This window comes from Zootoca vivipara, chromosome 4 (genome assembly GCF_963506605.1).
Source record: "Zootoca vivipara chromosome 4, rZooViv1.1, whole genome shotgun sequence".
In the NCBI taxonomy this organism is placed as follows: domain Eukaryota; kingdom Metazoa; phylum Chordata; class Lepidosauria; order Squamata; family Lacertidae; genus Zootoca; species Zootoca vivipara.
The window spans coordinates 32,969,086-33,113,264 of record NC_083279.1 but is presented as its reverse complement, the minus strand read 5'-3'; the positions used below and the strand labels follow the sequence as shown (position 1 = coordinate 33,113,264).

At 41.5% G+C, this 144,179-nt stretch overlaps 1 protein-coding gene and 1 pseudogene across 1 annotated transcript; both read left to right on the top strand.

Moving 5' to 3' along the window:
• The first annotated feature begins 28,906 nt into the window (after positions 1-28,906).
• On the top strand, positions 28,907-90,869 carry PRKX (protein kinase cAMP-dependent X-linked catalytic subunit). Its single transcript, XM_035114637.2, has 9 exons — positions 28,907-29,527; positions 64,804-64,972; positions 67,806-68,069; positions 76,478-76,597; positions 83,869-83,964; positions 85,237-85,294; positions 86,330-86,407; positions 86,920-87,070; positions 88,148-90,869. Exons 1-8 carry the CDS (start codon positions 29,341-29,343, stop codon positions 87,043-87,045), a joined length of 1,098 nt encoding a protein of 365 aa, XP_034970528.2. The 5' UTR covers positions 28,907-29,340; the 3' UTR covers positions 87,046-87,070; positions 88,148-90,869.
• Positions 90,870-141,397: 50,528 nt separating this feature from the next.
• LOC118085163 (glutathione S-transferase 2-like) lies at positions 141,398-142,290 on the top strand (annotated as a pseudogene).
• Positions 142,291-144,179: the final 1,889 nt, after the last annotated feature.

Genomic DNA, 144,179 nt, shown 5'->3' with positions numbered 1-144,179 from the left:
GCAGACACATCTGGGAGTTGTGCTGGGCATCTCTAATGTTTGATTTTTCAAAAATAAAAAGTCTACAGCTTTTACATTTTCTTCCCAAATTGGATGCAGTTTGCAGACACAGGTAGCTTTTATGGGGACATGAAGCCTGCCAGATTTCAGAAGGATAGCTACGGGGTGTCTAAAATACTAGGAATTACTGAAGCTACCCAAGTGTTTTGTGAGTAATCAGTCTGAAAACTGTTGGCATGAGAGAGGTGTCCCTGGTATGAAAACCTTGCAGACAGATGCATCCAGGGGTTTTGGTGAGGGAAGTAAAAATGATTCACTTTCCTCCATACCCCATGTTAGAGCTATACTTTTATTTTGCTCAGTAAAACTCCCAAATCCATTACTGGTTTTGTATTATTTGTTTATTAATTTTCTTTTTCTTTTTTAAAAAATAGAATTTAAAAAGAGAGATGTAAATAATATTATTTAGAAGTGTGGAGGAGGGAGATTTGTCTCTTGGCTGTTTGATACATTAAAATGTTTTATTGGTTGTACTTTTTTTTTAAAAAAAAGGAGCTTTACGGCTTCACACTAGCCTTTCTGGTGCTTTTTGATAGGCCCTACTACATGAGGCTGTCAAAGATTTTGCCTGCAAAGATGTAAATTAATTTGGAGTTTCTTTCTTTTCCTTTTTTCCCTAGAGTGGCATATGACAGACAAAGAAACCTTCAATGAAGCTTTCAGATCTTAAAAAACAACAAAAAAAAAACAACCAACTGTTGACTGCTGTGCTGAAACAACAACCAAAATCTGGCCCTTTTTGGTGCTCTCCAGGCAACATTTTGGACAGACAGACTCTCTTCTTGAAAAGCCCATGGGCAGGGTGGAGACAGGGACTCAAGGATAAGAGCTAGGGTTGCCAGACTCAATAGAGGACAGGACTTCTGTGCCTTTAATTGCCCTGCTCTCTTTTGAGTCTGGAAACCTTAAAGAGAAACCAGCCAACCCTTTGCTTGGAAATTACTCAAAAGAGAGCAGGGCAATTAAAGGCACAGAAGTCCTGTCTCTATTGAGTCTGGCAACCCTAATAAGAGCTGCACAGTGTGCTTGTTGGGAATGGCTAGATGACACTGAGTTGGCAGACAGAAGCCTAGTGTAAAGACTCAAACGTCTGTGATTTAAACCCAGTATAATGAGCTGTGCCCTAAAAGGGTCTACAGCAGGGTTTCCCAAACTTGGGTCTCCAGCTGTTTTTGAAGTCCTGCTCTCTAGGGATGATGAGAGTTGCAGTCCAAAAACAGCTGGAGAGTCATGTTTGGGAAACCCTGGTCTACAAACTTCCCTGCTTACTATGTTTAATCGTACGTTTATTTATTGGCCAGGTGTGACTGTGAGTGCTGGGACCCACCTGTCTAGGTAGCAATATTTATTTATTATTTATTCACTTTGTATACTGCCCTTCATCCAAAGATCCCAGGGTGGTTCACAACAGACTATGAGAACATCCAATGCTTTTACTTAACGAGGTTGTTTGCTAAAATGGCAGCTGGAACATGTTGCAGAATGGCATGGAATCTGTGAATTAAAATTACATTAGTGTAATTTTACTATTAGAATTCCTTCCGTATAGCCCACATCACAGCTGCTCCAGAGATGCAGTGATCTACATTCTTGCTACACTGGAAGAAATTGTGTAATAACTGAAACTATTAAGCTTTTAAAAAGAAAGGGGAGGGGAAACCCCAATCCAAGTCCACAACAGAGATTGCTATTTGTGGCAATTAGCCTACCAAGAAAAGAAATCTACACCAAATGTTCACTTCTAATATCCTTGGCTTCTCTAAACTAAGGTTCAAATGAGCTCAGATGAATATATTAAAGTGCATGTATGCCTTTAGGCATTTGATGAAGTAATCCATGTGGATTGCCAAATTGTCATATATGGAACTAATCAGACAGGTTGTTGCCAGTTTGAAATGCTGAATTTGTTTGTCTTCACAAGTAGGAGGTGATTGGTTTTCAGTTGCCCGATCTCAAATATGCATCTATATCCCCATTCTTCTGAAAATGTAACAAAATGTTATGATTTCAGGCCAACACTTTTAAAGAAAGCAAACATATTTTTTTATTTAGTTACAAATGTTTGTTTTTCATATTCATAAAAACAGTTAATTTTTTTTCAAATATACATACAATATAAACAACAGCATAGCAACCTTGTTTCACATGCCCTAGCTTTCCCCAAGAGCTAGTGAGACAGGAAGGAGGGGAAACAAGAAGGAAGGAAGGAAAATATAGAGCTGCTTCAGGCATAATGTTGATTCATGACTTAGTCTTGCATTCAGAAGTAGTCAGGCCAGGGGCTTCTAGTTTACCTATTATTCCATCCTTCCTATTGTTAATTATTGTTGTGGTTGTTATTTGTTAAATTTGCATACCTCCCTTCATCCATAGATCTCAGAGCGGGCCACAAGATAAAAATACAATATGTTTATGCAGTAGAATGGGAGGCATTTTTTGGTGATTTCCCCCTCTTGTTATTTATTTCTTTAAAATATTTATCCTTCCACCATTTTTGCTCACATAACTGGAGGTGGCATTTTTACACACACTTTTCCTTAGTACAGTCATACCTCATGTTGCGTCCGCTTCAGGTTACGTATTTTGAAGTTACGTCCCGCGGCAACCCTGAAGTACCGGAATGGTTACTTCTGGGTTTCACTGCTTGGGCATGCGCAGAAGCGCTAAATCGCACCACGTGTGTGCGCAGATGCTGCGCTTCTGGATGCAAACGCTTTGAGTTGTGGATGTGCCTCCGGGACGGATTACGTCCACAACTCAAGGTTCCGCTGTATATGGATTTTTGTAGACCAACACACACACACACACACACTGTACACACAAGTTTTTACTGGGTTGGAGTACATCATTACAAAATTAAGATGAAGGAAGGCTGTGCTTTGGTTGTCATATTGTTTTGGAAACTGTGGGAATACAATCTGAAGTGAATTTTCACCACATCCCTAAGTGGTATACGATTGCAGCCTGAGAGTGCCTTATTATGCCTGTTTACCAAATAAAACTGATGGCTTTTGATTAGATTTAGTCACAAGCGTGCATAGGATTGAAGTCTCCCTCCCTCTTTCTCTTTATATATATATATATGAAAAGAAAAACCTAAATGTTTTCAGATGTTGGCTTTGTATGGCATAAAGCAGCGGCATCGCTAGCCTTCTGGCTGCCCGGGGCGGCAAACCCGAAGGCACCCCACCGGGGGGGGGCAGGGCATCAGTCGCGCGCATCGCAAAGCTTCACACACGCACGCGCAGGAGGCCGGCGACGCGGCAAACCCCGCGAGCAAGCCACGGAGTGAGGCAGTCTCGCTCGCATCAGGGCTTAAGTCCTCAATGGCGGCAGTAGCGGTGGCCGTCGGAGGTGGTCAGCCCCGTCCAGCCCCATCCAGCCTGCTGCCCCCCCCCCCCGCCCAGCCTGCTGCCCAGGGCGGCACCCCCCCCACCGCCCCCATCTTAATATGCCACTGACTTAAAGGAGATAAAAGTATTCAGTAGGAAACACACTTTGTGAATAATAAACAAAATACTAAACAGATCTCTTTTTTTCTAAATTGCCTACAACAGAGTGTGCGAGCCATAACTGTTTTAGCATTAGGGTTTTACATTATTGTACTTACAGCATGTGGATTATAGTTCTTTTTAGAGACCCTTAAAATCCTATTGAACTTTAAGAACTTTAAGTCAAACAAGGTGTAAATAAGGTTATAAGGGATAGACAGTGATTGTGATAGGAATGGGGTTATAGGATCTAAACGCTTCAATATGATTAGACTAAATGAAAAAGGACTCTCTCCTGAAACAGGCTTCCGATGTTCAGACACACCAGATTTAGATTGTTTTTTTTATTTTGTTTTTTTTTTGTTGTTGTTGTTTTTTGCAGTTGTGTATGATTAAAAATTCCTTTTTAAAAAAAACAAAATTCCTAATAAATTACAAATAAATCAAAATGAAATTAAAGATTATATCATGGAATGTGAATGGATTAAACAATAAGAAAAAAAGAAATAAATTAGGACACATTTTGAAAAAATCAAATTGGGATATAATTTGCCTTCAGGAAACCCATATAAATAATAAACATGAAAGAGTCTTAAAAAATGATAGATTGGGGAAAGAGTTTATATCTGCAGGCAAAAAGAAGAAGAGAGGAGTGGTGGTATATGTCAAAGGGAAATGGGAACCAAAGCTAATCTGGAAAGATACAGAGGGAAGGATAATGATGGTTGAAATAAAGGTGGAAGGAGAGTCGTGGTTACTTGTGGGGATATATGCGCCTAATGGGAGTAAAATGGAATTTTTTAAGGAATTAGAAGGGAAATTATTAGAACATATAGATAAGCAAATTTTAGTAATGGGAGATTTAAATGGAGTCTTAAACCCAGAATTAGACAAATCAGTAATTAGGAAGAATGAAAAGGGTCGCAAATTACCAAAAAGTTTTGAAGAGATGGTGGGAAATTTAGAATTGATTGACGTTTGGAGATATAAACATCCGATACAAAAAGAATACACATTTTATTCTTCCATACATAAATCGGCCACTAGAATAGATGGAATCTGGATCTCAAAAAATTTGATAATAAGAATAGGGAAAACGGAAATATTACCCAGAACAATGACTGATCATAATCCCGTAATGTTAAACATAGAAAAAAAAGAACAGGATATAAAGAGAAGATGGAGAATGAATATATTTCTATTGAAAAATAAAAAAATTCTACAGGGGGCTCGCAAAATGGTACAAGAATATTTTGAACAAAATGATAATGGGGAGGTAGACCAAAAAACAGTGTGGGATGCGGGGAAGGCTGTGACAAGAGGATATTTCTTACAACAAAATAAGATCGATAAAATGGCTAAAGAGAAAAAGAAAAAACAGTTGGAAGACGAAATTAAGAGGAAGGAGAAGCTATTATATAAAACCAAGAAAGAGGAATTCAATAAAGAGATTAAAATTTTAAGGGGCGAGTATGAGAGAATGGTGGAAGAAGAAATGGAAAGGGAGACCCGATTCTGGAAATATAAGAATTTCGAGTGGGCGAATAAGCCGGGAAAGATGTTAGCCTGGCAATTAAAAAAAAGGAAAAATGAGAGGTGGATAAATAGATTAAAAGTAGAAGGAAAATTGATTGAAAAACCTAAAGAAATTAGAGGAATATTTGAAAAATTTTATGCAAATTTATATCATAACAAAGGGGAAAAAGAAGAAGAGATAGAGAATTTTTTAAATAAATATAAGTTACCCAGAATTTCGGATGATAAAATTACAGCATTAAATGAGATGATAACAGATAGAGAAATAAGAGAGGTAATACAAAAGATGAAAATTGGCAAATCGCCAGGCCCGGATGGGATCCCCATAGAGTTTTATAAAAGTATGGAAGATCTATTGTTAGCCCCATTGAAGAAAGTTATGAATGGAATATTAATGGGAGGAATGGTACCAGATTCTTGGAGAGAGGCCACAATAACCCTTCTACCTAAACAAGATGCCGACCCAGATCAACCCACAAATTACAGACCCATCTCCTTATTAAACTGTGATTATAAAATTTTCGCTGGCGTTTTGGCAAATAGATTCAATTGGTTCCTAAAAGAAATAATACATGAAAATCAATCTGGATTTGTTAAAGGGCGACAACTAAAAGATAATATAAGAAACATAATAAATATAATTGAATGTCTTGAAAATAATAGAGGGAAGGAGGCAGCACTTCTGTCAATCGATGCCGAGAAGGCCTTCGACAACGTGTCGTGGGCCTTCTTGAAAAAAACATTGCAACATCTAGAGATTGGAGAAAAAATGAATAGAGCAATCGAATCGATATATAGTAAACAAAAAGCTAAAATAATAATTAATGGAATAACAACAGAAGAAATTAATATAGAAAAAGGTACGAGACAGGGCTGCCCCCTGTCCCCTCTATTATTTATAATAGTACTAGAGATTTTGCTTAAAAATATTAGAGAGGATAAGGAAATCGAAGGGATAAAGATAGGGACCACAAGATATAAAGTCAGAGCCTTCGCTGACGATGTTATGATCACGACAGAAAACCCATTAAAAAGTGTTCCAAGAGCATTAGAAAGAATAAACGAATTTGGGAAATTAGCAGGGTTCAATTTAAATTACAAAAAAAGTAGTTTGTTAGTAAGAAATTTAGAAGAAAGAGATAAAAGAGAATTACAAGAAAAAACTGGTATTGAAATTAGAAAGAAAATAAAGTATTTGGGCATACAATTGACAAATAAAAACATTGACCTGTACCAAGAAAATTATGAAAAAAAGTGGAAGGAAATTAAACATAAATTGGAAATTTGGAAAAAACTAAAAATCTCTTTTATGGGTAGGATCTCAGTGATAAAAATGAGTGTCCTCCCAAAAATGATTTTTTTGTTTCAAAGCATTCCGATCTTGGGAGGTTCAAATTGTTTTGATTTATGGAGGAAAGACATAATGAAATTCATCTGGGATGACAAGAAGCCAAGAATCAAACACAAACTACTAATTGAAAAAAAAGAGAGAGGGGGGTTTAGTTTACCCGATCTTGAATTGTACCACGATGCGGCGGCCCTGTTATGGCTAAAAGATTGGATTGAATTGAAAAATACTGAAATTTTAGATTTAGAGGGATTTGGAATAGGGTTTGGTTGGCACCACTACCTAATGAAAGAAAAACCGGGGAAGCACAGCACCTTCTGGAACAGCATTGTGAGGAAATCCTTAATTAAAACATGGAAAAAACATCAGGGCGTCTTGGAACCAAAAGTACCATGGTGGTTGTCACCTAAAGAAGCAATAGCAGTCAAAAGGGTTAATATGGATAAAGATTGGCCGACATATAAAGATTTATTAAAAGAAGAAAATGGAAATTTAAAATTGAAAGAATATAATGAAGTCAAAAAGTATTGCAATGTCTGGTTGCAATACTTTCAAATAAATCAAAAATTCAGCGAAGATAAAAAAATTGGCTTCGAAAGAGAGATATCCAAATTCGGGAAAATATTATTGGAGGGGGAAAATAAATTTGTTCGAAACTTGTATGAATTATTGTTGGATTGGGCTACAAAAGATGAATTAACCAAAGCTGTTATGATAAAGTGGGCACAAGATTTGGGAAAAACAATTACGGTTGAAAATTGGGAAAGTTTATGGATTAGAGATTCAAATTATATTTCAAATTATGATTTAAAAGAAAACGTGCTCAAGATGCAATTTAGGTGGCATCTCACGCCCTCGAAATTAGCTAAGATGTACGGAGGGGTCAGTAACACTTGTTGGAGGTGCAAGGAAGAAGTAGGTACTTTCCTACATATTTGGTGGTGCTGCAAAGAAATTAAGAAGTTCTGGGACGAGATATATAAAGAATTAAAAAAAATAGTTAGATACTCCTTTAAAAAAGAGCCGGAAATCTTCCTCCTGAGCATGTTGAAGGAAGACATTAAACCAAGGGACAGATGCGTGCTAATGCACGCGACAACAGCGGGTAGACTCTTAATCGCTAAAAACTGGAAGAGCAAAAAAGTTCCAAATAAAGAAGAGTGGTTGACCAAATTAATAAATTATCAGAACTTAGCAATTAGAGTTGGAATATCTAAAGGTTTAAGTGAAGAAAAAGCAGGAGAAGAATGGAAACCACTCAAGATTTATTTACAAAAACAAGTGGAAAAGGCGCAGTTAATAGCGGATCCATGAGGGGCACAATATTAAGAAAATAAATTAAATTAGAGAAAGGTATGCGGAATATCAGTGAAACCAAAATCAGAATACAGGAGTGGTTGGAAGTCATGATACGGTGGAGGGGGGAAAGGGTGGGGGGACAGTAGGTTTTAGTAAGTGTAAATGTTAAAGTGTTTTGAAATATATATGTTTTCTTTGTTCTTTTTCTCCTTTTCTTCTCCTTTTTTTTTCTTTTCTTTAAATTGTATTTGTTAAGATATGTTGAGATTATATAAGTTATATTAGGTTATGCTAAATATTGTTATATGTTATGTTATGTTATGTTATGTTAGGTTTTTTTAAGTTAAGTTTTTTTCCTCCCTTTTCTTTTTCTTTCATTTCATTTCAAGTAATTTTGAATTGATATTGATTCCTGTTTGGTTATGTCTGTCATACTCGCTATTTATATTTTATTCTTTCTATATGTTGAATTTTTTTAGATTTTCAATAAAGATTGTTTTTAAATTCAAAAAAAAAAAAAAAATCCTATTGAGATGAGGATATCTTTAATCATGTAAGTAATCCACAGCTTAGAGCCTCTGCTGATCTGCGTTGCTATGAAAGACGACAACAGTAGTGAAACAGCTCCTGTGGTCTCTGGTGTCATCAGTGACTTTAGAGGCAAAATCCATTTGGAACCATTAAAGATTAATTTTCAGAATTGGAAATACATCCTGGCAGGCATGTGCAATGGCATTTTCCTTGCACTGGGCTGTTATATTACACTATTGCTATTGTCTTAAACTGTTGCTTCAGTATATTAAATTTAACACCACACTCCCTCTTGGCTCTTGCCGCCCCCCTTTAGGTTGCCAGCTCTGCAAAATTCTGCGGTGATGGGAGGGGGTAAAAGTACTAGAATTTTCATTTGGAGGCGACTCTAAAAAGACACACAAATGGTCACTAAAGTTGTGGATGCAGCAATAGCCTTCCCCGGTTGGCCTCTCATCCAGAAGCCCCATTGTTCCTTGTCTCTTCTCTCCCTGTCTGCTGAGAACTCTGTCCTTAGACCTCGTGTGAAGGTTCCTGCCTCCGACGCCTCCGCCTCCGCCTCCACCTCCTCCCCTTCCTTCCTTCCTTCCTTCCTTCCTTCCTTCCTTCCTTCCTTCCTTCCTTCCTTCCCACTACCCATAATTTCATTAGGCCCCTAGTTTTCTGGCAACTATCTACTCTGTTTCATTTAGTTTAGACCAGGCATCCCCAAACTCGGCCCTCCAGATGTTTCGGGACTACAGTTCCCATCATCCCTGACCACTGGTCTTGTTAGCTAGGGATGATGGGAGTTGTAGTCCCAAAGCATCTGGAGGGCCAAGTTTGGGGATGCCTGGTTTAGACCCTCCCAGCTAGCCTCCCTGCCTGCTCACCTTGGCTGTTTCTTCTCCTCTTATCGCACTAGCTTTCAACAATACACTACTGCCCTAAAATCACATACAGCTGTTTTTGCAGTTTGCTTATTACTGACCTATCGCTTCTTCAACTCCTCCTTATCTGTCCACCTGCTCCCCAGGCCCTTTTTTGTCTCTCATGCACCTAATCTCCCTTTATCTTACTCCATGGTCTGTGTTCTTTCCCCCACTTCCTTTCTTTCCTGCCTCTGCAGCTCAGCAGTATGTTTCTTAGCTTTTTTTTTAAAACCTATTCAAATCTTTTTACCTTCAGCTTTCCAACCTCCAGGCTGTCCACATACCACACAGCTGCTCCTTTCCCAGGTGCACGTATGAAATTTTAATCCCAGACAAACTGATGATTTCCTTTAGTGAAGCCCGAGTACAGAGATCCTGCCAGCCGTGTCACAGCATCTGAGCTAGAATGTTCATAAGCATTCTCTGATATCACAGTAGTTTAGCCAATGGAGGCTTTTTAAACTAACTAACTAAATAAATAAATCCAAATCCATGTACAACACAGCTAAATTAATTCAGTTTGCAACTTCTTTTGTAGATCGGATCAGATACTGTCCACACACACACACACACACACACACACACACACCATTCCACATCATCTCATTTCAGCCTTACGTATTGTATTCAAATTTCATATACATATTTGAATGTCATTTATGTCAAGATGAACCTTGTAGCCTGATTCATTCATTTCCATGCAACACTCTCAAGTGGCAGGTCGTTCTGAATTCTAGTTTATATAGAAATAGAAATAGAAATACTTTATTGTCACTGTACCACTTGTTTACAGTGAGATTAAATGACCCCCCCCCCCAAAACAATCACTCAGTCCTTGTTACACTCTGTGTGCTGTCGTACGACCACCAACCCCGAACGTCAGCTGCAATGTTGCTGTCTTCCATTCAGCAGCCTCATGGCCCATGGGTAGAAACTGTTATTTAACCTATTGGTACGGCTTATCATGCTTCTGTATCTCCTGCCTGAGGGCAGGAGATTAAAAAGGTGCTGGCCAGGGTGTGAGTCATCCCTGAAAATGTTCCTCGCTCTTCTGAGGCAAAGGTCTCCCGCAATAGCATCTAGCGGACTCAGGGGACAGCCCACAATATCGTGTGCTGTCTTCACCACCCTCCGTAGGGACTCTCTGTCCATGGCTGTCAAACCAACATACCACACCGTATTGCAGTATGAGAGAACACTTTCTATCGTGGACTGATAGAAGGAAATCATCAGCTGCTGTCCAGCCTTGTTCTTTCACAAGACCCTAAGGAAATGAAGTCTCTGCTGGGCCTTCCTAACCACCTGGGCTGTATTGACCTTCCAAGTTAGGTCTTCACTAAGATGGACTCCCAGGTATTTAAAGGAAGAGACTCTCTCCACACAGCTCCCCCGATATACAACGGGGCTAGCTCCCCTCTCTTCCCCTAAAAGTCCAACACCATCTCCTTTGTCTTGCCAATGTTTAGGTGCAGATTGTTCTCTGAGCACCATGTGGATACTTTTTGAACCTCCCCCCCCCCCCTGTACGCAGATTAGTCTCCGAATCTGTATCATTAGTTGCCTCAATTTATTGGCAGGGGAATGCTTTACTTACAGTGACTTTTCTATTACACATACGACTCTTTAAAGCAAGGTTTTTTTAAAGTGCTTATTCCTTTTCGGTTCTCTATCTTATTCGCTAAAGGAGTATTGGTATGGGATGATAAAGGAGGATTTACCATTTGAAACAGCTCTCTTTTTCCCCCTCTTCAAAAAAGGCCATCTGGTATCTTATCAATGTAATGCATGCACATACCCGGCAAAGTATCTATTATAACGATAAACTGCTAGGGAGGTTTTCCATCCTCTTAATCCAGATGGTTTGTAATAACTTAGATCCACAACATTTTATACGTCCCTTTAGCTGTAAGGCTGAATTCATTACAATTATATTACACACACACAAACACACTGCTTTCCTTGTAACAACATATTTTCACTTCAGTCTTATTTTTCTGATACTCTAAATCAGCCTTCACCAACCTGATGCCCTCAAGCTGCTTTAGACAACAACTCCCATCTTCCCAAGCCAACGCAGACATAAATATAGAGCTGAGCTGCAACTTTATTGAAGAATTTCCCGCTCGAAACATGGAGGTTCAGGGCGAAAGGTTTCGCAGAACTGTATGCCCTCTCAGGTTTTTCATGCCTACCTGTTTTCATGAGCCTCACAGCAGAGGTGATGGGGCTCATCACTGCCTTGTTAACTTTTCCTCTTGAAGGCTTCATATACAGGAGTGGGAGCAAGAACCATTGCTGCCCTCACTCTGACTTGGCTTCTTAATTGTGCCCCTCCCCACTACCTAAATCACCAAATATCTCCACACCCACCCACCCCTCAGCTTCACAGTCTGTGAGCGGAGCAGTGAAACTGCAGAGGCAGATAGGGATTACAGCTTCACTCTGCAATAGATTCTGAAAACCTCTAAATAATAATGTCCTCCCTGAGCTGGTCTCAGAGGCAGTGTTGAGGACTCCCGGACTGCTGGTTTTGGGGGACGTCAACACCCATGACGAGGCAACTGGCTCTGGGGTGGCTCAGGACTCAATGGCTGTTCCAACATGTAATCGGCACAATGCACGTGACAAGTCCCACTCTGGACCTCGTTTTCTCAACAGGGCAGGAAGACGGTGATCTGAAATTGGGGGATATTGACATCAGTCCATTCCAGGAGCTTGTGCTAAGTCATAGCTTGCCTTAGTGTTTCAAGTTAGCCAGGAAGCCGAGTAGTTACATGGGCCTGTATACCATGCAAGCATGCTGAAGGCACAAATAAATCTTGTTTCATTTAACAAAGTCGGTACTGGGACAATCATCTTTATGGAAATGTTTGACACCTCTGCTGATGCATTGTACCTGTTAATAGGACCTGTCATGTTGTAAATTTGACACAGCTTTGCACTCCCCGTTAGTGTTTAAGCAAATAGATGATGGACTGACTTTCCTATTTAAAGATCCCAAAGTGAATAGCCACAAAAAGGTATTAGGCCTAGAGATGGGCAAGCACAGCTGTAGATCCCTTTTGCGATCCTATAGCCAGGACTGTTCTGTGGATAATCATCCCCCCCTCCCTTTTTAAAGCATTCTGACCTGGCTTTGCCAAGTGCCGCAGTACAGCACCATCACTCCTGACATTCTGGCTTCCCTGAATGGAGGCCAGTCAGGGACTAATGCGATTACATGTCCAGGATCCTTTTAAGAGGAAAATGGTTTAGAAACCTGCAATTGGATTGAACCCATAATCCCTTGAAAGCAAGGTGGCTTTTCAAATCCCGATGCTGAACTAATGTGTCTAGGAGCCTTTTATAGGAAAGGCAGCAGAGGCCACAAAACCTGGTAAGGAGCTGTTTCTTTATTTTGCTTACGAGGCTGTAATATATTTAAGTGCTTATCCGTTGGGCATAAACCAAGCTGGTATTCACCTCAGGCATCTCAGGGAGGAGGGGGGTGTAGAAGGAAAGAAACCATGCTGGTGCAGTGTGTGTTCTATCTGTGGAGAATCTAAATGGTTTGTGTTCCTTAAAATCTATCTCCCTCCTCTGCATTTCAGCAGTATTAGAAAGCAGCCACCGGCAAAGGTCCTGATAGGCAGAAGCCCCTTCTATCCCGCTGTGTGTTTGCAATGCAGCCTGGCCTCAATTACATGCATTGGAAGACTGTTTTATTTTCTCTGCATGAAGACCCAAAATATTGAGACCTGTTTCCTGAAGCCTGCTCAGCTTAACCAAGTCATTTTCACATGAAGGAGTAGCTTACTTGAACTGGATTTTGCCTCTTCTCTTTCTGGGCTCGCTACTGTGCTTTAACAATAGTCTTTTTCTTTAAAGAAGTTTTTCCTGGCAAGGAGGCGACTGGGAGCGAAAAGTTCACTTGCAAATAAAAATAAACAAACATGGAGCCAATATATTACATATGTTTGTTGGCTGCTCCTTCAAGTGAGACATTTTTGTTTGGTGGCTCACCAACCATTCCAGGTGATTTTCTGGATCTGGGGCGGGGAATCTTCAACCTGGGGCACAAATGTGACTCTTAGGGTTAGAGATATCTGGCACTCATTTACACCCTCCTCCTCCAGTTCTTTTGCCAGGATGGATGGAATGTGGCCTTGAACTGTAATATTGCCCTCTTGACTGCCTGGATGGTGAGATGTACATATAGAAACCTCTGGCTTTTTCATGGTTGGACTATAGCCTACTAAACAAATGTTGTTGTTGTTTAGTCATTTAGTCGTGTCCGACGCTTCGTGACCCCATGGACCATAGCACGCCAGGCACTCCTGTCTTGCACTGCCTCCTGCAGTTTGGTCAAACTCATGTTCGTAGCTTCGAGAACACTGTCCAACCATCTCATCCTCTGTCGTCCCCTTCTCCTAGTGCCCTCCATCTTTCCCAACATCAGGGTCTTTTCCAAAGATTCTTCTATTCTCATGAGGTGGCCAAAGTATTGGAGCCTCAGCTTCACGATCTGTCCTTCCAGTGAGCACTCAGGGCTGATTTCCTTAAGAATGGATAGGTTTGATCTTCTTGCAGTCCATGGGACTCTCAAGAGTTTCCTCCAGCACCATAATTCAAAAGTATCAATTCTTCGGCAATCAGCCTTCTTTATGGTCCAGCTCTCACTTCCATACATCACTACTGGGAAAACCATAGCTTTAACTATACAGACCTTTGTCAGCAAGGTGATGTCTCTGCTTTTTAAGATGCTGTCTAGGTTTGTCATTGCTTTTTTCCCAAGAAACAGGCGTCTTTTAATTTCATAACTGCTGTCACCATCAGCAGTGATCATGGAACCCAAGAAAGTAAAATCTCTCACTGCCTCCATTTCTTCCCCTTCTATTTGCCAGGAAGTGATGGGACCAGTGGCCATGATCTTGGTTTTTTTGATGTTGAGCTTCAGACCATATTTTGTGCTCTCCTCTTTCACCCTCATTAAAAGGTTCTTTAATTCCTCCTCACTTTCTGCCATCAAGGTTGTGTCATCTGCATATCCAAGATAGTTGATATTTCTTCCGGCAATCTTAATTTCGGCTTGGGATTCATCTAGTCCAGCCTTTCGCATGATGAATTCTGCATATGAGTTAAATAAGCAGGGAGACAATATACAACAGGGGTCCCCAAACTACGGCCCCCGGGCCGGATGCGGCCCATTCGGCCTTCCAATCCAGCCCGCGACGACCCCAGCCGCCCGCTGCCGCCGCCCGCTCTCACAGCGCGCGGCGCAGCGACGATCTAAAAAATCGGCAAAAAATCGCCGAAAATCCTTTGTGCGCATGCGTATGGGCCTCTCCCGACCCGGAAGAGGTCATTTCTGGTGCACTTCCGGGTCGGGGGAGGCCCATACGCATGCGCACAAGCGATTTTCGGCGATTTTTTTCCCGCCCGTGTGCGTGTGCGCATGCGCACGGGCGCGCACTCCCCCGCCCTCCGGCCCGCTGCGCGCGCACTCCCCTGCCCTCCGGCCCACCGCGCGGTAAGTCTGGGGACCCCTGATATACAACCTTGTCGGAAAGGAGTACTAAACAAATACAAGAGTCATATCAATTGCCCGACCCACCATTGGCATTATTTATTGCATAAAATTTATATACCGCTTGATTGCACGTGGCCAGCAGAGGGTTGCCCATGAGGAAATACACCCTGCGGAATGAAAAGTGTTCCACACCCCTAAGTCTCAAAGAGGTCACCACCAAATGTTCCTCTTAACCATGTGAGATGCACTGATGGAATGAGGGTGGAGGAATCTGCCATTCCATGTGATACCAGTGACAAGCCACACAGAGCAGCCACCATGTGGGCTCAATTTATTTTTATTCATTAAAGGTCATATGACGTCCAACTAGCGACCATGTTGGGTGAATGGAGCCTTCAAATACCACAGGATAAATTATACAGAAGTATGTGGCTAAGTCCAGGACTCATAAGGGTTTTCAAGTTCGTAAAGTTGGTGTGTTTACAAACATTCAAAGGTTGTTGTTTTTCCAACTCAAAGGATTAGATCTTTTTTTTCAGCTTGAGACTAGAGTCAGCCGGTAGCCTTCAGGAATGTAGTCAAATACCTCAGAAGCCTGGTCATGTTCGCTTGCTAGGCCCCTTAACAAAAGCTATCTCAATCTTATTCTGTGTGATGTAACCAATATGGTGTTTCCCTATCGTCTGTAGTCATGCTGGGTATCATAGCATTTTTAAAAAAGCATTCCATAGTACTTGACTCAATAATATAGTTGCTAGCCCAACTGGCATGTGACCAAAACACTGGAGCTATTTTTACCCACTGCCCACACACATTCCGCTTACAGTGTCAGTCAGGTTTAAGGAACTTGTCACTTCTTGTTTTGGATATCTCATAGGGTGCAATTCTTTGTTGTGTGAGAAAACACCCACATGATTCCTACTGCAGTAATGGCTGGCTTTCAGCTGTGGTGGGTGGGAGTGGAGTGATCTGTATAATTTGATCCAAAAAAACTGCTTTGCCTCGAAACCTCCTGCAAACTGGGATCGCTGCCGCCACAATCTCTGAGCATCAGCCAAGGGGATAGCCAGAGACCTGCCGTATAGCAGCCAAGACAGGGGTGCTGTTCTGTCAGCACGGTTTAGGGCAGGCATAGGCAAACTCAACCCTCCAGATGTTTTGAGACTACAATTTCCATCATCCCTGACCCCTGGCCCTGTTAGCTAGGGGTGATGTGAGTTGTAGTCTCAAAACATCTGGAGGGCCGAGTTTGCCTATGCCTGGTTTAGGGTATGACTACAAATGATCACAAGCACCTCACATTGGTGTGTGTTCTTATGTTCCAGCAGCAACAACACAAGGTGTGTTGGCCCTTCACACGTCATGGACTTGTACACTGTCACCACAGCTGGGCCTTGCCATGGAGCTCTTTTCTTCCGAGTAAGGACATCCTCATTCCTTTGTTTGCCATGATCACTGGCAGCGTAAAGTACTGCCTTCAGTGTAAAGTACTGACATCAGATTTAATATGTCTCAAATAAAATTTACAGACAGACAGGCTACAGTGAGGAATGGCCTATACACTGTTTAGTGGCTGGCTTTTTAAATAGTATAGTATTAAGGCTGTATATACCTTGTTGGCTTGTACATGTCCACTAGGTACTCAATCAGCGGTAATTATGGCAAAGATCCCCAACCTATCGTTATTGATCACCAGTTTCCATATCCCTCTATTTGCCTCTCATTGGTCGCATCCAAACACTTCCCAACAACCTTCACAAACTACAGTTCCGAGGTTTCTTTGGGGAAAGCTGTGACTCTTAAATTGCCACAAGAATCCTTTAAATGTATGTGGTGGATGTGCCCTTCATTGATGGCCTGCAATTCTCCATGTGAAAATCATACAATGATTTCCGTTTTTTTAATCCAAGTATTACTGTAGTACACTAAGGCTGCGCCCCTGTACATGTTTTCCTGAAAGTAAGGCTAATTGAACACTATGGGGCTCAATTCTGAGTAGACATGCCCGCCATAGTAACTAAGTATGGTAGGTGTGGTTGGAAAATCAATTAAGGGAGGGGATGAATTAGGTCTTCTGTAAAAGGAAGGCATATATATCATGAAGCACATAAGCAATAGTTTTTTTGGGGGGGGATGTAACCGGGAGAAATGGCAAGGCTCACTTTCCCCAAATCATCTCTTTTAAATTTTGTACCTTGAGAGTCTGCTCTTAAGGTACTCTGCACTTAACTACCTGAGCTCTCACAACCTTTAGGAAAATAACGTATGGCAATTGCTGGCAAGAGTAGCCAAGTTCACTTGCAGAGTTTTTCACATGTCAACCCAAGTGTAGTTGATAACAAGACAGTAGAATGCTTGAGGGACAGCAATGTTTTGGAAAGCCAACAATTATCCAATGGCAGCTTTAAAGTTATTATGATCTGACAGACAATTGCCAAGGGCAGTGCGTGCTAAAAATATACCCCGCACACATTCCTGGGTTTTACTACCAGGACGTTATATTATGAACATAGACTGCAGCCCAACTTCAGAGTATTTTAAAATTATTACTTCTAATCAATCACACACACACACACACACACACACACACACACACACACACACTTAAGCTGTGCATTAGTTCCTGCCATCTTCATTCCCCCCCCCTGCATTCAAGGGTAGCTTTTAGTCTGATTGTGTTGATTGGAGCCTATTGGGTGTTGTTGATGTTTTGAAGGAAATCTCTTGGTTCCAGCATGCAAATGGATCTCCCTGCTAACCCACAGCTATGCCAAGTACCGGTACATATTGTCAGAGCATTCCATGGCAGGGGAGTAGCAAGGGAGTGGCGTTGGGGGTGCTCCGCCCCGGGCAGCATGTGATCCCGAGGGTGCCATGGCGGTTGCTCCTGCCTGCCCTGCCCCCAGAACACGCGGCCCGCCGCCACGGGGCACACGCCTCACCCCAAAACACACACCCTGCCCCCGCGGGCAGCACGCCCCGCCCCCAGAATGCGCACCAGCCCCGCCCCTGCCTGCTCTCCACCCCCGGTGGCAGAGCATGAAGCTACACCACTGTTCCATGGTCGATCTCCTGCATATCCTTGCAGGGAATCTTATCTTCCACACAATGCATGTAGTACATATGTGAAAAGACACACTATGCTGAATAGAGTACCCACAGCTGGGGGGGGGGGTCAATCTGAATTAGTTTGCATTTGAAGGTGAAGCTAACAAATGAGCAGTTTCTGAAACAATGCACAAAGGGAAACACGGCCCTACTTTGAGATTTGCACGTCTCTGAATTTTGTAGTGCAAGTTCTGCAGCCAAGTAACATACACAAAAATGCAAACACCAGGTTAAAGTGTGCATAAAATACATATATTTATAAATGTAATATACAAAAATGCATTATATTAGGGAAAATTGTGTTACAAAATATGTATATTAGGAGAAATTCACACTAAATTACCAATGGATTTTCATGTGAACTTTTAAAACAATGTTCACCAACCAATATGGAAAAAATGGAAAAAATAACTTAAGACTAGAAAAACGAGAAAGTGAGAAACACCAAAATAGATTGATTTGCCCATCCCTATCCACAGCACACCTTGAAGTTTTGTATATACAAGCCTCATGGACATTAGTCCGGGCATTGACAATATGTGGCAGGACGCTCCTGAAGAGCTGATTCTCCTGGCTCCTATCCCTTCATTTCCAGCTTTAGGATACTGCTTGTGATGGGCTATCTAAGTTTCCCCACAGCATGGGATTCTCTCCACTGGGATGCCCAAGACATACAGTTTGGGACACACAGTGGAGGGACTGTGCTGTGAATCAAGAACGTCTTCATTCAAATCTCTCGTTGACTGTAAGCTACTGCCTACCTTGCAAGTTTGGCATATGGGTTGTTGAGACAATGGTCAGAATTGTTCTTTTACCCACCACTTTATGAACCCCTCCTTTCTTTCTGCCACACACCCGTTTTGGCACAGAGACTCTGACTCGCATAAAGCTTGGGTACCTTGGAATTTGCTGCAACCCCTGAACCAGGGAACTCTGGTTTAGTGTCAGGAATAAACCAGATAGTAACTCAGATTGTGGTTTATGAAGCTGTGGACAAATGCCCAAATTCAGTCAACGCATAAGAAGAGGATGGTAATCTAAAGTGTTATTTAAATGTGAACTATTAGATACATATTTTCAGAATGAATACTGCACCACATTGTGTTTATTAGGAAGCCGAAATTATTACAAGGTTCTGCTTTCATTGTCAACATTCATATCTTCCTCTTTAACAAATGCATTTCCTGAGCACAACTGAATCAGAAAGCCATTTCTAATAAATATTCATGATCATAGCTGCCAAGTTTTCCCTTTTCTCACGAGGAAGCCTATTCAGCATAAGGGAAAATCCCTTTAAAAAAGGGATAACTTGGCAGCTATGATTCATGATAGCCTCTCGCTACCACAAGTACCTGTGTTGCAACAGCCAAGAGGGTGAAGAATAAGATGCTGAAAAGTGATCAACAAATGCGCTCTCAGTAGCAAAGGAAGAAGGCTGCAAAATCAATTCAGCTGTAGAGCCAAGATGGGATGGCTCAGCAAAAGCGAAGTGCTTAGGGTTGTTTTGGGAAATCATTACTGCAGCTTGTTTTGGAATCTAAAATGCACAAGCTTAAAATGCCATAATAGAAATAATATTCTCTTTCAACAGTCCCAGAAGAAAAAAAGTGTCCTCACTGTGAGATAATCAAGAGGCATAATGAAGAATTTAAAACAGAAACACTCATGGGGGTGGGGGTGGGGATAACAAATTTTAAAGATAAATAGCCTACAATCATATACCAATGAAGTTCATTGGCATTTACTCTTGAGTAAGGATGCATCTTAAAAAGCAGAGACATCACTTTGCCGACAAAGGTCCGTATAGTTAAAGCTATGGTTTTCCCAGTAGTGATGTATGGAAGTGAGAGCTGGACCATAAAGAAGGCTGATCGTCGAAGAATTGATGCTTTTGAATTATGGTGCTGGAGGAGACTCTTGAGAGTCCCATGGACTGCTAGAAGATCAAACCTATCCATTCTTAAGGAAATCAGCCCTGAGTGCTCCCTGGAAGGACAGATCGTGAAGCTGAGGCTCCAATACTTTGGCCACCTCATGAGAAGAGAAGAATCCTTGGAAAAGACCCTGATGTTGGGAAAGATGGAGGGCACTAGGAGAAGGGGACGACAGAGGACGAGATGGTTGGACAGTGTTCTCGAAGCTACGAACATGAGTTTGACCAAACTGCGGGAGGCAGTGCAAGACAGGAGTGCCTGGCGTGCTATGGTCCATGGGGTCACGAAGAGTCGGACACGACTAAACGACTAAACAACAACAACAAGGATGTTTTGCAGGCTTTCCGAAACTGTGGTCCACAAACATCAGTCAGGTGATCTGTAAATATACAATAAAAACCATACACCAACTAACAGAGAACATGACAATTGTGAAAAAAGCAGAAAAATAAGTTCTGGTGAGTTCCAGCTTAAAAAAAAAAAGAAGCCCTGGGATTCCAGCCTAAGAGGATTAATCCTAGATGGGAGTGGGGGAGAAGCACATTGAATAGCTAATGGTCTAGAGATTCATAAAGGAAGATCCAGGTAAAATGTGATTTGATATTTAGATAGATAAATTAAACAAATAGTTGTATCCAGTATAAGTCATACTTACAGTGGACCTCAACTGGTGATATTCATTAATTTAAAAGAGTCTACTCTGAGTATGGCCAACAGATACAACCCACAGCTTATCTGTTAAAAAAAATGAAGTCCATTCTACAATAGTTGAACCCTTTCTGTGAGCTGAATAGGGAAACAGGAAAAAACACTGGCAACAAGCAGATTCCAGCCATTAAGAATCAAGTATGTTTTTCTCTGTTTGGTCTTATTCTGGTTTGTGTTTCCCGGTTACTTTAGAGCCATGAGAAAAACAAGAAATGTGAATTTTACCTTTTTAGTGGCACCTAGTTTTTGCACACACCCCTCTCTTTCCTCCATCTGGGCAAGCAATAAGCAGTAATGAAACTTTCTAGCCAAGGGAAAACATCCCAGAAGGGTGCAAAGTAGGACTGGTGAGGAGTATGGCCTGAGAAGCGTCCTGAGGGCCAGAAAGAGAGGCTGTGGGCAGGCACATTTGGACCCCAGGCCTGAGGATCGCCATCCCCACGCAAAGTGTGATAGAACAGAAGTAGCTTTTAGATGGATTTGTGTCTATCTGGTAATTTACTTTGGGGTGTAGGAGCAATGAGCTGGCAAGCCAAGGATGTCCCAGCTACTCAGCTGGGTGGCATGAGCCTTTGATCTTAGCTGACAGAAAGTAGCACTGCACATCGCCATGCCTTCTTCCAAGACCCAGCAATTCCCAAAGAGAATCTAAGGGAACATTTAACGATGCAACTGCAATGAGCTGCTTTAGAACACACTTGCACTGTGTTGGAATGAGGATGGTAATTACCTTCAGCTATCTAAGGAGGTGACACTGACACAAAGCAAAAGTAAATATTTAATACTGAAAGGAGTGCATAAATGTTAAGGACTAAGTACATTTCTAGATCTGCAAGGGCAATTAACTTTTGGCCTGTTTAGATGTTGCTGGAACTGTCTACATTAATAGCCTGATTTATAGAGGATGCCTTGTAAGCTTTTTGCGCTAATGCCTCTTTGATTGTACAATTGTTGGAACTATGTACGCTTGCCAGAACAATAACATTTGAAGGGCTGGGTTTTAAAGTTCACAAAAATACAAGTGCAGAATTCGTCTCTTGTGCAACTCAGATAGGACTCTCCATATTTTGCATGACTGACCCAGAAATGATTTTCTTTTGCTGGGGTAGGATGTTTCTGTTCTAAGTGATTGCCCTGGAGTCAAACCTTGATTCTAAGCTACAACTTAATTAACCACAATCCTAAAAAGAACCTGTTTTGCCAGCGCTTTAAGCATGACTCAGTGTCATCGTGAGCAAAGGATGCCGTGTTCAATGTAGAAACATGAAAGGGACTGTCTTTATCATTAGAATATGCCATCTTATGTAGATTTACTTCTAGAACCGGTATGTCCACCAAATCGTGGAAATGTGAGCATCATCTTACCATAGGAAGGCTTTCACTGGGAGAGCAAGTTGCAGTCAACATTCCTCTTTCTAACCAGTACTGACCCATCATCCTTCCTCTTGATGTTTTATACGCCAAACCTTTGAGATCCCATACTCCTTCCATTTCTCCTTTGCTACTTCCCTCTCTTTCCTGATTTATCTTCTCTGTTCCTTTAGACCAGGAGCAGGCAGGAAACTTTGTTCAGCCCAGTGGCCACAGTCCATCTTGCACAACCAGCCAAGGACAGCATGCCAGTAGTGGGGAAAGCTTGCAACAAAAGTGAGTGGAACAGTGAGTGCAACTCTTATCTTTGCACAGTCAGCTATATTCGGGTGTGCAAAAGTCAAAGATTTCTATACACACCTCTCTCCATCTAGACAAGCAAAGAACACTGTCACAGTTCAAGGACACATTCCAGCCAGGCCAAAACACTTAAGGAAAGTGCAGAACAGGACTTGTAATGGGCTACGGAGAGTCTCAAGGGCCAGATAGAAAGGGCTGAAGGGAAACAATTTGCCCACAGGCTAGAAGTTCCTCATACCTGTCTTCTATCTCTGTCACCTCCTCTCTTTCATCAGCCTCTAGTTATTCATATCCCCCCTTTCTGTCTCTTACCCTTCTGAATCCTCTGCACTGCTTTTCCTACCTGCTTTCTCTTATCACCTTAGCTTGGCATCTTCTGTGCCAATTTGTCCAGCCTAATTTCATCCCTCTGCCTCTTGGCATCCCTGTCTTCAACCCTGCTCAGCTGTTGCCACAGAATTTAAAGATTCGTAATCATGCAAATGGGTGATGGTAGCAGGACTGTATAAGACAGTTGTTGTTGCCATCTTTTCTGTCTCGGGAGACAATGGAGGAGTGCACCTTTAGGGGTGAAGTCAAACTGTCAGAAGGTTTAAGCACTGGCTGTGGCTGTAGAGAGAGATGTGGGAGAGATATGTTTTGTTGCAGCTGGGGCAGATGGAGGCAGCTGGTTGTTTTGACGCAGATGCACCATGGCGTTTCTTCTCTCTGTGCCCCTCATAGTGGTCATACCTCTTCTGGTCATTGTTATGGATACACGACCTGACTGCCGTTGGTACAGATACTTGCAGGCCTGCTTATTCTGTCACCTATGCAATTTTAAATCCACTGCAGTTCTTAATAAGGGAAGTTGAGGACGTTATTCTTGGATGTTAAATATTCCCTCCGGACTATTAAGTCTCCCTTCCTTTCAGATTTTTGATATCATAGCTTTTCTCTTGTTGGGCTGTGTAGACCCCACATGCGGAACTCAAATCTGCATGGTTCACCTAGTGCAGGGGTGGCCAACTTCCAAGAGACTGCGATCTACTCACAGAGTTAAAAACTGGCAGTGATCTACCGCCTTTTTGGGGGTTCACGTAAAAGTTGTTGAGCTTCTTTAGGGAAGAGGAAAGCAACATTGAGCTTTTTTTTGGGGGGGAAGCCCTGTTTCTGGTGGTTCAGGTCATTTTAGGGATGCAGGGCAAAGATGTTGAGCTTTTTTTAGGGGAGCCAACATTTTTTAGCTTCTTTGGGGGGAGCCACTGACCTACCGGTGATCTGCCACAGACATCCAGTGATCTACTGGTAGATCACGATCTACCTATTGCACATGCCTGACCTAGTGCTTACTTAAGGCCCTAAAGTTTTTTTAAAGTACTTTTGAGTAATCACCTTCTGCTGTTGTTTTATGCTGTTTGTTTTTGCTGATGGCTGCACTTTGTTTTAATACATTGCACACTGCCTTGCAATAGATAATAAAGGGCAGTATAGGAGTTTTCCCCCGAATAAAGATTGCTCCAACCTGTGCTTGCAAAGTGGTTCAGTAGAAGAGGGCATACAGTAATACAGCATAGCTGCCAAGTTTTCACTTTTCTCGCGAGGAAGCCTATTCAGCATAAGGGAAAATCCCTGTAAAAAAGGGATAACTTGGCAGCTATGTAATACAGGCATACAGAACATTATATAGATATGTGTTCTCAACTCACTCTACAAACCCACCAAAAACAATTCTTACTAGACTAGCTATTTCTTTAAAAAAAGAAAAGTCAGTGCATACTGAGATGATAAGTAATTGAAGAAGTTGCCTGTGCCGGCATATCTCACGAATATTATATCGTTCAAAGTGTTAGTCCTTTCACCCTAATTTACACATGAACAAAATTTATACCATAAATATGATCTAAAATGAGGAAATAGTCACAAGAAATGTTATAAAATCTATCTTCATTTTTGTCAACGTTGAGGCGGCTTTAAAGCAAAATGAACACTAAATTAGAAAATAAAACATGAATAATTGAAATAATATGTAAACTCTGGACTAGCACAATTGCCATCTGCAGAAGAAACTCTGACTCATTAATCTAATGCGTATGTTTGAACAAGGTCCAGAGTCTAGTGGATGTGTTTATATGATAAATTGGATGGTAAACTTGACATAACTCATGAATCACAGAAGTCAAACAAGGCAGAGTCACAAATAGAAGCACCATACAGTCCGCTCCCCACCCTTCTTCCTTATATAATATATGAAAAGAAACTTCACCATGGTCCCCACGTTGTACAATCATGTGAACCTCATTGATTTCCAAACAAATATCAGCCTGTTTGGCAATGAGTTCAAATGTCAAGACAGGTCCATTGGCCTGGATGCTTCACTGTTCAACTGGGCACACAGTCAGAAAAGGACAATTCAATGAATCCCTCATATACATAATTATTAAGAAATTGAGATGACATTTCTCTTTCATTTTCAATAAGAAAGCAAATGTAACTTTTACAAACAGTAGCAATATGGTTGGTGTAGGTAAATAAGCAGATAGGTTTTGAATAATGTATCCCTGTTCTTAAGATATTTGAATTGTATGCAATCAGAAAATGTATGATATTGAAAAATAACGTTATGCCTTTGAAAATGACAGGCAGGAATCCAGGAGCTAGGGAGGCTCACAACTAGGAATGGAAGGATCCGCCAATTTCCGTTCTCCAGTTTCTAATTTTTCCCAATCTTAAATTTAGTTCTTCACATTTCTACAGCAACTTTCCATTTTTAAAAAAGTCATGAACATTCATCAGCACTTTAGTTTGACTTTCTCCTAATAAACCCAGTTTTTTATGCAATTTTGACCAATATGCATATTTTTGCTAGCTATTTCCCTGTGGACTACAAACATTTTTGTATGCTCTTTTGAGTGATATATTATGTTTATGCATGCTTTCTGCTAATACATACATTTTGTAAATACTGGTTTGAAAACTGCATTGAAAAAATCAGATTAAGTCAAGTTTTGGAGGATGACTGTTTTGATCTTCATAGTGTTTTGGAAAGTGTGAATTTGACAGTTACCTATAAATGTGAACTGCATTGAATTTCTCCCCATCTTCACACAACACAGTATCTAAGCTTGTGACAGACATCAGCCTCAGTCAGTGGCATAATTCTCAGCATTGGCAGGTATGCCCACCCTCACTAGGCATATCTAGTGGTGACAGAACTGTCCCACCCCACAGATTACTTTGTACAGATGGATGGCTCATATGATATCAATGATTCCATTCAAAGGAAGAATTGGGAGCACACTCTTAAGAGCGTTCTCCCAATTGTTCCTTTCTTCCTTTGCAGTCATGGCTTGAATTCAAATTTCTACTCCACAAATTCCTGCCAAAAGCAAAATGTAACTCTTGCTTTCAGCAAGGATTGGTTCCACCCAAGAGATGCTAAGTGGAGCCGATCTCAATGGGACTTGCAACTGGCACAGAAATAAATATGATGCAGAACCTCCTGCGTAGAACCAATCCTGGCAGTGCTTGCATTTGGTACCAAATTCAAAGGGTGCTGAATGCAAACTCTATGCTCCAAATGATGCCATATAATGCCAGCTGTGGGGCAGATGGATGTGGTGAGGGAAATTGTCTCATGGGCCAAACTCGGACCACTGGCAGGCTTTATTCAACCCATGGTCTGGAGGTTCCCACTTCCTAGTTTATGGCTGCCATTTGCATGTTCAAATGCAAGGCTGAGTTATATATTTTATAAAAATGCAGCCCAAAGTTCATGTTTTTTACCTGGAGGTATGACTGACCCACTGAACTCAGTGGAACCTACTCTTAAGCAAATATGCATAGAACTGCAACTGTGCAGCCCAGTTCTGTGTTTGTTTATATAGAAGTAAGCTCCACTTTGTTCAGGAAAGCTTACTCTCAAGTATGTACTTAACAGAATTGCAGTGCTAGCCTTGCAGTTAATTATTTACTTGGGACAACTAGCAATTCCTTCTGGGCAACTAGCCTGCTATGCCTGCTGCGCAAGCTTCTGTAAGCTGTGACACATGGGCACATGATCTGGTCTATGGAAGGAACCAGCATATTATCATTCTTATTTGTCTGATGAAAAAAGATATTGTAACAGGATGCTGTTAGGACACCACATGGAGACCGAAGGCTCTTCTATTGATTCATTGCAACTATTTGGGCTTCTGCCTCCAGTTCAGTGGAATGCAAATGTCTGTGTCATAGAAGGAGGCTTGTTAAAACATGAGTCATACTGGAAAACCATTACGTATGAAAAAGAAAAAAAACAATTTTGAAAATTTCCAGCCAGAAAAGTCAGACTGATAAAAACAAATAATATTTTATTGCCTTTATATAAGCGACAGCATCTTTTGAAACGAAATACACAGAGCACAATCTAACCAAAATAAAGCAATTTTAAGATTATTACAATAGGAAATATTTAATCAGGTGGTTAACTCTGCTAGTTGAATTCAGTGGCAGTTAATAGTACTACACTTTGGCCTGGCTTGCCCGTAGCAGTTGGCATTCTTGAGCAGTGCTCTTCCTGTTGACTTCAGCTAAGTGTGATTTCACACACGCAGAAAAGCTTTTGCATACTGAATGTTTACAATAGGGCTAGTTGCAGTTTTTTTATTAGATCATAGCATCTCGGGCAGTAGGTCTCCTTAGTGGTCTTGGGAACAATTGTACAGTTGTACACACAAATGCCCAAGATATCCAATGTTATGGTTGTAGTGGGTACAAGCAGACCCAGCAAAATCAGTAGTAGTGAACAAATAACTGAAATAATTCCTCTAAGATCTTATATGGCCAGAGAGGAGTCTGTGATACAGAAATGGTGTTGGTCAACACTGCCTGTAGTTGAGATGGCTGGATGATTACATGAACTGTTAATGTGTCTTAGAGCCCCCCAAAGTGCCATTTCTAATTTCACTTGGTATGGCATCAAGAAAAGTCAGAGGAACACATTTTGTTCCTTGACTGGCTGAGCCCCACCTAAACTGGGAGCAGACCATAACAACCTCTTACCCATTTTCCAACTCAAACTTAAGTTTTCAATCCAACACGTCAGAAGCCAGCAAAGAAACCCACTTTATTCTGTCTTGTCTGGTATTTTACATACTGAGATTACAGGGTGAAACACAGTGTATACGGATGACTAAAGGGAAACTAGGAGTTATCTAGTAAGTAAAGTAAACAGAAGTTATGTTACCAGAATAAAACCTTGCCGAAGAATGAAACATAGCACATCTTATTCTTTTATTTATCCGTAGATTTAAAATGGTTCTGTTATTTGCCTATTTAACTGTGATGTAATTCAGGCACCACTTCCTGAAAACTTCTTTGCTGCAATCCTGGCTTCATCCTAGTAGTTGCTCATTAGGTACATCAATCAGTTACTAGGGTGAGAGGCATCTTCAAATATTTATGAACATTTGCATTATCAAGATTACTGCTGCTCATGAAAATTGTATTAGCACACAACAACAACAATGCATAGGAGATTGTGTGTGTGTGTGTGTGTGTGACTGTATAATACCCAACCAATCAAGATTTTCCCCGCCACACTTTTGCAATATGGAAATTTGGATGGAGCTTAGGGCTTACCTTTTGTTCTAGGTTTCAAATCTACATTAGGAGCATGCATAGGTTGAGCAAACAGGACTGAGCAAGCCTGTGTGCAGGTTTTCAGACCTAACCTTCAACCCTATACTTCAAGCTTTGGAAAACATGGTGCTGTGTTTTTAAATTTCATTTTTAAATAGCTTCATTTCCTCCCATTGCTTTATTTTTGTTGCTCCCTACGCATTTGACCATTCTATCACTATCCCTCCCCAAAAGTATATTGAAAAATCTGTGGCTGTTAAGCCAGTGGCCTTGATTCAAACATTTACTGCTAATAGCCCCAATTAACAATAATTCTGCCTTTAAATAAATAATAATTCACTGCATGGCAGCTGTAATTCGGGCCTAATCCTCATGACCATTTTCTTACAAGGTGAGCAAATTGTTGGGTGAAATTGCCCCTATTAAGCAGCAGGCAAATTTATATATAATCTATTTATGAACCCCTGTTTATTATGCCAGTCTTCCAGTATTGAAGCTGGCTTGAGCAGTGGAAACACCCAATGGACATCCAGAAAAATGGGTTTGAGAATCAAAATGCAGAGCTAAAATAATTGTGCTTTAACACCTTCCATGGGTATAACCAGGTTTTATGTTGGGGGAAGCAGAATCTCAGTTTAAGTACGGTACTTTTATTGATTTACTTGATTGGGGAGGGGAGGCAGTCGCCCCACCTGCCTCCTTTGGCTCCGCCCACGCACAAACCTTTGTCCAATAGCTCCCACCCTCCCAGGGGGGCGGGAGGACTGCCTTGAAGACCAATCAAAGAAAATGCAACTGGAGGCGTCTAAACCTAAGGGGAAGAGCTGCTCAGGAATTCCCACATCTCCTCCAAAGCACCGAGAAAGGTGCAAGAAAAGGGCCGGTGTGTGTGTGTGTGTGTGTGTGTGTGTGTGTGTGTGTGTGTAGGGGCACACCCCTCGTCCTTCAGCTTCTGACAGGATTATTTTAAAAGGGGGGGGGCAGGGGGAGACCGCGTCAGCAGCTACAAGAGCCATGTGCAAAAGGCAGTCAACAGCGTTGTGGCGTGTTTTCGTTGTAAATTCCAAGCAGCAGCTCGCTCGCTCCAGCAGCCGGTCGCTTGTTGCTCCTCCTCCCGCTTTTCTCTCTCGCCTCGCCCGCGCGCCCCGCCCTCTCTCCGGCTCTTGCCGCAGCTGCAGGAAGCCAAGCCCCGCCCTCTCATCCCCGCGTGCGACCGACCGACCGGCTGGCTGGCTGGCGGGCGAGTGAGTGAGGCAGAGAGCGAGACTCGGGCAAGCCCATTGTCTGCGCCGAGGTGCCGGCGGGAAGCGAGCGAGGAGCGAAGGCGCACAACCGGTCTCCAGAGAGCGAGGCGAGCGAGCGCGCGAGCACAACACACACACACACACACACACACACATACACACACACACACACAACCAGGCAAGCCAACCAAGAAGCTGCGCCCGGGCGCGATGCGGGGCGCCAGCCGCCGCTTTGCAGCTGCCGAGAGGCTCCTCCGACACCCGGGCCGGGCTCGGGGCAGCGGCAGCTGCTGAAGAGGGAAGGAGGCCGGGCCGGCGCCGGCGCCCCAAACTTCGCCCTTTTGCCTTGACAGGGCGCGCCTTTTCTTCCTCCCTCCCCTCGCCGCCCCATGGAGACGCTGAGCGCCGTGAGGGCGAAAGTAGGGGCCAGGAGCCCCGGCGGCTGCGAGGCGGGCGGCACCGGCGAGCCCCAACCCGCGCCGTCCTCGAGTCCTGCCGGTCGAGGCTCTCCGGCGCACCCGGCGCCGGACTCGCCCGCTTATCGACTGGAGGATCTGGAGACCTTAGCCACTGTCGGTGAGTGAGGCTGGGCGCCAGCCAATCAAAAACAAAGGATGGGGGGAATAGAACGTGCTCGTCTGTAGCCGCCGCCCCCCCCCCATGACCACCCACCAGGTTTAAGAGGCGTCTCTGACTGGCAAGGGACACCCCCCTCCTTTTTAGTGCCCTCGCCATACATAATTCTGGTCACCTCTCTGTGCTCACAAATGCCATACCTCTGTGCGCTCCCTAGATCAGGTAGTGAAATACAACCCTGCGGTGTCTCTCCTTTTGGAGATCCTTCTCTCTGAGAGTCAAGGCAACCGGAAAGCTGTTGCTACCGCTTTTCTTCCCCAGGGCAGAGCCCCAGTGGATGCTGCCATCTGCTAACACTGTGCCATCTCCACAAGCATGGATGGGCGCACCTCATGCCCAGGAAACAGTTTGTTTCTTTGGCGTCTAGGCTCACTTCTTAACATGATCAGGGTTTGGTGTCTTCCTTCCTGTTTTCGTATCCGGAAAGCTTCGCCAGTACTTTTTATCAGAGAGAAACAGAACAAGCTTTTTGCAGATGGCAGTTGAGAAGCAGGCAGGTGCCCAGCTGTGCTTGAGAACTGTCAAACCCAATGTGGAGAAGTCTGCTGTTTGGTCTCTGTTTATTCGCCAGTAGTCTGGATTTTGCCCAAATCTGTTTGGTGGCAAAAAGCTGAACTGGTTTGTAAACAGTGTGTGGTCCTGTTTATCCCAGAAACTACTCTTGAGTTTGCAATCCACAAACCCTTTGAACAAAAATATTTGCATGTAAATTGTTCTGAGTCCTGGCGACATCATTGAGCGTTCAGCCTGTTTAACTGAATAATATGCTGTTTAAGCAGTGCATCAGTCATAACCTTATGTTGCAAGTAACTTTGATGCTTGCTTTCACAAGTGTTGTGTGTGAAGTAATTATGTAAGTTGATGTATGTTTACAGCTCTTTATGCTTATACTTTATGCTTATACTGTGCACTCTTCCTACAGTTCGCTTGCAAATTCCATCCAAGCTCCTGTTAATATTAAACATGGCTTGCAACTGTGGGTTTGTTCTTCTGTTCAGCTACTTGGGTTTCATGATATCTAAAGCATTTTAGTATTGCTCACGTGATGAGCTGGAATGTATATTCCTTTTTAATGGCAGATAATCTGTAGAATCTTAAACAGGACCAGGACCAAGGGAGTCCTTCACTTGGACATGGCTTTCTTCCCCAAATGTCCCCTCTTGAGGGATGTTTGCATCTGATCTGCGTAAATGGTTTTGTTAGCAGGCATTGGCTGCAGTGGGAGAGGAAGGAGAAGGGACACAGGGGAGGAGAGGATATGATTGCAGTGCCATATGACACATGGGGAAATCTGACGTGAAATACTTCGTAAGAGAGGGCACATGACATAAACAACCGCTGCCATTTGTTTCGACTTAAAAGGCACTTTCATACATTATTCGGTGTGTTTCATAGAGTAGATCCCAACCTCTTGGTGCCTATGCGCCGCTTAGGGTGGCTAACAACAATTTAAGCCTGCCATCAGATAAGTGCAGATTTATAAAAGTACATAGGAGTGGGAGGGGCAGAGTTCCTGGTTACACGGGTTGTATTCAGTATGGCTCTAAGGTGATATCTTCTTGCACAACAGAATGTTCTGCTTTTCTCCTCCCCCCACCCTTTGGAGCCCACCCCACAACTGCTCAGGATTTCCTCCCAATCCTCTGGAGCGGATTTGGGGATGGCTAGGGTGCATGAAGGAGGAGAGGGGATCTCGTTGCATTGGTGCTAATACTTAAACTAGTGCAAAAATGCTGCCCTTGGAGAAAAGTTTGCAGTATGTCCATAGTGTCTTTTGATATGGTAAAATGAATTGGTGTAGGTTTAGTGTCACAGCCAGCCATATTGAAGATACCCCATCCCACATATGTGCATTTGTTTAGTGACAGAGTAACATCTGGTAGCCATAGGAAACAAGGCATTCATACAGGTGAATAATCAGGCTGGCAGCGAATGGGTGTATCTCTCTCCCCCTCTACAAGACTATGGGCAGGAATATAGCTTGCTATGAATCTAGTATCCTTTCTGTCTATAGAGAAGGGTAAGACAGTAGCACACAGCCACAATGGAAACACAGGGTACTAGGGTCTTTCCCGGCTAGTAACTTTGGGGTTTATCTGCAAAGTTAGCCCATAATCTTCCTGCTACAGCTCTTGGGAAGCTATATTAATTTTATGTGCCAGTGTTGTTCTGATCACTTTGGGTCTCAGCTGGTGGATAAACTGTCTTGCCTTCAAATTAATGAATTTATAGCATGGCTTGATTGGCCTGCTAGGCACATGGTTTTCATGTAAGGTGAACCTCCTGAAGAAGTTCTGGCAGCTAGGAGGGAGCTGTAAACTATATGTGTTGAACGGGTCAAGAGGCAGGATCATTATTGGATACCCTGGGTCAACTAAGAGCGTCTGTATTAAGGGCATCCCTGGGGGGCATGTGATAGGTTGCATCTTTCCCTCTGACATTGGAGAGGGAGTTCTGATATCTGTCCCAGCTCCTTGTCCAACTGGCATTGATTGCAGTAGAGTCAAAAGGGGTGTGTGCTAGGAAGTGGCTTGGATCTGAATGATAGAATGCCTAACATACCAACACACATACCAACAACACACCACAAACTGGTGGAAGATTTAAACACACTTCTGAACAGGCTCTAATCCTTTCCTTCCATGGGAAACAATGGGAGAGAAAATGAATACTATTCATATGATATGTGAATGGATATAGGAACATTCCTCCATCCTTGCTTCTGCCCTGTGGGTAGAGCCAGGCAGAGCTTTGGATGGGCTGCTAAGCCATCTTTGTATTTCCTGCCGCCAGTTGTTCATGTATTGTGTGTATACCTTCTACTGACGGTGCTGAAATACATAACGACAGTAGCTCACTTCAGACATACCATCAACATGTTGTGACTTCCATGACTCTATTTTTATCTGTAAGCTAAGCTACCTTGAGTTCTGTCATGGACAAAGTTGGGGTAGCAGTGCTAGAAACTCAAATATATAAGCTAGGTGCTAAATGGCTCCTTAAACTAAGGTGACAGTCGCCAAAACGAAATGCCTCATTGCCATTTTGGGGCCAGACGGTTCGAAAGTCATTTTCAATACAACATTTAGGTTCCTGAAATTCATTCTGATTGTGGAGATAAAATATAATGGATAGGATTCTCCAGGATGTGTTGCTAGTGTGTGAAAACAGTCAGGATCCAAGGATCCCCATGCATGCACCTCCAGATGGTGGAGATGCCCGGTACCATCCTGGTGCCTGGGCATCTTCACTTGTTCACGAGTGGCTAATAAAGGTAAATGTAAAGGACCCCTGACAATTAAGTCCAGTCGACTCTGTGGTTGTGGCGCTCATCTCGCTTTACTGGCCGAGGGAGCCGACGTTTGTCTGCAGACAGTTTTTCTGGGTCATGTGGCCAGCATGACTAAGTGCTTCTGGCGAAACCAGAGCAGCGCACGGAAATGCCGCTTACCTTTCCGCCGGAGCAGTACCTATTTATCTACTTGCACTTTATCTATTTATCTACTTGCACTTTGACGTGCTTTCGAACTGCTAGGTTGGCAGGAGCTGGGACCGAGCAACAGGAGCTCACCCCATCACGGGGATTCAAACCGCCGGCCTTACACTACAGGTATAAATTGCGCCTAGTGAATTTCAAATTCTGTGGGGTAGGAATAAATAAATAAAGGCTCTGCTACATGACATTCACACATTAGAATTGGTATCTAAGCAATGGAACCCCTTGCATGGTCAGCTTGCTTAGATGCCCATGAGCAAACATAAAGAGTGAGAACTAGGAAGCTTTGTGGCATTCAAGGTTGGACCAGCAGGATGACTTTCAGTGTGTGGACCCATTTCATATGTGTAATGTGATTATTGGCTCATGAGTTGGCGCGTGCCTTGTTTAGAATCCTAGGATTTTGTTTTTGCATCCAAATATTTTTTTCAAGATATGGAGGACTACTTGACACTTTTAAAGATGCAGTTAAACATACTCAGGCAGACACTGACTGCACATAACAAATGGAAACATGACAAAGGCAGAATAACACATATTTTTTTGATGGGGCAAAATGAGCGTTTTCCAAACAAGCTTTTGAAATTCTCCTGAATGCTTTTTTTTTTTTTTGCTGGAAGAAAAAGATGGAATTATTACTTAATTTGACTTGCTTCTTCATGTTTTTAAAGATAATCATGTTCACACCTATGTCTTAGGTTTTCATTTTTATTTCACCAAAGTTTTCCCTTAAATCATCAGTTTTATTATCCTGCAGAGTGTTATCTCACATGAGTGGGATGGATATGCTGAGAAAATGTGTTGTGCTCTATCCATTTACTGAACATTTCAACTAGGAAACTGTCATCTTAAAGTGTAGATTTGATCTTTAATTCTCTGAGCACTTGGGTGTCCTCCAATCGATACCAAAGGGAATTTATATAAAGTAGCTTTGTGTGCAGCAAAGGTAACATCACTCCTACATAGCTAGTCAGAAATTTGAATTCTGACATGTGTTACACTAAATGCAAGCATAACTACATATCTGCATTCATTTTGATGCTTGGAGCAAGTTCTCACATTCATTTGATAAAACAGTATTTGTGACTGCACAAGAGAATTGAGGGTGGAGGAGGCATACTCTTGGATTAATTGAACACATACACATACACATAATCTTAAGTAGCAGTGTTTTTTCTGAAGTTTGGGATTTATCTCTTCAAATATTGTCATTATTTATGGTTCTTTTTAGTGGGTGTAACATCTGGACTGGAAACAAATTTTGCTAGCTATGCCTCAAACACATGGCTTTTATTGGCAGTCAGAACTTGCAGAATAAGTAGGATCACTTACTAGGGTTATTTGCATGATTCCCCTATGAAAAACATGGCACACTTATCTGGCAATAAACTCTCTTGAACAAAGTGGAACTTAACTACGAACAAACATACCCTGGATTGCACTGTAAATTTGTGACATAACCAAAAGATGTTATGGTGTTGACTCGCATACATTATAGGTTCAGCCAATATAAAGAAACAATGGCTACAATCCTGTGGACAAGTTGTTTAAACCCCATGGATTTAAGCGGGATTGAACCAGCCCAATTATGTATGCTTTAATCTTCCAAAATAAAGATCCTATTGTCATTCAGGAATCCCTGTGAATAGTTAGGAAATAGAAAATTGGCTGATACAATCCTTAAACAAGGAATTATAAAAATAGTGAATTGGGTGATTGTTTCAGCTATAGAATAAAGACAGAGACTTTTCAATTCCGCAACAGCATACTGCAAAAAAGTCTTTTTCTAAGGTTCAGGCAAAGGCAATGAATCCTTATGTCTTGTTTTACCCATATACAGTGGTACCTCGGTTTAAGTACACAATTGGTTCCGAAAGTCTGTACTCAACCTGAAGCGTATTTAGCCTGAAGCAGACTTTCCCATTGAAAGTAATGGAAAGTGGATTAATCTGTTCCAGACGGGTCCACGGAGTACTCAAACTGAAGCGTACTTAACCCGAAGTATGAGTGTAATTGGTTCCGGAAGTCCGTACTTAACCTGAAGCGTACTTAACCTGAAACGAACTTTCCCATTGAAAGTACTTAAACTGAAAGTACTCAAACATAAGCGTACTTAAACCAAGGTATGACTGTATTTCCAACACAACTGCTTTCAAGGTGCACTGCGTTACACTAGAATAGAGTTGTACCTTGGTTCTCGAACAGAATCTGTTCTGGAAGTCCATTTGATTTCCGAAACATTCAAAAACCAAGGCACGCTTTCTGATTGGCTGCAGGAGTTTCCTGCACTCAAATGGAAGCTGCATCGGACATTCGGCTTCCAAAAAAAGTTCAAAAACTGGAACGCTTCCAGGTTTTTGGCATTCGGGAGCCCAAACCTATGAGTACCAAGACATTTGAAAACCAAGGTACAACTGTATTATTAATTACATTTCTATCCCACCCTTCCCTCATAGAGCTCAGGGCAGAATACATGGTTCTGCTTTTATCATTCTTTGTCTTCACAGACCTGTGTAGTAGGTTAGGTTGAGAGAGAATTACTGGTCCAATTTCACCCAGTACATGATATATCTGAATGGGGAGTTGAACCTGGGTCTGCCTGATCCTAGTCCAAGGCTCTAAGAACTACTGTATGTTGAAGTTTAAACATGCTCTGATAGGTGGTACAACCTTGAGCAGTCTTTCTCAACTGTGGGTCCACATTTGTTGTCGGACTACAAGTCCCATCATCCCTAGCTTGGAGGATCAATGGTCAGGATGTGGGCTGTAGTCCAACAACATATGGGGACCCAAGTTTGAGGAATATTGTGGACTACAACCGATACTGAGCCAATATTGTGGACTACAACTCTAATGCCTAACCACTTGCCATGCTGGCTGGACCGGATAGAAGTTACAATCCAAAACACGTGGAGGCCACCGTGTTGGCTACCCTGATCTTGAAAGTGCAAATTTGGCTATAGATTGGTCCACAAATTTTGGCTATGCTATGTAGCTAGTTGTTTCTGACTTCTGCAAAGTCCCTCTTCTCAGGGGAAGAGCTCTTTTATGTCTTGCTTTGTAGCAGGCATTGAAGGAGGGCAAAAACAGCAAGAGGCTGACTGGTGCTTACCTTTTCCTATGCCAGGCATGTGAAGTGGAAGAAAAGATCCACATCTCCACTGATAACCCTGAACCATCTGGCAGTGAGTAAGATCTTATCTGGCACTGAGCTTTTGGATGCTGGCTGAAGCAACACTAGTCTCTCCTATCGCTTGTGCCTTTCTAAAGTTTAGAGCAAAGTAAAGACTTGACGGAGAGAATCTTTAGAGTTGGGCCATGTTGGAAAGGAAGTCTCTCCTAGTGGCCATGTTTGTGGCCCTGTGTTGCTATTGTTTGTCACTATGGTATATATTTTTGACTTTCTATTTTGTAAACTGTCCTGTGATCCTTGGATGAAGGGCAATATAGAAATTTAATAAATAATAATAGTAATAAATAATGTTACTGTTTACATGCATGTATTGTAATTGTAGACTTCAGCCGGCTAGTTTTTATGCCTATAAGATAAGAGGTCCATTGATTCAATGGGCCTTAAGTGTTGCTAAGTCCTCTTTTCCCTCAGTGGTCCTGCAGTCTCTGGTCTGAAATGCACCTTTCTCTACATGCTTCCACTTTTTTTGATGAAGTGAAGTACTGCTCTGCTTTTAGAGTTTGCTGCCTGACTATGTTTTCAAATCTCTTTGTGATATTATCCCTGAACTGTCATAGACTTCTTATCTGCTTTTTCTTGCTCTTCCCTTGTTAAAAAGGGCCTTGTATAGTTGCTCAGGGAGCAGATTGCTTAAGGGCATTGACCAAACCTTTGATTTTCTGTTCAAAGATCCTTCATCTAAGTGAAATTGTGCTGGAGGATATTTACATTATGGACTCCTGAATGATACCTTATGGGTGCAGTGGTCACAGATCTGTAATGTTATGGCTTTTTCTTAGGACAGTGAAAAGCATTCCTAAATTATCCATGCTATTTGTGGATGACAAAATTTAGAGGGGCCATTTTTGCTGAATATTCTCTAGGATTAGGAGGTTGAATTCTCCAACAGTTTGCATAGGGAAAAAAAAAGGCACAGAAAAGGCATCCTGCAATAACCTCCCCCCACCCACTTAATGTTCAATGAAACACTGTTGTTTATATCGATAGATGAAGGACTCCATGTTGTAAGAGGAAGACATGAAGGAGTAGCATCAAACCATAAGTGCCCAAGCACCCACAAAATTCCCCATGAAGGGGCCAGGCACCCACAAATTTCAGTGCCAGGGCCATGGTCGCAGGGCCAAGCTGACACTGCTGCATTAAATCCATTGTTTTCCTTCAACAAATAGTAAACTATATTGGGCTGGATATACAGTTGTACTCAGAATTCCCCATCCTACCTGCTAGGAGATTGTACCAGCTCTGTGCATATCCTAAATATCAAGGCAAAATGCAGTGATTTGGGGGCAAATGCACATATTCCCATGTTGGATTGTGCTGCTAACATGGAATGTTGAGATGGACCCTGGAGTCCCAAACCTTTTGAATAGTTCCCCCCCCCCAAAGTTGCCACATCCCCCCACATTTTCTGAAAAATGAAACCAAGCTGACCAGGGAAACTCCCAAAGCTTGAATGGCAGAGGAGCTTGCAGATATAAGGTGAATCTTGTAGTCACTGCACACATCTAAAACATACTCGTGGAGAAATCAGGAGGACTATTCTGCTGGAACATCCTTTAACATATTTGGGTTTCTTTTTTTTGCGGGGTGTGTATGTATTGCGTTCCAAAAAAGGATATTACCAGATAATTCTCAGAATGTTCCTTTTCTGATATATTTATCAGAGTTCAAGCCTGGTTTTCAGCCTTTTAAAAAACTATTAAATTGCCACATCTTTATTTTCATAAGTGAAATTTTATGCTATGTTGCAGGGCATGTTCTAGTAAAAGAGAAGAGGTATCGGAAAGGACACTCGCAGCAGAATCCTATACTGTACATAAGAGCTTTCCAAACTGTGTCGCGACACATTAGTTTCAGCTGCAGTGTGTACAGTAGTTGTTTCATGCAAACAATCCCCGCGCTTCTTCCATGGCTCGAAAGGGATTAGTTTAACCTCTGGTTTGATAGTAAAACTGAATTACTATGTCGCAAAATGATGCAAAACTGAATTACTGTGTCGTGAAATGATGCATGTCCAAAAAGTGTGTCAGCAATATGGAAAAGTTTGGAAAGCTCTGCTATACATGTTTATTCAGAAGTTAGTCACATTGATTTCCATGAGGGTTACCCTCAGTTAAATGGATATAGAAATGCAGCCTCAGAGGGAGGCTGGGCTTTTATGAGGGGGGGGGGACTAGTTGTGTTGCAAGTTCAAAAGGCTCCAATGCTATGGAAATGTAACTTTTCTTCAGCAGGAAGCTAGCATATTTATAGCCTCATCCTCTGTTTTATGTTTGTGATACACAGTTGCATCATTTCCTTACTCCCTTATGTCCTGAGATTGAATTTTATTTATTTTTACCTCTCTTTATTGTCCCTTGTCACAGATTCACTGATACAAACTATCATAGTCTTGTGTGTTTAGTTTCAATAAAACTCTTGTTGCCTTTTGTTGAATTGTTTTCTTTTTTGTCACAGTTACCTCCTAGCATTGCTTAGGTTGCCCTGTGCTCACTCTTGAAAATGCCCTCTGGAATGGGAATTGTGAGAAGCATGTGAGCTTGAGCATGTGAGCATGTGAGCTTGAGACTTTAAACAACACACAAACACACCATCCTGTTTTCAGTGGCTGTAACTAACAAACGGGGCAAATAACAGTGGAATAAATAATAGTTGAATGGTTTTATATAATTTATTGTTAACTAAGTATTTTAATACCTAACCTGATCCAAAGGATTGAGCAGGGATAGAAACAACATTAATAATAGGGAGTTGCTTTCTAGAACTGTGAATAAACACATTATCATCTCTCTACTCCTCAACAGCTGTCGCAATGCTAAAATCTTAAGACTGCTTTTTTGTTCTTCTTTTGTATAATTCATAGGTTGACAACGTCCGGCCCATGGAGGCCACGTATCCGGCCCACGGACTGCCCGTGAACCAAGACGCCCGCTTGGCAGGACCCCCGCGCTGCGCTAAACCGGTGCAGCGCGGTGCGGGGACTCGCCGAGCGGCGCCAGAAATCGCATCTGCGCAGCTGCAGAAGCGATTTCTGACGCTGTGGACATTTTGGACATGGGCACCGTGGCACTGGAAATTGCTTCTGCGTGTGTCCAGATGCGATTTTCAGCTTCCGAAAATTGTGTCTGGACATGCGCAGAAGTGAATTCTGGCGCTGCAGACATTTTGGAATTGGGCACTGCAGGCATCGGAAATTGCTTCTGCGCATGTCCAGGCACGACTTTTCAGCTTCCGGACATGCGCAGAAGCGATTTGTGGTGCTGCGGACATTTGGAAATGGGCAGCGTGGGTGCCAGAAATCGCTTCTGCACATGCCTGGTGCATGTGCGGCCTGTGGATGATCGACCGTCCATGGGAATGATCCGGCCCATGGCCGGAAAACGTTGCCAACACCTGGTATAATTTATCCCCACCACCAGCACTTCAGCTAAAGATCTCTCAGTAAGCTGGTCAACACATTAAAGCCAAACCATAGAACAAGTCTTATGTTCTTCAGCTAATAGTAATTAAGTTAACAAAGTTGAGATATGGAAATTCTGCTTTAAGGTTAAGAAACAAACTGAAGCATGTGTTTCACCTTGCAATACTGAGTTGCTTCCTTTTTATTCCGAGTCTCACACTGGTTTCTTTATGGTAACTCAATGGTTCATGTTCCAAAGTTCTACTAATGCCCTAAATAAGAATAGTGTTAGTGGATATCTGGCACAGAAAATAAAGCTGGATTGTTATGTACAATTGGTTTTCTTTGTGAGCATGGGTAATACTGGGTTCAGTTTCCCCAACCTAGAATGAACCACTCTTGCATGATATTTTTTAACCATCAATGACCTTGTTTGTGGAGCATTCCTTGCATTTGAGGAGAGTCATTGGCTTATATACTAATTCTCATTAAACCTCGGGTCAACTGTAGAGAAGTTGTGTGGTTATCTTTTAACGGAATGGTGCTGGAATGGAACATGTTCACAATAGCTCCATAATTTTTTTTTTCTTGAGTCACTTTCAATGCAACTCAGTATCAAATATTAATGTACCTATTCATTCTGACAAGCTATAAATAGCAGAAAGACACAGCAAACACACAAGTGGGAAGAAGGCCTCTTCACACAGAAGTCTTTTTTTAGTAGCAAACAAGTAAAATTGGGTATGTTTCTATAGCATGAAAAATACAGTTGTTGTTGTTGTTTAAAAGCATCTGTCTTTATAGACTGAACGTATGTGTAAGGTAAGGGTAAGGATGATCCATCTCTAAAGGCTGTGGCACTCCAGAAGTCTTCCAGCTCCCATTATCCCAGCCTATTGCCCTTGCAGGCTGGGGCTGATGAGTTACAGCTTATCTACCCCAGGAATGAGGTTGAGCAATGTGTTTCTAGTAGCCAGCCAGGCACCTTTAAGAAGGTTACCAGCAGGGCAGTGGAGGTGATTGCTTCCTTCCATCCCTATGATCTGACATTCTGCAAGAAATCGCTTTTTAACATTTGTGCTGTTGCTTAATGGCTGTGGCTGATTTATGTCTCAATAGACCTGCTCCACACAAATTTGCCACATCATTTTCAAAAGGCTTCTAGGGTAGCAGCTATTGCCATACTTTGGACTAATGACTTCTCCAAGTTGGGTCTACTTCCCTCAAAGTCATCCCAGAGTAGATCCTAAAATCAGAAGAATTCTATAGATGTGTGAAGATTGTTGTTTAAATATTTAAAACTAATGTCTGACGAAGGGGTTGTGTTGACCATCCTTCCCCTGTTCTGTCAGTTAAGATTTGGTAGGCGAAAGGTCACAAAGTCTGCTTGCATTTAGAAAGGAATGGATGGGTGAATGTTTTGCCCCTTGGCTAAAGGCAAGAGAGAGAAAACAGTTTTGGAAGGAAACATGGAACTAGTTATATGTTCCTTTGCAGACCAACTTTATGCTAGGAGAAATGTGGCTGTAGAGGGGACATGGGGAACCTTTAGTTCTCCAGATGTTGCTGAATTACAGTTTCTATAATCCCTGGCTACTGGTGACGCTTGCTAGGGCTGATGTGAATTGTAGTTCAGCAACATCTGGAGGACCAAAAGTCTCCACTCCTGCTCTAGAGGAACAATGACATCTGTATTTTTCTTGATTCTTGCCTTTTGCAGGGCAGGAGATAAATTCAGTAAATAAAAAAAAAAAATAAGTTAGATTGTGTTGTATGCTGGTAAACTACATAATGCTAAACTGCTGAACTTCAAATGATCTTTCTTAACCACATTTATTTTTAGTATTTCTCTTTCTGCAATGACTTGTCAATCTAAAGTGCCTGAATTAAATTGGAGTTTTGAGCTCTGTTGCCTGTTACTCAGGTTCTCCTTCCTGTTGCTCCAAGTGAAATAGCATGTTTAATATGAGTTTGAAGTGGTATTCATTCAATTCTTCCACAGATGAAATGTTCTCTGTGATATTCATTTATACGTTGCTTTGAATTAAGCTGCAGCCCAGCCCATAATTATGTGCAGCAACTTCATTAAAGACAGTGGGACTTTCATTTGCTTACTTCATGCATGGGATTGTAGCTTTGAACTCTGCTTAGTTTTGCAACGTATTTATAATTTTAATAACCGGTGGACTTTGGATCATTTGCCATGGAACTGAATATTGCTTGTTGGCATAAGAAAGCTTGCATAGCTCTGACCTGTATTATCCCTGCTCTTCTCTTGCAATGTTTCATACTGATGGACAACTTGTGCTCAAAAGACCAGTACATATCAGACAATTTTTGTCTGCATAACTACATTTTAAAAAAGTAAGTACGGTAACTTGGCAACTTAATATGTGTGGTCCAATCCACTACCAAACCAGTTCAGCAGCATTTTATCATGAGTTCATGTTCTGCAAGGGACAAAGCGTGGCCAGTGTTGCATTGTGGTAATATCAATGACACAACTGCAAAGTTTACCCAAGGTTTGCTACTTACGGTAACTTCCTCCAGAGTTCTCATGCAATTTAGGGAAATACAGCCAGGTGTCTCTCTGTGTTTTCAGTTATGACTGTGGAACTGACACTGCAAAGCATGTGCTTTCTTTTGTAGAGGAGACAATACGTATTGCCCAGTCTTGCCAATAAAACCACAAACATTACGAGCCCCCAATGTTTTTACTTTTTCATTTGATCACATATAACAAATGAATTCATATGTCTTTTTAGCACAGTTCTTGTTATCTGTGAGTTGCCTTGAGTCCTGTGAGGGGAAAAGGTGATAAATTATCATCATCATCATCACCACCATCATCATTACCACCAGTAGTCTTAAAAGGTGAAACAAATGGCCCACTTTGTCTGGAGGCAATTCTTACACATGAGTAGAAGCCTGCTGTATGCTGAGACCTTGCACTAGGGGCCCCCACATATTTTCCTTGAGATCGGTGTGCCCAGTTAAAGCTCCAGCATTCTGCTTTCAGGCATCTTCAGCTGAGGTGTGTCTCCAGAGAACACACGTGTAAAATGGCATTGCCACTGTTATGAAGGCTTCCATACTGGATGCTGATGATATTAGGTACGTTTATCTCTTCATGATATCCTGGTTGCATTGCCCATCCCCACCCTGGTTTGGCTATGAAGAACATTTTCTTCTCCCATTAAAAAAGCAATATGAATGAGATGACATGGCTTTCAGGTATTGCTTGCTGATAAATAATACTTTATGATAAGGTGACCAATAGCTACTAATCATTTGGTTGTGTGATCCTTCCGGTATCTGAGGCAATATGCCTCTTAATAGTTGAGGTGAGTGCTATTGCACTCGTGTCCTATTTGTGTCCTTCTCATGGGCATCTGGTTGACCACTGTAAGCACAGGATACTGAACTAGATGACCTTTGATCTGACCCAGTAGGCTTTCTCTTACGATCATGCAAAAGCACAAGAAGTTTGAAATTACAGAGATTTCTAAGCATGATATTTCTTGTCCTTATGAATTAGAATATAATGCTGGTGGTGTCTGGGAACTGTGGTTTCCTTTCCCTTTCCCATATCTTCCAAAGCACTTCCCAATTTGCATTTGCAGGTGAAACATTTTTATTGGTTTAGCAACAATAAAATATTATGTTTTAATTGGTCTGGTACTAAATGCATTAGGTCACAAAGGGTGTCTGTGGAGTATTTTGTATATGTCAATCCTGATAGGTTTCAAGTTCCATGTGCCCAAACAACCATGAGTAAATTCTAAATCTCCTTCCTGTTTAGCTGAACGAGTTCTTATAGGCTTACAAAATTCAGCAAAGCTGAACTTGTTTGGAGTGACGAACATGCTTTACTTTTGGAAGATCATAGCTTTGTTCCATATAAGAAATAGAATATCGTTGATGGAATCATGGTTTGTGGTGAGTGAATTTAAAGGAGCAGCTTTGAGCTGTTTAAGTACCTGTCACTATGTTTTTGCCTTGGCTGTTACAAGAATCGTGTTCTGTCCCATGAGAGTAATTCACTAATTATGTCTTACTGAATTCTGCACTGTTCTCCCTAATGTGAGCCAAGAGTAGCAGTTCGACAATGAAGGGTGTGTGTGTGTGAGAGAGAGACAGAGAGATACCGTGTTTCTCATATTATAAGACATGTCTTATATTTATTTTTTCCTCAAAAAAACACACTATGGCTTATTTTCAAGGGATGTCTTATTTCTTTCCTTCTCCTCCTGCCGCGGCCGGCATTGCTGCTGCGCCTATCACTATGTCTTATTTTCGGGGTATGTCTTATATTCCTTGAATGCTTAAAAATCCTGCTATGGCTTATTTTATGGGTATGTCTTAAAATATGAGAAACAGGGTACATACCATTGTAATCTTTTTTATTTTAATGCCACATTTATTTCTTATGCTACAGATGTGCGACCAAGATTACAAACACAAAAGTAATACTCTTAATAAAAATTTAAAGTTCTCCAGTAATGCTTCAGGGAATACGATCAAGAGGCTCTTGACTGTACTGAAGAGAACAGGATCATACACTTCTTCCCTTGTGAATGCCTAACCAGTTATTACAGTATAGTGCAAGGAATTTTAGCTTGATTGGATACAATAGCACCACTAGTAATTTGGGATACTCTTTTAAAACGTGTGGGACTCCTCTGTTTTGGAATGGGCAGAACTTGTTTTGCCACATTCAAATTAGGAAAGAAGGGTGGAGAGCAAGGCATAACTTGGAGACACTTAGCTGCATCCTCCTCCAAAGGGTGCAACAGCCTCCTTTCTTGCTGTGCACTTTAATTACTATAGCATGCACTCATTAGATGGACGAGGTGTGGAATGTCTTGCTTCACACGAGACAGGCTTGAGTAGGAGGTGGGGGAGATTTGCCTTAGATGATGGAGAAGGGAGGAAGATCCCCTGATTCCTGCCTTAAAACTGTGCAAGTGAGGTCTGTCAGTTTCACTTCTGCTGTCAGAACTGGGAAGTGAGACTGACAGGGTTTGACTTCCTTCACAGCGCGAAGTGGAATTTGCAAATCTCAGTCAGTGCTGTGAGCCAGTTCCCTTCCTAAATTAAGTTATCTAGCCAAGACAAAATGAAACTAAAGGTTTCCTATGTATTTGCTTTTAAGTAACAAATCAGTAGAAAAACAAAATGGGAAGCACAGATAATACAACCAAACATCAACCAAATGTTCACATAATGATATAAAAATGAATGGGAAGATTGTTGCTCATCACAAGTGACAGAGGCCAGTCACATTTATACAAACATGTCTTCCATAGCACTCATAACTGTAGTGGACAAACAAGAGGAGAAGAATCACATCTTCCCAGGAAAAATGAAATACCTTCTGTTGTTGTTGTTATATCCCATTTTTCCTCCAAGGAGCTCAAGATGGTATACATAGTTCTCACCTGCTCCATTTTATCATCACAACAACCCAATGGGGTGGGTTAGGCTGAGAGACTGTGACTGGCCCAAGGTCACCCAGTTAGCTTTGTGGTTGAGTGAGGACTACAACCCAGGTCTCCCAGGTCTTAGTCTAGCAATCTAACCACTACACCACACTGTAGCATGAGTACTTGTGGACTGCTGCAGCTGGAGCACTGGTATGAGTTTAAGCCTCCTTGCAACTAATCTGTATATTTTTATGCTGGAAAAAGAATTGATTGAAAAGTCCTAAAGAACCACCTTATACTAGTTCATGGTGTTGAATGGAATGGAATGAAATGAAATGTTTGATGTAGTTAATAATGTACAGGCATTAAAATGCACTCATATAATGATACTTTTAAAGTGTGAAAGCGAAAGAAAGAGGGAGGAGGATCGTAGCATAAAATGTGGCATACGTGAATGTACACACAGTGGAATGTTGTATGTACTTGCGGGTTTCTGGCAAGATAACACCTGCAGCACTTGACTGAGATGGAATTTGTCCTAAGGTGCTTGCCAGAGTTGAACAGGTACATACACTCTTTCTAGATATGTCTACCAGATAAGAGGCATTTTAGACTACTTATTTGCTGCTGGAGCAGAACAGTAACATGGAGTCCATTATGTTGTGTTGTGGCCATTGATAATACCCCTTGTCTTCAGCTGTTCTGTGTGTAAGTCTGGAAGTGCATTTCAGATTTTCATAATGATTTGAACTCCTGAACAGGAAGTGAAGGCAGAAAGCGATGGCTATTCTTGTCTTGTAAGATCAGCGTGTTTGATATAGTGCCTACAATAGTTAATGAACTTTAATGTTCCCTTCTCTACCTTTTATATCCTGCATAATGCACCAAATAGGATGAAGACTTCTAAGAGAGACAAGAGAAGTGTCACTGTTGGCATATGGCTGCACTTAATTCTAGAATCAGTTACTGTGTTCTTCTTTGAATTTTGAACTTTACAAACCCTGTGCAGGTAATCACTGTGCAGATAGTATCTGAAAGAATGCACAAAAAAATGTTGTTTGTGTCATAATCCCATGCCATAATGAAATCCCTTGTCAAACACTAGCCAAAGCTGGGAATTAATAAAACCTGATCTTCCAGCCCCCATATGTAGTAATATTGCTAAGGAACGAACATTTAAAAGAGAAAATTATTCTAAATTCTGAAGCATCCTAGAGGTATTTTGAGTCATCAGGATGTCAAGTTTTTTAGGAAACTGGAGATTGCCAATTCACTCACAATATGACAAATTTAGAACTTTCCAGACTAGAAGTATTGAGATATGGAGACAGGAAGGTACTTCAAATATTAAAATGTGTGTGTATGCATGATGGCAGGCTGGCTTAGGTTCTAATTTGCGTTTTCCTGCTAATTCAAGTTACCGGTACTTCTCCGATGTACAGGTTCTTCCTGTTTTGCAAACACCTATTGGATAGTGCCTTTGGCAATCAGTTACAAGAGTAGGTCTTCTCCTGAACACCTGCCTATTCTGAAAAAGATGTTAATACCCCCTAAAGCCTCCAATAACTCACGTTAATACCCCCTCAAACCTTAGTGTGACAAAGAGAAACCATTTCCACAGCTTAAAGCTAGGGAGGAGGGAAGGGTTTGACCTATTATGTAAGAGGTGTTTGGAGCATCTTTCAAAAGTGTAGAGTGATGTCACAATCAAGAGTCTACCTTTTCCTTCTTGAAGGAGAAACATGATTTGTGGTAGCACAAATTATGGCTTGGTACCAGGCTTATCCACAATTTTTTGGACTCTTGGGGAACACTTACTATCTTTCATCCTAATGCCTGTGCTTTGTTTTATTTAAACCAACACCCCCAGCAGTGAACACTTCTCTACTGCAGCATATAAGCATTTACGTAAAGAGAATGAAAAGCTGCCCATGAGCACGACTGCTTTGTTCTCCCTTCCCAGGTGAATGTTTAACCTCTCTGATGTTCACATCCTATTGGTTAAAAGGGGAGTGGGTGGACATCCTTATCTCCGCAGTATGACTATAGCTCACTTCCGTGTTACTGTGTGAGTCTTCAACTACTAGAACTTAATCAAGGTTACAACATAAACTTTAAAGTCCCTGACAGGAGTTGTAGCATTCGATCAATCTGTTCAGTTTCATGATCTCATCAGTCAGAATGTGTGTGAAACTGTTATGGCATCATGTCAATTTGACCAATAACCGAAGAGCTTTCACTGCCACTACGTGGGAATTTGCAGTATACTTTGAGATGCTTGAGGAGAAAAGAAATAGTACTTTTATACTGCTATGGTGTTGTTGTTTTTGTTGTTTTTGGTGTGTTTATATATTACTATCCAAGCAGATTGCCAAGAGTTTGATTAGCTTGCTTCTTTTCAAAAAATATTTGCAAATTATTTTGTAACCTTTTCTAATGTAAAGAAAAGGAAGATGACTCATTAAGACTGGGGGAATTCATTTGCTATAGTGACAAAAGGGCACACAATTAACACTTTTTTTACTGCAATACATGCTTTGCAAATAATTACTTCTCAAATACAGCAAATTTGGCTAAATTTATGTGGCTAAATATATCTCATTCAAAAGAGTGTGAAAATGCCTTCATCTTGATATCTAAGCTTTTACAGCTTTAAGAACAAAACCTTAAGAAGTAAAGGTCTGTTTTCAGTTGAACGCATGCTTCAGGGAAGTGGTTTTTTTAATATTTATATTTTATTAAGGTGATTTCAGTTAAAAGAAATAAAGTGATACAGAAAAAGAAGGAAAAGTGAGAGAGGGAAAAAACCCCAACAAAAATACATATAAATTTTCCAAAAAAGAGAACAATATACGATATTCCCCTATATTCTTGTATAGTGTTATTGTCCTAGTGCTTATGTAGATGTTAATAGCCTACTACATTTTGTATAAACTCATTCCAAATGTTATATTTATCCATACAGGCTGCGCCTGTAAGCAGTCCATTCATAAACTGTGAGTGATGCCATATTGTCAGTTCATTGATTGGAGGGTAAAGGTAAAGGGACCCCTGACCCTTAGGTCCAGTCGTGACTGATTCTGGGGTTGCGGCACTCATCGTGCTTTACTGGCCTAGGGAACCAGCGTACAGCTTCCAGGTCATGTGGCCAGCATGACAGAGCCGCTTCTGGTGAACCAGAGAAGCACACGGAAATGCCATTTACCTTCTTTTGACTTCCTCTACAAATACGTGTTCAGGGGATTTTACAGGGGGCTGGCGGTGTGAGGGATGTGGGCATTTGTAGCAACCCACCCTTCCAATATGTGAAATGGATGCTGTGTACTAACACAAGATCCTAGCACATGCCTGTTTGAAAGAGGCACTGATGATCTAGCAGCTCCTCTCTCCTAACTATATAAAAGTTGCAAGTTGTTAAACAACCACAGATGGTCAGGGTGAAGGTTTTAAAACACACACACACAGACCCCAAATCTGAACAGGGAATTTAAAAGTGCAAAGTATGAAACAGTTGATGAAGAAGTGACACCCATAAAATGGAGGTACCCCTTTCATCCACACATCTGTCTCTTGTTACAAACCTCTTGTAGCACACGCACGCACGCGTGCACACACATACACACACAAACAAACACCAGTTTGGGTGCAGGTTGGATGTATTTTGCCCAAAATTGAGCAGCATTTGAAGTGAAGAAGAGGTGGTGAGGAACCAGTCAATAACTTGTCTAAAGTTACTGACATTGATTCATTTTCCCTGGGTTTACCTGGAGCATTCTTCATTAGGCATCTCCCTCAATTCCTGGTGTTGGTGGGGAGATTTTGAAAATGAAATCAATAGTGTTTGAGTGGGGGAATCTGTACTATAGTTGTGGACCCTGGAAAGCACATTGTTTTTAGTAACATTCTGAGTTTCTAATCAAAGTCTAGCTGTTTCTTTTTTATGTTAAATGTTGGACTGATACTATTTAAGAGTCTGAAAGCACTGTTGTATGACTTTGCAGATGACGATAGGTTGAGGTTTTTTAATGGCCAGTTTTCCTCCTTTGTTGCTATGATCAAAGGGTAAAACAAATATTTTATTTTAGGAACGTGTGACTAGCAATGCCAATCAGATAGGACTCTTATGGAATGAATGGGTGTGTAACATGGTGAGTGAAATTTAGGGATTAAAGAATTGCTCGTGCATTAGTGTCCTGGCATCTAATAATGGTTTGTGTTGACATCAGTCTTCCAAGAATTATAATTGGAATGAAACTCAGCATCACACATGCTTGTCATATTACTGGTCACACTTTGCTTATGTTTGATATCCTGTTTTCATATCTACTTGTCACTTGTCACAGGGAAGAATCAGAGTTCATTTGTCTAGAGAGCCATTTCCCACATCTCAGCTGTTGTGAAATGAGACACTAAAGAACAATGAGATGGCAATATACATGCCACTATTTTGCTGGGTTTGAACTTATGACTTGTAGGGGTGGAAATGTATACTCTGGAGCATTGTATACTCAAATTGTGGTTGAAGATGTTAACATGGAGAAAGGTGTTGACAGATCTGGTCAACAAAATGAAACATGGCCATGAAAACAGATGTCAAACATAAGAAAAATGTGACAAGCCATATGGCAGCCATGCATGATGTCTGTGAGCTCATTGTAGTTGCAGTTCCAAAAATATCAAAGTGAGGTGAATGGTTAGTGAAGGTAAGAATAGGATTGAAGCATGGAGAGGAAGGGATGATGTTTAGGAGAAGATACATGTCTGGTGTTGAGCACTGTATGTTATGGTGGAGTTACTCAGAATGCAGAGCTTACAACATCCAGAAGATTTACACGAAAGAAAAGAGTGTGCTTCTGTAACATATTAGCCACATGACCTGCAGATTCACCATACTTGCCGCCACGTTCATAGGTGCCAAGTTCCGGATTGAAAAATCCGGGATCAGCAGCGCCGCGGCACCGGAGGTCGCTTCTACGCACTTCCGGACATGTGTAGAAGCGACTTCTGATGCCGCTGTGCCCATTACCAAAATGTCCGCAGCGCCAGAAGTTGCTTCTACGCATGTCCGGAAATGCGTAGAAGCGACTTCTGGTGCTGCAGACATTTTGGAAATGGGCACAGCGGCATCAGAAGTTGCTTCTACACATGTCCGGAAGTGCGTAGAAGCGATTTCCGGTGCCGGCGTGGCACCAGAAGAACATGGCCGCTGGCAGGAGCTCCGTAATCCGGGGAATACAGGGTATTTTGCCATTCGGGACACCTGCGGGAAACGGTAATAAAATATGGGGGTTTCCTGGGGAAAATGGGGTTCTTGGCAGCTATGGCCAAGTTCCCAGAGGAAGTTTGGTTTTTATTATTATTATTATTCTAGGCCTCAACTAAAGACCTGCTGGTAAAGAGACTAGCCTGTTCCCTATGGATTAGGATTAGCAAACCCTGTAGCAGCTGTGATGGTTGTCCTAAATATACTTGTATTTTAATACAAACTCCAGGCTGTGAAAATTGTCCTCAACAGTTATATTGCATGGCCTAAAGAAGATGAAGATTATAGAAATTCTACGGTCATCATTGCACAAATGAAGCAAACAAAAACAAAAACAAAACACATCTTCTGTAGAGTAAAATGCACCATAGAATTGGTTGTATCTCATGGAAGCTTTGGGCTTCTACTAGTGTAAGGTGAGTCATCTCTTTTTCACTAATTCCCCACACAATTTGCAGCCCTCTGCCATACCTCAAACTGTTCCAGAGGACCCTCCCCCTCCCTTAGGAAAAGTGTATATTGGGAAGGGAGGTTGGTCTGCATTGGATAGAAGGGATCATGGAAAATCAGGTGCCATGCCTTTCACAAGTGGAACCACTTCTCCATAACAGAATACCACCGTTGGATACAGCCCCCCCCCCAAAAAAAAAATTAAATGCTGCTCTATTTTTAGACTTTCTGAATTGTTGTTTGTCAACAGAGCATCATCCCCCAGGAGGTTCGCCGCCACTGGCACACCCCTGCGGGCGGCTAGCCCCACCCAGCATGTGCACCGCTCCGGGTGCCGGAGCAGCTAGCTCCGCCATTGCATATAGCAAAGCTCTGGGGTGCAGTTGGCCAAGGTCTTGCAAGACTTGGATGTCAGTTGATATAACTGACCCCATCTAGCCACTTGGGCAACAAAGCCTGTGACTAATCACTCTGCATAAAAGATGGGAAGGGTTTTTTAAAAATTCTTATTGGCTATTAGCCTAGTATTGTTTCTTCCAGGAGGTATTTGTGGTCTGGCTTCTGCCAGCTTCAGCTGAAGGGCCAGTCTGGACGGGAAAATTGCCCCCAAGTTAGCATGAATAGGAAGGTGTCTGTGAAGCCCAACTTGGTTGAGACTGGGGGTGGTTTCCAAGGTTATCAAGAGATCGTACGACCATAAAGTTTTAGGACCTGCCTCCCCTTGCAATGGAAATAGCTTACAGTCCATCAGGCATAGTTTAGGCTTGAGCTTTGAAGCAGTAGTGGGAAATTGCAACTGACTATCCATGCCACTCTTCCTGGCCTACTGTTTGTGATCAGGTTAGAGCTACCCCCTCCACATTTAGTTGAGAATGATGTATGAAATATTATTTCAGTGGTGTGTGTTCATTCCAGCTATTTGTGCATAGTGCATACGCCTTCCTTTTTTTACATTCTCACTCTGTCTTGTTTGCACAGCACTTTGCTTGGTATATCAAAGGGGACTGTGTGATGACCACTCCCTCCCCCTGCTGTGGCAGTCGCTTCTTCATGCACTCGCATATCTGAAAGCTGAGTGATTAAAGTAGTCCTGAATGGCTTCATAGTGTTTACAGTACATTATTTTTCTTAGTCTCTCCACTGTTTCCTTTGGCTCTTCAGAGTACCATAGCACTGTTAGTTTGTTCTCACCTTTAGAACTATGTGATCACATGTGACCATGTGACTGCATCTGTCATTCCTATGAAGAAGCACTCAGTGAAGTTGATGTTCAAATTTGTGTTCCTTTTCCATGTACTAGTCTCTTCTGTAGGGACGATTTCCTTGCCCTTTAATGTAGAGCTACTCCAAATCTCCCTTCCTCCTCCTCCTTATCTCGGTGACTCCAGTGAGAGCTGGATCATAAAGAAGGCTGATCGCCGAAGAATTGATGCTTTTGAATTATGGTGCTGGAGGAGACTCTTGAGAGTCCCGTGGACTGCAAGAAGATCAAACCTATCCATTCTTAAGGAAATCAGCCCTGTGTGCTCCCTGGAAGGACAGATCGTGAAGCTGAGGCTCCAATACTTTGGCCACCTCATGAGAAGAGAAGAATCCTTGGAAAAGACCCTGATGTTGGGAAAGATTGAGGGCACTAGGAGAAGGGGACGACAGAGGACAAGATGGTTGGACAGTGTTCTCGAAGCTACGAACATGAGTTTGACCAAACTGCGGGAGGCAGTGGAAGACAGGAGTGCCTGGCGTGCTATGGTCCATGGGGTCACGAAGAGTCGGACACGACTAAACGACTAAACAACAACATTTTTTTTTTCATTATTGAAGGGGTATGGAAAATTTGCTCCAAGTTCTGGAACCATGTTGGGCCAGCAGTTTTGTTTCGTTTCCTTTAGTGTGTAGTGCTGCTAAAAACGTCCATAACCACCCCACTCTACTAGTACACCTCTGAAAGATTTAGTCATGGATCTTCCCCTGTAGTGTAATAGTTTGGCCCTCAAAGGCAGCTCAGTTAGCTCAAGACTGTGCCTGGAAAACAACACCACTTGGTATTTTTCACTGAAAAAAATGAAAATTGCAGCACTCTTTAAAATTAATAAGGCCATTCCTCCTCATTTTTAATGTAGGTTCCTAAAGCTAATAGTAGCTGCCCCCCCCCCCCCGGGTAGTACAATCACAAGAGGATTTTACTCATTAAACACATTTGAACTGTAGTAGACAAACTTGACTACTGAGCTAATGTAAACCTGGATGACAAAGTGACAATTCTGTTGAGCAAAGCATTTTGGGCTCACTTGTTCAACTCAAGGTGTATCTTTCAGAAGTGCTTCATGTCTGTTCCAATTTATTGCAGTATAAATTTGTCCATGTTCTTCAAATGTATTTTGGAATCTTCACCCTGAGCGATGTGGATTTTAAAAAACAGGTGGCAATTATATTATGGTTGCATATCCCTGGCTTGCTTGTTTTTTGTAACTTAATGGTTTTACTTCAAATTTGTTCCATTCTTGACAAATTAAGCTGGCTGCATATATCTTGCTGAATTGTGGATCTGGTCAATTTTTTCCGCAGATGTTTTGTTTATATCCAGAACTTGTAGTTACATGAGCAAAGGCTGGACACATTGCAATGAGCCAATTCTGAACACTATTATGTAAACTATCCACGCATCTGAAGTGTTTGAGCAATAAAGGAATTACGTTCCGAGTACATAATTAAATGACGTTGTTCGATATTGCTGGAATAGTTGAGAGCTGTCAACATTCATTAGTTTACAAAGCAAACTGAAAATAGCAGTAGTTCCTCATTAAGTACTAAATTAAAATACTTGTGATAGAACTTGTTTCCCATGCTTGTACTTGATTAAAATGAAGATAATATTTTAAGCTGCTGCTTCTTTTTTAAAAAAAAGATTAGCTTCCTTACAACACTGGCAAAGCAGAACATTGTTCCCATATAATACAAAGTGGTTTTTTATTGCTCTTCAGCAGTAATAAAAAGCCTTTGTACATTCCAATACTTGTGTTTGCTTTCTCAAGGACCCAGTTAAGATTATTAGGTCAGATATTCTGGTGTAAAAATAACTATTCTAAGAAAGGATTCTTCTAATTCAGATGAGTTATTGATTTCAGATTTCTAATTCAGTTTTCAGTTCATTGAGCAATTTTTCCAATCTTAATATGTGCTGTAGACAATTTGCATAGTGGAGGATCTTACCAATTTATCAAGCTTAGGAGCTTATTTCTCTTTAAGGTTCCTGAATGTGGCAACCATATCAATCACATATTTGTGATCACATATCAGCCCTGATTTAGCTGAACCAACATTATGTCCCAGAAGGTACTTTCTAGCAACAAGACACGCACACACACTGTTCATAGAAATTTCAAAGTAGGAAGGGAAATGTTGACACTGACTCTAGGCTGGAACTCTAGAGAGGAACACAGAAGAGAGGAACTCTAGAGAGGAACACAGAAATAGTGCTCATAATAGGAACCTTGTGGAATGGAGAGAAGCAGCGGAACATAGTTATCTCTGAATACAAACTCTATAGAAAGGATAGGGTAGTGTCACTCTGTTGGAATCCCAACAAGTTAAAAAAATCCCCAAAGGGGCACGCTCTACCACAGAATTGGTGTGGGTGGTAGTACCAGGCCCCAGTGCAAATCATGTTCCAATAAGGAAAATGAAAGTTACCACAAACTTTGGAAAAAGAAATGGAAGGAGACAATAAGGAATGTCAAACAGAATAAGAGAAGCATGAAGACCACCAACAAAACAATCTTTATTTACTCTATATTAGCAAGAGAAGAGCTAGGGAGACCTTTATTTACTCTATATTAGCATGAGAAGAGCTAGTTGTACCTTTGAATGATGAGGAAGTCAAAGGTGTGCTAAAGGGGATTGCAGAGAAGCTGAATGAATTATTAGCGACGTTCTTCACAGGGGAAGATGTAGAGGAGATCTGTGCCTGAACTAACATTCTAGGAAAAGGAGTCTGATCAATTAAAGCAAATTGTGGTGAAGTTCTAGAATTGGCAGTCAGTCCAGCTCTCTTTGCTGAGGGGTTATATGATGTTGAGAGGGTATCCCAAGGGAAGCCCCATACAGAGCAAATTAGAGTAATCCAGTCTTAAAGTTACTAGTGCCAGGACCACGGTGGTTAAGCTGTCTCAGACCAGGAATGGCTGTAGCTGTCTTATCAGCCAAAGTTGGCCAAAGGCACTCCTAGCCACTAAGGCACATGTGCTTCAAGTAATATTAAAGTTGGGTTCAGGATCACCCCAGGCTGTGTACCTGTTCCTTAGTACTAGTAATGCATGAAAACTTTATTTGGCTTAGTTTATAATTGCAAGTAAGAAACTGCATTCTAACATCCCACAGCACTGTGAACCTAATCAGAGTCTGGCTTCGTAAGCATATGACTATGCTATGCAAGACAGTCCCATGGAGATTAGAAATTTGAGTGCTGGGTGGAGGGGGAAGGCAAGGTGAGTAAAAGAAGGCATGCTAAATGCTTTCAGCATAAATGCCTTGCATATTGCTGTGAGCATCAGTGCTGTCCACTTAGCTAAAATGGTTATAGTATGTTTAAAGGGTGTTTATTGCAGTATCCTCTGTAAAAGTAAAAAAATAAAAATAATGACACTAATGCTTGAGGCTTTCAACAAGCATACAATTAAAATCACAAGTTTTGAAAGGTGTGTGAGGGACTATTGTTGTCTCCTACTTTGTAGCCACTTTGCTGTAGGCAAATTTAATAACTTCTTAGGTGCATTTTCCTCAGAAGAAAATAGGATTGAGTGTAATTGGCTGGAGTCTTCAAGATAAAACTGAATTGTGTACAAAAGGGTTTGCTTGCTATATGCTTTTCTGTGTTAATATTGGCTCAGACACAAACATTTTTTCAGTAGTCAGTATAGGAGTAATAGGTTTGTTTTCAAGACCATGACCTTGTTTGGTCTCTCTCATCAGGCAGAAGGCTGCTTGGGATGGTTGTGCATTCTTGCCTGGCTATTGGCTTCTCTTCTACCCTAGAGGATAGAAAGCAAGGTGGTGTGCCACGTGTCTGAAATAACATGTCAAATTGTTTCTGCAGATTTATAAATAGCAAGGCTACTTTTATTTAATAGAAGGGTATTAGAACCTTGCTTGGAGCAAGTATTTCAGTATCCATCATTCAGGAATGCTCCGCTGGAAGGATGGTAATATATAAACTAGTTGCAAAAGCAAAACTTCATGCCACGGGACTTGTCACAAACATATTGCTATCATGACCATCCCCGAGGGAAGCAAAGGCTGGCATTTCAGTTGTTAGAGCATGAGAATCCTAATCTCAGGGTCATGGGTTCAAGCCCCATGTTGGGCAAAATATTCCTGCATTGCAGGGGGTTGAACTAGATGACCCAACGGAATTGTTGTTCTCACTTTGCATGAAGTGCCTGAAACCATTTTAATCAACATGAGAATTATTGGTTTGCACATTCAGACTCTTGCAAATGAAGAGGCTCACATAAAGTGCCTTGTTTTAGTGTTTCCCAAATCACAGAATCCTGTAAACATCGGACTGTTGGCATCATTTGACTTTCAGAAATGCACACATATTTTTGCAAATGCTTCTGTAACAAACCTATTTCTCCTATAACAGCTTCTTCACACTGCTTTGCTACTATGTAATGATTTTTTTAAGTGTCTACTTAACAATTGGCAGCAGAACTATGTTTAAAAAGTTGAACTCTTAACTCTTCCACTATTTAAACCTGTAAATGACTCACAACTGCATAGATAATTGTTTCAGTTGTGTTACTCGGGTACAGTGTTGACCGAATTAATTATTATTGTGTTGCAAGCCCACCGTGAAAACAAGGTTGTTTACTGGTATCTGCATGCAACGTGACAACAGTACAGTATTAAGGGATTTAATCACATGTTCAATTTCCCAGGGTAGTTAGATGACATAGTTGAATATGTTAAGAAGCCTTTTCTGAACGCTGTTTATAGTTTCTATGTTTAAATCAAAGCACTGTAGCTCAAGAAGGATGTGATAAGGCAGCTACTGCTGTCAAATCAGTTTGCATTTAGAAGGCTTTTTCAGTATTTCATGACTTTTCATGGCTACAGTTTCCCCCTGTTTGGTTCTTGACAAGTGTGTTAAATAACTCTTTAGCAGTTCTGCATAGAGGGCTATACATTTGTGTGGTCCTGATTATATTATGGTTGCCACCCCACTTTCTTTGTGACACCCCATTTTCCTAGCTACCATCACAAAGCTAGACCCAAGGGCAACATTTTCTCCCTGGGACAAGGGCGTACCCACCATGGGGCAAGTTAGGGCAGCTGCCCTACTCTAGAAGCAGGGCTGGTGGGCAGAGGCGGAGCACAGCCCGGCGGAGCGCGAGTTCGCCATTCCCGCCACGCCGCACCCTCCCTCCAGCTCCCCGGCGCGCCCTCAGGCAAGGCCAAGCGCGGCGGGGAACCAGGGAGCGCGGCGCGGTGGGCGGGAACGCCGAACTCGTGCTCCGCTGGGCTGGGCTCCGCCTCCGCCCACCAGCCCTGCTTCTAGGGAGGGGCACAGCCCGGCGGAGCACGAGTTCGCTGTTCCCGCCCGCCGCGCTGCGCCCTCCCTCCAGCTCCCCGTCGCGCCCTCTGGCAAGGCCAAGCACGGCGGGGAACCAGAGAGTGTGGCGCGGCGGGCGGGAACGCTGAACTCGCGCTCCGCTGGGCTGGGCTCCGCCTCCGCCCACCAGCCCTGCTTCTAGGGAGGGGCACAGCCCAGCGGAGCGCGAGTTCGCCATTCCCACCCACTTTGTGGCCCCTCCCCTTCCGTGCCTTGGCCCCTCCCCTTGCCCCCCCTAGTTTTGATCCTGGGTACGCCCATGCCCTGGGACCTTAGATTGTACACCTCTGTTTTAAAGCATAATGACTTATTTATCGGGAGTATTTGGTATACAGTATAGACAACTGTTTTATCATGCATGCATTGTACCTCATTGAAAACCATTTAAAAAGTATATAACTGAGAGAAGCGAGCTAAAAAATTTAAGCATGCAGATTCATATAGCAAATCTATCTAAGTTGTAGTTACAGGTAGGTAGCCGTGTTGGTCTGAGTCGAAGCAAAATAAAAAAATTCCTTCAGTAGCACCTTAAAGACCAACTAAGTTTATATTTTGGTATGAGCTTTCGTGTGCATGCACACTTCTTCGTGTGCATGCACACTTCTTCGTGTGCATGCACACTTCTTCTGAAGAAGTGTGCATGCACACGAAAGCTCATACCAAAATATAAACTTAGTTGGTCTTTAAGGTGCTACTGAAGGAATTTTTTTATTTTGCTATCTAAGTTGCATAGCAGGAAATCTTCACCTCAGGATCGGTCTGTGGTGAGATTCTGTTTAATCTTTTAAGTTGAAGAATCTTAATCAGAGTTATGATTTGACTTCATAGGGTGGAGCTTTCCACTTAGGGCTGAAAATGCCACAAGTGTTAAGCTCTTATCCATTCATCTGTGCAGCTTCACATAGATGTTCCCCCTCTATGTACTTGCATTATAGCTATGATTAACCAATGATGCTGTATTTTTAAGAATTAATATGTGGGTGTGGTGGAAGATGGATGTGCCTTTTTTAACCTTGACGTTTGCCTCAGAGAAGCTTCTGCTTTCAGCTTCTGTCCTCCTCATTAATTTGAACTACCTTATTTTAGAGAACAGGATTTTGATGTGCTTCAGAAGATTATAATCACTAGTTTAAATCTTGCATTCAGCATTAATACCTTAAAAAAAACTATTATAGATCTCACTCTGTGTAAGCATAAAAATACAGTATGACAAGTGTAAAACAAAGAAACTTCCTAATGAGGTAAACAATGGTGTAATAATTGGCTGCTGTATTCTCAGCTATCAAAATGAAGATGGCAAGACAGGAAGTACATTATATGACATCCTTTTGTGTTATAATGGGTGCTATAAGTATAGAATGCATCCATAATTTCCTATGAATTTATTTTCAAACCAAGACTTTTGTCCTCTGTCTATTCCATCTATTTTAGTGGTTGATATTGACTCCCTGGGGACAGTGGGACTGGGCAGGGGATGAAATGGGGGTGTTAAAAAGGGCATGGGGTAGAAAAGAAGTACAGTGGTCCCTCGACTTAGGAATGACTCGACATCCGTAGGTTTCGACTTACAAACGGGACAAATGGCCACACGCTTACAAATTTTTCTACATCCGAATGGAAACCGTTGGCAGCTTTAAATGCGGTTTCCTCGACATAATGAATTTTTCCGATTTTTTTTTTCCTTATGGGAAGCCGCATTTCGACTTACGAGCTTTTCGACCTACGAATGTGCATTCGGAACGGATTAAGTTCGCAAGTCGAGGGACCACTGTATAGTGTGAAAATTTAATTATGAACTTTGAGCCTTGGAAACAGAGAGCGTGGACATGTACAAAAGGAACCTCTGTCTACTATCTCATTAGGGAAAATGAAAAATACGGTATCATTATTTTCACTTGTTTTACTTCCATATATATGTGCATGTGTATGTATAAGTAATGAACCGTTAGAAAGGGTACTCGAGGAGGTCTATTATTGAATTATGAATTATAAGACTATGAATTGTTAAATCTTTTATTTTTTATTTTTTTCTTCCTTTCATATACATATGTTTGATGAGGTTATATACAGTTGGAAATATGTTTATTACTTATTTTATTATTTTTCTGTTATGTTTGAAAATCTTAATAAAAATATTTTTTTAAAAAAAAACACCCACATTTTTATTGGTGATTAATAAATGTTGATTATAGATACCATAGATAGATGGATAGATATTTCTTGACTATTTCATGTACATTCCTAATAATTTGGGTTGAGGTTGATGACAACTTTACAAGCTCATCAATGGGTCATTGAGTCTACGAAGTTTGGGAAGGCAGAACTAGGCTTTATTTCCGACACATTGCTACAATCCAAGAATAGAGATGGCAGTATTTATTTATTTTATTAAATTTTTAAACCACCCTTCATCCAAAAATCACAGGGCAGTTTACAGCATAAAAGTACAGAAATTTAAATGCAAAAGATGTTAACATAATAAAAACAAGCAAACAGAAAAACCAAAAGAACAATTCCACAAACACATTTAAGAGGCCATGTTGTTGTTTAGTCGTTTAGTCATGTCCGACTCTTCGTGACCCCATGGACCATAGCACGCCAGGCACTCCTGTCTTGCACTGCCTCCCGCAGTTTGGTCAAACTCATGTTCGTAGCTTCGAGAACACTGTCCAACCATCTTGTCCTCTGTCGTCCCCTTCTCCTAGTGCCCTCAATCTTTCCCAACATCAGGGTCTTTTCCAAGGATTCTTCTCTTCTCATGAGGTGGCCAAAGTATTGGAGCCTCAGCTTCACGATCCGTCCTTCCAGGGAGCACTCAGGGCTGATTTCCTTAAGAATGGATAGGTTTGATCTTCTTGCAGTCCATGGGACTCTCAAGAGTCTCCTCCAGCACCATAATTCAAAAGCATCAATTCTTCGGCGATCAGCCTTCTTTATGGTCCAACTCTCACTTCCATACATCACTACTGGGAAAACCATAGCTTTAACTATACGGACCTTTGTCGGCAAGGTGATGTCTCTGCTTTTTAAGATGCTGTCTAGGTTTGTCATTGCTTTTCTCCCAAGAAGCAGGCGTCTTTTAATTTCGTGACTGCTGTCACCATCTGCAGTGATCAAGGAGCCCAAGAAAGTAAAATCTCTCACTGCCTCCATTTCTTCCCCTTCTATTTGCCAGGAGGTGATGGGACCAGTGGCCATGATCTTGGTTTTTTTGATGTTGAGCTTCAGACCATATTTTGCGCTCTCCTCTTTCACCCTCATTAAAAGGTTCTTTAATTCCTCCTCGCTTTCTGCCATCAAGGTTGTGTCATCTGCATATCTGAGGTTGTTGATATTTCTTCCAGCAATCTTAATTCCGGCTTGGGATTCATCTAGTCCAGCCTTTCGCATGATGAATTCTGCATATAAGTTAAATAAGCAGGGAGACAATATACAACCTTGTCGTACTCCTTTCCCAATTTTGAACCAATCAGTTGTTCCATATCCAGTTCTAACTGTAGCTTCTTGTCCCACATAGAGATTTCTCAGGAGACAGATGAGGTGATCAGGCACTCCCATTTCTTTAAGAACTTGCCATAGTTTGCTGTGGTCGACACAGTCAAAGGCTTTTGCATAGTCAATGAAGCAGAAGTAGACGTTTTTCTGGAACTCTCTAGCTTTCTCCATAATCCAGCGCATGTTTGCTATTTGGTCTCTGGTTCCTCTGCCCTTTCGAAATCCAGCTTGCACTTCTGGGAGTTCTCGGTCCACATACTGCCTAAGCCTGCCTTGTAGAATTTTAAGCATAACCTTGCTAGCGTGTGAAATGAGCGCAATTGTGCGGTAGTTGCAGCATTCTTTGGCACTGCCCTTCTTTGGAATTGGGATGTAGACTGATCTTCTCCAATCCTCTGGCCATTGCTGAGTTTTCCAAACTTGCTGGCATATTGGGTGTAGCACCTTAACAGCATCATCTTTTAAAATTTTAAACAGTTCAGCTGGAATATCATCACTTCCACTGGCCTTGTTATTAGCAATGCTTTCTAAGGCCCATTTGACTTCACTCTCCAAGATGTCTGGCTCAAGGTCAGCAACCACACTACCTGAGGTGTACGAGACCTCCATATCTTTCTGGTATAATTCCTCTGTGTATTCTTGCCACCTCTTCTTGATGTCTTCTGCTTCTGTTAGGTCCTTACCACTTTTGTCCTTGATTATGGTAATCTTTGTACGAAATGTTCCTTTCATATCTCCAATTTTCTTGAACAGATCTCTGGTTTTCCCCATTCTATTGTTTTCCTCTATTTCTGTTAAGAGGCCATATGATTGTTTAATCAGTCAGAGGCCAGATTATGGAGGAACATTTTCTGCCTGGTGCCAGAACCAGGTGCTGAGTCATTTAATGTGATCATGTTTCTGCACAGAGCAGCTTGTCTGTGGTTCCACATAAAAGCGCCACTACATTGCTATTCGTATGAATCAAGGTTTACTCTACTCATAACTAGGAAACATACCACATTGTGATATGGAATCTCAAGTGCTTTTAAATTACAATGCTTAAATATTGCCTGCCATAGCTGCCAAGTTCTCCCTTTTTTTTAAGGGAAATTCCATTATGCTGAATAGGCTTCCTCACGAGAAAAGGGAAAACTTGGCAGCTGTGTTGCCTGCTTCGCTCCCAGTTTGGTTTTGTACCTCTTCAACTGATAACCTTATCCTTGGTATTAAGTGCTCTGTAGACAGCTAGCTTTTTTCAAATGGAATGCATCTCACTGCAGAAGCATGCCTCTTGAGTTTCTTAGCTAGCGAAAGATAGTTGTAGGCTGCTCCGTGTTTATAACAGTGTGCTGCTCATCTACTGGAATGCTTGCTAACTAAATCCAACTGCAGATTTTCTTTGTCTCTCTGTGTGTCTTTTTAATGCTGGTGTACAGAAGCTGTTCCATCTGCTCCTCCTTAAATTAATTGGATTTGTTGAGAGAATTGTGAAGAAAGTGACTAATAACCAAGGGATATTGTTCTGCAAGCGATACTGAGGGTGGATATCCAATCTATGGGCAATATATGTTTGACATGGAATATAAATGGTCTGAGGACTGTGAAGAGGGTTATGGCAGCTTGGCTCCCCAAATGTATTGTCTGCAGCGCCAATTTTCGGAAGCTGAAAATCGCGTCTGGACACACGCAGAAGCGATTTCCAGCGCCACGGTGCCCGTGTCCAAAATGTCTGCAGCGTCAGAAACAAATGTATTGTTCAGCTGCCACTAGGGCCAGAGGCTGTGGAAACCCTGGTCTGTGAGGGATTAACATCTGGCTGCTGGCCCATCTTGCAGCAATAAGAAGATAAGAAAAGCCTGCTGGATTAGCCAGTGGTCCATCTAGTCCAGCATCCTTTCCTCGCAACAGCCAACCAGATTCCTGTGTGAAGCTCACAAGCAGCACCTGAGCTCAGCAGCATACTTTCCACTGGTGGTTCCCAGCAGCTCATATTCAGAGACATGCTGCCTCCTTATTCAGAGACATGCTGCCTCCTTATTTAGAGACATGCTGCCTCCAACAGTGGAGGTATTTCCAGGCCAGGAGTTCCTGCTGCTGAGTGGCAGTTCGACTGGGAGGAAAGCTTTTACATGCATTTGCCCTGCATTACTAACAGTTGTGCTACTAGCTGTTTCATTGTGTTTTTAGATATTTTGTAAGCTGCTGCAAGGACCTCTGTAAACAAGCAGGGTATGAATATTCCAGTGCACAATGTCCTGCAATGCTTTTTTTTTAATTTTACTTTCTCTCATATATATCAGACTCCACAAAATGTTTAATTCCAGATAAACAATATAAAATATATGCAATGTGCAACTTTACTCTGAGCAGCAATTTCTAGAGTGAGGGAGAAAACATAATGGTTGCATCTAGCTCTTCCCATTTCCGATCCCTCCCTGCTACTGCAACACAGAAAGAGAAACACAATTTTTTGTGCAGACAAAGCCACCCTGTGTGCTTTTCAGTACAGTGGAACCTCGGTTTACAACTACCTCTGTTTATGAACGCCTCCGTTTACAAACGCCGCAGACCCAGAAGTGTTTACATCCAGGTGCCGCGGAGTCGGATGCGCAGATCACTTCTGCGCAGCTCACAGATGCGCAGAAGCGCTCTATCAGCGCTTCGCGCACGTGCAAAAGCATGCCTTCGGGGAGCAAATGCCTCTGTTTATGAACGCCTCCATGGAATGGATTGCGTTCGTAAACCGAGTTTCCACTGAATGCTGATAACTAGCCTGACCAGAGAGAGAGAGTTAAAAAGCACTTCAGGTACCTCTTCTTAGTATGAACAGCAAGCAACAGAAATATGGTTGGATACATTCTGTCTATTATAGAGGTCTATAGCTCACAAACCCAGCATTTAAAATGCCCCAACATCTCCAAGGAGGACTAGGAATGAGTCCTGTCAAAAAACCTGAAGAGCTGCTACCAATAAGCGTAAATTGGGGGTATAGCCAACTTAGTCCCTTCCAGATGTTTTGGACTACATCAGCCCCAGTCAGTACAGCCAACAACCATGGGTGATGGGAGTTGTAGTCCACAACATCTGATGGTCTACTCCTGATGTGGATGCACCAGTGGTCCACCTTGGTATATGGTTGTGTGGCGTTTGCCCATTCCTGGGGAAGTACAAATGTGCAGGAGTGGGGAAAGGGTTAATAAGAAGCCAGAGGCGGAGCTTAGGGGCTTTAAAAACCCAGCCCAGAGGCAGTTGTGTTGAGAGTTGAGAGTGGGTTGGTGTATGGGACTCGGTGGTGGTGAGGTAGAGTGGTGAGAGTGAGATTATGACAGAGTTGAGATCGAAAGTAATGCGTAACAGTGAAACTAATACCTGGAGCTTGCTGGTATTTAAAATAAACACTTGTTTCTTCATTGATCTTAAAATCCTGACTGTGACTCGGTGATTTACCAGGGGGGTCCTGGTTCGTGGCAGCGGAGCAGTGGTGGCACAGGGTCAATAGTCCATGAAAAGACTGGGGGCCCTGTGTGATCTCCACAGGTAGCTTCTTAGGTAACTGATATGCTCACATCCATTCACAAACCCAAAACCTAGGGAAAGGCAGTGAGCAGTATAGAGGTATCTGAAGGAAGGGCTTTAGCCACTGTTGATGGAGGGGGCGGGTAAAGAGCTATTTGCCTTGATTTCTGTAGACGTGAGGGAGTAGGGGGAGCAGACTGTTTAGCCTGTTCCCTGTTAAAATTGCCACAAAATATTTAGGATTAGAAGGGCCAAAGCCACGAAGGAATATATAATGTCTGCCACTTGCTTTTATATTGATTTGTTGCATTTATACATTCCTTATACATCTTAACTGCAAGATAATGTTCTTTGCAACTGACACATTTTGCTCTTTAATTTTCAGGGACAGGTACTTTTGGGCGGGTTCATCTGGTGAAAGAGAAATCGGCCAAATGCTACTTTGCATTGAAAGTAATGAGCATTCCAGATGTCATTCGACTAAAACAAGAACAGCATGTGCACAATGAAAAAGCGGTCTTGAAAGAAGTGAACCATCCATTTCTGATCAGATTGTAAGCTTTCTTCTCTCCCACTCCCCCCCCCCTTTATAGCTTTTGTGGCATAATGTTCAATTCTAGCATTCAATCCCTCGTCAGTTTGGATTAATTCAAAGTCTTTTGGGTGGCAAATGCTACACTTGTTCTATCCTTCTTTTGAAGAAATACTTTAAACAATATTGTGTTCATATTTTTAAAGGGGGGGGGAAATAATCTAGAAAAGCTAGGAAACAAAATGTGTTACGGAAAATGTATTTGATGGAGAACTGTTCCTTGGAGCATGCACAACATGACGTAGTAGTTGTGCCTGCCTGTTGTGTGTTTTATTCCACTTCTGTATGTTCCATTGTCTCTTTCCTAAGGCACACAAACTGCTCACAAACTGTACCAACAGCTGACGTGGTTAAACAAGCAAGCGAACAAAAACTATAGTAGGGGGGAAATATGCCAAAGCTGGTGACATATTAATGGAAGCTGCCACCCTTCAAATTAGGGTGATTCCTATAGCTATTAATGATGTGGTCTTGTATGCTAATTATTCAAATATGTCTACTACTACAGTGGTCCAGAGATCTCCCAATCATCTTGAACATATTTTGGTGGGGTGGGGGGGGGGTGAACAGAGTGCTGCAGAAAGAAGGGGGAATCAGTGCATTCAAGGCATAATTTTATTCATCTCTCACAGTCTTTGATGCATTTCTGACAAATCATAAGCTCATTTTTGGCCATGCATCCCTATGTTCTTTCATATGTTTAATAGTGCAACCTAAGAGTTGTTGATAGCCTTCATTGGCAAAGAAAGGACTTTGGTTCTACCCCGACCCCAGAGGAAAAGTGGCAGCAGTCGATGGAGGACTTTAATATTGAACATTGCACTTGCTGGTGGTACAGTGGATTTAACATGCCACTCTGTTTCCCTGTGTTTGAAAACTGCATGAAATATGATCCCTGTGTGTATGCTTGATTGCTTGTTTTGAATATCTTGTGGTGTAAAGGGTGGAGTAATGCATGCAACCGGAAATGTCAGCATTTCACTGAAAACTGATAGGAATAGAAGGGGTGTGGGTACGTATTGCAAAAGTAATTTCGACATAGCAAAATCGCTTCTTGATAAGGCAAAAGGGTAGGAAGAGAATACAAAGCAAACCCAGTTAAAATGAAAGGTCCTGTCCAGTGTTCAAGTAAAGACTTCCAAGTTAATTAAACCAGGGGGAAATGAAGGCATTAATTCTGAGCTCACCACAACTAGTTTTTCACGACCACCTATTAAGCAATTATGGGTGAAAGAGTTTTGAAAGAGGTACAGTGGCAAGAGAAAACATAAAGCAGATAAGCGCCTGGTGATTGAAGAGTTATAGGATTGTTTCTAGTGGGCAGCTTTGTGCCAGCAGAAAGCACACCCACTAGGAACTTCAAGCAAACAGAACTCCTACCAGGTGGTGCATCCTGTTTTTACAAATTCCCTTTATAGCTGCTGCACCCCTGAAAAACTGTTCCTGAAGATTGAGAGACCATCAAACAACAGACTAGGGTAGACCACAAAGCGCTACCATAGGTTGGTAGGACCACCAAAACCAAGTGTGTCCTACCTTGCGCTTTATGCTAGCAAAAAATGGATATAACCTGTATCGGGTGCAATGAACTTGTATCTGCTTGCTTTCTCTCCCCTCCCAGTATATAGCTTTTTATTTACATGTCAGTAAGTTTCCCAGGTTAAACTGCAGCAAGGATGAAAATTACTCCTTAATTAACAAAGTATAGAAATTCCTCAGGCCAGAAAAATAAAAATAAACGATCTTTTCTCACTGATCTACTCAGATGATCTACTACTAATAATAATCCATTTCCAAGTGTTTGCATAAAGCAGGCATCCCCAAACATCCCTAGATGTTTTGGCCTACAACTCCCATGATCCCTAGCTAACTGGACCAGTGGTCAAGGATGATGGGAATTGTAGTCCAAAACATCTGGAGGGCCAAAGTTTTGGGATGCCTGGCATAAAGCCTCACAAAACAAATTTTGGGATGGCTCACACAAGAAGAATAAAAGCAAACCTAAAAACAGATACAGTAAAACAGATTGATAGGCTAATGTATACAGTATACACAACATAAAAACAAGTCACAAAAAAAATTGGAACTAGAGCAGATTATAATGAAATGTTAGAGGAAAGAAATGTGCATTGTCTGGGTGTTGTGACTGAAATGCCCCTTCTGCTGTAGCTGCTGCTGTTACTGTTTTTTGTTTTTACTTTTGCTTTACTTTTATATGCAATTTATATGCCAAAATGGCTTATAAGCAGTATACAACAACATGATCAATTCCTTGGCAATGACACCTGAAGTATGGCCTCGGAATTCCTTAGCAGTCTGTTGCTTTTAGGTCTTCCCCCTGTTTATACGGGTGTGGCATTTCATTTGTGATGCCAAAATGCACAGACAATTAACCCATAGCTGTAATTCAACCCTGTCTAAACCAACTTAAAGTATTCACAGAGCTGCCATTTGTGACGTTTTCCCCAAAATCCCCCAGCTGCTTTTTGCTGTGGCTGTGGGGAGCTTCTCTTCTGTTTTGAGCTGTGATGTATCCATCAACCCACAGGAGCTCCATGAGTCAATCGAGGTCTAGTGTCGGGACCTCCACAAATGCTGAAAATATCCTGAGGGGTTTTAGGCCTTGGGTGGCAGAACAGTTTCTCATGACCATGGTGCTGAGATTGGGCTTCACTACATCTTCTGTTTTGAATATTGGAAGTTCTTCATTTATATTCATAAAATTAATCATTTTATACTTTTCTGACAAGTTGTTCTCTTAGTATTTTTTTAAACACGTATCTCTTTCATTGCAGATTTTGGACTTCCCATGATGAACGCTTTCTATATATGCTGATGGAATATGTACCTGGGGGTGAACTTTTTAGTTATCTGCGCAACATGGGACGCTTTAATAACAGCACTGGACTGTTTTACTCTGCAGAGATTATTTGTGCAATAGAATATCTTCATTCAAAAGAAATTGTTTACAGAGACTTAAAGCCTGAAAATATTTTACTAGACAAAGAGGGGCATATAAAACTCACCGATTTTGGATTTGCTAAAAAGCTGGTTGATAGGTAAGCTGTTTTTTTAAACTGATATTTTATTTTACTTTATTATTTTGGGGGGTATGCAAGTATGGTGGGAAGAGGGCAGAGAATGAAATTTTGAACATGACTACTGTATTAACATTTTCAGTTTTCAGTCTGGTTAACTGCTATACATACATGCAACATACATTAATATATATGTATGTATATTTATTAAGAAGGTTTCACATAGCATGAGAAAGATAACAAAGTAGGCTCCAACAAACTTTCTGCGGCAGAGCATTCAGTAATCAGGGTACCACTAGATTAACATGTTTTGCAAATTCCCAGAGAGATTTTCTTAACTTTATTTTTTAAAAAATAAATAAATTATATACTACACTTTCTGCCAAAGGAGCCGAGATTAGTAAGCACATCTGTGATACAACAATTAAAATTAAGATGTATTTAAAAACATAAACATCTAAAAGCAATAAGCACAGTAAAGCATTAGATGTATGAGGTGTTGTTGTTGTTGTTGTTGTTGTTGTTGTTGTTGTTGTTGTTGTTGTTGTTGTTCACATTTAAAGTTTTCTAGGCTTGCCCTCAAGCTCACATATCTTACCTGGCAATGCTGAATAGGCTCTTTCCCTACAATGTTAAAGAGCTGTTGGCACTCAGGGTACATATTTACTGTATTAAATAGAGCACTGGTTAGACTTAAGATGTTGGTATAAAAGACTTAAGATGTTGATATAAACTGGTACCTTCTCCTCATGTTGTGGAAATCAAGCCTTGGTTCTTGTTCTTGTTCTTATTATTGTTGTTCCTGAAAACCAAAAATGCTTCTATTCCCATCTAAAAACTTCTAATGCACAAGCCAAATATATTTGTCCGTATATGAAAACAGCAATTATTGTAATTTGTGGGTGAATAAGAAGTAGTTTTGAACAAATGATGAGGGAATAGTAAAGGGAGACAAAAGAGGCTGCAGTTCAAAAACAATGTGAGTATACACAAGATAGGTGTTTTATTTTGTGCTTACAATTGACCTCCACAACTGTTTTATGTAACAGGGAAAAATATAAATATCTCTCTTGTGAAGGTTATCCTGAGACTCTCTCTCTCTCTCTCTCTCTCTCTCTCTCTCTCTCTCTCTCTCTCTCTCTCTCTCTCTGTGTGTGTGTGTGTGTGTGTGTGTGTGTGATCTCCACACTGTCCAGCTCACCTCTTGTGAGCACATGTGCTTTAATGTATACTTTCCCTTCACCCTAAAAATCTGTAGAAGAGCAGAAGCTCTCCCTGATGAAATGAATTGCTGTCTCCCAACCCCCTCTAAGCCTTCCTCTCCAGGTCAGGGTTGGGAGAAGGGGTGATGAGCTTGCCCTCACAATCATGTTGGGTCACAAATGTCTCAGATGCTTAGAGAAACATTGCAGAAGACCAGCACCTGTCTTCCCTTCCTTGGTGAGAAATATACAGGTTTGCTCTCCAGGCCCATCGATTAGCTTCTATGGATGCAGGTTAAAAATATTAATTGACCAACAATTTTTGCTAAAGCTTAGAGAAATTGGCTCACCTAGTTTAATACCTTAAATATGCAATCCTACCAAAACTAGACATTTTTTTCAGCCTTGCTTCTTTCCCTGCTACTGAAATCAGTCAGTGTAAAGGGCTTTTTCTTATTCATATTCTGGATAAGGCAGTGTGCATATGATTCCAGGTTATCTCCTATCCAGACAATACGGTGCTTATCTTTGGCAGTAGCTTGCCCTAATAACATGACATGAAATCTAGATGTTTTTCAGTCTGATTTGTTAGGCAAAATTGATATCTGACTCTTAAAATTTTTAACTAGCATTCTTTTTTTTACGGAGGAATGATTGGTATTGCCATGCTAAGCTAGATGGAATGAGAAAGAAAAAGGTTTACATACTGCAAATTACTGAGAATCTTTTGGAGTTATTTGGGAAATATATGTTGCAACTGAGTGGTTTGATCTGTGTTCTCTTGTTTGTGTCTCTGAAGTTGGCCTTGCAACTGCAGAGAGTTTTAATGTTTGTTTTTAACTGTTGTGCAGAAGTCACAACTTGTCATCAGCTTCCTGGAATGTTTGCATTCGGATTTTCAAAGTATTTTGTATAAACATGGAAAAAAATTGCTGCACCTTCCATAGAAAATTGTGTTGGTGCTGGTTACAATATTACTTTTAGTAGTTGTGAGCAGATTATGCCTTCCTTAGGAAATCAGTTTAACTGTTGACTCCAATGCATACCAAACAAGGCTTGTAAAATATCGTCAGGTTGCAGGCAGCCAGATTCTGAGTCAACTTGTACTCCAGAAATGAATAAAGATTGCCTCTACTGTATATCCTAATGAGGAGGCAGCAAGCCTTCATAAAATAGATTTTTCTTTAAAGTAAAATACTATCCTGGTATTAATCTACACCCAGATATACTTGAGGACAAGCATTGCTTACAAAAGGTCTGGTTAGAGATGGAGGATATGAAGCTGTTGGCTGTGATCCAGAGTTGAGCATTTATAACCTCCCCCCCCCCAGTAAGAGTCCCTTTAATCAATGGGACTTACAAGGGCTTAATGTTTGGCTGGATCACAGCATTTGTGGGATGTTGACAAGGCATGTATGCTGCTCAGTGTTAACCACATTCAAAATGTAAATAGTCCATAACTCCTATCCCATACTCTATAGGATGTTTTGTCTCCCATGTATCATCAGTGAGCTTAGAAGTATACGATCTGACAAGGGAAGATCTAAAGTGAAATACTGGGTGTTTTGTGGAACTCTTAAGTTTACTTGCAAATTTACCTTCAGTTCTTCTAGGAGAAGATGAGCATTACAGGCATACTTACCTAAAAAGCAGACTGCCCACCACTACTGGTCCTCTTCAGCAACATGAGGCTGCTGGAGAAAACTCTCATAAGACTACCCTGTCCTCACAGTGGCCAGCTGCATGCTTATGGGAAGCACAGTGGGAGAACCACAGTTCAGTAGTACTTGTGATTCCCAGAAAACTGGTATTCACAGGCATCCTTCATCCAACAGTGGAGGTGGAACATAGCCATCATGGCTAGTAGCTTTTGAAAACCTTGTTTATATATTTAAAAATACTTGCATACTGAGATTTCATTTTTTGGAAAAATCAAGGCAGTTTACAACAACTGTTATACAATTAAAAAACCACACAAAGAGGATCACCAGATTACTATTATGGGAAAAGTTTTTCTCAATTTTCTGCATCAGCTTGCCAGTAGAGAAAAGTTTTCAGCCAAAGTTTGAAGGTTAATATGGAAAGTTGCTGCTGGATCTGTATTGGAAGAGCATTCCACGAGAGTGGACCACTAGCATTGAAAGCTGGATTTTGTGTTGAGGTCAAATGAGCCTCACCAATTCAAGCAATGCTCCTACAATTGATCTCATTGATTCAGCTGGGATATAATGCCTATGCTCTATGTGCAAGGATTCTTCAGCAGCCCAAAATGTTATGCAAACTGCTACTTGAAAGCAGAAAGTTTGAAAATGACTTCTGTAGTTTTCAGTTTGAATGTCAATACAATCTTGATTGGAGACTATATTAAACTTTAGGTACAATGTGAAAGTTCCACACCTGTGGTTCACATTCTTGCCCACCCTCTCGCCAGAGTTGAGTGTTTCCATAGCCCTCTGGTGAGGGCAAGGAGAGGACCCCTGGCTTTCTACTGTAGCCTGGTGCTGGAAAAGGAACCTCCTGTGGAAGCACAAGGTCTGGCAGTGGAGCTAAATGGAAGGCTTGCTGTAATACAACTGAAAATGAATCTATTTTAGTCCTATGTGATAAAGAGCCACCAACTATTAGGTTGTGTGTGCATTAAGTAAAACCATTGCTCATTATTACAAGGTCAAGCTCCTGGATAATCTGCCTTGTTGTGTTATCCTTTGTGCAACAGTCATGACTCAGTGTCTCTTGGGCATCTTTCATCTCTATGCTTAGTGTGATTTACTGGGGAACTGAGGAGGATGAAGTAGGTGGGCAGATGACTAGAGAGCAGTTGCTGCTTGATTCATGCTGATAACATATTGCAGTGTGTGTGTGTGTGTGTGTGTGTGTGTGTGTATTTTTAAGGTTATGAGTGCCACAGTGTTTACAAAGCAAATGAAACTTTACTCTCTGGGTGAAATGCCATCCGGCAGATCGGCCTTAGGTTATGAATGGCCTGTCAACAGCTAAGGTGTCTCTCTACCTGGAGGCTGAAACCATCACCTACTCACTGTGATAGTTGCCCGTTGCTGTGCAGAACACAGCTGCAGTCTTCCATATATTTTCATGAAAGTAAGCCCACTAAACGCAGAGAGACAGGGTTATTAGGTGAACAAGCCAGGGATTGCTCTATTAATCATTGATGGCTGCTGGTTGAGACACTGGCTGAAGATTGATAGAACACAGAAGGGGCCTGTGTGACACATTCACAACACTGCAAGCCCACCTTGGCAACAGATGCAACCAAGTTTTGCTCACCGCTGCCACTTCTACACATGGGAAAAGTTCACAAGGTATTATTTTCCTATGATCCAAGTCCTGCAGTGCTGGCTACCCAGCATCTGGCCATGAGAATGGACTGGATATGGGACGGTTTAATCCATATATGGCCAGCTAGCAGGTTTTGGGACTTGCAGTGGTGGCTTCAGCCGATGCAGAACATAATGTCCTCATTGGCTTGGATTGCAGAGCACATTGCACCAGCCACCTGTTAATTGGCTCCCCGTGCATGCATACACATGCCTGCCTATGAACTGCTTGTGTACTAAATGCTGCAGATACTACCACCTCTCTTATTTTACATTGCAGGATTTTAAAGCTAGCTGATTCTTGACTGTAGATGAAGATATGTGGGGGTTCACATTTCCGTTTCCCCTCCTTGACACGGCAAGTGTTTTAGCATCCTCGGGCAAAAAGGATGAGAGGGAGCTCCAGCTCATCCTCTGTAGAGGAAGGTAGTGGGTTGGGGATTGTGCCTATAGTTGCATGGAGCTTCAGAGGGCTCAGTGGAAATATGAAAAGGACTCCTCTCCCCCTTCCAGCTGCAAGCTACAGAGGAAGGGTGCGGCTGGAAGTTTTAGTAACAGGGGGTGCAGAACATCTCAATGCTCTGTACATTAACCTGGGAGAATGCCCCACTGGACACAATGGGAGTAATGTTTGAATAGACTTGTAGTCAAAACCTATGGACCCTTGAAGACGGATGTGCTTAATGACTGTCTTGGATTTTTTTATTTTAAAAAATCCTAGAGACTTGCTAAGTTCAGGATTTGAAACTTGTTGTGATGTGGGGTTCGTCACAAGCTCTCTTGACATAATATGCTGGAGACAGTTCTCTAGTAACATTTCTTTATTAAAGCAAACAAGACTGAGCTCTGAGGAGAGGAAAGCTACATTTATAGGGACGGGGGACTAGCTAGAAAGGGATCCATTTTGGAGGGAACAATATCAGGCAATCACAGTGCTGCCTTTTGGAGGAAACCTATAAAACAGAGGATCCAAATACAGCAGCTTAAATGAACCAATAGTAGCTGTACCTTCTGGAACCAAAAGGCAGTTACTTTACCCTAATGCAAATACAGACAATAAAGTCCTGTGACTCAATACACAACAAAACTATATTTAAGTGCTGCAGAATGCTTTGTTTTAGTGGGCATGCTTTTTTGGGGAAGAGGGTTTGAGCAGTGATAGGGTGATTATAATCCTGATAATCTATTTTGGTGTTTAATATTTTATTGATGTACAGTGGTACCTCGGTTTATGAACACAATTGGTTCCGGAAGTCTGTTCATAAACTGAAGCGTTCATAAACTGAAGCGAACTTTCCCACTGAAAGTAATGGAAAGTGGATTAATCTGTTCCAGACGGTCCACAGAGTACTTAAACTGAAGCGTTCATAAACTGAAGCGAACTTTCCCATTGAAAGTAATGGAAAGTGGATTAATCTGTTCCAGACGGGTCCACAGAGTACTCACCCTGAAGCGTACTTAACCCGAAGCATGGGTGTAATTGGTTCCGGAAGTCTGTTCATAAACTGAAGCGTTCATAAACTGAAGCAAACTTTCCCATTGAAAGTAATGGAAAGTGAATTAATCCGTTCCAGATGGGTCTGCAGCTTTCGTAAACCGAAAATTCGTAAACCGAGGTATTCATAAACCGAGGTTCCACTGTATTGAGTTTTGAATTTACTGTTGCTATTGGGCTGAAGCTCTTAGGATGGAAGGAGGTAAAAAAAAACCAGTAAGAGAGATTTTTTTTAAAAAAAAAAGGTAATAACATGAGGAAACAATGTATCATAATTCAGAACACTTCATTCCTTCTAATTTGAATATACAGTTTTCCAGGATGGATGGATTTTAAGTGAAGGGTGGTTTATATCCAGATTTAAATTGCCAAGCAGAAATACTCATCTAAATACTGTACTTGATTTAAATCATTTTTTATTTTCATTTTTGCAATATCCTTATTTTATTTGAAACATGTTACTAGCCGGTTGCTGTAATAACTAAAACATGATTGTTTGTAAATAAATACTGTATAGCCTAAGTACAGACATTTTTTAAAAAAACAAACAGCAAGCATTTTAAGTAAACTTTCCTGGATTATGGTTAATTTTAACTCATTTTTAATCTTTTGCATCTCTTTTATAACTTCTCTGTACACAGCTTAGAAACTACAGTAGTAAGCAATATATAAAATTGTTGAAGCAAATAAATGCAACCATGCAACCATATTGTCCATCCCTGCAGTTCTTCTTAAAGTATCCTACCCAGTGTGCAAGCATTAGTTCTGCTATGATTTCCTGTTTTCAAAAGTTGATTGTGCAGCACTTCATATTGAAGAGTGATATTAAGTTCAAAAGTGCAGAAGTTGGTAAACGTCTAGTCAGAAGTTGATGTGCCCTAAAAAGGTAGATTTGATCATTATCATTCTCATAAAGGAGGAAGAGGAGACCCACCACAGAGTATATAGATGGTCTTTTCAAAATCTGCCAGTTACCTAGAACAGGGAGTTTCCCGGAGCTTGGTCACACAAGCTCAAGGATTTCACAGATCCTTGTTTCCAGTTTCCTTGAGCTTCCTTGGGTTTGTCCTTGGTTCACTATACAGTGGTACATTGGGTTACAAACGCTTTGGGTTACAAGCGCTTCAGATTCCGCTAACCTGGAAGTAGTACCTCGGGTTAAGAACTTTGCTTCAGGATGAGAACAGAAATCGCGTGGCGGCGGGAGGCCCCATTAGATAAAGTGGTACCTCAGGTTAAGAACAGTTTCAGGTTAAGAACAGACCTCCAGAACGAATTAAGTTCTTTAACCAGAGGTACCACTGTAGCATTAAAATTATCCTTGTTTGCACAACTTTTGTCTGGGACTGAAGTAAATTGAACCTACCAGCAGAAAAATGCTCTCAAAATCTGTGTGATTGGCTTTTCTATTCCAGTAAAAGGATTCTCCCTCATTAAAACAGACCCATGTGCCTAAAAAGTAGCTTTTGTAAGTGGATTTGCAGAATCTTGGTGTATATTTTGAAGTAGAGAATAACATCAGGTTTTTGGTTAGTCTCATTTTGTCATTCATGCACTCACTGTCAATGGGACACATTCCTATTCCATACTAGATAGTTACAAATTTGGCTACATCATTGATTAAGATATATATTTTCTTCTTGTGCCAAGTCAAGGTCTTCTCTCTTTTTTGTAAATTGTGTTCAAAATGCCTAGCTTAATCTATTCAATACTTACTAGTGTAGCAACAGGTTAGGAACCTGATTGGAACGAATGGTCTGGTGGTCAAAGGTTTGGTAAATACCACGTGAAATCCCTGGGATAAAATCAGTACCATTTGGGTCTGGGTGCACTGTTATCCCTGAGCTGTGACCAAGCATTTGTGGCCATTTTGCTTAAGCCTCCTGCTTCAGGTGATAAAGTGCTCCTCTTTAACGTGCTCCGCTTAATCTGTGAGAGTTACTGCTCACTGGCTTTCAGTGTGGAGTATAAACATTTAGGAGCTTCCAGTTGTCTTACATTAAAGGAAATTCTAATTGTATTCACTTCATTTATTTATCTTTTTGTAATGTTTCATATACTGTCATCCATAACAATACCAAGGTGGTTTACAACCTTTCTTTTAAAAAATCAAATAAACAAAAATGTTAAACTTATATAAGCAGCATTACAATAAATACAAATCACCATAAATTCCGTAACCAGAACAGTTCTCAGAGCCTCATCAATTTTATAAGAGGTTATGCCATATATATGGTATTAGAATGTGGCTGTGATTGTCCTATAACTTTAAACATGCTGAACTCTTTCTGATTACAAGCCTTTAGTTCTTGGGTAGCCCATTTTCAATGAAAACTTAATCCATCACAAATATAAAATGTAATTTTAGCTTCCTGTTCCTTGTTATTATTTTCTTAGGACATGGACGCTCTGTGGGACCCCGGAATATCTTGCCCCAGAAGTCATACAGAGTAAAGGTCACGGAAGAGCTGTAGATTGGTGGGCCCTCGGCATTCTGATATTTGAGATGCTGTCTGGGTAAGTTGAATGGGGAATATAGAATTAAGTGAAGTACAGATATTTTTCGTCTTCTCACAGTGAACTAATATGGAAAATCTGGTTCTTTTACATGTCTCAGCATTGCTTGCGTGTTGTGTGGAAAAGCAATTTGGGAGACCGAAAAATCAGACTGTTCTGCACAACATCAACATATTTAACTGCACAGAATTCCCGTCTTCTAAAATTGAGATGATAAATATTTGTTTCCTTGTGAGAAAACAGTGCCTTTTAACATTCAGTCTCATGGTATTACGTATCCATGGGAGACTCCCACACAACTGGAACGACATTGAGTGACCTAGGCATACGGTTGGGATTAGATGTGTGTGCCTTTCCCATGCAATAGGTAGTGGCCCCTTCCAGGCAAGGTGCCAGTTTCATAGGATAAAAAGGTAAAGGGACCCCTGACCATTAGGTCCAGTCGTGACCGACTCTGGGGTTGCGCGCTCATCTCGCATTATTGGCCGAGGGAGCCGGCGTATAGCTTCCAGGTCATGTGGCCAGCATGACAAAGCCGCTTCTGGCAAACCAGAGCAGCACATGGAAACGCCGTTTACCTTCCCGCTGGAGCGGTTCCTATTTATCTACTTGCATTTTGACGTGCTTTCGAACTGCTAGGTTGGCAGGAGCTGGGACCGAGCAACGGGAGCTCACCCCGTCACAGGGATTCGAACCGCCGACCTTCTGATCAGCAAGTCCTAGGCTCAGTGGTTTAACCACAGCGCCACCTGGGTCCCAGTTTCATAGGATAGAGCCATGTCATTGGTGCCCTCATATGGCTGAATTGTTTGTGGCAGGAGTAGGGGGCCTGTGGCTTTGCAGATGTTGTTGCATTGCAGTTCCATCATCCCTGATCATCAGCCATACTGGTTGGGGTTGATAGGAGCTGGAGTCAAATGACATCTAGGCCAGAGCTTTCCAAACTTTTCATGTTGGTGACACACTTTTTGGACACACATCATTTTGTGACACAGTAATTCAGTTTTACTAGCACACCGGAGGTCAAACTAACAGCTTTCCAGCCCCGGGAGTGTGGGGAGCATTCATGTGACACATCTACACACTGCAGCTGACGCAGTAACAAGTTGCAACACACAGTTTGGAAATCTCTGATGTAGACAGTCACAGGTTCCCCATCCCTGTTTTAGATATATCCTGTAGCCATGTTGTAGCCACCCATAGACAAATGCAAGAATATTTCAGTTGGATGATGATTCAGGGGCACATATATTAACTTGGAATTCAAAAAGAATCCCATGTTCAACACTTAGATCCACTTGTGTCTTTGGGTGGTAGGTTTCATGCCTTTGCTAACAAGTTTGAATAAAAATAGATCACACTTTTAATTTTTTAAAAAAATCAATAAATCTTTTAGAAACATTCTCACATTTTAAGAAGTTTTAACTCATCGGGCATGCTATTTGCAAAGTGAATCTGTTTTGGGAAAAGAGAACAAATCCCGTATTTCCATTCAGTTTTTCAGAATGAGAAGATGCATCTAATAGTCTTATTACAGGTAGGTAGCCATGTTGGTCAGCCACAGTTGAAACAAAATAAAAAATTCCTTCTAGTAGCACCTTAGAGACCAACTAAGTTTGTCATTGGTATGAGCTTTCGTGAAGTGAGCATGCAGTTGGTCTCTAAGGTGCTACTGGAAGGATTTTTTTATTATTATTCTGATAATCTTATGTTTCTATGCTAGATTGGGGCTCATGCTGTTTGAGTTTGTTGGACTTCTTGCTGGTACCTGTTTAATCAACATTTTTTGCTGCATGTACACATCTCTCTGTGTTTTATTAGAGCGAGAATACTGTATTATAATTCAATATCCCATAAATCCATAAATATTTGAATCCACTAGATGGCAGCATTTTCAGAATAATGCATAGATGATTTAACTACCTAGCTTTGTTGCAGAAAGGCTTTCTTAGAAATTTCCTACGCTAGTAAAAGATAAACTTGTTAAGCTGGCATTCGGATCAGATCAGATTTATCCCAGCGAAGTCAATAGGGTTGGATCCAAGTTAGCTAAACTATATTCTCATTGAGAAATCATGATTTCAGTTAAGCTAACTTAATCTAGATCTAATCCTTTGCATTTTAAAAAAAGATGGAGGTGCTATTATAAAAGAATTGTGTAAAGTAACATTGCTTAATGTTGCATTAGTTGCAGAAATGTTATGCATACCAGATAATTTATCCATGCATTTTCCCTTCAACTCTTATTATCTCTTAGAGGTAACTAGTAAGGCACTTCAAACATAGATCTGTGTCCTAAATGTGCACACCAGTTTTCATTCCTACAGTTCAAGCGATGTTGGGTTTTGTTTTGTTTTTACAAGCAAACCAGCTAAAAATATGGTCAAATTTAAGGCAGTAATGTACTTAATCAGTTACAAACAGTTCTCAGGAATCAGTGCAAAAATCTGTTTGGTCTTAAATATTAAGAATAATTCCACTGAATAATATGGATTCATTAGGTTTCTGACAGAATTGCATGCTTTTCATAAATGGTCTAAAATAGAGAGCCTGTGCAGATAAGAGTTAAATGAGGCCTGCAGTCTTTTACTTTCCTTTTTCCTTTTTCTTTTTTACTGGCTTTGTCTTTCTTATAGAAGAACTTTCTATAAAAAGATAAAAACAAGTCAAACCAACATGTGGTTTGCTAGTATCAAAGTACTTCCTGCAAAAACATTACTGTGAATCTGTTATACAAATCAGCTAAAGAGGCACATACATGTTTTTTTAAAAAAATAGAAGCAATTTCCTAAGTAGTATTTCTAACACACCCACACGATGTTGCCTGATTAAATCCACATCAAAAGAATATTATACCATAGGCTTTTAAAGCTGATCTGAGCTGTATCTTACTCTGAATTATGTTTAAGGAATCTGAAAAGCTTGCTTGCTGGAATCTTCCATTAATAAAGAAAATTCCACTTCTGCTTTGGCTCACAGGTCCCAATACTGCAGTCAGAAGACGGCACACTAAAAAAAAAACCAATTCCTAAACTCCAGCTGTGCTTGCCTGATACCAAACTTATGTGACAAAGGAAAACATTATTTAAAGGGAAGGGCAGGCTAGAGGGACTTGTTAAAATCTGGAGAACTTCAATTTTTATTTAATTTGTTAGCTCTCTCAATTGCATCAGAATGTTTCAATGCGTGACAGCAACCTTTTGCATGCATTATCCCTGAACTGGAAGATACGCTAATGATATTTTGACCTGTAGGCAATACTAGAGCAGAGTTGGGAGCCTTTTTGGGGCCAGGGGCCACCTTTCCTTCTGGGCAGCCTTTTGAGGACCACATTCCAGTGATGAGTGAGGCCAGAGGCAATACAGTCATACCTCTTGTTATGGACTTTCAGCTTACGAACGCGGCACACACACATGTGCAGAAGAGGCGCTCTAGTTGTGAACTTAACAGATTAAGTCCACAACTAGAGGTACCACTGTAGTGGATGGAGGAGCAACAGATACACATTCCCCCCTTTTTACAGTAGCCTGGTTTCTACAGACACCAACATCCTCCTCCACCCACACAAGGAAAAGGCATTAAGAGTTCAAGGATACATTTCAGCCAGGCAAAAACTCACCCACTCAGAGTACAAAATGAGCATTGAGGGGTTTGGCTTGGGCATTTTTGCAGGGCAGACAAGAGAGACCTGTTGTCAGGGCCGTCTTAAGTATATGCATGCCTGGTTCCAAAGATCTGCCTGCCCCCCCCCCCGGGTTGCCCAGAGTTGTCAACCGAGAACACCACCTCAGCAACGATAGAGGAGCCCGAGGTGGCGACAGCAGAGCAAGGCCAGGGCCGGGCGCCTGAGGTGGGTGGGCAAGCAGAGCCCAGTACAACAACAGTCGAGCCCAAGGCAGCAGCGGCAGCGACTGAGCGAAACCGGGCACCTCGTGTGAGCAGCATGCACTGGGCGGGCCTCTTGACGGCCCGCCAATCCCAGGCACGCAGGAGGGTGGAGCTTGCTGGCCCCCTCAGTGCCTTGCTCACCCACAGCAGAAGGGCTGTGGCGCTCTGACGGGCTCTGCTCAGCTCAGCAGCCGCTGTCGGCTCTTCCCAATCCCCGGACTCCAAACCTCAGCCCCGGACTCTCAGCCTGCTGTCCCTGAGAGCCCAGCGCCTAGGTGCCCCGCACCCCTAGCGCCTATGGATAAGATGGCCCTGCCTGTTGTCCTGGGGAAAGAAGTGGCAATGTGCCTAGTGGGGCATATTTGGCCCTCAGGCCTGACGTTCCACACCCCTCTGCTTGAGTTCATATATGGAAGTGAAGACATGAGCACTTTGTAACATTCCATATCATAGAGTTGGAAGGGACCCTGAGGATCATCTAGTCCAACCCCCTGCGATGAAGGAATATGCAGCTGTCCCATATGGGGACTGAAGCCTTGGCTTTATCAGCACTATGCTCTGACCAACTAAGCTCTCCATTCGTATCATTTTCTTTTGCTGTTTTATAGTGGAGCCCTAAATTTGATGACTTGTTTCACAATGGTGGTGTTGTTTTGTTTTTTAAGGTGGTAACAATCTAGCTCTACTCATTGTCACATTGTGCATTTCTGGGGGAAAATGCACACAGTTATCTTGACCTACATTCTCTTGTCCCTAACTTGTTGTGGTGTTGTATTAGTATTACTCATAATAGGGTGGTAAGGGAGGAGAGGAACTATGGAACTATATCCTCTCTAATTGGAGATGACACACACACTTTTAATCCACCATTGTGTTTCCCATGAAAATGCAGCTAGGCTATACTGGAAGTAACCAAATTACCACGTTGGCATGGATGACTTTTGTCTGTATATATACAGTCGTACCTCGGAAGTTGAACAGAATCCGTTTTGGAAGTCCATTCAACTTCCAAAACATTTGGAAACCAAGGCACAGCTCCTGCGGCCTATCGGAAGCCGCAGAAGCTGCGCCAGACGTTCGGGTTCTAAAGAACATTCTTAAACCAGAACACTCACTTCTGGGTTTGCGGTGTTTGGAAGCCAAAACGTTCTAGTCGCAAGGTGTTCGACTTCCGGGGTACGACTGTATAAAACAATTCCTTACAAATGCGCTCCAATAAATTATGCTTTTTGCTGGCTACTCCATTCTTGCCTGCTTCCCAAACCAGCTTTTCTTCTTCACCTTACTTCAACAGTGTTCCTTCAGAGAAAAGCTTTTTTTAAAAAAATATGCAACAATGATCCTTGTGGCTCCAGAAATAAGGATTAGGACACTTTGGTTCCAAGTCACCAGCTAGGCTTTATGTGGGCTTTTTCATTTTTAATGTTTAGTTTTATGTAATTGTAAGAGCTATTCAGAGCTTTTAGAATGGAGCAAAGATACAAATGTCCATGATTAAATAAGCAAAAAGACAGAATTAGCTTTACAAGCATTCAGTTGAGCCTTTCCATTCTAACTGAAGAATAAAAAGGTAAAGGTAAAGGACACCTGACAGTTTAGTCCAGTCGAAGACTAAGGGGTAGTAATATTTCAACACAATTTATTCTGGTTATTAAGTAATTGTTTTGCACTATCTTCATTTTGGAAGAATGGCTGAGATTAAAGGACAGTGGCAAAACTATTGAATTAGCATATTTGCTTCATGCACATTCACTAAATGTATTGTCTGTTAACTTGGAAATGGTTAACAGAGCTACTTTAGGCAATCTTAAAGGCTTAGGTATGGTCAATGCGATTTCTGACCTTTTCTTCCTTTAAGCAGAAGAAATCTCCCCCCCCCCCCCGCTTTAGCAATGCATTGGAACATGCAATTGGGGGGGGGTTGCTGTTTGAAGAGGCATACCCCGCGTTCTTTTGACCATGAGGAATTAGTTGAAAGATACTTTCCAATTCCACCTAACTGATTTGGAAAGAAAAGGTTTTTCCCGCCCCACCCCCACCCCAATAGCTGGTCTTAAAATAGTGTTAGCCATTAGACTGGAGTCGACTTCTCCAACAGTAAAACCAACATTTTCCATTTTTAACTAATCTATTACTACATAACATCAACCATTCCAAAATACCTATGAAGTTGATTTCTTAAATTGGAACAGCAGGAGGAATTATTCCCAAGATGGACAAAAATTACAAGACACATGAGGATCTATGGCTTAAAAACATGGTGTTTTGTTAGAGCTCCTTTATACTTCAGTGCTAAATATTTGTTCTAAGTTTATTAACTAAAGTAATATCCTCATGGCATAGATATGCTGCTTCACCAGTATTTAAAACATGCCACCCCAGGTCTTGCTAGCATAGTAAGCTTTATGATCAGACCCCTATTCATCACAAGCTAGCACTTAATAAATCAGACCTATTTCTTTAACAGATGCCCTGTACCTCAATTGTGAGGAATGCATACACCAAGGCAAAAAAAACCCCAGCCTGTTAACAAGAGGATTGACTTCACTGTGACGCAGGGTGCTTCAGAGGGCAAAAGTGAAGGCTGCAAGGCAACCCAAAGTGTTTTTAAAAAACCCATTCATAATTTTGTCACTCATTGCATGGTATAAGTGTACTGTCATTCTCTATGCTTTATGTATGTTTCTAGAATGTGTATTCTTTGGTTTACACCACGCCAAGGGACAGCAGAAATAGTCAATATGTGTATGCGTTTAAGAAGTCACTTTTCTGGATCTCAATAAGTACATAAATAATTACAGGTCTAATATTGGGAAGCAGATGGTATTTAAAATTTGTTGTTGTTGTTTAGTCGTTTAGTCGTGTCCGACAGGCACTTCTGTCTTCCACTGCCTCCCGCAGTTTGGTCAAACTTATGTTGGTAGCTTCAAGAACACTGTCCAACCATCTCATCCTCTGTCGTCCCCTTCTCCTTGTGCCCTCAATCTTTCCCAACATCAGGGTCTTTTCCAAGGAATCTTCTCTTCTCATGAGGTGGCCAAGGTATTGGAGCCTCAGCTTCAGGATCTGTCCTTCCAGTGAGCACTTGGGGCTGATTTCCTTCAGAATGGATAGGTTTGATCTTCTTGCAGTCCATGGGACTCTCAAGAGTCTCCTCCAGTACCATAATTCAAAAGAATCAATTATTCGATCAGCCTTCTTTATGGTCCAGCTCTCACTTCCATACATCACTACTGGGGAAACCATCACTTTAACTATATGGACCTTTGTTGGCAATTTAAAATTGTTGGTATTTAAAATAGGCTATGGCTTTTGCAATATACTTTTAAATATTTTTAAACTTATAGCTGTGTGGTTTTGTGTGTCTTCCTCCTCTTGATTAGGTTTCCTCCATTCTTTGATGACAACCCTTTTGGAATATATCAGAAGATTCTTGCTGGTAAAATAGATTTCCCCAGGCATCTGGATTTATATGTAAAGTAAGTGCATTCACCTTAATCACTAGGTTTATTCTGTTTAGGTTCTACCTTAGCATTACTTTAAAGTGCCATTCAAAGTACAGTGTGTGAAGCTGCTTGTCACATGCAGCCACTATTTATTTGTACAGTGCGCACTGTCTATGGATTCTGGGGAGAGAACGCTCTAATTTATATACTTGACATTAATTAAATTCTAGGGGGCTCTAATGTGAATTCAGAAAGCTTGCTCAGAGTTTTAAATATTTAACTTTAATTAGAGCTGAGCCTAATTAGTAGCATTAGTTCTGGTTTTCATATAGCAATTTGCATGTTTGATGAAGATTTCCACCCAACAGCTTAGCAAATCTCATAAAATCAGGGATTACTTCGCCTTCTATAGCTCAGACATAGCCTGTTTTAAAGACTCCAGGGAGCTGTGTCTTCCCTGAGCTAGCATATAGGGCACAGCTCAGGGAAACTGACAACCCTTGAGAACAAGGGAGGCGTAGAACCCCTGAGCTTTTCTGACAAAGCTTTGGGAAGCTTTCCAGTGTGAACTGAAACCTGAGCAGGATCTTTTTATCTATACTTTATGTAAGCAATCGGGTCATAGCCCTACTCAGCCAAATGGTCTTGAGAGTAGGGCTTTACAGAGAATATCTTAAAGGTGTCTGCCTGACCTTCACCAATTGCACAGTTCCTTTGCTCCTAAACCACTCGAGCAAGTATGGGGACCTCTCTGCAGGAAATGCCTCTCCCAGACCATGCCCCTCCCCAGTCTGCTGCAAGGATTAATAGAGTAGGAACTATATATTACATGGCTGAAAAATGATACAGCTATACTAGTTCAGCCGGTGGCAGCTGTGTGCTTAATATGTATTTATAAAGGGTCACTTAATCAAACTGGAATGCTGACTAAATGGTCTGAGTAAATCAGCGAAGAATTTAGTAATTGTGAAATATGTACCTGCCCTCCCCATATGTTTTTTTGGCAACTCAGTTTTCAGTTACTCTGTCTGCATCCCTGTCAAAGGTGTGTTGAAAGGTGGATTTATTGCTCACCTTCCCCAGCTGCACCCCAGTTATCTCAACTGGAGTATTAAGCATTGGAGGTTTGTTGCTCAAGCTACAATCTCTCTCCATTTGAAAGCTGACAACTGCAGGGAAAATGTTAGCCTTATTACATTACTACTACTACTTTCACTATTATTAGATGCCTTTATATATTTTCTGTCATCATGAACTCAAATACAACTTCAACAATTGACTAATTTTTCCCCACCCCTTGTCCAGGGACCTTATTAAAAAACTTCTTGTGGTTGACCGAACAAGACGGCTAGGAAACATGAAGGTAAGCTTTAAATGCTACTTTTAAATCTCAGCACATCCTAACCATTGGCATAAAACGTTTTCCTTATTTTCGGTTTCCAGAAATGCTCTTTTTGCTTAAAACCAAATTCCACTACATTCGATTTATTTTGTGGAGGGGGGGGGGTCCTTATTAATGTATTCTTAAGTGTGGGAAAGCCATATCGTTCTAGAGTTAGCGGTGAGCAGTGGGGCTCAAGGCAGTGCTATTTTTCTAGAAAAAGAGGTGCCAGAACTCACCATGAATGCCTCCCTTGTTCTCTTATAATGGTAATGGCGCCCACCTGAGAGGTGCCGGAACTGAGTTCCAGCAAGTTCCGGGTGGATAGAAAGCCCTGATTCAAGATCCCTAAAAGAAAAAAATGGATTGCAAAAAGTTCCAAATAGGCATCTCCAAACTTGAGTGAATAGGTAGTAAATAGTTACAGGTAGGTAGCTGTGTTGGTCTGCCGTAGTCGAAACAAAATAAAAAAATTCCTTCTAGCAGCACCTTAGAGACCAACTAAGTTTGTTACTGGTATGAGATTTTGTGTGCATGCACACCTCTTCAAATACACTGAAACAGAAGTCACCAGACCCTTATATATATTGAGATGGTGGGGAGGGGTATTACTCAGAAGGGTAGTGGGAATGGGTGATTGGCTGATAGGTGTGGTAAACCTGTTGACGACTGTAGCATGTGGGTCTGCTACTTAAGGGTAAAAGAATCAAAACCTTACTCAGTATATGCTTTGTAGAAATCAGTCACAACCTCACAATACTACTTGCATTTGGTGTGTAAAAAAGGATGATTTGTGACCAGCAGAATCCAAATTGGTACAGGAAAAGCTGCTGGGGAATCCAGTTTTTAAGAGAGAACCAGGGAAAAAAATGGGGCAAACTGGAGTGTGTGTACTACAGTGTGCCCTCAAAATACAGATGGCAGAAATATATATGGGTCTGCATAAAGTGTTTGCTAGAATATATTTTGGCATATCCTGTCAGTGAATAAACATCTAACTTGATTTTTCTTCCAAAGAATGGAGCTGATGATGTGAAGAGGCACAGATGGTTCAGGTCTGTAGACTGGGATGCTGTACCACAGAGAAAATTAAAGGTGAATTGTGCAAAAACAAATGCAGCTTTGAGATAATTCATTATACTTCTGCTTCATTTGATTCTTTTTCAGCTTTTAAAAAAAAATCTGTTTGGAAGGTTGTCCTAGAATTATAGTGAAGGTCATATGCCTGAGTTCTTTATGTTGAAATCCCAGAGCCATCACACCAAACATTTCCCAAACTTACTACCAGTTAGGTTTCCAACGGGCAAAAACAAGTTAGTGATAGGACTCCCAGAAAGCAGGTAGGATACCCACCCCGCTGGAGCAAAGCAGATTTGGGTTCCAGTCAGAGCCTAGATAGGAACATAAGTTCCATAATGAAAGAAAGGTGGGATATAAATGTACTGTAATATATATAAATAACGACCAGGCCAAGCAGTTATGCTAAAACTGTGATAATGAGCCAACTTTATGCCGTGCAAAAAAATTGGTGAGGGGGGTGAAAAATTCTAGACTACTTCATTTGACATGGGGTTTAAATTTATTATTATTTTCCTTTTTTAATTTAGCCTCCTATAGTTCCGAAGGTATCAAATGATGGTGATACATCCAACTTTGAAGCATATCCTGAAGATGACTGGAACAAAATGCCTCCTGTACCTCCTAAAGATTTAGAAATTTTCAAGAACTTCTAAATGCGAGACACAAAATGTCATTAAGGTATTGGATACTCATCTTCCCTAAGTTCTACTTCCTATTTATTCCGTTATAACATCTATAGGAAAACTCTGGCACATGACCTAATTAGTCCCACCTTGCCAAGCCACACCTATCATATATGTGAGGCAGGTAAAGATGCAGCTGAGCCAAAAGGGGGCTTTGCAGGCACACAAAGTGCCAATGATCAGCTGATTGTCAGGGCTTGCAAAGCACTGAACCTTTGCCTTCATGGAGTTATTTCAAGACACATTGGTGAAAACAGGTCACCTGACATTGTGATGTCACACAATTGGCGGGTTGGTAGGCCCACTCACTTGTCAAATTTATCTGTTAGAGGTAAGGTCCAGTATACCTGAAGGAGCGTCTCCACCTCCATCATTCTTCCCGGACACTGAGGTCCAGCACCGAGGGCCTTCTGGCGGTTCCCTCGTTGCGAGAAGCCAAGTTGCAGGGAACTAGGCAGAGGGCCTTCTCGGTGGTGGCGCCTGCCCTGTGGAACGCCCTCCCAACAGATGTCGGAGAGGAAAACAACTACCAGACTTTCAGAAGACATTTGAAGGCAGCCCTGTTCAGGGAGGCTTTTAATGTTTAATAGATTACTTATTTTTCTGTTGGAAGCCACCCAGAGTGGCTGGGGAGACCCAGCCAGATGGGCGGGGTATAAATAATAAAATTATTATTATTATTATTATTATTATTATTATTATTATTATTATGAAATGAAAAGGATCAGATCCACTTCCTCTGCATTGTAAAAGCATCCATGATGATCTTGATGTTTTTATTCATTCCTGTTGCACTTAGGCATTTTTCAGCAGATAGCCTTTATGAATGTCCACTCTCGTACTTTATAGAATCACCTTGATACTGATTTTTCCTTTGGTAAAAAGTAATTCCTTGAGATAGGAATTAGGATAGGAAATAGGATAGTGGTTATTAGTGATCTTTCCTTGCAGAGATTTTCTTGTGGTTATGTCTGTACAGTGCATAAAGTCCAGAACTTTGAATAAGGAAATTCAAGTATCTACTACTCTGAAATATAAATTAATCAAACACTTGTTTTTATTTACTTTGTAGAAACTGGAAGATTATTAATGTGCTAGTTGGGAACTGGCAAAGAAGAACTTGAAAAAAGTTATGAAGAATTTTTTTGAAATGAGTGAAAGAATGTTACTTCATTATTCATAAAGAAATAATGTTAAAAGTTGGGAAAGGGTCAATAAGTTTAGTTGTATGGATTTGGCATTAGTTCAGTAAACTAAAATACTGAAGCGCCTACCCTGAGATGTAGACTTTGAAACTGTTATAGTTTTTTGGGATTTTTTTTTAAAAAAAGAAACAGTTATTTTTAGTTTTGTTTCTTGCTATGCCCAAATATTTTTGCATAGTTATCTCATTGACTAACTTTATAAGTTTATACTAAGATTGTCATTTAAAGCACAGATTAGAATATGTGTATATAAAGAAATCAATACAGAAAAAGGCACAGAAACTGTGCTAAAATGTAAATTTTTGTACTTTACAGAGTCTATGGTTTTTATTCTTAAATGGTTTTTCAAGATGCCCCCTAGAAGAAGAAAATATTAAAATGATCAATAGGTTTTTCAGCATCTTCTATACGTTTTATAATTCTTTGTAAAAAGAAATATACAAGAAAATTTTGAGAAAATTGTAACATTTCCAGCGCTCCACACCTGCAGCCCTACTATTTGAAAGCTGAAAGATAACGGGCCTGTATGTTTTGTTTAGATTGCATAATGTTTTCTTTATGAAGTTGAGTTGAAATTATGTCCATGCAAATCATGATTCTTGATTACTGCAGACTATGTAAAGACTATGTAAAGTGAAATCATGGCAAGATCGTACCTGTTCTCTGAGTTTAGGTTTAGAACTGTTGCACTTACAGGGACCTGAAGATCATCTAAATAAATATTCTGTCGTATGCACTGTTTCATACATGAACTACCATCACTGAATAACTGCAACCTAAGATGATAGCTTGGTGCATGAAACAAACATTCACCACAGATCAACTGCTACACTCAGATTTCACATTACATAAGTATCATTTCAGAAAACAAGGCTATTCACATGGTCTTCTGAGTCGTCATCATGAAAATTAATGAACATCCTTGTGTGTAAATGAAGATTCTACAGATTCTGAAGTAGAATCTTCTACATGTCAATTAATGCCATTCATACTGCTTGAAATAAACCAGAATATGTAGAATTAGGACTATATATTTACAAGATTCCAAGGTTGAGCTCAACAGGCAAGGAGAACCTGTGGCCTTCTAGATGTGGCTGAGCTACAAGTCCCATTCCTTTGATCATTGGCCATATCAGCTGGGACTGACTAGAGTAGGAAACATATGAAGGGTTATGATGTGTCGAAGTTCTTTGAGCTGTTTAAGCTTACTTATTTCTGGCAAGCTTAACTTTGAACTGGCATGTATGTTTATAAATAAAATTTCAGCAGTTGCGCATTCCGAGAAATATTTGTTGTATGTGAAATTCTCTCCAATGATGGCTTTAGACACCTATCAAGGTTATAGATGTTTGGTCTGTACATTTGAAGAAGTTGTTTAAAATAATCAATGACTGATTCTTCTCCCCATAGTCTGCAGGTCCTTACTGTTAGGTGGCTCATGCATATGCAATTTAAGACTTGTCCAGTTTTCTGGTCTCTCCCAATCAGTTTCCCCCACAGACCTTTACTGTGACTATTTGAACCTGAGATGCTACAAGAACCCCATATTTCTTTTACTGTACATAATATCACATTTTTTAGACCACATTGTGGGGGAAACTGACTCCAAAAAGAGAAGATAGTATGCCTTGCAAGTGGCAGGGGATTGAAACTTTTCACAATTTCCTGTCACCTACTCAGTATCAAATGAGTTCTAGTGCTGTTCCTTCCGCAGTTAGCACAATCTATCTGCCAGCGAATAAGTGACTGTTTTGCTGTTACTACATATGCTGATTCTTAACACACAACGTTTGTGTGTCTTGCATAATTCTTCCGAGATAAACCTTCCAAATCTTGACTTCCTGTGTTGCAGAATCTTGGCATTTGATGTGCAGTAAATTAAGGTGCTTGCAAACAGAGTACTTCTGTTTGTTTCTAGCTTGCAGCAGTTTTATCAGTTGGAACCATGTTAAGCAAGAAAAACAGTGGATACAGGAAGACATGCTGCTTAATTCGCACATAACACTCAGCCAAACCACAACTTGGCAGAATGCACATGTTCCTGGACAGGAGTTTGTGAGCTGTAAACCAAGAACAAACCTTGGTGCAGCTCATAATTTGTCTGAAGCAAAAGAAACAATGAGCCCAGGTTTGCATGGCACACTAAGCCCAAACCATGGGTAGCTCAAAACAGGAAAAATGGAACAGCCTCTTCTGTGGGAGAATGTATGTTCATGCTAAGTCATGATTTGCCTTATTGTTATATGCAAATTGAGCCAATGTATTCTATGAGTTGGTTTCCTATTCCATAAATTTATATCCTCTGAATTCAGTTATACTATTACAACTTCTTTCTCAATGAAAAAAATACTGAAATTGTGCTTCCAATAAGTAAGTAGGACAGTAACATTTCCTTAGCTGTGAAAGTTATACCCGGGAATTGTGGCTTTCATTTGGCAAGCTAATCGTCCATAAAAGAAATCAATTATGTATTGTAAATTAAATTCTGCACAGGAAGAAACTGAATCTTCATTTGTATGAACGACAGGTGCATTTTAGAATGTAGCTTCCCTCAGCATAAACCAATGTTTCTCAACCTTTTTTGGGCCACGGCACACTTTTCTATGAAAAAAAATCCCGTGGTACACCAACTCTGTGCCGCCCTATATTTAGTTTAGTTTGGAGGGGAGACGTACCGGTAAAGCATGCCGCTGAAGAACTGCTGCGCGGTAGCCAGGCGGACCCACCAGGCGCAGAGCCTGCGGAGCGAGCGGGGACAGACCCCCGGCGGGCAGACACGGGCGCGCAGCTGCCGCCGCCTCCCTCCCAGCCGCCCCAGGCAGCCGCCGCTCTGGCCCGGCGAAGGGAAGCCCTGCGCAGCCTTCCCCGCCTGCCTCCTCCTCCCCAGGAGGGCGATTTGCATTGTCACGTGCCTGGCGGCCACCAATAGACAACACTGACCCGCCGGAAAGGAAGCCGGCCGGGTCACGACGCGGGCGCTCGCCTCGCGTCGTGACCCGGCCGGCTTCCTTTCCGGCGGGTCAGCGACGTGACAGTGCAAATCGCCCTTCTCGTCGCGGCACACCAGCCAGTGTTTCGCGGCACAGTAGTGTGCCGCGGAACACCGGTTGAGAAACGCTGGCATAAACAACAATATAAAGGGACTGTTCTGGTGCACTGAAGCCTGAAGCCTGCCTTATGGTGAATTTAGCAGGATACCACCAAACTGGAAACAGCAAAAGGCTGCCTCGAAAAGTGATAATTCAGTATGGGTGCTGTGCTTTTATCTTCCAATTTTCTGCTGTAAGCTGCCCTGGGGAAATAGTTATTGACAGTTTATATAAATTAAATGAATAAATTAAAAATATCAACTGGAGCTGCAGACACTGGGCTGGATCCAGACTGAGTTAGTTGAACTTGGTCCAGTAAATTGAACAATTTAGCTTTGACTTGGTTGTCATTGAAATCAGTAGGTGTCAAGTTCAGCTAAACCTCTGTTCAGGCATTATAGCCCCTATGAAGGAGCAATGCAGGATCAGTGAGTATCTATGCCCCTTGTGTCTGCACATACAGCATGGCATCTACAGGGAAGTGTATCTTTTCAAATACAGAGGTGCGCACAAAAGCTTACATGTGATCTGGAACCACAGCCCAGTTTTGCTGCTCCCATGTTGCTTTATATGGGAGCTATAATGCCTGAAGAGGGCTTAACTTAGGCTGCAGTCCTATGTGCCAGAAAGAGGAAACCTGTTTCTCTCCAGAGGTTGGATTCCAAATTTCATTAGCTGCAACCCTCATGCCCAATGATCAGGAATGAGAGGGTTTGTAGTCAAGCAACATGTGGCAGGCCACAGATTCATTTCACAGCCCTAGCTTCTCCTAAATTGCACTTAAACATTTTCATACACCTATTGATTTATTTTTATTAGAATTCTTCATGCCTTATTTTTGTAATGGTTAGATCTTTTTTAAGGGACTCGAAACAAAAATTCCCCTGTTCACATCAACACACAGGTTCGTGATATGGATGAAACCGAAACAAATCGCCCCTACAGCCTTATCTGTATTCAATTATAAGGTGAATAATGGGCATAATCTTGTAACCAAACATGATGCAGTATAATTGAAATGGGGGTCATGCCTTAAATTGCCTAGATGTACTTGCTTGCTCAAATGTTTGTGCTGTTGTTGAATTTAACAAAGGTGATCTGCTGTAGAAGAGCAAATTTAATTTATTGAAATGTAGGTACTAAACTGTTTAACTGGATGGACAGATCTTGCAAAGTGGAAAATAGCAAGCCAGTCATCTTGCCATCCTGGAAAATTGAGATTCAGTGATTCCTATACTACAGAATTTTTCAGCTTTCAAGAACTGTAGCATAATTCCTTTGTACTGTACTGTGTACAGATTTCCTATGTTTTGCACTTTTCTATGGCAAACATGACAGCTTTATAAATACTCTGTTGTACAGTAAGTAAGGGATAGTTACATTTGTGTACAAAACCAAATTGAACAGATTTGACTCCCAACGCTGACTTGGACTGATGTCGGAGAAGTTGCTTGCTTGTTTGAACTCATGTGTATAAGCACTGTACAAATCTATAAGTCAGTCCTCATTGCACAATGAAAATCACTGTGATCTGTAAATAAAACTTAGTCCAAAAATTCTTCAGCTCTTTAATTGTATATCAGTTCTGAAATTAATTATATTTGACATTTGTAACTTCCAATAGGGTAAAAAATGTCTCAGAAGTGTTTTGAATCTCTTATAAGGTTGGTGCTTCACTTCTTCGCACAAGATGTGGGTGTGGTCTCATATTACTTTTAAAGACTTTGTTGCAAACATTTCTTCTCTTTCCAGCCAGCACACAGTAGAAGGCACAGACAGGTTGTGTTGTCCTTTATTGGATGATGAATCCTTCTCAAAGTATTAGTAACTGCATAGACCAAATTTATTTATTTCTTGTAGACATGAACCTAGACAAAATCAAGTGGATAAAATATGATAGAGTTCAGCTTGTGTGATCTGCTCTCTTATGTATGACCTTAGAATAAAACAGACCCTGCAGGCAGATTCTCCTTCGCCATCCTCTTAACCTCAAAGAAGAAACAAGATGACAAGTGCAGAGAAATTTGCTCACTGTTACTGGGAGATCTACAATTGTAGCAACAACAACCTGCTCATGCAACATTTCCCTAGCAGGAATTGGTTGCTTGTAATTGATTGATTGCTTGCAATTGGTTTCTTGCACTTGTGAAAATTGTTATGCCATGCATGGCTTACTTGTGCAGTCATTTCCACAACAGTGATAATTCTCCAACCTCTTGCACTAGTCTTGACATTGGACCTCACCCACTGTATTTATTTGTTGAATTAAATAAAAATAAATAGGCAAATATACATCTGTAGTACAGTGGAACCTCGGTTTTTGAACACCTCGGTTTACAAACGCTGCGGACCCACCTGGAACGGATTAATTCACTTTCCATTACTTTCAATGGGAAAGTTCACTTCAGTTTATGAACAGACTTCCGGAACCAATTACACCCATGCTTCGGGTTAAGTACGCTTCAGGTTGAGTACTCTGCGGACCCGCCTGGAACGGATTAATCCACTTTCCATTACTTTCAATGGGAAAGTTCGCTTCAGTTTATGAACGCTTCAGTTTAAGTACTCTGCGGACCGTCTGGAACAGATTAATCCACTTTCCATTACTTTCAGTGGGAAAGTTCGCTTCAGTTTATGAACGCTTCAGTTTATGAACAGACTTCCGGAACCAATTGTGTTCATAAACCGAGGTACCACTGTATGTTGAACCAAGAGGGGGAAGGTAAAGAAAGAAAAATTGTCTAATGATAAAAAGAAAAAAAATGAAGGCATGGCTTTAAATCTGCAATCAGACCATGTTTCCCAGAAGGAATATAGGTCATAATTTCTTAAATGTTTGACTGCATCTGTATGCTTTTTCATTTTTCATACACACTTTAAATTAGAGTAGATTCATTGAAAGTAATGAATGCAAGTTTGTCGTATCCATTGCTTTCTGAATAGAACTTACACTGGAAACGACCCGTTTGTTTTGAAATGGATATTGAGGGTAAATTCCATCCAGTAGAATGTTTCATAGGCAATGAAAATGGATTCTTAGAATGGCTATTCCTGGTGGCCTCATTTTAACCACCCCACATAAAAAGCAAAAGCCACATCCTTTTCTTATTCCCTCAATATTCTTAAGACAAAATCTGCAACAATAGGGAGGGGCGGGGATGATTGTTGGCATGATATGGCATATTCTTGTCACATCACTCCATTTAGCCATTATTTTCAAGTTATGTGGAACAGAATGAAGAGCCCATTCTTGGCAGCTTTCCTCCTGGGTGTTTTTGGAAAAGCTACATTTTGATGTGAACCCCATCAAATGCATTACTGCAAACCATTTGGCTAGGAGCTTTGGGGGCCGTGTCTGCTCTTGGCAACAGTCCTACTCGTAATACGCATGGCCCACAGATTAAAATAAATCAAAAGTGATGTTTTAAATAACTTCCAGAGCTTCCATGTCAGAGCTAGATGCACTTATCTGTCATTTCTCAGCCATGTCTCCTTCCGTGGCAAAGCCACCTGATAGCATTCTACAGCTCGCATGCCATGTCCATTATCTCTTCCTCTACCCTGTGCTACTGCAGCCCTGGCTATTATTAGAAATCTTATGCTATTCATAAATGCAACATTTCCATCAGAACTAAAGTATCATGGAAGCCAAGTTTCTTTGGAAAGGGGCAATCGGCCCTGTGGAATTGCAAATTTATGTACACAATGGTTTGCTCTGTGAGAAACACAGTGGCATGGGTGTTGGAAGTGGTGTAAAGGTAAAAAACACACCAAGGCACTGGCACCACATGCAAACTTGGGGGACCTGTGGCCCTCCAGATGATGTCAGACACCAACACCCACATCCTCAACCAGCACAGTCAATAGCCAAGGATCCTGGGAGTTGTACAGTGGTACCTTGGTTTAAGAACAGCTTAGTTTATGAACAACTTGGATTAAGAACGCTGGAAACCCGGAGGTAGGTGTTTTGGTTTGAGAACTTTGCCTTGGAATAGGAACATGTTGAGTGTGTTCCATTTGTAAAGTGAGTCCCCTGCTGCTATGGGAAAGCACGCCTTGGTTTAAGAACGCTTTGGTTTAAGAACGGACTTCCGGAACGGATTAAGTTCGCAAACCAAGGTACCACTATACTCCGATGACATATGGCACCTTCTTATGACACGCTTCAGAAGTGCCCCCTTCTACTGTGTTACGATGAAGGGCTTGTTGATGTGTGAGGAAAGGTAACGATATAGAAACGCACTGCATGCTTCAGCCATATAGTGCAGAACTACTTCTATACAAGTATGCATTGCAGAACATGCTCCTTACAACCTTTCGTGTTAGAATATTCAGACTGAGAGATTGGTGGCTACTGGAGTGGATTGATGACATTGTATGAATGCTCCCTGTGTAGGCATTCACTTTTGTTTATTTCTACACTGGTCAGAAGAGGAAAATATGAAGCTCAGAACATTGGGACACAACTGGTGTGCAACCATCGGATGTTTTTGATCTGCTTGGAATATAGGAAGCGTCTTTCTACCTGACCAGATAACTTCTTTGGGTAGGTCAGAATGAGCTACGCCAGGCATCCCCAAACTTCGGCCCTCCAGATGTTTTGGACTACAATTCCCATCTTCCCCAACCACTGGACCTGTTAGCTAGGGATCATGGGAGTTGTAGGCCAGAACATCTGGAGGGCCGCAGTTTGGGGATGCCTGAGCTACGCTAACTTGCAATGGTTCTACGCTCCTGGGTCTTTCATATCATCTCTTTCTCTATCCACCATCATCCTCATCCAAAACATAACTTACATATTTATACTTCCAATATCCCAATATTCACTCTTTGTCTTCTGACATAAATATGATTTCATATATTCTATATTCTCCATACACTTTCATTTAATACAACCTTTTATTACATACTATATACTGAGGAAGAACATGAGGAATGCCATGCTTGTGCTGTTTGAGGAAAGTGATAGTATACATGTTTTTTAGGGTATATTGTGAGAAATAAGTGTGGTATAGTGGTTAGAGCATCAGACTAGAGTCTGGGAGACCCGGTTTCAAATTGTGAGTCATGAATCTCACTGGGAGACCTTGATTTACTTCACAGACTCTCTGATTTACTTCACAAGGTTGTTATGAGAATAAAATTAGGATGCGGAGAACCATAAGTGCCAGCTTGAGCACCTTATAGAAAAAGTGGGATATAAATGTAAATCAAAATATATAAATATTTCTCATTTCAGAATACCCAATGTACACTTTGGTCCCAGAGGGTTTGGGGGCCTTTTAAATTCTGAATCTGAGAGCTTCTCAGTGGCTGCAATCGGATCATGGAACAGTTCACCCCATAAAGTGTGGTTGGTCCCTAGCAATCTCTTTGATTACCAGAGACCTTTATATTCCAGCAGACATTTATTTTACAAGGCGTAAAATGTCTTACTTGATGTTTTTAACTGCTGATCCTGGCTTCTTTGGCCATTATTTGACATTGTTTTATTGAACTGTAATGTTATATCTCTGAGTGATTATGCTACAAGGGTGGAATATAAGTGCTTTAATTGTGTGTGTGTGGTTAAACATTTCCTGAATTTAAATTTCATGACTGCTATTGGTATTCATTCCTCATATTTTTTTAAAAAAAATATAGATGCTTATAAATATCTCTGATTTTAACACAATTCTCTAATGCCTTTTATTCACCAAAATACAGTATGAACAGCAGATAACTATGAAACTTAAAGCTGCTCCCCCCCCAACCTTTTTTTTTTGTTTCTATTAAAAATTGCAGGAAAATATAGTCCATTAATAACATCTTTAAAACGTCTTGGCACACTTTGAAACAACTGAAAAGACAAAAGCTTCAAAAAGTGAGTGGAAACAATAAGTGAGTCTCAAAACATGTGTTGCCTAAAGTTTTCCCCTCTTGTGAGTTTTGTTTTACTAGCTATAACCTCCTCGTAACATCCTGTACCTTGAAAAAAGCCATGTGGTACCTATGTCTTGATAATCGGATTGCCCGTTTTTGCACCTAAAATATATGTGTGACCACAGTTATTACTTCCCCTTTATGTGGCTTCCTTTACGAAAATCAATACTTCATTGTTCCTCTTTCGTTTGGGAAGCGCCTGCTTCATTTTCATGGTTGCCCCCCAGGCTACACTCAGTGACGTTAAGTTCTGCTTGTTTGATCAAGAAGTCCTTCATCTGCGCCTCCTCACAAAACTAGTCTGACAAGTTAGGGGCAAGAAACTTCAGAGTGAAATCCTACTTTGATATTGTTGTGCATCCCGTTGAAGTGATTCAAAAAGGAAATGGACCGCAGTGTACCAAGATTGAACAACTTATGCCAGTGATGTTCTTCTAACGATAGATTTCCAACCATCACTTAAGGCTAAGATCTCTAAGAATTGGGAATTTCAGTCATCACACTTGAATCACATCCTTATATGAGTCCAGGGTCCCAGTGGTTATGCTGCATTATCTTCATAACAGCTCAATGCAGTAAATCACGGGTGTCAAACACAAGGCCCGGGGGCCAAATCCGGCCCGCCAGACCTCGTCATGTGGCCCGCCGAGCGCCCCAGCCAGCGGGACCCAGCAGCGGGACCTTGCTGCTGAAGTGCCGCGCCGACAAAGCGCCGACAAACAGCTGGGGCCTGGGGGGGGTAGAAAGGCGGCCAGAGCAGCGCTGCGTGGAGCGCTCCGAGCCACAGCAGGAGGAGGAGGAGGCAGCTTGCCGGGTCAGCGCCCGGCAGCGCCGCATGGAGAGTCCCGAGCCTCTGCGACGCAGCAGTGCTCTGTAGCACTTTGAATCCTCCTTCTCCTGCCACGGCTCGGCGCCTGGAAACGGCTGCTGCTGCTGCTGCTGAAACACAGACAAAGCACCCAGCAGCGCCGTGTGGAGGAGGAGGAGGATTCAAAGTGCTACAGAGCACTGCTGCGTCCCAGAGGCTCGGGACTCTCCGCACAGCGCTGCCGGGCACCGACCCGGCAAGCCGCCGCCTCCGCCTCCTCTTGCCTCACCTCCTCCTGCCGCGGCTCAGCCTCATGAACGTGAGCTCAGCAGCGGCTCAGCCTCACGAACGTGGAACTCTGAGGCTTTACGCACTTCTCCTAAAACGGACACCCGCTGCCTCACGCTGCACAGGAAATGCTTTTTGCCCCTGGGTCCCTTCGCGCTCTTTTCTGGCGCTGAATCAAGGCGGCGACCCCCCCTTCCCTTTCTTTCTTCCTCTCTCTCATTCTTATTCTTTCTTTCCCTCTCCTTCCTTCCTTCTTTATCTCTGTCTTCTCTCCCTCTTTCTTTTTCTTTCCTTCTTTATTCCTTCTTTCCTACTCTTCTTTCTCTCACCTCTTTCCTTCCTCTCTCCCTCCTGCTCCCTCCCTCCTTCCTTCCTTCCTTCCTTCCTTCCTTCCTTCCTTCCGTCCTTCCCATCTTTCTTCCTCTCCCTCATTCTTATTCTTTCTTTCCCTCTACTTCCTTCCTTCTTTCTCCCTTTCCGTCTTCTCTCCCTCTTTCTTTTTCTTTTCTTCTTTATTCCCTTCCTTATTTCCTACTCTTCTTTCTCTCCCCTCTTTCCTTCCTTCCTCTCTCCCTCCCACTCCCTCTTTTCTTCCTTCCTTCCTTCCTCCCTCCCTCCCCTCCCCCCTCTCCCTCTCCTCAGAAACATAGGATGCTGCTTTATACTTCTGGCCCTTAAACCCTGGAACCAGGAGAGCAGCTCCAGTGAGTCAACCTCAGCCAGTCCCTTTGGTGAAGGGTGGTGGCTCACTGGCAGAACATCTGTCCTGCATGCAGAAGGACCCCAGCATCTCCAGGTACTAGTAGCTCTGCAAAGGTCCTGCATGAAACCCTAGCGAGCCTCCACCACCCAGTGCAGTTACCAAAAATCATTTTTCAATAAATTGTACAATAATTGTACATTTGAATATCTACTTGCCATTATTCTGACTATGTTTCTGCTTTCAGAGCTAGTTATTACTTACATTATTACAAAAAAACAGTAATAATTGAATGCAGTGACAATAATTTATGATAATAAAGAGTGGACACATAGTCCTACAGATACAACCGGCCCTTTGAGGGTGACCAAACTGCTGATGCGGCCCCCGATGAATTTGAGTTTGACACCCCTGCAGTAAATAATGACTTTTCCAAGGCTACACATTGGGTTCCAAGAGCAATCCTGGGCCCCCATTTGATGGTGCTATATAAATGTTAATCATTGTCATCATCATCTAGGCTCATAGGTGCCAAGTTCCGGATTGAAAAATCCCGGATCAGCAGCGCCGTGGCACAGGAAGTCGCTTCTACGCACTTCTGGACATGCGTAGAAGCAACTTCCGATGCCGCTGTGCCCATTTCCAAAATGTCCGCAGTGCTTCTACACACTTCCGGACATGCGTAGAAGCGACTTCTGGCGCTGCAGACATTTTGGAAATGGGCACAGCGGCATCGGACGTCGCCTCTACGCATGTCCAGAAGTGCGTAGAAGCGACCTCCGGTGCTGGCGCGGCACCAGAAGAACATGTCCACCAGCAGGAGCTCCGTAAACCGGGGGAATACGGGGTATTTTGCCATTCGAGACACCTGCGGGAAACGGTAAGAAAATATGGGGGTTTCCCGGGGAAAACGGGGTACTTGGCAGGTATGCATCTAGGTGCTGGGTTAAATATAAGATAGAGTTAAATAAGAGATAGCATAAGCTATATTGGGTTAAATATAAGCTAGGTGCTCGGGTGGGAAAAGCTAAAATTAGAATTTAGAGAGGATGAAAGGGAACACATATTTCTGCATTCCCTTTCATCCTTGTTTGGTTAGCCAAGTAGTTTAAGAGTGCACTTCCATATCAAAAATATTATCTTTCCGCTGTAAAAGATTCCTAGATGAATGGGGAAAGCATTTTATGGGGTAGACATGAGTTAATATTTGAATATTTAAACTCTGGGCAATGCAATCCAGAGCCTAAGTAGCTTCCTTTCAAGTTCTTTCAGCTTAAATATGATGGTGATGTATCTCAGCTTGAGGCTACTTAAAGCTAGAGGAAAGAGTGGGGACATAAGGCCTTCTTATAGCAGCACAGATGATACCATTGATTCTCTCCTGTGCTATTAAGCATGGCATCAAAAGCAATCGAGTGTATCCCAGGTATAGAACAAACATAGAACTATGCTTTAAACCCACATGTCACCTTTAGCCAGTGAGCACTGCAATACGGAGTGTTATACTGAGTCAGAAGATGGGTCCATCTAGCTCAGCATTGTCTGTGTTGAGTGGCAAAGGCTCTCTAGGGTTTCAGGTAAGGAACCGATCTCAGCTCCTACTTGGAGAGGCTGGAGATTGAATCTGCCACTGACCTATGTCTTTTTCCAAGATAACACCATGAGCTTCTGCTCTGCATACCTAGCTCCTAGATTCAATCCCTAGTATCAGCACGGGGAAGTTCCCCATCTGGAAATCCAGAAAGCTGCTGCCATTCAGTGTCAACCATTCTGAACTAGATGCACCAATGGCCTTGCTTGGTATGAAAACAGCTTCCCATTTCCCAGTGTTCACTAGCAAAATAGGGTGTGTGAGTTTAAAGCACAGTTCTGAAACAGTGGGTCTCCTATTTTGTTCACCCTACTGTGTTTCCCTTGTATAATGTGGATTGTAAAGCCCTAAACAGCCTCGGTCCAGTATACCTGAAGGAGCGTCTCCACCCCCATCATTCTGCCTGGACACTGAGATCCAGCGCCGAGGGGCCTTGTGGTGGTTCCCTCACTGCGAGAAGCAAAGCTACAGGGAACCAGGCAGAGGGCCTTCTCAGTAGTGGCACCCGCCCTGTGGAACACCCTCCCATCAGAGGTCAGAGAGATAAACAACTACCTGACATTTAGAAAATACCTAAAGGCAGCCCTCTTTAGGGAAGTTTTTAATCTGATGTATTTTAATGTTTGTTGGAAGCCACCCAGAGTGGCAGGGGAAGCCCAGCCAGATGGGCGGGGTATAAATAATAATAATAATAATAATAATAATAATAATAATAATAATAATAATAATATATTATTATTATTATTATTATTATTATTATTATTATTATTATTTGTTGGGGTCCCTTGCGTAAAGTGGACAAGACAAAATATACTGCTTTTCTTCATTATTAATGGCATCTTTTGACAAAACTGGAAGCTTTTAGATTTAATAGCAGGTGTGGTAAAGCCTTTTGTTGTGTGTTGCAAAGATCTCATGTGCTCTGAATACTGTTGCTTGGCAGATATCATCTCTAGACACCTACTACACCTTATTTGTAGCCATGGCTTATGTGTAATACTGTAGTAAACCTTTAAGTGTATCGACTTTTGTACTTGCACAGCTGTGACTCATCTCTCTCATTACTTTGAAAAAGTAACTAAACTGCTTCCTAAGGGCTCTAAATCCCTAGGTTCTGACGCCTTTTACTCTAAATCTTAAATGTTTTCTTTTCCAAAGGGAGTATGAATACCCTTTTGTATTCACTTTTGCATACCTCAAAGAAGTGTCTATGGATAAATGACATGATTTTGTATGCATAAAAACAGCTCCTTTTCCACAGGAGGAGATGGTGGCATTCAAACATGCATTGTTAATTTTCTGTTCAGTTTGTGTAACTCCAGGCAGTGACTTTGATCTCTTTCCCTCCACTTCTTAACGTTAAATCCATTTATAGCTCAGCTAAACTAGGATGCATTTTAATTTGGGCTATATTGAATGATTGCCTGCAAACTATTTAGGGCTGAATATGGCTTTTTCAAGGCTATTTTTCCCCTTCAAAAGCCTTGGCTCCCTCTCTTTGGAGGTGGCATCATTTGTGGTTGTTTTCAACCTGGGCTGGATCTAGACCAGGCACCCCCAAACTGCGGCCCTCCAGATGTTTTGGCCTACAACTCCCATGATGCCTAGCTAAGAGGACCAGTGGTCAGGGATGATGGGAACTGTAGTCCAAAACGTCTGGAGGGCCGAAGTTTGGGGATGCCTGATCTAGACACATCAAAGAAGGGTTTCAGTTAAAACGTGTTGTAATCTTTGTACAGTATGAGAAATCAGGTTGGCAAAAATGGAGCTCCACAGCGCCATCTGGTTTCACAGTGTTACATAATGTATAATACCTGTATAATACATATAAAACACATATAAAGTGCTCTTTTTTGCCAGTGTAGCTGAGTCCCTGGACTACAATGGTCAAGTATGAAATGTCAACTGATTCCCCCACCCCTTATTTGCAAAATGTCCTAGAGACAGGGGAAGCTACAAACATTTTTATCCCTGCTGTGTGTTCCTTAAAGACTGCTGAAACAGAATACCCATTTCGCAGTGGGTGTTCTCCAAAGCTTTCCCCCAGTCTTAAAGCTAAAGGGCCCCCTGACCGTTAGGTCCAGTCGCAGACGATTCTGGGGTTGTGGTGCTCATCTTGCTTTACTGGCCGAGGGAGCTGGAATACAGCTTCCGGGTCATGTGGCCAGCATAACTGAGCCGCTTCTGGCAAACCAGAGCATCTCACGGAAATGCCGTTTACCTTCCCACTGGAGTGGTACCTATTTATTTACTTGCACTTTGACATGCTTTCCAACAGCTAGGTTGGCAGGAGTCTTACTCCTTCATAATTTTAATGTTTTAGCTTCTAGGATTTCTTTTTTGTTTCCATTTTAATTTTTCCTCAGGCTATCAACTTGGACAGTCTTTCAAAGCTTCTGGCCTATCTCTTAAGCCTAAATTCATGAGATACAATGTTACTTGAATAATATTTCGTAGGTGAATGAATTACAGGATGCATGGTGTTCGTAAAGAGAACAAAAGGATTCCCATGAACCTTCTTTTTACTGCTCTTTTACTGCCGATTGTAAATAACATGGGATTTTGAATGTGTACTGGTGATCCCAAACAGTTGACACAACAGTGCCTCACAATTTCCATTTTTCCTCCTGTCTCTATTTTCCAAAGGGAGCACCAGGAAGTGAAGGATTTGTTATGATTCATAATATGGCTGCTACTTGACATGACCTCATAGAACAGAAAAGCTTTCCTAATGCACTAGGTATTTTTTCATATTCAGCTTCTGTATAAAAATACTAAGGAAAACAATTTTGGATTTAGCAGACTAAAAAAATGCATCCTCCTCAAGGATGCTTTTATTTTTTTATGTCTAAAACCTCATCTTCTGATTTCATCTTTCCCCGCCATCATGTCCTAGAAGATGTAGATTCTAAAATGAACTTTTCAGCCTCCGGTAACCAATCAGAACACTTATTTCCAAGGGACTTAAGAGCTGAAAGCTAGATCAGAACATTTTAGAATGTCGCTTTGCATGCATCTCAGTTACTCCCACTGGATGGAGTTCTGTGATAAAACTTTTACTTGGAAACTTTTTAATGTTCTGTTTTGGCTAAGCAAAAACACAAGCGTAACTGAAGTGGTACGGCTCTGTGCCAGAAGAAAGTACACAACTTAATCCAATTCTTCTGAAGCTTCTCCTGCTGACTTAGAGGGCTTCCAATGAAAGCTTTAATATGCAATTGTCATGCCTTTCTCCTTCAGATTTTTTTTTTGCAGGGGGGGGGGGAGTCCAAATTATGCTGTAAACCAATTGTAAAACCCTACTGTGTTTTCCCACTGCTTCTTTGGCCTTTGTTTTCTGCTAGGGCATTTCCTGGTTTTCACTATTTTCAGGTGGGATTCAATCACACACTGGACAATTTGGCTTGTGCAAATTATAGGAAGCCTTGTGCAATAAATCCACTTCCCTAAAATGATGGAATTTTTGAAATAAGGAAAGTGCACTGGAAAAAGAACTGTAAAATGGATCAGAATAAATACTCATTAAATGATTAATGTTGCCGTGTTTGGCTGCAAACAAATTAGGAAGCATGCTCAATAAACAGGTTGTCTGAAAGCACCCTTACTGTAGAAAGCACAGTCTAGTTAAAAAGAAGGAATCACTGCAAGTCCCAAGCAAGGCAGTGTGATGCAGCAAAATTGGTGCAAGCTAAGTAGCTGAACGGGAGACAGTTTTGAAAATGAATGTATGAAACTTTGCTTTCTGCAGAAGAAACAGAAGAGAAGATTATTGGTTTGTCTTTGCTTTTATGTTGTGAACTATCCTGAGATTTATGGGTATATGTCGGTATACAAATTTTAATAATAATAATAATAATAATAATAATAATAATAATAATAATAATAGTCAGTACCTAAATTAGGTAAAGGTACCCCTGACCTAGTTACAGGTAGGTAGCCGTGTTGGTCTGAGTCGAAACAAAATAAAAAAATTCCTTCAGTAGCACCTTAAAGACCAAGTAAGTTTTTATTTTGAAGTGTGCATGCACATGAAAGCTCATACCAAAATAAAAACTTAGTTGGTCTTTAAGGTGCTACTGAAGGAATTTTGTTATTTTGTACCCCTGACCGTTCGGGCCAGTCGCGGACGACTCTGGGGTTGCAGCGCTCATCTCACTCTGTAGGCCGAGGGGGCCGGCGTTTGTCTGCAGACAGCTTCTGGGTCATGTGGCCAGCATGACAAAGCCGCTTCTGGCGAACCAGAGCAGTGCACGGAAACGCCGTTTGGAACCTAAACTAGAAGAAATTTTTCCACCTTCACCGTGATCAGGGAGAAGATTCAGTGGAAGAGGATTGGAAGAAGTTTAAAGTTTATTTGAAAAAGAACTGTAATATTGGAAGTGTTTAATTTAGATTTGGAAGTACATAGAGGTTGTAGAGGAAAGATATATTAAGGTTAATGTAGTTTAAGATATAGATAGAAGTGTTAAATAAGATATGAAATGAATGTTAAAAAGATAGAAAATGAGTGGAAGTATGATAAACAAATTACTAAAGATGATATACAAGAAAACACACTATGGGGGGGACATGAGGAAGTCATAAATGTTAAGAGATAAGAGCTATAATTATGAATTTTTTATTTCTTTTTCTTTTTTCTGTTGTGGTTGTTTTTGTAGTTCGGTTTTGTGTGTGTGTCTTATGTTATTTTTGTGCTTTTCTGTATTTTATATTATCTTTTTAAAAAATGAATAAATATTATTGGGGGAAATAGAACATACCTGCCAAGTTGCTGTTGGAGAAATAAGGGACCGGGCCGGAAGTAGCAGACCGGAAGTAGCGCGGCGGCCATTTTGGAATTGGGCGGAGCATGCTCAGAAGTGACTTTTGATGCTGCTTTGCCCAGTTCCAAAATGGCCACCGCGCCATAATAAACCGGGGGGGGGGACAAAAAAATCAGTTTTTTCAGCTAGGAACAGCTGGAAAAACGGGGATTTCCCGGGGAATACGGGAGACTTGGCAGCTATGGAAATAGAACCTAAATTAGAAGCTGGCAAAAGAGGACACAGTCCTCTTACATTTTTTGGTAGATACTTACCTTTTTAATTTAAAAAAGCCAAGAGGCTGGGGGGGGGCAGAGCAAGATGTAACTAAAATTGGGGGAGTTAGGCCTGAGGTCTATGGATTCCATTCCATTTGCAGGACTAATTAGTTGCATTGGGCGCAATGATACTTTCTACCACTAGGTATCCAAGGAGTTCAAGGTGGTATGCATGCCCACCCTCCCGCTACATCATAACAACCCTGTGGTTTTGCAGAGAGAAAGAACTGGAAAATTGCCACTACTTGCTGAAGTAGAAGCAGCCAGTATAAACCCTGGTGCTCAACACAAAGGGCGTTATTTAACTTCTCTCTTGCCTTCAGCTCTCTACTGTATATAATTTCTTTTCCAGCTAAAGCAGTTCTAGATCATCAATTTCTGCTGTTCTGTGAAACCAAGCTGAAATCTTTCAGAAGGGTATATCTGAAGAGTATCATGGAAAGATAGTGGTCTCTGACATTTCGCACAAGACTCGTGGTGCTTGGGGAGGTGCCAAGTCGCCAGTGGTGTGTCTCCTCTTCAGATTCACTGGGAAGTTTCTTGCTTGAGTAAGCAGCAGTAAATTTGGTCCAGGGACTGAAGGAAGTGTATTACGGCGAAATTTGAAGATATAGGAAAAGAGTGCCAATAAGACCCAAATGCTTCAGGATTCTTTTAAGGTGAAATGCAGATGCAGACAATGGCTCAGGGAGTGTTGTTGAACGTTCAAAATAGACAGGAAATGGGGGGGAGGGCTGAGCAAAACACTAAAACAGCTGGAGAGGAGTGGAGGTTTGATAGAGGAGCAGTGAAAATAATTAATCTTTAAAAGATATTTGCAGTGCCCAGGGCTCAGTTTGCTCAACATCAAGGTAAAGCAAATTCTGTGCCAAGAACAGCTGAACTCTGGAGCCTATTTAAAGCACGTGCATTAAGCATATTTGCATAGTTTTGCTTTTGTTAGCCGTAATGAAGGGTTTGAACCATGCAGGTCATGGGACGCCTGCCTGCTAACCATGGGAAATATTACTCAGTCCTTTCTCTGGCTTGACATTTTATCCAGGCATTGGTTACACATAGAATCCGTAAAATTGTGGAGTTGGAAGGGACCCCAAGGGTCATCTAGCCCAACCCCCAGCAATGCAGGAATCTCGACTAAAGTATCCAAGACAGATGGCCGTCCAAGCTCTGCTTAAAACCTCCAATGTAAGGAGAGTCCACCCCCTTCTGAGAAAGTCCGGGTAACCATTTTTATTTTGTAAACCATCCAGATAACTTTACACCTGGGCCCCAATACATATGCATTTAATCATAACCATTCATAGACCCCTGCACATTTAGTAACATCGTTGATCGCAACAGTGAAAATGTTGTGATCACACTAGAAGCAGGAAACCACCAAGCATAAACTTCTTTGTGAAAATTAATCAACATTACAGTGGTACCTCGGTCTAAGTACACATTTGGTTCTGGAAGTCTGTACTTAACCTGAAGCATACTTAAGCTGAAGTGAACTTTCCCATTGAAAGTAATGGAAAGTGGATTAATCCATTCCAGACGGTCCGCGGAGTACTCAACCTGAAGTGTACTTAACCTGAAGCAAACTTTCCAATTGAAAGTAATGGAAAGTGGATTAATCCGTACCAGACGGGTCCGCGGAGTACTCAACCTGAAGCATACTTAACCCAATGTATGAGTGTAATTGGTTCTGGAAGTCCGTATTTAACCTGAAGCGTACTTAACCTGAAGTGAACTTTCCCCTTGAAAGTATTGGAAAGTGGATTAATCCGTTCCAGACGGGTCCACAGAGTACTTAAACTGAAAGTACTCAAACCGAGGCATACTTAAACCGAGGTATGACTATATAGTGCAGATTTCTCCTAATATACACATTTTTGTATGCAGCTTTGCCCAATAAGCATTTTTGCAGAGAAATTCCCCTAATCTAATGCCTTCCATACACCATTTTTGCTAACATATGCATTCTCATGCACACTGTATCTTAGAATATGCAACATTGCTTGGCTGGAAAACTAGATCCTGGCTAGTTGGGGTTGATGGGAGATGTAGTCCAAAATACCTGTAGGGCACCAGCATGAAGTGTCTGTGTGTAGACTAGCTGATGTACTTCCCAGCTCACACATTTAAATTTAAAATTCAGGGGAAGTGTGAATTTCAGAGATTGGTTGTATTTTGGTCCGCATATTGTTTTGGAAAGTGTGAATTAGCCGGGCTCATATTTAGAAGTCAACTGAATCAAATTTCTCCCCAACCCCCAAGGTAAATTTATTTTTATAGCCATGGAATGAGAACTCATGCCTGCCTCATCAATGAACAGGACGTGGAGCCTCCATTTTCTCTTTCCTTCTCTCGTACGTTGCATCACTGATCTCATTCCTCCTGTAGGAAACAAAGGGATTTAGAGAAATGGAAGCAATGCATCAATATGAGATCACTTTTTGGAAAAGCAGGAACATCTGTTAATTCCAAGTAGTGCAATGCTTGGATACATCAGCCAAGAAGTCATAGTCTCTGCTAAGGATTACTAGAAGGTGATACTTTGATCAACAGGAAAGTTGAAGGAAATAAGATGTATGGATAACAGAAACTTTCTGGTGTGAACTAGGAAAGCAACTGCTTTTGCTCAGCAGAAAAGAAATCACTTTGGGGCTGTTGAACCTCCATTTGACTATACTGATGGGTTAGCTTTTTGTGTAGAGTTCTGGGTTTCATTCATGGATGGGATGTAACTTCATCAAAACCTTCACCTGCCAAGATGTTTGACAGACACATTGTGTTGATGGTTACAAGCCAATGCAAATGACGAATGGTTTTAATTTTGCTCTTAACCCGGTTCATATTTTTTGTTGTGCCTCCACCTTCCAAAGTAGGGATAAGCTGTTTGTATCCATGAAATACCGCATTTTTCCGTGTATAAGACTATGATTTTTTTATAAAAAAACACCCAAAAATTAAGTTTAAAATAGGTAGTGCTGCTGAGGGGTGTTTTCTTAATTTGGAGTCCCACAAAATACATGGGGGCATGTTATAGGCAGGAAAATATGGTACTCTCCCTATTAGACATGAGTGGTGGAGAGAGATACTCTTGCACTTTGACGTTTTTGTCCTCAGAGTGATTCCCAGTCTTCATATAAATGTTCTCAAGAGTGTGGGGTTTAATTTGTATGACTATCTTTTCAAGGACTTGGAAATATCAAAGTTTTGTTTGTTTCTACCAAATGCTTTCCCATATATGTTATGGGGCTGCATCTTCCTTGGCATTTATAGCAGGAGAAGCCAAGATGATCCAAAAGGCTCCTATGATATTTGCTAGAAATTGTTGACCCCACTGTGAATCATTATGGATTCTGTAGAGATGGGCACCTTTATGTTTTCCCCTAGGGCAGGAGTGGGGAATTTCTGACCAGAGGGCTAAATATGAGCCTGCTCAGGACTGTCTTTCCAGGCCTCAGGACCAGGGCAACCCCATCTCTTCAGACCACATCCCACCCCCACCCCGGTCTCCTCTGCATTCTCCTTGAATGTTTTTGGCTGGCTCAAATGTGTCCTTAAACTATGAACACACCTCTACTTGCCTGGAAGAAGCTGTGTGTGTGGCTTTTGTGTGGGTGCAATGTATCTTGTTGTGCAAAGGTTAAGACTCCTCCTATCTGTTTGTCTAGCCACTTTTACCTCTGACCCCACTACCAGTGACATATGGCCCCTGTAAGGTTGCCCATGGTGGAAAGTGCTGCTCACAGGGATTAACCCCAGTGCCTTGACTTCAGTCACATGGCCTTTCCTAGCCTTTCCTCGCTAAAAAGCTGCAGACTGCCTCAGAAGGCAGGGAACTCTCCATCGATGGAAGTTTTTAAGCCACCTATCAAGAATACTACAGTAGTAGGTTTCCTGTTTTGGACTACAGCTCCCATCAGCCCTGGCTAGTTGGGGTTGATGGGAGATGCAGTCCAAAATACCTGTAGGGCACCAACATGAGGTGTGTGTGTGTGTGTAGACTAGCTGATGTACTTCCCAGCTCACACATTTAAAGCACACAGCTCCCCCCAAAGAATCCTGGGAGCTGTGGGTCTGGTGACTTCTCTTTCAGTGTATCTGAAGAAGTGTGCATGCACAGGAAAGCTCATACCAATGACAAACTTAGTTGGTCTCTAAGGTGCTACTGGAAGGAATTTTTTAAATTTTGTTTTGACTATGGCAGACCAACACGGCTACCTACCTGTAACTAACTTTATCCCTGTGAGGGAGTAAACTGCAATCTCCAAGATTCTTGGTGGGGGGGGGGGGAGCCATGCAATTTAAATGTGATTTAAATGTATAAGAGCATAAAAAGGACACAAGAAGAGTCCCTGGTTCAGCCATTGGTCCATCGAGTCCATCGTCTTGTTAGCGACCAACGAGAGGCCAGAGGAAAGCCTGCAGGCAGCAGATAAGCTCAAGAGCACTCTCCTCTGCTATGGTTTCCAGTAACTGGTATTCAGCATCATTACTGCCTCTGACTGTGAAGGCAGAGCATACCTATCCTGGCTTCTCCTTCTCCTCCATGAATGTTCGGTTTCTGATAATTGGTTCTCATGGGAAACTTACAGATTCTTGCTTCACACAATTAACTCAATGCAGTGTCAATTTACTCTTGGCAGAAAGCCAAGGTCTGCCTGGCCTGGCAACAACTCTCTCATTGGTTAATGACCAGCACTGAACTCTGTTATCTAGGAATGCTAGCACAGTTGTTTTGTGTGGGTGTTAGGAGTATTAGTGCTGCATATGGTTGGGGAGAGAGAGAGAGAGAGAGAGAGGATTTATTTTGCTTGCTTTGTATGCAGAAACTCTGCTGGTTTTATTTTCTTTTAATAAATCCTGTAAATAGTTATTCTCATAGCTGCCAAGTTATCCCTTATTTTAAGGGATTTTCCCTTATGCTGAATAGGCTTGCTCGCGAGAAAAGGGAAAACTTGGCAGCTATGGTTATTCTGCGTCTAGCCGACTAGTCATTTCCACCTCAACTAGCTTCTGCACTGTACAGGAAAACTCTGCTACATTTTTCTCTACGCCGCACCTGTTGAATTTCCTTCTGGAATCTCTGAGAATCAGCAAACTGGTTCAAGAGACAGGGCTGGACACAAAGGACTCAGCTATATTAGTAAAGATGTAGCAATTTGAATGCGCTATAAACATGCAACACCAGATGGCGCCAGAGAGCAGGAAACTATAAAACATGGTTTTCCATAGAGGTTTCTTTCTTTTGTTATAACGATCTAATTTCTGACTTATTTATAGCATCCCCCCCCCCCCCATGTCTAGATGCTTTCTGGTGAAAATGTAGATGTGGGAAATCTTTACTATTCTAGACTTTAACACACACACACAAAAAGCTTGATATCTGATACTTATTTCTGTATACTGTTTTTTCTTTGTTCTTTCAAGTCTTAATAATAATAATAATAAAGGATATAGACTAAAAGTTTACCAAAGGAGAACGGAGATAGAAGGGAAACTGCAAGAGAAAAGTATCATGAAGTGGAAGTCAAGGGGGAAAAACAAATTTTGAGAATAGGCAGGAAAAGATCAAAACAAACATGTTTTAAATAACAAATGCAAAAGCAGTGGAACAGTGTAAAAATATCAGTATCATATAAATCGAAACTAAATTAAAAGGCCTAAGCAAATAGAAAAGTGAGCCTCTTTGGGGAAAGTTCTACAGGTGCTTTGAACTTTTTCCTGGTTACCTCCGAATATAACTACCCAGAGAAAGGTCCCTAAGACTGTTCTCAGCACTGGAGCAAAATTGGTGGGGGGAGAAGGAACTTCCCTCGATGTTGAGGTCCAGGGCCACATAGTCTTAAAAAGTTAAAACCAGCACATTGAACGCTGCTCTGAAATGAACCAGCAGCCAGTCAAGCTGTTGCTTATGATGGGGTGAGATGTTCTGCTCAACAATCTAGCAGCTGTTTGGCGGGTGCTAAAGTATCCAGTTTGGGCTGATTTAGCTGCCAAGCTCTTTTCTAGGATATAAAATTACCTGTGAGCAAGATTTCTTTCTAATTCTCCACTGCAATAATAATAATAATAATAATAATAATAATAATAATAATAATGTGTGCAGTCATTTTTATTGTGCAACCACTATGGTGCCATGGAAGGAAATGTGCGAAAAGGTTAGTATAGCCCTCTTCGGCTTGTTCTAATTTGCAGTGCTTTGGCTCAGACCAAGAGAAACACTTCTTTCATCACGCTGACAATTTCCGTGCTCTCTCTGGATGCTGCTGCATGTGTAAAAGATGAAGCATTAAAGTCCTTATAGAGAACAGCAATTAATCGCTTAGGATGCTCCAAGAAACAGGAAATGTAAGTGATGTTGGCAAAAGTCAGCAGCAGTAATCCCAAACATCTGAAGATCTTTTGTGGGAAGGCTCAGGAATCCTCCAGGGGACATCTGAATTAGTAAACACTGCTCAGCTAAACTCAGATGTTCGATAGTTTAATGGTTACATCATTTAAACAATAAATTGCCTTTATCACCTAAATTTATATGGTGCTCACCAACAGATAGTGATTTATGTGACACCCTTCTGCTCCGTGGATCAGTTCCCATAATAGCAGCCAGAGTTTTGCAGTGCTAAATTAATTTTTTTTTTAATGCTTGTGCTTAGTTCTTAGCTCCCAAATGACAAATGTAGGTCAAGCATCTTAAAAATATAGCATGCCTTTTCCTCCTCTATTCATAGGGTGCCTATAGATGTATTTCTTTGGCAGTAGAGAGAGAAATGTCTGCTGGAAGTTTAGGGATGGGTGAGTTGTTTTATAGCTGGACGAGCTGCTCTATAACTCCATAAATCTGGAATACAAAACCACTGGAGGCTTCCTATGGCAGTCTGTGGAGTTAGGGGGTGTCTTGTCCATCTCTAAACTGCCAGCAGGCAATCATATCTCGAATGCTGCTAAAGTTGTAAATAATGATCCTTGACACACCCCTTGTGCCTTTATCACCACCCTCCTGTCAGTTTTTCATATGTTGAATGAAATGTTCGGAGGGGTGGGGAAGGAAAATCTGAAGAACCCATTTGCCAAATAGGTTGGATTCAGTTGCACAGCAGGTAGAACAGCAAAAGCTGTTAAGGGTTAAGACAGGGGTAGGGAATCTTTTTAAAACCACATGCCAGAAGTGAGCAGGGTCATAGGGAAAAGTGGTGGGTGGAACCAGAATTGTGACAAGTGACAAGAAAGGAGATTCCGACTAAACATCACAAAAAACTTTCTGACAGTAAGAGTTTGACAGTGGAACAGACTCCCTTGGGAGGTGGTGGACTCTCCTTCCTTGAAGGTTATCAAGCAGAGTTTGGATGGCCATCTGTCTTGGAGGCTTTACGTGAGATTCCCACATTGCAGGGGTTGGACCAGATGACCCTCGGGGGTCCCTTCCGACTGTGATTCTGTGATTCTATGACTCCTTACATTTTCCTGGTGTTGTGTAGCATCTGTAAGCTTTGGAAACTCTACCCACTCGTCAGAAATGACCGTGCCAATTCATTGATCATCAAGCCACTGTGGCTTTTGCTAGGGGAAAATCACAACAGTGAACATGCCATTTCAGTTGAATTTGGTGGAGCCACTTGAAGCATCCGTTGGGTTGAGCTATTTCAATTGCTTTTGTTTGATTTCCTCATTGCAAACAGCTGAAAGTCTGTAAATTTTGATAATAAGCATGATTTGCAATTGGAGTTGAATAATTTTGATTTCAACTGTGTGTGTGTGTGTGTGTGTGTGTGTGTGTGGAAAGAGAGAGAGAGAGAGAGAGAGATTGTCTAGTTTGTCAACGTATTTCATAAGATAACACCCCATCTTTGATTCAATTGGTAGTTCCCATTTGATAAGATGCTCCTTTCAACCCAACTCAGAATTGCACATACCGTGTTTCTCCAAAAATAAGACACCATCTTATATTTATTTTTCCTCAAAAAACACACATGGTGGCTTATTTTCAGGGGATGTCTTATTTTTTATATTAAGTATGGTACAGTTTAACCTACAAGGTTAAACTGCCTATCACTATGGCTTATTTTGGGGGGGTATGGCTTATTTTCGGGGTATGGCTTATTTTCGGAGAAACACAGTATATACATTTGCTGTATTACAACTGTTTGATTCATTCAGATGATCCATATTAACCATAGGTTACAAGGCCATAGGTTACTGGGATACGGGTGGCACTGTGGGTTAAACCACAGAGCCTAGGGCTTGCCGATCAGAAGGTCGGCAGTTCAAATCCCCACAATGCGGTGAGCTCCCGTTGCTTGGTCCCAGCTCCTGCCAACCTAGCAGTTCGAAAGCACGTCAAAGTGCAAGTAGATAAATAGGTACCACTACAGCAGGAAGGTAAACGGCATTTCCATGTGCTGCTCTGGTTCTCCAGAAGCGGCTTTGTCATGCTGGCCACATGACCTGGAAGCTATACGCCGGTTCCCTCAGCCAATAACGCGAGATGAGCGCCGCAACCCCAGAGTCGGTCACGACTGGACCTAACGGTCAGGGGTCCCTTTACCCCTTTTACTAGGTCAATATGTTGCTCTCTAGATGTTGTGAACTACAGCCCCCATCAACATCCCTGACCATTGGCCATGTGGACCAAGGCTGATGCAAGTTGCAATCTAAAACATCTGCAGGGCACCATGCTGGCTGCCCTGGCCATAAGCAATGCTGACACCTTCCACACATCATATCTAAACTCATTTAAATTCTTTTTTTTGGGGGGGGGGAGGTTTAGCCACCTCTCTCACATGCATGTAGGTCTGGTCTCAGAATTTTCAGTTAAGAAACTTATGGTGGAAATCAGCAGATCTCACTTTCTTATCACTGAGAAAGTTTGTTCAGAGCTGGAAGAGTAAGAATGTTAAAAATTCAGAATTTCTAAAAGTCCTTAGCCAGGCTTTTATAATGAAATGGCACCTCATTCCTTGGTGATTATATTCAGATGTATGATTTTTCTAGGAAGACAGTGAGATAAACCAGGTGGAGGTTGTTAAAACAAAAACTTTTAGAGTGGATATGTGTCTATAGAGGGAAAGATGCTCTTAGCTATATAAAAGCTATAGAAGAGGTCAAAATGTCATCCAAGGTTTATTTATGTGGAATATAAAATAGTACTGTATCATAAACCAGAACAATACGGGAGATGCTGATTCAAATTCTGGATTTGATATTTGCAGCAAGCCACAGACTGTTTTATCTTTACCACTTGAAAAGTTCTATATGGTCATTAAAGTAGATAATCTATTGTCTTGAAATAATGAGTCATGTATATTTCTCCTTGTGACTTCCTCCCTCCTGGGACAGACATTTTGAACCTGAATTAGCCACTGCATTTGATATTGTATGTATGTATAGCTGGAGGTGGGGGGAGAGAGATTCAGACGCATAAACTGCAAGAGCTCCCCAGTGACAGATCACATTTCACTGGGAACTGCTGTGTGGGATTAGGAGGCGTACTGCAGAAATGCAGAAGGGCAGAAAACAAACAAACTGTGCATTGTTGTGTCCTGAGGCAATGTCTGACAGTCCATTCTAGACTTCTCTGAGCCCAGAGGCACAACCTAGCAGCATTTGAGACACAATTTATTAATCAACCCTTCTGAAATTTGAGAGACTCGGATATTTGCAGCTAGGTTTGATAGCTGCAGCTGTGGGCTGGGGCTCCCTGATGCCATAGAATAAAAAGGAAATGTTGAGGAAACAGGCCTTTTATGCAATTGCAATGGTTATACGATGGCTTCAGGTGAACTGTGACTATAATAATAATAATAATAATAATAATAATAATAATAATAATAATAATTTTATTAATCCCCTTCTATGCAATTGACTCAAGGTGATGTACAATAAAAACAGCAAAAACAATTAAACACACAAACAGCACATACATTTAAAACAAAACTAAAACCACACAAAATAGACACTCTTGGCAAGGACCCAATTATCCAGCTGGGAAAATCTGTGGAACAAAAAATATGTTCAGATGTTTCCAGAAAATACAGTTAGGGGCACCTGTTTTATCCCGAAAGGAATTCTATTCCACAGGATAGGGGCAGCTACACTAGAAGCCCTACTTTGAGCTAATGCTGAGTATCCATCTATCACTTTTTAAACATTTTTTTGCAAAATTGGCTGATGTTTGCAGGCGTTCTTGGGGGGGGGGGGGTTGAGCTAGTCTAGGAACCATTGGAACAGGTGACAGCATCATCTCTGCAACAGTTCCAGGCTGACACAAGGATCTGCATATATTCTACCTTCTGGCCCTCCCAGGCTGTAGCCGGTTAGGATTTTCCCCTTAATCCTTCTATTTTATTGGATAGAAATGGAAGACAACATTTTCTGAAAATATATTGAATCTGTAGATGAACCCTATAAAGAATCCTTTTCCTTAAATCAGAGACAAGGAACTTGCAACCTTTGAAATGTTGATGGACTCCAACTCACATCTGCAATAGTCTGGACCTTAGTCAATAGTCAGGACCTTAGTCCAAAACGTCTGGAGAGCTGCAAGTTAGCCTAGCCCTATCCCATACATGCCAACTCCTAGGGACCAAGGCAGTTTTTTAAAAAATAAAAAAGAGGGGCAGCCCCCCTTAGTGTTTAGAGGGTGTTCAGCTCCGCCCTCTGGCTCCTCACAATATCACTAAACAGGGTTGGGTTCCCTCAATCAACTTGTGAAGCTAGCTCCTCTGCTCTGCCCTACCTTAAATATTATTCTAGCCACGGTGTTCTGTTGTTTGATCCAAAGAGATGGTCACATATGAGGTTTTATCTATGTGTCAGCTAACGGTAAACCATAGATAACTTAATTGTGTTCTTTTTTCCACAAGCCAACTTTGGTTGCATCTCCACCCACCAATGAAACTAAACATTTTTTCCCCATCTCTGGCAGAACTTCTGGGACTGTCTGGGAGATCTTCTAGGACAGTAGAGCACAAAGGCAGCAGGGTTTGTCAAGAGAGGAGAAACTTGAGAAAAAAGTCTTCTAAATCCTGTATTTCCTGTGTGCTTGCCTCTGCACCCCATAATGCCTATTCAAACTGTACATTTGCATTTGTAAATGAGCTTCTTATAAATATTCTATAAGGAATTTCAGGGGAAATGACCTTCTACTTTTGGAGAAGATATGGCAGGAACCATTATATGCATATGAGAAACTGGAAAGTTTCAGGCTATTTTTTTGGAACAATGGAAGACAGGGAGAGAGAGAAATAGACCAGTAGCATCACCATTCTTTTCAGAAGCTTTTTAATACCCTTTATTAGAAATGATTCCAGATGCAATTATCCCAAGTAAACTTAGACTATTGCAATAGGAATGACACAGTTGCTATATTTAATGCTAATCCAGAGCCTTGAAATTGTTAAAGGTTTTAACTGACAATGTCTTGTTTCTTAAAATATATGAAAAATGAACCTTGGTTTCACATAATCATAAACAAACCCATGACAAAACACAGTGTAACAAAACATTATTCTGTGTGTGCAATCGGAGAAGATCTGGAATTTGTAAGCAGTAGCTTGGTTCAGTTCCCTCCTTTAAAGCAAAGGCTGAATTGCTCAGTTATGGATGAGAACAATGGTGGCTTTTAAAAGAACGACGTGTGGAACATTGGCTTTTATGTAGCGCAAGATGCAAGTCTAAAGTGGCTGAGGAGCTGGGCCAGTTCTCTGCATTGTGTAAATTTCAGCTTCAAGCTTGCAGAAAGCAGACCACTGTAATGGCTCCAGTCCCATGCTAATCTAAGACAGGCGAGAGACAAGAGTTCCCCTTCACACACATGGCACTGTGCTTAAAAAAGGGTGCCTGAGTTATAAAGCACGTTGAATAGATTCCATTTGGCTCAGTGGAAAAGCCCACCCTTCTGTTTTCCCTTTTGTTTGTCACATGAAGGTTTTAATTAAAGGCAATCTTTGGATCCAAGTCCTACCGCTGGTGATGTCTGTCCAGCTTCCTTATGCTAAAAGATGCATGATGCGAAGTTTCGATGGAGTGGGGAGAATGCTATGGAGTCAATTGGAACACTGAAAATATAAAATACAGAAGAGCAACAGAAGTACATTGTTGAGTTGACTGACCAAAATAACATTGCATCTGCTGAACCGTTTAATGTGTGCCTTAGTGGAAAATCTCAAATGTGTAGGTGGGTACACAGCACTAAGGATATAGAGGCAACAGTCAAAGAATGCTCAGAACTTTCAGTTATTCCAGCAAATGCTGAACGGACACCGTTAATGGCAAAGCCTCCTCATTATATAAGATAAAGAAGGTCAACCAAAGAATATTAAATATGTACAGTACTGGGAAACCTTTATTACTATTTGCAATACTAGAGCACATTTCTCGAAAGATGGAATATATTTATGTTGTAAACTTCATACTTACTAAATTATATGTAACTGTATAGATTGTTAGGCTAAATATATGGAACTAAAATTATTTGTTAACAAAAGAGATGTGAAATGATTTATCTTAAGGGTTTTTTTTAAAAAAAAGTTTATATTTTTGTACTTTTTTGTTGAAACGGTAATGTTTCATAATTTTTTTTACACAACAGCAAAAAGCTTCCCCCACTTTTGAGCACTTGAATATTGCAGATGACTCTCTAAATTTGTTCTCTCTCTCTCTCTCTCTCTCTCTCTCTCTCTCTCTTTCTGACATGTATGTTTGTGTGGAACATTTACATCTGTCTCAGCATGTGACAAATACTCACGGTCACTTAGGACCAAAAAGCACATTATCTGGGGAAAATGTGACTGGATCTCCCCAAGTTTTTATTGTTTCTTAGAAGCAGAATTTGGGGATAGCATTATCCAGCTGTACACTTCACCCAATCTATACCTCCTACCACTCCACAAAGCTGCTGTTTGCCTCACCGGGGAAGGCATATATAATGGTGCAAACAACAATCTGGGAAAGGGCAATTTAAAACGGAAACACCAGGAAATCATTAATTTCCTGCCTAATGCGCTGTTTAGTCTTGAGTGTGGATTAGTTGCCCTTTTTACGCCCTTTAACTTGTCTGCTTTTTTCACAGTAAGTGGTGATTCTAACTGATGAAGCTAGCATTCCAATTTGCATTTAGTGATCAGAGCAGCACTTAGTTCCAGAAACTTAAGGACTTAATTTAGTAGTTTGCATGAGAATTTTAAGGGTGCTGGGGTATTTGAAAATGTTCTTCCACAATCCAAAAACAGACCCATTTTAGATCTGGCTCCAGAGTTGTCTGGGTCTGATTCAAAGGGCAGGGAAAGAAATCGAGATCTATGTCCTGGTTTTGGATCCCATACTATCTTTGCTGCAAAACTTATTAACTGAAAGTTAATGTTTCAGGGTGGCACTGTGGGTTAAACCACAGAGCCTAGGGCTTGCTGATCAGAAGGTCAGCGGTTCGAATCCCTGTGACGGGGTGAGCTCCCATTGCTCGGTCCCAGCTCCTGACAACCTAGCAGTCTGAAAGCATGTCAAAGTGCAAGTAGATAAATAGGTACTGCTCTGGTGGGAAGGTAAACGGCATTTCTGTCTGCTGTTCTGGTTCAACAGAAATGGCTTTGTCATGCTGGCCACATGACCTGGAAGCTGTACGCCGGCTCCCTCGGCCAATAACACGAGATGAGCGCTGTAACCCCAGAGTCGGTCACGACTGAACCTAATGATCAGGGGTCCCTTTACCTTTACCTTTAATGTTTCTGTGCTGCGGAGTTATGAAAAAATGCAACAGGAATCAATGTTGCAATCCTCTTGCATACACTTTCAGGATATCTTTGGGGTTTGACACTCAATTTCTGGCAAAATTCACTTATATATTTAAGATGATAGACACAAACTCACCCAAGCATTGCCAAGAATGAAGACCATAGTTGTGTTTGAAATATTTGCTAACTCCAAGATTGCATTTCTGTTCTTTGTTAGTCCTGTGAAGTCTGCAGAAGTCATTTGGGTCAGACTCCTGGCAAGAAATATCCAGACCTTTATAATATACATTGCTCCATTGCTTTCACTGGACACTTACCAGGCCCAAACAGAGGCATTCAGGGAAAACTATCCTTCACCTACCACCTGGTGAGGGCAGAAGTTTTGTCTGGCAGCATAGCTGGGTTTGAAAACAGGGAGGTCAACTAGGTGATTCATTGTAGGAAGCTATAGGGCTGTTCTCCTTCATGAATCACTGTCTTGTCATGGCAAAGGGGCTTCAATAACTCAGAGAAGCTATGAGTGATGCCGTGCAGGGCCACCCAAGATGGAAAGGTCATAGTGGAGAGTTTTGACTAAACGTGATCCACCTGGAGCAGGAACTGGCAAGCCACTCCAGTATCCCTGCCAAGAAAACTCCATGGACAAAGTTTGGGGATGCCTGATCAAACCTATCCATTCTGAAGGAAATCAGCCCTGAGTGCTCACTGGAAGGACAGATCATGAAGCTGAGGCTCCAATACTTTGGCCATCTCATGAGAAGAGAAGACTCCCTGGAAAAGACCCTGATGTTGGGAAAGATTGAGGGCACAAGGGGGAGGAGACGACAGAGGACGAGATGGTTGGACAGTGTTCTCAAAGCTACGAACATGAGTCTGACCAAACTGCGGGAGGCAGTGGAAGACAGGAGTGCCTGGCATGCTCTGGTCCATGGAGTCACGAAGAGTCGGACATGACTAAACGACTAAACAACAACAACAAGAAAGCAAGATGTGAACCCAAACACAGCTGTCCTTTGAAATTTGCACTTCTCCAAATTTTGCAATGCAAAAATGTATGACTAGGGCAAAGGGTGCATAAGAATGCATAGATTACTCAATGCACCATAAAATCCATTAGAAGGGATGTGCAAAATTGCATACAAAAATGTGTTCATAAGGAGAAAGGGCACCTTTCATGAAGCTTTTTAAAATAATAATAATTCACAAATTGCTGCAGAAGTATAGAGAACTGAATTTAGGACAGGAAAGGTGTCAAACTGAGAGAAGTGTAACTGACAGATCCATCCATCCCTAGCCCAAAGTTTCCATCATCCCTGACCATTGACCCTGCTGGCTGAGGCTGATGGGATTTAGAGTCCAACAGATGCTGGAGCCTTGTACCGTATTACAAGGAGGCCTGCTGGAAGAGCAAATCTCTTTTTCAAATGCTACCTAATAACCTCCCTGCCACATTGTCACACTTATTAAATTATGCCTTTGCATGTGTGCCTTGCTGTTTCTATATTTCTGCCCAGTCCAATGACTCAGGAATGATGCTTGGAAGGGGAACAGCTCACAATTCAGCCAAATCATTGCTCATGTTTATGGGAAATAGGCTGTAGTCATTACTGGTGAAACCCCTTTGAAACTTGTAGGGTGTGATTTTTCAAGGACTGGGCAAGGCTGAACTGGGCAAGGCTGGTTGGAATGCACTATTTTAGCTTCACAGGAAAACCCATTTTCTTCTTCTTGAGTGTAGGGGTCACTGTACATCTGCATATACCCTAAAGCTAGAAAAAGCTGTAGCTTGGCACTTGGTGAAGAAAAGATGGATCTCATGGTAGACTAGACTAGTAATGGGTGAGAAACCTGGGCAAAGTGGTCAGTTTTAGCTTATTTCAAATCTAAATCATCTACCTGGGAAACCCGAAATTCCTGTCCCCTCTCCAATAGTCTAGCCACCAGGTCCCCCCAATCCTTCCCCCTTGCTTTTAAATGCTACTTAATGGCTGGGCTGGCAGGGATAATGGCAAGGGTGGCATTCCACCTGAAGCAAAAGAAGGTGTCTCTTCTTCCCTCCCTAGCACCAGGACATTAGGACACAGTTGTCCTTTGAAAATGTACACATTCCAGCAGCCTTTAGGAAAACTACATTTCCCAAGGGCCACTGGGACTCCTTATGCTGGGACATTGCCATGTAGCAAACAGAGCTTGGGCAGCACTGCTTTTCCAGCTACCCACGGCATAGTTAGCAAGTAGGGTTTAAAGAGAGGAAGGCTGGGGAATGAGAGGGATTGGATGTGTGGGAAGGGCCAACTTGGAATTCTTCTCCAACACAGGTTTTAATCTGAGCCAGAGAAGAAATCATGGCCCTGTTGCTCACTTCCTCATTGTAACAAGCACTACAATACCCCAAACTTCAAAGTTATGTGCATCACCAGTATCTCTTGCTTAGATATCCCAAGCACATCTTTTGAAGTTACAGGAATTCTTGAATGGCCTACCCAGAGTCTACTGTCCCTAGGCAACCCATCTTGGCAATGATGGGAAGGAGAAAGAGGGAGGGGGATTCCTTTTGTCTCTCCCATGTTCTCTATGCTACTGCCCCTGGTCCTGCTCTACTAAGAAAGTATAGGAGGATAAGAGAGGTATATTTGACTGCTGAGTCAAGAAGGCCTTGTGGGTAATAGGCAGGCAATAAAGGTGGGTGGGCAACAGAGAACTTTCTCTCCTACTCAGATTTCCAGTTCTTGGGGGACATTCAGGGGTTGGAAAGATCACATCTGGTTTGGAGTTGTGCCTTCTAACCTCTCTGTGTTTAGATCTGAGGCAGACAAATGCTTACATCATCCCCTCTGCACAACTCCTGCATTTCTAATTCTTCCAGCCCATCCTTTGCCAGCAGTCTTGAAAGGGAATGCCACAACATGGTGTGGCACACCAAAGTGACATACAATGTTTCCTTCCTATGACTCATTCTAGCTGGACAAAACCATGTTGTTCAATGAGTCGCTTAGGGAATTCTAGTATGACCTAGAATCTGATTCAACATTTCTGTTACCTACATCTTCAATTTTCCAAGGATAACTCTTTTTTTCCCACTGGGGAGGACGAATGCAGTTGTGAGGACGGAGGGAGAAAACAAGGCAATTTGTCAGCCAGCACATTTATATTTGGAATTTAAGTTTGTTGCTTTCCCTATCTTTTAGAACTAATGATAATCCCTCCACTGCAAAATGGGTATAAACTAAGGTTACCTGATTTTTTTCAATGAATCCGGGGACACTGAGGATTCAACACGTAGTTGTTTGCTACGTACATGTGAATGCTGAGAAAGCTATAAATCCGGTGACTGTCCCCAGGAAACGGGGACATCTGGTAACCTTAGTATAAGCATAAAACAAAATTGAAAAAGGAGGGCCAAATCTGAGACCACTTTTATCAGCTCAGGCAGGTAAACTCTTGGCTTGTGGGATGGTTGATACATCAGTGAAATCCTTAAGTTGATATGATTGCCTAATGTTAGATGCAAACACACCTGGACAGAGATCCTGGCTATGGAGATAAGATTCCAGCACCAGGCACCACTAGTTGGTGCTGCACCGAGAAATTATGTGGAATTCGGTAGATGGGCATTAAGTCGACCCAGCTCACATACTCAGCTCATAGTGAGACAAGCCAGGTTGACTCACATATGCAAAGATAGACTCCTAGCTGCTTTGTTAAGGACCGGCATTGAACAGCAGCACTGCATTGCTGCAGATCAAGTTGACAGAGTAGCTCCATGTCACCTTAGCTGGGGGAAGGGCCATTAAGGGAGGCAGATATCTGAGACACGCCCCCCTTCCCATTAACTGGTAAGCCAATCTCCCACCAACCATGCCCAAAATGACTTGATCTTGGGGGGGGGGGGTCATGTAATTCTGATTAATATTGCTCAGGCACATGACCAGATAAAATTTGATATTCAGGAAAGTGCATTCCTAATGGTGATACACTTGCAATGAAAGCAATACTCCATCCACCCCAGGATTGTAGTTTTTTTTTAAACCTTAACTCATTATACATCTTGTCAAGTTTTCATTAAGACCCCCAATGCGGGGGGCAATTACAAGTTTGCCAATGATTAAAAACTAATGAATATGGTCTTTCCTTGTATATTTCCTCCTTTTTCCAGAGAATGTCACTTATAAACGAAAGACCTGCAGCAGCATCTTTTCCAGATACTAATAAACTTCATCTACCATTTAATTGCAGCCCGGGAAGTTTATGCTGCTCGGATTTAAGATCAAACTGGCTTGTTTCATCTTTTTTTCCACCAGCAGCTGTAGATGCTCCACTTGCTTTTCAACACCCTTTCAGTAGATAACCCGTCGCGTGTATTTACTACACAAACCAAGAATCTTAGTTCCAGTTCCAAGAACAGGGATGGAGAGGATACATACCATTCATTTATAAAGGCTTATAGATGAACAGCCTGGCTTCAGACATGCCTTTTGATGTTCCAAATGCTTTTTTAAAAAATTCTCCTGGCTGGATTTAGTTTAATCCACCAGTCTACTGGCCTGAGAGTCAGGGTCTCCCTCCCCAACCAGCAGTATAATTTAAACACAGGACACATGCATATATTCTTAATAGAGTTAACATACATTGCATTAGGCATTGGTCCCATAACTCAAGATCCCCTCTGGGCCAAAATAAAATGACACCCAGTGTTCTAGATGGTGCATCCTGCAAGAATGGTTGTAGCTGTAGCTGTGGACATGCCAGTTCACGCTATCCCTCTCCCATACAAGCTTCATTCAGATAAAGGCTTGAGCGACCAGTGGCACACTTACCTTAGGTAATTTTAGACTCTCTGGACCAATGACACAGGCAGAGGCAACAGCAACTGAAAAAGGTGAGACGGTTTTGTGTAACCTTTTGCCCACTGAAATCCACCAATTTCAAGACAACAATTTCCGTAAAAAAACCCACCTCCTTTTGACTCAGTCTTGATACATGTCATATTGAAATCCTTTGTGCTACATGTCATACTGAAATCCTCCGGATGTTGAGGGAAAAGCATGGCTTGATAAAAATCATCATTAAAGTGCTTAAGAGCACTTCTTGATTGACAAGTCCACATCTTTACTTGGAGTCTATGACATTACAGTCAAGCTAGAGATGTGATTGCCCAGAGATTGGGTGATATTGCTAGACAAGAGGATATAGCCTGCATGAAACCAGGGATGTTCCTGGGGGAGCAGATCTATCAGGTTACACCAGCCCCTTATCTCACAGAAATCCACTATGTGGACTACCGCAGACTCCTCACTGCGGCCAGACTGAACGTCCTCGAATCTGCGGTATTATGGGGAAGGTACAGGGGAGTTCCATATGATCAGAGAACTTGCCATTGTGCCTTGGGTGAGGTAGAGTCCACCGAACATATCCTCCTGAGTTGCCCTTTCTATGTAGAGTTAAGACAATGTCTCGTAGCCCCATGCCTATCTCAGCTTAGCTGTCTATCCAGAGAAAGTCAGGTTGTACATTTGTTGAATAATCCCACTGGGTAAACAGCTTTCTTGGTGGCCAAATTTCTCTTCCTAGCTCTCAAGCGTCGTAAGAGTAAAATTGACTGCATTGATGCGGGTTTATCTGTATGGCCTTTATTAGTGCTGCCCATGTTTTATTTTAGTTTTTAGATGTCTTAGATGTTTTAACTTTGTACTGAGAATTGTATCTTTTCTGACTGACGGTCGAATAAAGAATGATGATGATGATGATGATTGACAGGTCTTCAGCATAACAAGAAGTATTTTGTTACTACTCTAATAGGAGGAATAAGGGCTTTCTGGCTCAGGGATCAAGGACGTGTATTCTTCCAGATATCTTTGGACTCCAGCTCCCATTAACCCCAGCCAGCATGGGCAATGATCAGAAATGGAGTCAGTTTGGGAGCCATAGGTTCTGAACCTTAATCCTGGACGAATTGCTCTGTTAGATCCAGGGGACTGTTATCTGAGTGCCACTTTATTTGTTTTCATATTGAATGTGCATATTGATAAATCAGCATCATCTCACTTGAACCCATTTCCCCTCTTGATTCAGTGCCAAAGCTCATCACTAACCACAACACCCAAAGCATAAGAACATTCCTTACAGCAGAAATCCTTTCTGAGTTCATATTTTAATCATATTCCTGCTCTCTGCTCCACTCTGTGGGTGCATTCCAATGTTCAGAAAGGAAATAAATCAGATCTAGCATCTTATATTAAAATCAAACCACAAATATCATCAGAAAGTACCTAGCATTTGATGTTGGTGGGAATATTCTCTCACACAAAAATGCTTGGAAATAGAAACATCAGTGTGACATTGCTTTGTTTCTGGTTTGTCATCCATCTAATAATAAAAAATAACAAACGGTTACATCTCTCTGAGCGGACTTACCAAGACTTTTAATATTTGCCGTTGAAACCAAGGAGGAACATAGACGATGTGGTTTTCTTTATATTATAGAATGCGTAGTAGTCTGCCTCCAGAAGTGCATAATTCATTTTCACTCAGATAAGTATAAAATGCTTAAATAATCAAGACACTGTTTTTTGTTCAAATATTAAAATATTCGTACAGTGCAATCCTATTATGAATTAAGTCCTATTGACTTCAAATGGGCTCACTTCCAGGCTCAAGATCATAAACTGCAGTTTGTGGCTGCCTGGGGATTTGAACCCTATTCTCATTACATCACATTAGACCTCCTGTTGTATTGAAACCCACCCACTCCCCTGCTTGTTTGCATGACTTTTCTCTGGACCCATCCAGTAACCTTGAGGCCTGTGTTCAAAATTTCCATTCACAATAGAATATTTTTTTGGGGTGTGTGTGTGTCCAATACATGTACTCTTTTGCAGAACACTCTATTTAACAATCATTCCAAACATCATAATGTTGTTTTCTCATATTAGCATGGACAAGTAATTTCACCACAGAGATGTTTTTGCAAGTTGACAAAGTCATTTTTCAGGCTTCACGTAGGATAATTGGGGCCAAACATTATTCAGGTGACCCAGCAGTACCAGCATCATGCTCTGAATTTTTGCTTTAGTCTTCTGTACTCTGAAAGAAAATGAAAGGCTCTAGGACAGGGATGGGAACTCTTTAGTCGTCCATATGTTATTGGAATTCAACTCCTATCAGTCTCGGTCAGCGTAGTCAATAGCCAGGGATAATGCGAAATTTGTCAAACAGCATCTGGAGGGCCAGAGGTTCCTCATCCCTGTTATAGCAGAATAAAGCCTTCTTCACAGTCCCTGTGAAAAATGATTGCAGGGTGGTGAAGATTTAGCTGAAGATGGAGAGCTGTCCTTTCCAGCACTGATAACAAATGGATGAAGCAGAGAAGAACGAGATCAGAGAGGTGTTGATATCTTGGCTTTTTGTCTCTGAAACAAGTAGCTAGGAACCACAAATGAGGAGAGTACTTGAGCTCAGGTCATGCTTGTGAGCTTCCCAAAGGCTGTGAGGAAAGCATGGTAGATTAAATGGGCCTTTGGCCTGATCCAGCTTATGTTCTCATGCTTATGTTCTCATGCTCCATATAGCTGAAAGTGTACTTTCCAGGAACAGGTTTCAAACTTTATGTAAAATTAGGTTAAAAGATGAGGTAATGTGGGACATCACTTCATCATTTGAAAGAGAAATCAAGGCAAGACTCAAGAACAAGGATCTGAGAGAGAGGAACTGACCTTTACATAATTTTCACGGAATGTCTTTCCAACAGCTTGCCTGAAATATCATTCGGAAGAAAATATTAAAGCCAAAAACAGAGGAAAGGAGCAGAAATGAGTTCAAGAAACTCCAGCAAGTCTTTGGATGTAGGAGTATGCTGTTTGCTAGAGATGTAGGAGTATGCTGTTTGTTCTAGAGATGACGCCATGAGCTCAGTCTTATGAACTGGTTATCACCGTGCAAGAAAAATGAGCATCTGAATGACATGTCAGCTTTGTGGGATATGCCTACAAGTTTTGATTCAAGGTCCAAAGCATCAAATCTCATCCAAATGCAATGAATGGGGACAAAGAAAGGGGTAGTATCCAAATAAGAGATACATGACACAAGTACAAAATAGAATCTCAGGCAAAGACCTCCCTATATAACACACGACTGCAGGAAGTTTCCAGTGACTCTCAGTCAGTTATGACTTTAACTATGTGCTGGATTACAACCCATGCAAATCTATAAAGGTGGCACTTGTCAACTAGGAATCTGAGAGCATGTTTACACTAAAAAAAATAAAGTCTTGAGAACTGTAGTTCATTGTGAGGGCCCTAAGAAAACAAGAGTTCCCAAAATTCCTTGGGGAAACACATGGCTGTTAAACTATTTCAAAAGGTTTTAGTTCAAAACACACCAATATGTTGGCTGTAACAATGGATGAGTAGTATGGATGAGTAGAGTGCCCTTTTACATTTTTTAAAAACACACATTGATTCCCCTGTTCCAGGGTCAACAGCAGTTTGTTGTTTAGTTGTTTAGTCATGGACCAGAGCAAGCCAGGCACTCCTGTCTTCCACTGCCTCCCGCAGTTTGGTCAGACTCATGTTGGTAGCTTCGAGTTCAAGAACACTGTCCAACCATCTCATCCTCTGTCGTCCCCCTCTCCTTGTGCCCTCCATCTTTCCCAACATTAGGGTCTTTTCCAGGGAGTCTTCTCTTCTCATGAGGTGGCCAAGGTATTGGAGCCTCAGCTTCACGACCTGTCCTTCCAGTGAGCACTCAGGGCTGATTTCCTTCAGAATGGATAGGTTTGATCAGGCATCCCCAAACTTCAGTCCTCCAGATGTTTTGGACTACAATTCCCATCTTCCCTGACCACTGGTCCTGTTAGCTAGGGATCATGGGAGTTATAGGCCAAAACATCTGGAGGGCCGCAGTTTTGGGATGCCTGGGTTTGATCTTCTTGCAGTCCATGGGACTCTCAAAAGTCTCCTCCAGCAACATAATTCAAAAGCATCAATTCTTTGGCGATCAGCCTTCTTGATGGTCCAGCTCTCACTTCCATACATCACTACTGGGGAAACCAAATCTTGCTTTGGAAAGTGCAGATTTTGCAAGTTCACCTTTAAATGCAATCTGAACTCAATTTCTCCCCCATCACTGTTTTAATCCAGCTCCATCTGGAGGGTCACCAGCAACCCACCCTGTTGCAGAGGTTTGCTTGTTATCTAATCTGAGTCCAAACTTTCCCACAAAGCATCTTGAAATTAATTCACAGTTTCCCTTGCTTTAAGTGATTTACCAGCTTCCTGGTATATTTTCCTTACTGGCAGATTTGGATATGAACATAGTATCGTATTGAAGCTGTATATGCGTGCATGGCCCTCTGCTTTGCTCGTTTGTTTCTTTGAAATAGAATTCCCTTGGCTTCCCTTTGAAATTAAGTTCTTCCTTTGAGTAGTTGTTTGGTTCAAAGGAAGGATAAAGCAGTTCCAATATGCAGCCTAAGAATCACATTGACTTAATCCTCTGTGGAAAACCTCCATTGAACCAAACTTATTTGTGGTTTACGATGCATCTAATGTTAATTCCAATCTGGTTGCCTTTTCGCCTAAAATAACTTTGGTTCTGTTGTTGAACAGTGCTGATATTTCACTAGTTATAATGGAAACACTTTTTCATAGTTACGTGCAGTGCGGTATGTACCACAATTAGCTAATTATGGGTCCATGAAATTACACTTGCAAGATGGGGGCTCTTTTGTGAGAGGAGATGATATATGTCCTAGCTTCCTACTCATGATATTTCCATCCCTCTGGCACCTGTACAACCTCTTAGCAGCTCCCTCCACTACTGATCCCTTCATCTTGAAAAGTGCATAGAGCTGAAGGAGGAATTTGGAAGAGTGACACTCTTTCCCACTTCCTGTTCAGCTCTATGGGCTTTTGAAGTTACAGCCCATCCAGCTGCTGAGCTGCTGAGCTGAGCCTTGAAAAGCACACAAAGAGGATGAGCTTCCTCTTTCAGTACTATGGGGAAATGGATGAACAAAAAGCAGAGTAGATCAAAGGGTATGAGGCAAAGGAAACCAATCTGGGAGACTTGGAGGGAAGGAATTGAAGCAGTCATTGAGGAGAAAGTGGTGTTCCTTAGGAGTGGGGGGGGAGAGACAGGAGGGAGAGGGAGGGTGAGCAAAGCTACAAATGCACATGTTGGATCCAGTAAATGGATCTTCTGAAATTGCAGAATTGTTTTCACCTCAGCCATTGGATCCCAAATCACCTCTGTCTCCGCTGACTCTGATATTGCCATGGTGCAAAAGCATGGCTCTGAGTCAAAAGGAATGTTAGGGGTGAGAGAGGTGTGTGTAGCAGCTGTTTTGTTTGGTCTAAGGTAGCAGCATTTGGGGGGCTAATATGCAGGATAACACATTTGGTCAAACAACAACTGTAGAAAGAAAATGCTGGATGAAGTCCTTCGGTTTGTTGTTTTCCACATAGACCCACTGAAATCAATAGACTTAAGTGCCTTAAGTGCATTTGATCTCAGTGAGTCTACTCTAAATATGAGTTAGTTGGATATCACCCAATAACTTCCAATTCATGTAACATTAAGGATTTCATTTTATCTAAATAAAGCATACATTTTTAACACACTGCCATGACACTTGGAAGCACAGCTTACCTTAAATTATTATTAATTTTTTCTGACATGGAAAGTTGTTTTGAAAAAAAGTTTGAAAATATACTGTTGTAGCAGGAACTGTTAACAGTTATATGTACATATGCAGTGCAGTTGTTTTACAGTGTAACTATGCTCACCCTTCAACACATTTGTGTAAGCATTGTTTTTTTTTTTGTCTAAGATCATTTCATTGAAAGTAATGAAGTTTCCATTCAAAGATGCCAAAAACAGTTTTTAATATGCTTCTAAATATAACTTAATGGGGTAATTTTTAATTATACTTTGGACCTTGGAGCAGAAACATTTTCCCCACTCACTTGTCTGGACACTTTATTTTTGCATCATTAATTTCAAACTTGGATTTATAAGAATGTTGAAAATACTGTAAGCTGAATGGCTTTATATAGAACTAAAACCATTTCTTTAATTTAGAGTGTGCTTCTTATGATGTTTCATTTACATCTGAGGACTTTTGTCTCTGGGATTTCTCATTGTTGTGGATCAGTTCTGAGCATGGGAGACCTACATCTGAGCACTTTTGTCTCTGGGATTTCTCATTGTTGTGGATCAGTTCTGAGTATGGGAGTCCTACATCTGAGCACTTTTGTCTCTGGGATTTCTCATTGTTGTGGATCAGTTCTGAGCATGGGAGTCCTTCCATCTTACTGGCTTCACTCAAGGGATGTCCTAAGTCCCACTTTCCTTAGATACCCAGTAATTTGTGCTGTCATGAGATGCAGGGTTGGGGAAAGTGACCCATTCACTCTAATGGACCAAATTCTACTGACAAGCAGGCATGAAAGAGCCAGGGACAAGTAGCTGTTTTGTTTTGTTTTTCAAAAAGCAAACAGTGTTCAATTTCCCTTGCACTTGCTTTTTTCATAAGCAGGAGGAATATGGGGAATAGAGTCTGTAGGCTGTCTCTGAAGTATGATGCCTCTGGATGCTTTACATTTTTGTTTCCTCCTTTCGGATAGCGTTCTTACATACTCTGAAAGTAATGTGATTTTTTTTCTTCTGAAAAATGAAGATTGATCCCCAGAGTACCTCTACATTCCAACCAAGGTTTCACCTTAAAGAGGAACCTTCAGTTTCAGCTCCGATTTCTGAACTTCAAAATCTCTGTGTCACTTCTAAGATCGCCATCATGTTATGAAAATGCTCCTGATGGTTTTCAAAGGAATGGTATAAATATTTTGCCAGACTTGTACATCCTCGCAATGAAACTTTTTGGCAGTCTTTCTGACAATTCTTGGTTCCGGTTTCAGAAAAGCATAGTGGTTGTCTAGCCTGTAGGGATGTTTGCGAATTCCTATGAAAACAGAAATAGTAGTGGGAATTCCTATTGTTTGCTTATTCATCCCATGGCCAGGATGAAACTCCATAGAGGGAAGAGCGATTGAAGGCTGCTGTGCTCTGCCTTCACGGTTGGGAGCAGTAATACTGAGTACCAGTTCCTGGAAAACACAGGAAAAGAGAGAGCTCTTGTGCTCATGTCGTGCTTGCTGGTTTCCCACGGGCATTTGGCTGGCCAGTTTGAGAACAGGATGCTGGGCTTGATAGGTCATTGGCCTAATCCTGAAGGCTCTTCTTATATTATTTTGTTCTTAAGCCAGTGAATACGATCTGTAGTCACTGTTGCAATTGCTTTCAGTCCACAAATAATACATAATTGAGTACTTCCCACCCGCTTGGGAATAAGTTACGTAAGTTGTGTAGCTTTGCCACAGCAGTGAGACGAATAATGTAAATTTCAGCAGAAGATGAATGGCAGTGGAACAGAAACGCTGCAGGCTTGTGACAAATGCAAGGCAGAATGGGAAACGATGCCTTCTTACATCCCGACTCTTCTGTTACCCTTGAAGCCATAGGCTATGCAAGTTTACTTGGAATAAGTCCCAATGAGTTCCCCAAAGCCTACTTCAGGGTACATAGGATTTTACTGTTGATCTTGTTCATTATATTTTTAAATTCTCAGCTCAGCTGACAGTAGCTGTATTGAGTTTCTCTACAAAGATGAACCAGTAGAGGCCACCACACACCTAATCAAGTAAAATCCCTCCCCTGGGGAATAAATTACCGTAATCTGTCTTTCATGTAGTCTCTCCCCCCCCCCAAAAAAAAAGTGTGGAAAGGATCTCCATTCAGTTTTCTTTTCTTCTCCATTCATCCCATAATAGTTCAATTTAAAGCTTCAGCCATAGCCATGAACTGTGAAGACAATGGATTTTGGAAAGACTTCTGGGAGCACATGTTGAGTGGGAAACCCTCCCGCCAACATATTGAAAACAATAAAGTTTAAACTAAATTGCTTACTTATGCAAATGTGGCTGCACATGCATTATGTATATATTGATTGTAAATCCCCGCACACACTTAAAAAAAAGAAAGCCGAAGGAATTAATTACATAGTGACAACCTTCCAAACTTGCCTATTAGATTATATAGAAATACCGTAGACCGAAAAGAAAAGAAAGAAAGAAAAAGTGCTGGCTATTGTTTTATTAACTACATCTGATGTGCTCATTGGAGAAGTGTCCAAACTGTGAACTGAATCAGCTTGAAAGCTAAATATTTATCACGGCACGTTATATTTTTAGATTGTCCAAGTGAACGTTTCCAGGTGTGTTTATGTCTCTCATGGAAATCAGTGCTTACCTTTGGCTGAATTGTGCTCTTTGTGCTCAGGCATATGGAGTGAACTAAACTCTTTAAAGGGGGGGGGGTGCTTCAGTTTCTATACATAGCAGACGCTGGCTTGCTCTTCATACAATCTAAACCCCATGGTATGGTCCCACATACAAATGTAACAAGATAACGACCCATGATAAAGCCTTGCCATCTCATGGAACTGTGTGCAAGCCAGTCTAAATCTGCAATTCTACCTTAGTGATTGCTGTGTAAACATTCTATATTGTGCCAACATCCCTTTATCTGGCTACTGGAACAGAGATGCTAGACTTTGCTCCCTGCCAAAGAAAGCAACTTAACTGGCACCAGCAACCCACTTCAGCAGGCTGGAGTGACCAGCTTCAAATAACAACGTGAAAGTGGGTGAGCAAGAGAACTGGGGGAAAGCCCTGATTCAGCAGAAGAGCATCTGCTTTGCCTGCAGAATGTTCCAGGGTCAACTCTGCCATTTCTAGTTAGGGTTCCCACCTGAAACCATGGAGAGATGCTGCCAGTCAGTGCAGACATTACTGAGCTAGATGGGCCAGAGGTCAGATTCAGTATAAGGCAGCTTCCTGTGGTCCTGTGACAGCAGGATTTGGTGTCTGAATGGTGCAGCAAGTTTCTCACTCCCTCCCTCCCCCCTCCCTCCCTCCCTCTAAGTGTCATAACAAGGGTGTAGCATTTGGGCTGCGCCAACAGTTTTGTCATGAAGTACCGCAAGTACAGGGACGCGGGTGGCGCCGTGGGTTAAACCACAGAGCCTAGGGCTTGCCGATCAGAAAGTTGGTGGTTTGAGTCCCTGTGATGGGGTGAGCTCTCATTGCTCAGTCCCAGCTCCTGGCATCCTAGCAGTTCGAAAGCACGTCAAAGTGCAAGAAGGTAAATAGGTACCACTACAGCGGGAAGGTAAACGGCGTTTCCGTGCACTGCTCTGGTTCGCCAGAAGTGGCTTTGTCATGCTGGCCACATGACCTGGAAGCTGTATGCTGGCTCCCTCGGCCAATAAGGCGAGATGAGCGCCGCAACCCCAGAGTCGGTCACGACTGGACCTAATGGTCAGGGGTCCCTTTACCTTTACCCCAAGCACAAATGACTGTGCTTAAGTTTCGGGATCCAAATTTAGTTGAACACTTTTTGTGTCCTCTTTGTGCACAGTCCAGTTGTGGCCAGGGAAATAATTTTTTCGGGAATATAACAGGTGAGAGTTTTCCTGCAAAGTGGCATATAATGATAATGATATCAGGGTCTAGGACATATTGCAGCCAGACAAGAACACTTGTGGCATAAAGCAAGGCCTGTTTTGGGCATGGCTTGAGGAAACTCCTGAGGGCCAAACAGAGGGGGCTGGAGGCCGCAATCCTGAGGTTCCCCACCTTTTCTATGTCCTTGTTTGAAGTGCTCCAAGCTTTCTCATTTACTACTACTATCTTACTTCAAGATCTGCTTCTGGCCCTTTATCTAAACCTATAAGCTTCCAATTCTATTTTATTCCCAGTTTTGATGAACTTCACTTTCATCACAGTGCCTTAATAGGTGTCACAGTTTCCAAGGCTGCAACCTCAGCAGATGCTACATTTTATTCTTTCACAAACTCTGAGTCACCATTCGGAGAAGCCAAAGGGAACGCGATGGGGAGCAAAAGTTGTTCCAGATTGTAGGAAACATTTGGCTAGCAGATATGTTAAGAATCAGACTTTCCTGCAATGGGAGTCTTGCCCCCTTATGGGTTCCCTCCCCTTTGCCTATCAACACAAATAGTTTTGTCCAACTTCTGATTATTTCATCACTTCTTTGCTGTGTTTGCTCAGCTGTGCTGCCACTTTGCTTTGCAAAACTGAGTAGCTACCAACTTCAGCTAGCTTGCATAGACAAGAGAAGGTCTAACATAGTTTTATATCATACTCTCGCTATGACATACCTAGGGCATGGTACGCATATTAGCTGCACACAAGCATCCAAAATGCCTCTTTAAGTAACATTTATATTCAAGTGTTCTCAAAGCTACGACAGTGTTCTCGAAGCTACGAACATGAGTTTGACCAAACTACGGGAGGCAGTGCAAGACAGGAGTGCCTGGCGTGCTATGGTCCATGGGGTCACGAAGAGTCGGACACGACTAAACGACTAAACAACAACAACATATTCAAGTAGACCAAGACCAAAATAAAAAAAACAACAACCAATTTGATATGCTTATTGAAGAATGGTGCAAACCATGAACTGATTCTGGTCGAAAAGTAAGTATTTATTAAAAACAAAGTTCATTGCAAGAAAAACACGTTTTAGTATATCTTGTGGTTTTGGATTTCTAGGCCATTATAATCTGTAATTTGGACATGGGCAACCAAGAGTGTTATGAGGTATGTATAAATCCCAAAGAGTTTTTACTTGGTCGATTGTCTTTTGTTGACGGGGACCCCATCGGTCAAGCAGTGGCCATATGGTTTGATTGCATAAATATTCAGGTTCAGTCACTGATGTTTCTACTTAAAAGTATCAGAGAACCAAATGAGGTAGGAAGTTAAATGCAAATTTGCACTTAATGTGTGCAAGATGCAAATGATTTCAGCTGTGGGTTCGGGTGGTAATTGTAGGGATCACAGTAAGTGTGTATGTGTGGGTGTGGGTGTGGGAGTTTAACACTTTCCTCTCCTGCTGTGGTCCTTGCAAAGCTCACTCTCTTAAGCTGGTCTTTTCATTGCGAGGATATTCAAATTTAGCAACAAAAGGGAATTCCTCTCAAAGGGGCAATTTTCAGGGCAGCATTAGGGAAGGGAAGGGTTAAAGCTCCTTCCCCACTTCTGGCAATCATGATAATGATCCCCCAGCAGATTCTACTTGCATTTTTAAAAGAAATAAAGAAAACTGTTAACTATATATATATATATATATACACACACACACACACACAATTGAAGTTTCAGTTTCTAGTTTGGCCATTCACTTATTCATGCTCTGTAAGAGCTCTGAGATTCCCATATTCTTTATTTAAAAATGGAGGACTGATTCATCCTTTTACATCTTCTGTGTGTATCTTTGCTAAAAACATAGTGTGTGGTGCTGATATGAGCACATACCATGTGTGGCTCCTAGTTGTGGGGATTAAAAACATATCCACACAATTCTGGTCAGATTATTCCATGTGCACCTAGTTGCTGTAATCCACATCAGAAATCTATGGGCTCTGACAGATTACGAGGGTAGCTTCTAATCCAGAGATATTTAAACCCATTTAAACAAGTGTAACTTACGCTATTATTTTATTCATTTAAAATAGTTCTGACTCAATTTCAATAAGATGTCAGTGCTAGCTCACTTTTTCCCCTGGCTTGAGCGCTCACTGTAGTTTATGCAAATGATTTCTGACGTTGTTAGTGGGAATTTTGCAAAGCAAAATGGTGGAAACAAAAAGGATTCATATATACACCTATACATTGTAGTTATATTTCTCTCATTTGTTCCCCAATAAAAAACACCCAGTAAAATCTTTCAGACATACCGGTACCTGAAAGATTCCAGTTACTATAAAAGTTCATAAAACAGTCATAATTTCCACATTGTTTCCCAATTTTGGGCCTTGCAGTGTTTCATTGTTCTTTTGGGGATGTTGCTTTGAACCATAAGTTTTCCATTTCTTTCGTACTTACTTCAGAAGGAATGGCATTTCCAAAACTTTATGTCAGTATCTCCAATATATGACTACCATTTCCACTCCCAAAGGTGCCATTTTTTAAAATAGTCCTGCAAGTGTCATTGCTCAAATCTACACACACACATACTTTGTTTCAAAGTTTGCCACAGTTTGCATTAACAAGGATGAAATAATTGTGGGACTAGTGCTTTTTCTTTAGATTTAAGACTTTCATCCACAACTAGAAGGGGGAGAATAAATGAAAGAGAATGGTTTTTACCAAACTAGATTAATATATGAATAAATAAAAATGTTTCTTTATGTTCATTTTAGGAGTACGGTGAAGCCAACCTTGATTGCTTCCAACTTGCCATGTTTAATACTTGGTATCCGTCTCAGATAGATCCATGCTTAGCTACCTCTTCCATCACCTTTCTCCATATGTATAAACTAAGCATAATGTAAGTGGAGTGGTTAATATGCATAACTACCGGCCCTTGTGCACATTCCCCATGGTCACGCATCATTCTCATGGAGAATGTTCACGCAATCTATCTACGAAGATGTAATTAGTTGATATACATATGGAGAGCTGCTACCAATCCAATACCAATACTGAGCTAGATGGTCCAATGGTCTCAGTATAAGGCTGCTTCCTGTGTTGTGAGGAAACCAATGTTCCCCTCACAGACCTAAAATTCCCAGAGTGGTTTACCCATCAACCCAGGGAACTCTGGGAACTGTAGCTCTGTGAGGGGAACAGGGGTCTCCTACCAACTTTCAGAACCCTTAATAAACTACAGTTCCCAGGATTCTTTGGGGGGAAACCATGTTTGTTTAATGTGAATGGATATGTATGTATAGAGCATATACATCATCTAACCTCCCCATAAACAAATACAAATAAATTCTCATTAAATAGCCAGCATTGTTGTATCTCCCTGGAAACAAATCAAGATGAATGCTCAGTAAACAGGTCATCTGGAACCACCCTGTGCTAGATATGTTCTAGATTTAGCATCTAAAGAATGAGTGGCATATATATGAAGATATGTCTCCCATAGTAGTAGATACACTTAGTCTTATATGAGATGCCTTTTTCAAATGTTTTGGTTGCTTGTACTCGTGGTGATCCTGAATACCTACCCAAAGAATCTGAATTTGATCTATCTGCTCAACCACTTTGCACTGAAGCTGCTACACAAATATGTGGCCTGCAATATTATTGCCCTCTTGACTGCCCTTTTCGCTCACATACTTGTGTACTTACTATTGGAATACAAAGGGATTTTTTAATAGTATCTTTTGGGGTCCAGCATTTGTTGGATGCTATGAAGCGGGGGGGGGCACTTCAGGTGCTTCCTCTTGTGTGTGAATAGAGTACAGGAGCGGTTGTGGGAACCACACAGATTAACCTTGTCCCTGGCACACATTTGTGTGTGAAGTAGCTGTACATACATATGTTGGTATGTGCCTTGGACCTCCTCTCATAATCACCAAATGTGTGGCCTATCACTGCAGCCCTGGATCACTCACTCCATGTGAAGCTGTTTGCTTGAATGCTAACATCAAAATGATCTATCTATCTGATAATGATTTAGGTTATGCGATTGGGATCAAGTACGAATGTTAATGAGATTACGATTGGTAAATAGAGGATAATATAAGAAACATTGAAGGGTAAACCCCTGTGTATAGCGCGGTGGAAGTGACAGAGGACGAAGTGAATTAAGTTGAAAGACGACTGTTGAATCAGTCTGAATCGCCTTTCTTTTCTTTTCTTCGTTCTGTTTTTTATCTTTTCTTTTTACGACTTTATTCTTTTTTTCTTTTTTTCTTTTTTTTTGTATTTCTTCTTTCTGATACTTTCAATACTTTCTTTTTCTAAACTGAAAGGTACATTCCATTGGTCAGGCCTTAGCTCCCGTTTATCGCTCTTTTCTTTCCTTATCGAACTTTCCTTGCAAAGGAATTCCTATTGGACTTTTAAATTTTGATAAGAAATTTGAATATAATAAATATTAGCAGTATAAGTAGTGTAATGTGCGTAGGTAAGGTATGTTAGTGTAGGTAATTGATTTTTGTATATTCTTTGTATGATGTATGGTAAGAATGTATGTGTATGTACTATTCTTTGTTTTATCTTTGTGCAATAAATAAATAAATTAATTAAAAAACAAAATGATCTATCTATGTTAGAAAAAAAGAATATTTGGACTAACTTTTCTCTTCAAAATAGTTGTTGTACTTAATATAGGTTCACGGTGGGCTGAACAATAAAAGCAATGAGAGTATTTTTAATGTAAAATTGCTTTTAATCTGGTATCACTATGTCATCTGCATCGGAAAGGTAAAGAGTTCAATGGCATTGTCTTTGAAAAGAATTACATAGCTCGATATCAAATTTATTGGCTAAGTGTTATTAACAATAGTCTTGAGACCAGATCTGTTTAATTTCTGTCATATAGGAATCTGAATACTTAAAGCCTACTGTAAGGCCAAGTGGACTACCCAGTGTTTAGAAATCGTCTGACACAAATCTAGCAGCTGGGAATAATCAGATAGCACTGTGGGCTGAACGTGCGTGTAACCCTAGTTCTCCCAGGAGAGGTACTTCTAACAGGGCTACTGAACGCATGAGTGTTAAAGTTGGTTCACTTTTCTTTAAAACAAAATACATTCCAAATATATGTCAGACCCCCAGCTGTGTTTTTTTCAGAGGGAGACAGTTGAGTCGACAGGCAAACAGAAATATGAAAAGAATAAGAGTGATGGAATGTTATAATAATATCAAGATGCTATAGATGTGTGTTGCTCGCAATTCTCATACTAAACTGCATCTTTCTCCATTTCTGTTTCGACAATAAGCTTTGCATGGCTGAGATCATTCTACGGTTGCTGATAAACTCTATAAAGAGTGCCACAGGCATGGTTGAATCAATCTATAACAAGGCTAGGCCATTTTGTATGGGTCCACAAACCAGCCCGTTGCATCCTGTTTCTGCATTGGGTTTTTGTTTTTTAAAAAACTGCATAGAAATTCACATTTAAATTCTTTTCTAAAGATGTGTTTTATTTTAAATCAGAAAGTATTGTTTTAAATTGTACTTGGATATGCTGTTTTTCAGCATTAGATCTGCATCAGAGCAAACACCAGTGGATAACTAATCCAGACAGAACATTAATCCAAGAAGGAAGGATCAGGTAAATTCAGAATTTTCAGAGCTCAAATTACACCATTATCTGTAGGATGAAGCTACAATGGGCAATTTCCATTAGCAATAAATGGGTTTGATTATTATTCTTTAAGCTTTGCAGTGAATAGGAATAATATGAGGCCGCTATCTTGAAACACATTCAGATCCCCACTTCCTGTGGCTCTACATTTCTTTCCAGTGTTAACAGTTTGGTAATAAAGAGAACATTACATGAGTTGATGCCACGGTGATGCTCTAACTCCCCATCTGCTGTGGGGACAGGTGAGTGGGTATGGCAGTGCAGAATTTAGGCTTCTGCAGCACCATGGCGCATGCACGCATGCATACACACACACACACACATTTGTAGCAGATAAAAGTAAAGGCAATGCACACCTGGCCCCTTTCAGGATTTCCACATGGATATGTCAAAACATGAAGAGAAAGATCACCCACATCATATCTCAGAAACCCTGGGCTTTGCCTTCCTATTTGTATGTTGACATAGACTGCCCCAAGGAATAAGATCACATCAGAAAGAGCCAGCCCTAAATACGACAAGCTTAATATAATGCGGAATGAACAATACAGCTGATGAAGGAAAAGCCTGAAGCTTGAAGTCTTAGGCAGGGTTACGTTCTTGTCTGATGTTTAAGTTTGAGGCAGACATTCACATCTGCTGTATTTGTTGACGTTGCTTTGAGATGAGACAAAAGGTGTTTTGTCTCATCACTTTTTAGTTACATGAAGTTCCTGTCACGATTAATTGAGTGATATCCGGCATATGTCTAGTCATCTTTCCTATGTGTGCTGAAATGGTACTTAGTTCCAGTGAAACCTCTTAAGGTATATGCCAGTGTAGTCAAAATAGACTCCCTAAGTGCAGAAATGTCTCTAACTGGGTTTTGTTTTGCTCTGTAGATCCCCTGCTGAGTATGAGCAGAATGTTACATTAGTTCAGTCATGTTTCAGCCCAGAACCACTAAAGTAGATTCTGAGAAATCAGCAATGAACTGACTTCAGGTTCAAAACTTAAAAGATGTACTTTAGAAATTAATAGATAAACGGGCAGATGGGTGGAGGGATGGATGGATGGGAATCAAGAGGCTGGATGCTGGAACCTCAAGATTGAGAAGAGCTCTTTGCATGGAGATTCTTAAGCAAGGAAGCATTGACTTTGCAGTCACTATAGCAAATGGCTTGCCAGGAACTTTGCTGATCTCTGCCGCTTTCCCCCTCCCGGCTAGTGCATAGGAGAAACAATCCACAATCCCTGGCTTAGTGATATAACCAGAAAGCAGATTTGTTTGAGTAAAGCAAACCGCAGCCTGTTAGCCAAGAACAAACATTGGCTACAGGTCATCATTTGTTTGGAACGAAACAAATCATGGAACCCACATTGGGCATAATGGGTTCCTTTTCCCTGGGTGCTAGCAAGGAGGACCATTACAATGGTTTACAATGAAGTGCAAGCAAGGTCATTAATATACAGCTCAAACATTTTTGGACCCATTCAGGTTCTAGCTGCAAAAGCAATCTTTCTGAGAGCCTTTTAAACTACTTTGTCCTCCCCTTAGATGTGTAGTGGTGTCTTCTCTTGAGACTTCTAGTCTGGTAATCTGTGTTGATCCATCGGTGGCCAGGACACCCACAGCTCTCTTCAAGCTCAGTCAGGAACAGGGACTTTCAATGTCAGTATTCTTGATAAAGATCTTTGGATTGACCAAGATGGTTGCTAGAGAAATCTGAAACAAGACAAATGTACACCTCATGCTCAAAGCCAGGAGTCAAGAACAGTATTCCATGGCCCTGCTTCTGCCTGAGCTGAGCAACAGCAGCCAGGGACACCGGAGGAAGATGGGGGTGACGCTGGGCTACTGGGATATCCGTGGGCTTGCCCATGCAATCCGGCTTCTTCTGGAATACACAGGGACCGCATTTGAGGACAAACAATATGCACCTGGAGATGCTTTTGATTTTGACGCACGTCAGTGGACTAATGTGCAGGAGACGCTGGGCTTGGACTTCCCAAATCTCCCTTATCTAATTGATGGTGAGACAAACATCACACAAAGCAATGCCATCATGAGATACATTGCTCGCAAACACAAGATGAGTGGTGAGAGTAAAAGAAGAAATGATCAGAATAGATATGCTTGAAAACCACATTATGGATCTGAGAATGGCCTTTGCAAATGTTTGCTACAGTCCAGATTTTGAAAAACTGAATCCCGAGTATCTGGAGCAGATACCTGGAAAACTGAAGCTGCTCTCCCAGTTTTTGGGGGACAGGAAGTGGTTTGCAGGAAAGAAGATCACCTATGTAGACTTTCTTGCATATGACATATTGGATCAACACTGGATGTTTGAGCCAAAGAACTTCAATCAGTTCCCAAATCTGAAGGATTTCCTTGACCACTTTGAGGCTTTGGAGAAAATTTCTGCCTACATGAAATCTGGCCATTTCATGAAGACTCCCATCTTTTGGAGACTCGCCAAGTGGAGCTATGAAAAAGTGTAGAGGAGACTGTTAACCTTAAAGCCTCTGCAGATGGGTGTTAGCATCCGTGATGGCCCCTGAGTGAATCACCATCCCTTCATGCTTTTAAACATATATGTTATGCTGTGACCCTTAATCCAGACTGTCATTAATAAAAACTATTGGATACTGGGGAAAAAAATGATTAAGGTCTTTTATAACATGAACTACAAAGCTTCTGAGGCTAGGGGAACACACTGTACTTTCATTTATGATGGGACTGTGCACATATTTTGGTCCAAAGCACACCACAATTTTTCTTAGATTCTCAAGATTACAATTTAGATGAATTCACAGCTATCGTTTGTAAATCTATGGGACAAGGAAGCAAATGACTATACATTCAAAGAAACTTTGAGCTGGCTGTTGGCAGCAGCTAGCATTTCTCTTGTGCAAAAGTGGAAGACACTGCAAAGCTTACAGCTATCATTGTGTTACAAAAATGTTTGGCGTTTTCAGAAAATAATAATGCATACTTGGGAAGTCTCAGATGGATTGGCAAACCTGGAACATCTTAATGCCATATGATGGGACTTTATTACTTACACCACTACAAAAGCTGTGCATAACTCTTTAACTCTACCAGTGCATGAAATCTGGGCATCACAATAATACTTTTTGTTACTGGGCCCCTTATGTTAGTCTCATCTGACTGCGAACCAACCATGAGAATTTGTATGTTAGATTCCTCTGTTCTGTTTTGGTTTATAATATATAATTTAATTAAAAACACTTTTAAATGATCTAGAAAACTAAGAATCAGTACACATGTGGCATAAGACGTCACATCTACTGGAAATGTCTAAAAATTGGTTATTGTGTGTCAAAATTCGCGGCTTTAAGCATACTTCATAGCAGAGATCAGCACTCCAGCACAAGGTAAAATACAGCGGATGGAATATGTGATAGTTCCAGTCTGACTACCATAGGTGAACATGCCAATGAGAGAGAGGGGTCCAGCAACAACAATTGGTTTGTATTTATAAATGCTTGACAAATGGTATATTTATTTTTGTTAAATGAATGTTGAATTTACTAGCTTTTATGTGAAAATTCAATAAATGAAATAATAGCTCTTTTTGGGGGCTGTTTTTGTACCACGAGAACTTTTCTGAAATGGGCACCAATTTCCTTTTTGCTTCTATGGCTATTGCACCAGTTTTTGTTCATCCATAATGGGATTGTTGCCATAGCAGTGGCCACCCAAAAAGACTGCATTAAGCTCTTCTTTCATTTCCCTCTAATGTTCTCTGTAATGTGATCAAAATTCTATTAGGTGCACAACTAATACCTACAAAAGAAAAGCATGAAGAATGTTGTCATTCCCCTCAAATTACTTGCTTTGCAGTCGTATTGATTTTAGTGAGACTGCTCTGGAGTCCCTTGTGTCCTCCTGATGTAACATCTTCTGGGAAGTCTGCTCTGCTAGACTAGGCACATTTATTCTTAGATTTAACTCCACTTGTGGAAACTACGGCGTCATTTATGGCTTTTCATCCCCCCCCTTCTGCATTTATACCACACCCTACAAAGTGAGATATTGTCCAAGAATGGAAAATCTCCATTCTCTAGCATGCTGGAAATAGTTGAGCTTTTGGCAAACATGATAGCCCATCACTCTCTTCCAGAGAGCTATATTGCGAAGTCCAGGATGAAAGGTTGCCAGGGAGGAGATTTCAGAAAGCTTTATTTCCTGATGCAAACAATCAAGTTCATCCCATTTGCCGAAAGGAGTATAAGTATTAAGGGCTCAACTTGCACGTTACACATGAATATGTGCAAGGGACAGCCGAACAGTGCACGCCTTTTCTGAAAAGCAGTGTTGGGAGGGGTGATTGGAAGAGGAAAAGCAGCAGAGGAGAGATGCTTTCTCGTTTCCCCACCCATTGCTTTACTCCTTAAAAACCTAGGAATGTAGGTGGCGATGTGGGCTAAACCACTGAGCCTCTTGGGCTTGATGATCAGAAGGTTGGCGGTTCAAATCCATGCAATGGGGTGAGTTCCCGTTGTTCTGTC

Bases quoted from the DNA above. Each gene is read 5' to 3' on its own strand.
- PRKX (XM_035114637.2), top strand. From the start codon at position 29,341: ATGGAGACGCTGAGCGCCGTGAGGGCGAAAGTAGGGGCCAGGAGCCCC. The intron at 68,070-76,477 runs GTAAGCTGTTTT...TTATTTTCTTAG, and splicing joins GCTAAAAAGCTGGTTGATAG to GACATGGACGCTCTGTGGGA. The intron at 76,598-83,868 runs GTAAGTTGAATG...CCTCTTGATTAG, and splicing joins ATATTTGAGATGCTGTCTGG to GTTTCCTCCATTCTTTGATG.